The sequence below is a fragment of the Leucopleurus acutus genome, assembly GCF_964270905.1.
Source record: "Leucopleurus acutus genome assembly, chromosome: 8".
NCBI classification, from domain to species: Eukaryota; Metazoa; Chordata; class Mammalia; order Artiodactyla; family Delphinidae; genus Leucopleurus; species Leucopleurus acutus.
Genome location: NC_139151.1, coordinates 86,226,761 through 86,348,656, shown reverse-complemented (window position 1 = coordinate 86,348,656; position 121,896 = coordinate 86,226,761). Strand labels below are relative to the sequence as shown.

Sequence of the window (121,896 nt, the reverse complement as noted above, 5' to 3'; positions counted from 1 at the left end):
GTGAAGAATAGCTAATATCAAGATCTTACAGTGACAAATGGCACCAACAGAGGATGAAGATGCTGCAACTAGAAGAGCTTGAATGTAGTCAAGCTCCCAAGGGGATCTGAGATCTGAAAATCCAGTTGGCTGTGGATTTGCCATGGATTCTAATGGCAGCTCTCAATAGCAAAATTGTTCAAAGGACATTAAGGGCTCATAAAGGCAATGGCTATTGCACCTAAGAAATATTTGTGGATTGAATAAATACTGATGAAAATAATAGTTACTATGTGTTGCATGCTATCCATGTTCTAGGTATGTACATGTGTATTGACTGATTTAATTTTCACAACAATCTTGTGAGGTATTATGTTATTATTATTATTATTTATGAATGAGGTATTTGAGGTTCAGAGTTGTTAAGTAATCTGCCCAGCATTACACAGATCATGAGTGGTGGAAGTAGGACTGAAGTCTCAGGTGGAGGCCCGAAAGGTGTCCACTGCATGCTATAGACTTACCTATGGCTGAGATTAGGAACCAAATAAAATACAATTTTTTCCCAGATGCATAGCTCTTGTGAAAATTTCGGATCGATTGGAAGGCTACAACATCTCCGAACCTTAAAAGAAGAGGGTTACTTTCATTTACATTGGGAATTAGAAGGTAAAGACTCAGTACTTTGATGATTCCAGGTTAAGTGTCAGGGAGCGAGGCTGCCAGGGATGGAATGGTTAATGATCGCAGTAGCTGTAAGGATAGTGATAGAGGAGTGAGGGTAAGTGCCAAGGGAGGATGGTCTCGTGACAGTGACTGGGGCTTGCCAGCAAGCTTCTGGGCTCGCCGAGTGGAAAGTCACAACACCTGGATAGGAAACAGGTACGGTTCTTGCTTATGGAGAGGAAAGGGACATCAAAGGCCTAAGATGATCCTGATGAGGTCTTTAACTCCCATAATTACACAATGTTCAAACAAACACTTAGTGACCTTGAGCTTTTCAGCTAAGTGACAACAGTCAGACAGTTTGTTACTTCTGTGACATCAGAACCCTGGCTAGGTAAACTTTAAAGCAACTGGCAGATTTTTCTCGGAGGTACAACAGCAGCGAGATGGAAGACAGAACTCATTCCGGCGCTACGTGGTCAGTGCGTTCCTGGAGACGAGAGGATGGTCAGGTCAGAAGCCTTGGGTGGGGTGGTGGTGGACAGTGCGGGGCAATGAGAAGAGAGGAATCCCCTTATATTCCTGGAGGAAGAGGAGAAGCAGAAAGTGGGACAATGGGTTATTATAAAACACTTATTGGAGCCTATTTTGTTATTTGGCAAAGACTCTTGCTTTTCCCAGCGGTTGAGATAACGTGGGCTTCCTTCTGTGAACCAGGTCTTCCCTAGAAATGTGTGGGTCCCTGCACCCCAATGCCTAGCAATGAACCAGGCACATGGTTTGCTTCTCAGTGAGTATGTCTTGAATGAATCAGTGAATGAATAAATGATATTCATACTTTTTCATATAGACGTTTTCTCCTTTAGATGATTGCTTAAATAACATATTAATAAGGTGTTTAAGGATGAGTTGGAAAAACTGTACTTGTACCAAAATCATCATCCATGATTGCATCTTGAAGAACTTAAGCACCCAGAAGTACGACACAGAGTCCTTAACGAGGATGTCTTCTGCAGTCAACCCCAGACTCTTGCTAGAAGTTCCAATGTTAGCTAGCGTCTTCAGCAATCATTGCTGAAGAAATTGGTCCAGATAAAAGTCCATGCACCTCAGCTCTGCCATTTACCTGTTGTGCGGTAACTGTATTCCCCTGTGCGAGTGCACGGTATGTGAATGACTTTATTAAGACTGTATCATCAACCAGTTAATCCTGCTGTAAAAGGTCTTGGGACCAAAGGTTGAAAAGCAAAAGTGTAAGTGATGTTGCACTTGGTGTGATGGAAAAGCCAGCAGGCTTCGTTTACATGATGGAAAGATATTTTCTGATATTGCTAAATATGTAAGGTGTTTGGTCCAATGCTCTACTCAGGGACCCTAGCACTTCTTATTCCTCTTGCAACACAAAGTGTAGGTGTTACAAAGACCACCAGCTCCTCATGCTGTTTTTCCCTTCAAATTACTCTTTTTTTTTTCCTCCATAATTGGGAAGACAATGGCTTATGTTCATTCTGTTCTTCAATCATATCTTTTGAGTGCTTTCTATGTTTTGGGCCCAGTTTTAGGGTTTACCACAATTGGGACAGTACTTAAATACTCTATCCTTTTACATGCTGATTTTTGTTTTTAGAAGCTCAAAAAGATGATAAAAAAATAATGATGGGACTTCCCTGGTGGCACAGTGGTTAGGAATCCACTTGCCAATGCAGGGGACATGGGTTCGAGCCCTGGTCCAGGAAGATCCCACATGCTGCGGAGCAACTAAGCCTGTGCGCCACAACTACTGAGTCTGCTCTCTAGAGCCTCTGAGCCACAACTACTGAGCCAATGTGCCTGGAGCCCATGCTCTGCAACAAGAGAAGCCACCGCAGTGAGAAGCCAGCATACCCCAAAGAAGAGTAGTCCCTGTTCACCGTAACTAGAGAAAGCCTGCAAAGACCCAACGCAACCAGAAATAAATAAATTAATTTTTAAAAAATGAGTCAAATGAAGCAGAAACTGCTGATAGCAATAATTCAGGAAATCAGAGAGAAGAGATAAACTGTGGAAAGGTTGGATTTTGGGCGAGGAGTCTATGTGTTTGACACGGTGGATGACACCAAGCTGTGAGAAACCTGATGATTTTCCTTTTTCACAGTAATATAAGTGACTTATTCTTTTCACATTTTGCCTCATTTCTCTCACTGTTTAGAACTAAGTCCTAAAGGTTCATTTGTTTATAGTTTCTTTTTTTAAAAAAAGGTTATTAATAACATGATCATAAAAGTTCTCTATGCTCATTTCAGATAACTGTCAAAATATTTAAAAGTATAATTAAGGGGGAAAAATCACCTGCAACTCCTTCAACCAGAGATAATCATTATTAGAATGAATCTTTTTCTAGTCATAATATAGGATAATATTTGAGATCATGTTATGTATCTCTAGTCTTATATCTGTTTTTTAGGCTGCCTTCCCCCTCCTCCCTTTTTTAAGAAAACGAACTCAAATCATTTTACTGTAAACTCCTGTTCTAACGTCCCTTCTATCCTCATGATTTTTCTTATGTCCGTTCTTGTCTTGTGCGGGCCTTGTGGAGGACCTGCTTTATGCCCAGCCGTGTGGACAGGCACTAGGTTGCCGTGTGGGAATGTGGATAAGAAATTACATCTTTAACTGGCTTCATTATACTTCACTACTGTTGTGGTATCATTTGCTTAACCTCTTCAGAGTGATTGAATGGAGCTGTTCGTAATTTTCTTATTATCTAAATAGTGCTACAAATGACCATCTTTGTCTGAATTAAATTTACTTTTCTTGGACATTGTTCCCAAGATGGGGTTACCAGGCCCATGAATATAAACAGATTTATAATACTTGTTGCCTCTTTCCGGAATTACTAACTCCAATTAACACTCCCACTTATGATGTCCAAATGTACTTGTTTGCACGAAGCCCCGCTCCTGTCTGATTTAAGTCATTATATTTATATTTGCTGCCTTAACTTTAGGGATCTAAAGTGAAGTTCAACAGGTTTGAATTTACTTTTGAAAACTTGTACCTTTTCATAACCGGAGGTACACGCAATGCTTGCAAAAAAAAATGTGCGAATTAAAAGATCATGTTAATTATTAACGATAAACAATACTTTAAAATATGTAATGTGCTAGTAGAAAGTTAATTTCTACTAAATAATAAAATTAACATGGTGTTTTGTGTTGGGGAAAAGCTCTGAAAGAAAAGGATTGCTTCCATTTTCATTTTCCCTCATTTTTCTTTATCTTCTCCCCAAATTGTCAGAAATTTTACACCTCTCAATGCCATTCACCTACTTGCCCTAAATGTTTTAAGGCAAGCCTAAACAGCAAGAGAAAAGTGATATTCTAGACCTTCAGAACCAGTTTGCTTTCAAGTGGCAGAGCAGGGTCCTTAAATTTCCTTGCCTCAGAAAGAAAAGACATAATGTATTCTTGACCCAAAGTGACTGTCTTGGAATGTTAACCCCTCTCTGCTCACATCCTGACCAAAGGCATTCTGCCCAGAGTTCCAGGTGAGCCCTGGTTGTTGTCTGGAGTCTTAATCTTAGCAAATGCACAGCCATAACACTTGACCAGAGACATGCATAAACATTATTAAATTCTCTCCAACTGAACCTTTTTACGATGCAGGGATACCAGTGGGGTCAAAGATCTCATCCCTGTACATTTTATAGAACAAAGGAACACAAGTCCCTATTATCCCTTATTTTTAACTAATTGTTAAAAATCAATTAGTGGAACTTCCCTGGTGGCGCAGTGGTTAAGAATCCACCTGCCAATGCAGGGGACACGGATTCAATCCCTGGTCTGGGAGGATCCCACATGCTGCGGAGCATCTAAGCCTGTGGGCCACAACTACTGAGCCTGCGCGCCACAACTACTGAAGCCTATGTGCCTAGAGCCCGTGCTTCGCAACAAGAGAAGCCACTGCAATTAGACGCCCACGCACCCCAACAAGAGTAGCCCCTGCTCGCTGCAACTAGAGAAAGCCCACGCACTGCAATGACGACCCAACGCAGCCAAAAAATTAATAATAATTTAAAAAAATCAATTACTGATTTTGTATGGGTTTATTATAGGTTTGTGAGGATGAACTTGGGAAAAAAATCACAAGCTGCCCCCATTTAGATGTATTTGATAGCATTCAACCCATTCAGGATTACCCAATGTGTGACTACGTACCAGGCTATGGAGTCTTTAGAATCACTGTGGCTGGATGTCTTACAACCCGCTCAGAAGACCAAAACAACTGTTATGGGTAGTTGGCCATGCACTGTGTATTTCACATGATTATTTTATTTATATCCAAAAGAAAAAACAACTCTGTAGCGGGCAAGTGCTATTATAATCCCCTGCCATTCTCCATAGGAGAAAACCGAGCTGTAAAGAGTTACCTAAGCTTGTCCGGGAGACAGTCGGCCAAGGTGCTGAGTCTAGGTCTGTAACTGGCCTCACTCACTCCAGAGCCATTGTACTGACCACGCCCTGCTGATTTGCAGCACCCATGCAGTCAAACAAGGCGGTCAGCAGGCAGGACCCATGGGTGCTGTCCTCCTAGTGAGCCTCGGAATGCCGCCAAGTGCTGACCACCGGAAATGGTACCAGTTATGGGAGAGAACAGAAGGGAGACAGCGGGGATGAATGGGGTGGAGATGCGGGAGGAGGGTGCTGAGGGCCAGGAGGAGGAGGGCAGACCACCTGAGGTTTTAAAGCGAGCCCACCATGGTTGGTCTCATCACAGACCCTCAGGCTACTGGTTGTTTTTCATCCTGAGAGTAAAGTCTACGCTTTGAACTTTTCTACCAACGAGATGGGGGCATGTGACCTCACACTGGTGGAAGGAGCTGCAGGAGAGAAATTCTCTGAAGGCTTGTGTTTGGTCTTTGTCTTTCAAGCACATTTTACATCACACTTCATCGTCTATTTGTGTTTATTTCTACGTGTTGTGTTTTAAACTACCATGTTTCTCTGCTTCTGATACATAATCGTTTGTAAGAGTTTCCATTGACTTCATAACAGCACGGGGGCGGGTAAACCTGCATTAATTATAAGGCACATTCCATTTTCAGAAATATTCAAATACGGGAACCAGATGTATCTGAGAATCGAGACAATTCAGTGAATTCTGAGTAAAATTGCTGCTCCCAGAAGATGTGTCATGTTTCTGGTGGCGCTGGGGCTGTCCTCTGGTCCATATTTGTGTACATACGGCAGTAGACAAGTGCCTTGGTATATGATGTACAAGCTTAGATGTGTTGTGGTGAGGGGAGCATGTTGTGGTTGGGGCCGAGAAGCGTGAGGAATTGCCCGGAGCTCCTTCTGGGTCCTTTTCTGACATCTCTTGGGGCAGGGCTCCTTGACCTTTGCACTGTTGGCATTTGGAGCCAGCTAACTCTGTTCAGAGAGATGTTTAGCAGCATCCCTGGCCTCTGTCTGCAAGGAACACCCCTTCTCTTCAGTTGTGACAACGAGAAATGTCTGCAGATATGGTAGAATTGCCCCCGGTTGAGAACCGCTGTGTTAGGGCGAAAGAGAAGCGCCTGAAGCAGTGAACCAATACAGAGCCTTTGGCCGTAAGCTTTCCCTTTTATTCTAGGGGGTCTCTTGTGCCAGGATACACCGGTAGGACACCTCTGTCGTCTGGCAATTGATGTTGTCTTTGGCCTTTATCTGCCAAGTGGCCAGATCTGAACGTTTCTAGGGACCCTTCTAAGTGTGAAATTTTTCTCAATGGTTGAAAGGATTACAGGATTTGAAAGAGTATCAATAATAACCTATTGCACCATTCCAATACCTCTGTTGAAGTTTTCCTTCCTCAAGGTTTAAAATGTATACTATTATTGTACTAAATGTTGTGGTCATATGATTTATTTATTTAACATTTATTCAAGTGAGGATTTGGCTTATAAATGAAAGAGGAGTAAGAAAGAGTCACTAGGAGCCAGTACAGAAAAATAATAAATGCCTAAATATTATTTAACAGGCAGTGAATAAAATATCAACATGGTCCAGTGATGGTAGGAAGATGGCAAGACTTTCTTCTCTCCTGAAAGTCTAGCTCGTGTCCACCCTTGTAGGTGGTGATATTTGCCAAGAATATTTTTTTTTTTTCCTGCGGTACGCGGGCCTCTCACTGTTGTGGCCTCATCTGTTGCGGAGCACAGGCTCTGGACGCGCAGGCTCAGCGGCCATGGCTCACGGGCCCAGCCGCTCCGCGGCATGTGGGATCTTCCCGGACCGGGGCACAAACCCGTGTCCCCTGCATCGGCAAGCGGACTCTCAACCACTGCGCCACCAGGGAAGCCCACCAAGAATTTCTGAAAGGAATTTGGAATCATCTGAGGCAAGAATTAATCATTTGTCTTCCAGCTCTCATTAGAGACTCAAGTTTATTCATGAAGCAAAGAATTATTGAAATTCCTATTGTGCTCTCTTTTTTTTGTATTTTCAAAAATTAAAAAAAATTTATTGAAGTGTAATTGATTTACAACGTGTTAATTTCTGCTGTACAGCAAAGTGACTCAGTTATACATACATACATACATATATATTCCTTTTCATATTCTTTTCCATTATGGTTTATCACAGGATATAGACTAGAGTTCCCTGTGCTATACAGTAGGACCTTGTTGTTTATCCATCCTATATATACTAGTTTGCGTCTGCTAATCCCAAACTCCCAATCTGTCTCTCCCTCAGCCCCCTCCCCTTTGGCAATCACACGTCTGCTCTCTATGTCTGTGAGTCTGTTTCTGTTTTATAGATATGTTCATTTGTGTTGTATTTTAGATTCTACATATAAGTGATATCATATGGTATTTGTCTTTCTCTTTCTGACTTACTTCGCTAAGTATGATAATCTCTAGGTCCATCCATGTTGCTGCAAATGACATTATTTCATTCTTTTTATGGCTGAGTAATATTCCATTGTGTATATATATATATTATATTACATCTTCTTTATCCATTCATCTGTTGATGGACATTTAGGTTGTTTCTATGTCTTGGCTATTGTGAATAGTACTGCTATGTATTGTGCTCTTAAGTGGTGATTTAACCGTGAGGGAAAAAAGGCCCAATCCTGCCCTCATGGCAGGTACAGTCTAGTGGAGGATGGTGGACATCAATCCATTACACAGACGAATAGGGAAGTTAGACCTGATCTTCGAGGTCAGGAAGGCTTCCTGGCGGCAGCAATATTTGATCCAAGACCAGAAGGATGAGCAGGAGTCTGCTAGGTGAGGCAGAGGCGGGGATTTGCTTCTGTGCATTTGTATGAACGGCTTGAGTAGTGGAAACCTTAACAGTAAAGAGACAAGTGAGTGAGAAAGTCAGTGCATCTCCTTCTATCAGAAGGTTCTTATTTATTTATTTATGGCTATATTGGGTCTTTGTTGCTGCCCGTGGGCTTTCTCTGGTTGCAGCGAGCAGGGGCTACTGTTCATTGTGGTGCTCGGGCTTATTGCAGTGGCTTCTCTTGTTGCGGAGCACGGGCTCTAGGTGCACAGGCTTCAGTAGTTGTAGCACACAGACTCAGTAGTTGTGGCTCACGGGCTCCAGAGCACAGGCTCAGTAGTTGTGGCGCGCGGGCTTAGTTGCACCACGGCATGTGGGATCTTCCCGGACCAGGGCTCGAACCCATGTCCCCTGCATTGGCAGGCGGATTCTTAACAACTGTGCCACCAGGAAGGCCGATCAGAAGGTTCTTAAACAGCTGCATTTACTCCATCCTAAATCACCCTTAGTTGTAATCTGCAAAAGCAATTTAATAATAGTTTTTTCAAGTAGAAAGGCAAACACCGCAATAGATGTATATATTGAATATTATATGCAAGTATATATTCCAATTTCAGAAGTTCTAAAATATTTAAAGAAAGAAAAAAGCTTACCTTAGAACCAAGGAAATAAGGCATCAAGATTCAAGTGTCAGTCTCAGAATTTCACAAATCATCCAGTCTGGCACAGGATGTTACTGCACTTTATGATTTACGTGAAATTGACTTGAAGCTCATACTCGGAGGGCCACTGAGCCTCTCTTCCATGGATTCTTAGAGGCTTGCATTTCTCCAAGGCACCTCCCAATCTGAGTCCTGCTTCTGTTGAATTCTTCCTCTCCACCCTGTCACCATCTGTGCAGGCTCTTTCCACCCTGCCTTCCCTCCCTGGAAGCCGTTTTGATGCCCCGCTTCCCAGGGTTCCACAGCCTTAAGGCTGCAGACACAGCAGAGCTTACTGATGGTCTGAGCGGTGAGGGAAGCGGGTGGCTTACACTGCAGAACAACACAGCGGGTGGGATACAGTGGTCCCTTTGGCATTTCTGTTCTTAGGGAAAGAGTGTGTAGTGATGTGGTTAAGAACAAAGTTTCTGAAGTCAGGCTGAGATTTTCAAAACCCACTTACTCTGTCACTTTGGACAGATAACTGTACTTTTTGGTGCCTCAGTTTCTTCACCTGTGGAATGGGGATGAGAGTAGTTGGGTATAAAGTGCTTGGAAGGACATCTGGAGTTAAGTGCTTTGGAAATGTTAGCTATCATTACTATCAACGTTATTATTATTGCTATTATTATTGAAGGTCCTTTGACCACCCCTGCTAGCTAGGATAATCTTCACTGGCCATCTCTGCCACGCAAGCTCCCACCTCCCCACTGTGTTGATAGGACCTCTTGCTTCCTGGTCAGGATCCTCCCTTTTCCTTCCCAGATCCCTTCTCCCCCACGCCCTGAATTCCCATTTACCATTTACATCTTCTGCAGCACTGTTTACCCATTGCATTAGCTTACTCCCAACTGTCTCAGCCTAGCCCCTGGAGTGAACTGTGTCCTTTAAGGTGTATTACAAAAGAAGGGCAGCTTGCATTCTCTCTCTCTCTCTCTCTCTCTCAGATTTGATACAGCTCACTCTGAGACGTTTTTACAAATCTAACTGGGGTTGATGTTATTAAGAGGAGAAATTGTGCCAGTGCTTTGGAGAAGCGAGCTGGAACCTGGCTGGTTCCTCAGCCATTGGAGTGGCTTCTAGAAAAACAACCTTGGCACCGGGACAAGATGAAAATGCCTTGTCTCTGTGACCTCTGAGGCTCGGCCAAGGCAGGAGTGGATAAAGAGCTATCCTGCCCCGCCTGCCAGCCCAAAATAGGCCAACTGCATCACAAGGCTGTCGGTAAATAAACCTTCCCTCTGCAGAAGGCTGTGGCTCAGACTGGAAAGGGGCCAGGGACAGGTTAAGGTAATTCACTCCCAACCCTGACATTCCTCTCTTAGCATCAGAGGCAGGCTTGGAAACCACGTAGTGCTACATGGAGGTGTAAATTCGTAACCAGGCACGATGTGTTAAGCAGCCAGGTGACGGAGCATGTGCCAGTGAGGTTACTTACAGATTAACTATTCTTTGTCTTTACCGTGAATAATGTAGACTTTTTTGGGGGTCAATCGGCTTATTTTTGTAAGTTTTTTGTTTCTTGTTCTAAAGGTTAATTTGTGTTTGTTGTAGAAAGTTTGAACTTATTGAAAGAATCAATAAGGAAATAAAATGCATCCGTCAATATATAAGGAAATAAAATGCATCCGTCATCCTACCATTACAGCCACTGGAAACTTTTGGTGCCTTTTTTTTTGGCATCTTGATGCAATGTACGGTTTTCCTAAAATTGTGATATATGCAGTTTTCTGTCTTGCATTCTAAAAGTACACACAGAGCACTCACAATGATACTGTATCTCATGAGGTCACTAAATATTACTTGAAAACCAGATGGTTTTGGGCTTATTAACCTCCTCGTGGCCGGGCTGAGTGCGGTGGAGTGGTGGCACACATGTCCATGTTGGTAGGAAAATATGCTAGTCTGGAGTGTTCTTCAGACTCCACAGTCCCAGGTGCCTACGTGCCATCTGTGAGAGCGGAGACGTGCTGGCCATTCAGGGAGGTGGGGAAGGAACGGGAGGCTGCCCCAGCTTCCCTGGAGAACGTGTGACACAGTGAGTAGAGCCTGGGCTCCTAAGGAAAGCATTTCTGGTTTGTTTTCTGTCTATGCCACTAACCAGCTGCCTGACTTTGATTAACCTACCTCATACTCTAAACCTCAGTTTTCCCATCTGTAAAGTGGAACTAATGATTGATTGTATCTATTTCTCTGGGAGAGTACCTGACTCGGAGTAAGTACTCAGTAGCGATTGTTAGTATACTATTATGATTAATCTCTCAAATGAAGACTGGGTCAGCAGATTCCATTCTATGAGGGTAGTGGGTAGATGGGTTCACTGTGTAAGAAAATCTCTAAAAGGAAATAAAAATGTGGGCGGGATTTAGTATGTTCTCTCAGAGAGGTGGTATGGTCAAGGTGCAAGATGATACAAAGAATGGAATTAAGGCTCCTTCCATCATGCTTTTAAGGCCATGAGTGGAGGGTGCTTCCAATGCCTGCTAGGAGGTCACCCACCCCAGGGTCTGGGTCTAGACCAGAGAGAGGCTCCAACCCCAGGCGGGCATCTTCCCAATCAGACTTGATGGAGTAGCTAAGAGTATTTAATACATCATCGAAAGTTTTGTTGCTTCTGCCAAGCTTGTTAGGGCCTGAAATTGACACACTGGGATGACATCTTATCTTGGTGTGCCTTCGTGGGAGGATCCCCAGGTACCGGGGTTCAGGTATGGCTCCAGTCAAGAGGGGGGAAGCATCTGAGGTGGCTGGAGAGGCCCGGGCTTGAAGCCCAGCTCTGCAGTAGCTATAGGACCTTGGGGAAGTTTCACACCCTCAGTCTCTCTTTTCCTTCTCACTTGATCTGGGTTAAACGTTTGTACCTTGTGGGTTGTTGTGAGGATTAAAAGAGATAAAGCCTAGGACATGCCTAATGCCATGCTGGACTCACTGTAGATGCTCAATAAATGTTGATAGCATCTTCCACCCCTACACTCTGCAAGATAAAACAAGGAAGAAGAAGAGAGTCTCTTGGTTTCTCCATCTGGAAATAAGAAGGGTTGATAAGACTTAATGGCTCACTCAGCCTCTGGGGTTTGGGAGATGTTGTCTTGTCCTCCCAGTGTGAGTCCTAAAAGTCAGTAGTGATTCCTGGCACATCCTGGCAGGTAAGCAGAGTAAATGCCATGTGCCGGGCACTGAACTGAGCCCTTTGCATGGGTCATCCCATTCAGAGCTTACATTCCAAAAAGGAGAAAAACTGAGGCTCAGAGACATTAAGAAACTCACTCCAAGTTTCTTAGCTGGTAAGTGGTGGAGCTGGGATTTGTACCCTGGAGAGCTTGTTCAAAACTAAAGACTTCTGCCCCCGATGAAAAAAATAAGTACAAAACAGACTAGAATGGCCTTTTCAATTGCTTAACTGTAAGCTCCCTGAGCCCAAGGACTGGGGGTTATTCACTCCATCCCCACCCCAGGCATGCAGCAAACAGGAAACTGTGGACAGATATCCAGAAAATCTAAGCATCTGAGCCAGGCTTCCTTTAAATGCAGATGTCCTGTGAATAGTAAGTGCGTTAGATACATATCTTTGCTATGAGAGACACCAGGACTTTGTCAGGTCTCTGGGTGAGTGCCCAGCGCAAAGGAGATTGCAAATCTGGAGGGGAAGGGCCTTTCCTCGCTTTTTGTTCCTCTACAAAAGGAAGGGAGGAAAAGGAGCTAGGACGAAGAGGACAGCTCCATAGGTTTCAAAAGAAAAAAACTATCTGAATGATTGATTTCTGGGCCCTGGGCATTTGCCAGACAAGGTTTGGTGGTCTGCAGTCCACAAAAAAATCCGTGTTTCTAAGGACTTATGGAAAACTGCCACTTCATCTGTCCTTTGATGTTTGTTCCTAGGGTCCTGCTGGCCTTTGATTCCCTTTGCACCTTTGATTCCTTCCCGATTCTCCCTTTCAATGTGGGCTTGGTTTTTTTAATCATCTTTATTTTCATCCATATAGTCCACACCTTAATTCCGGCCTCATTCCTCACTGCCTGGGCCCCTGCAGTGCCCCCCATTCACATCCCTGCTTCCAATCTTTGCTCCCTGTTTCTCCCAGATTCTCCTCCCACATTGTTCCTCCTGTTACTGAACTTCGCCTTTCCCGTCCTGCCTCCGAGCTTTTGCCCTCCATTTCCTCTGCCGGATGCCTGTCTCCCCTTCTCTATCCCTATCGAACGTCTACCTACAGCCTTCCAAACTCAGCCCACACTCTTCTTTCTCCTTTGTGACTCTGTTCCAAACTGTCCCATCCATCTCTTTGTAACTCCGGTAGCACTGATGCGTGTGTGCATCGTTGCTTTGGCAGTTAATCATGTGCTTCCTTCCTCCCCATCTATTCAGGAGTTCTTTAAGTGTCTGTCTTATTACTGAGTCTCCACTACAGACAGGACACTCTGCTGAGGGTTGAGGGACAGCCAAGAGGATTATAGGGTTTGCTCATCGATAAATACTTGAGGGGAGACCCCCAGAAATGGCTGTTCATTGGCTCAGCCCATTGCTGGAAGTTCTTTCACTAACCGCAGGGGAAGCCAAGCTGGCTGTGTCTCTGCTTTGGACATTCCACAAGCCTCCTTTGCAGAAGCAGATGCCTGGGGAATGCTTTGGTGTCAGCCTGGATTCACAGGCCTGTTCCTAGTGAGGCCGTGCCCATCAATTCCAGAATTTATCAGCTATGTTAGTAACATCTCTCGCAGGGCAATGCATGGATGCTGTCCATTGGCTGGGTACTTTCCCTGAATGAGGGCAACCTCAGCTCAGCCCAAGAGGAGCCCAGACTGTCATAGGGAGTTTGGCCCCTGGCAGGGTCAGAATGGAAAGCTGGCTTCGGAGGAAGAAGGCCCTTCTGCCACCCCTGCATTCCGAAAGCTCACAGCACCCAGCTTCTTTGTCGTCATTGTTCTTAGGAACAAATGAGTGTGAGCATTCATTTAAACATTTGCTGAGCACAGTGATCTCTGTTCCCTAGTGCCTGCCTGGCACAAAGATAAATATGACAGTCTCGGGGCTTCCCTGGTGGCGCAGTGGTTGAGAGTCCGCCTGCTGATGCAGGGGACACGGGTTTGTGCCCCGGTCCGGGAAGATCCCACATGCCGCGGAGCGGCTGGGCCCGTGAGCCACGGCCGCTGAGCCTGCGCGTCTGGAGCCTGTGCTCCGCAATGGGAGAGGCCACAACGGTGAGAGGGCCGCGTACCGAAACAAAACAAAACAAAACAAAACAAAATATATATATGACAGTCTCTGCTCTAAATGAGCCCCTACATCTAAGAAATAAAGTGTGTGCAAATTACTGAGGCAAAGATGGCAAATATGGGCAATCCATTATGTGTCCATGGCAGACATTTCTAATGGATCATAGAACTCATTCACTTTGAATCTGGATTGAGCTTCAGAATCCTTCTCAATACATTGCTCCAGGCAGCCACTATTTTTGAACTGGATTTTGCCCAAAAGTTGATTGGCTTGTGATCCATTCTTATCCTTAAGGTGGTCTAAAGGCCACTGAGACAGAGGGCGGGAGGCTCGTTGTACTGAGTTACTGTGTCTGTCCCTTTGGTGGGAGTGCTAAGAAGTAGCACTGCTTTTGGGGAAGCCCCTTAAGATGGCTCCTCACGACGCCTTCATGCTTCTCCTGCTCCTCATGACTCCTTTCTGCCTCCTTTTTGGAGGATTCTCCTTCCTCCTCTTTCCCCACAAAACTAGTTGCGAGATTCAACTCTCATCCTTTCTAAGGTCTTTGTTCTTGCCTGTTCTCTCACTTGGAGAGCTAATTAGAGTGGTTAACTCCCAAATCTTTACCTTTAGATACATCTTTTTCCCAAGTCTCCCCTCCTTCCTTTGGCATTGGAGCACCGGTATGACCTGAGCCTACTTATCTTTCCCACTCCCTCCCCAGCCCCCGCCCCTTGCCTCCAGAACCTCTGCTGGGAGCACCTGGGTCCAAGTCTTGTGGAGTCAGCCGTGGGGCATCCTGCCCCCCTTCTCTGCTTGGTCACATCTTATCCAGCCTCTGAGTCTCAGCTGAACTGTCACTTCACCTGGAAAGTCATACCCAACTTCTTTATGATTTCAGAAGAGCACCACGGGCCGAGATTCTTATTATCTTACTCTTTCAGGCATTCAGCAAACAGCCACTAACCGCCTCCTTTGAGTCTGCAGTGAATACAATACAAACCTGCCCTCAAGGAGCTTAGAGTCTGGCCACACTCCTGCTGTTAGTTGTTCTTGTTCACATGTCATGTCTCTGCCATCAGACCAAACCCCTTGTGGTCACTGTGTCCACACCATCCTGTACATATAGTTGATGTTCTCCACACTCTGAGTGGACTGAAAAGTGGCCTCTTTTCCTTTTTGGTTTGCTGTCAACTCCATTGAATATGTGGTGCTCAGGGAAGCTCACAAAGGGTTGGAGCGCTGGCAGGAGAAGGAACAGCCCGTGGGGGCTGGACCCCAGAGCAGCGGGAGCTGGGTAGAGATGGACACCTCAGATGGAAAGCAGTTACGATTAAAATGCCATAAGAACAAGGTCTGGGTTTGAATTCCAGCTCTTCTGCTTAATAACTAAGAAATGTTGGCAAGTTACTTAATTTCTCTTTGCCTTGGTTTTCTCATCTGCAAAATGCGTCTTAAAGTAATGTCACCCCTATAGTGTGGCTGTGAGGTTTAAATGAATAAATGGGTTTACATGAGTGTAAAGCACTGAAAACAATGCTTGGTATATGCATTGGCTATTACTTAGACTTTCCTGGCAATGGGATTTACTGGGGATTTTCTTTTCTATATCTTTCTGTAAACAAAGTGCGTATTATTTATGTAATCTGAGAAACAGACAAAATTTTTTTTTTAAGAGACAAGGAAAGAGTCTGGTGGGTAAGGGGGTCAGCGTTAGCCCTGCTAGCCCCTGCTCCTTGCCCCGTGTGTGTATTTCTTGGTGCACTTCGTGTAGGAGAGGTAAGCTTCGATCCCCCTGTCTCCTGTCTGTCCCCATTGGTCCCTCCTAGTCTAAGAGTTTCACAGTGTAAAGCTCCAACCTTCCTGGATGCTGTCATGATTGATGCCCAGAAGTCTTGCGTGGAGAAAAGGAATGAAATCACCCAAGGGTTCCCTCGCAGAGAGAATTCACTGATCAACGCGGCGGCAGGCGCACCAGGCCGGGGTGGGTTCCTCAGGACTGCGCAGAGGGCTCCAAGAGCGGGAAGGTGTGTGTAACGCCGAGCGGAGAAAGGAAGGAGGGCCAAACTCACGTTTGCAAAAGCAGGAGCCAAGTCCACACATTTTATGAAGTGTTTTATGGTGAAGCTGTAATTGGAACCCTGGTATTTAGCAAGAATTATTAGGTGTGATGGTCTTAACACTGAGAGTCCTGTGGGGACCTGAGAGAAACTGGCAGGGGAAACAGGCAAAGTAAACATCACAGAGTGGGTTGCTTGGATTCAGCACTGCTTAAATCTGCCTATTTATTGTTTTTTTAATTACTGTTATTAATTTTTTACTCTGGGGCATTCAAAACTCAACTTAGAGACAAAGCAGGAGTATTTGTCAGTTACTTGCTGTCTCTCTGAAACAGAGCTGCTAAGCCTATTGAATGGTTCGACTCTCTCATTATTATACCTTCTGGAGACTAAAAGTGCCCCTGGGTCACTTCCACCTCAGAAGGCAGTGGGATCGGATCCAATCAGCGTGCTCAGGGCCCAGAAGGCTTTCCCTGCACAGAGAGGGGGCAGTGAGCGAGCCTGCGATTGAGCCTGTTCATCATTGCCTCGGGTTAATTTCTCAGTCTCCCAAGATGAGGGAAGGGCCTCCCATCCCTTTGGAAACTCAGAGCCAGCAGGTTGTCTGAAGAAGGAATTCATCTCCTCTTTGTCTCTTTCATCCCATGAGGGATGGCAGCCATGATGCAGCCATTTGGAGTCACGCTAGCTCCAAAGCCACCATCTTCAATGGTTGGAGTAGAATAGAGTTTCTTAACTGGGGTCCATGGACAAAAGGCTCCAGGGGTCTTGGGGTAAGGAAAATGTTCCTGTCTGTGCATTTTCAGGGGGAAACTTCTTGAACTGCATCAAACATGTGCTTGCAGAATTTGCCTGTGTGCATGATGGTAAGGAAATCCTCCTTGCTGTTTTTAGAATTCACCACCTTGCCTGCTTCAGGGCCTTTGCACTTGCTGTTCTCACTCGCAGAATACATTTCCCAGGGATTCCACATGGTCACCCTTACTTTCTTCAAGTCATTGATTGAATGTCCCCTCCTGACCCCCTTATATAAAATAGTCCCCCGTCACTCTCTGTCCCACCCACCATTACATCACTCCATTGTTTTCTCACAGTACTTTGCAGTACTTATTACCATATGACATTAATTATTTGTTCATGACCTCACTCTTTGTGAGCCTCTATTGTGTTCACTGATCTTTCTGTGGTATGTAGAATAGTGCCAAGCCCAGAGTAGATGCTCAGTAAATATCTTCTGAATGGATGAGTAAATGAACAAATTAATAATTTTGATCATATTTGGGTCTCAGATGTAAAAAGTATTTTTTTTTTATTTTTTTATTTTTTTGTGGTACGCGGGCCTCTCACTGTTGTGGCCTCTCCCATTGCGGAGCACAGGCTCCGGACATGCAGGCTCAGTGGCCATGGCTCACGGGCCTAGCCGCTCCGCGGCATGTGGGATCTTCCCAGACCGGGGCACGAACCCACGTTCCCTGCATCGGCAGGTGGACTCTCAACCACTGCGCCACCAGGGAAGCCCTAAAAAGTATTTTTTAAATGATGGAAAATGAAGGTCTGAGTTCTTTTTTAAAAAATTTTATTGAAATATAGTTGATCTACAATTCTGTGCTAGTTTCAGGTGTATAGCAAAGCAATTCAGTTACACACATATGTATATAAACACATGTATTCTTTTTTTACATTCTCTTCCATTATAGGTTATTACAAGACATTGACTATAGTTCCCTGTGCTATATAGTATATTCCTGTTGGCCATCCGTTCTATACACAGTAGCGTGTGTATTCCATTCCCAAACTCCTGATTTATCCCTCCCCCCATCCGGAGCAATCACAAGTCTGCTTTCCAAGTCCGTGAGTCTATCTCTGTCCCGCAAATAAGTTCACCTGCATCACTTGTCTAGACTCGCCACACAAGCAATACTACATGAAATTCATCCTGCTCTGTCTGGCCCACACCACCCAGCACAATAATCTCCAGGGCCATCCATGTCGCTGCAAGTGGCAGCATTCCACTCCTTTCCATAGCTGAGCAATATTCCACCGCACACACACACCACATCCTCCCCTCCATCCATCCCTCGATGGCTTCCCAGGCTGCCTTCATGTCCTGGCCGCTGCAAACGGTGCTGCTGTGAACTCCGCCACCTGAGTTCTTAGCGTGGCCACTTCTCAGCCATGTACCTTGGGTTTCAAGAATTTCATCTGCTGTGAAATGCTCACCTGGGCACTGCAATGGATGTTTAGGCAGAAGCCTTCTAGGGATTTCACAGTGTTGGTGCCTCTATCATTGATTTCATCAATCCTTCGAAATTGCCAGATCTGTGTGTGTGTGTGTGTGTGTGTGTGTGTGTGTGTGTGTGTCAAAATGAAGGGGTCAGATCTTGGTGCACCGATATTATTATTATTGATTGTTATTATTCTGGTGCACAGATAATGGGTTACCCCCTGTGAAGATGGAGTGCTGACATTACAGACACATCACCGTGTTTGTTGTGACTTGCCTGGGTCCTCACAATGTGTCAGGGCAGGACAGTGATGAAAGTCTCACTTGCAAGCTGCAGCCCTATCCTAGAATCATTATTATTAACATTCTGGGGAAGATGTCCCAGTGTTGAACGTAAGTGGCCAGGACCAGTTTGGGGCTAGTATTTTCTGTTACATGAACTGCTGTGTGAATGGGATGCAACTGCCTCTGTTACTGGCCAAGGAAAAGTGGAATTCAGACTAGGAAAAGAGATTCTGCATTTTCCTCTAATTTTAAAGAAGATAAAAGGTACCCAGTTTTCCAGGAAGTACATTTCCTCTGGTCCTTCTGGACAGGTTATTTGTTTTGTTTCTTGGGCATAAACCTCAGAATCATTTCGGACTTAAGGTTATCTTTTGTCAATATCTGTGTTGGGTGAGCTTGAAAGTAAATTCAGCACAAAGGGCTTATGACCTCCCTGATAACAACTCCTTTCTAAAGGACAGCTTCTAAATTTTGTCTTTTAAAAAGTTAATACTTTCCTGCATTAAAAAATTTTATGTCCTCTTCAAAACATTTTAGATGGCTGATTCACCATTCCTCAAAATAAATTTTAATTATAGAGCATGACACATGACTTTTTAAAAAAGTCAAAACCTACACACAAAAAAAGCCTGCAAAAAATGTGTATACACACACCTGCCTCGAAAACCCTCTTTTATTCCCAGAGTTAAACCCTGAGAGTATTTTTTTGCTTCTCCTTCCAGAATTTGTCTCCATGCATTATAAATGTCCATTATAAATGTATAACATTTTCACATATTTATATCTTGGAGATTTTTCCAAATAGTGATACATCAGCCTTTTTAACACGTACATAGTCTTCCATTGCATCAAAGTGTATCAGAATTTTTTCAACCATTACATATTGATGGAATTTAGGTTATTTCACAGGTTTTACTATTATAAACAATTCAGCAAAGAATGTACGTCTTTGTGCACAGACATACACATTTCTCTAGGACAGATATTAAGAAAAAATGTTTCCGGGGTGGGGATCAAAGGGTATTGCACACTTTTTATTTTGATAGAAACTACCACATCAACCCTCCCTCCACCCTGCCTTACCAATCTAGACTCCCATGTTAAATTTCCCATGTCCTTGCCGATCCTAGATGTTATAACTTCAAAGTGTTTTGTCAATTTGATGTGAGAGCTGCTGTTTTCCTTTGCTCTGCCCTGATTTCCAAGGTGATTGAGAATCTTTTTGTCTGTTGCTTGTGATACTGCCTAGGTTGGTGGGTTCTTAACATGGTTTTCACACATTTTCGTTAATAAGACTATTTCAGAAATGCCTCTCCTCCAGGGCTGACACTCAGGTGGTAGTTAAAATGTTGAAATATTTTGCAAAAACAACCGGCTTTTACCATATGTGTATGGATAGGGATGTGAAAGTGATTTGGAGGTATAAAGCATTTTCTGATCTGGAAGTCAATATGGAAACATAGCTCTGGTTATGTTATATACTTTAATAACTCTGAAAACACAGAATCCTATGGAAAGGAATATGTTGGTGTACATAGCTGGCTTATAACCATACTTTTAAAACTAATGTTAGAAGAATGAGACTCCCTCTGTCACTGATGTGGTCTGTGGCTAGGTAATAAACCAGATGAAATAACCAAAAATAAATAAATAAAATATTGAAATACTTTCACACTTGTTGGTAGAGTGCCCTGACCTCAAGTTTCTGTTCCCTCACCTCCTGCCCTGGACCTGCCTGGGAGGCAGCAACTAAGAGGTTAATAAGCAGGCTAGAGTGGCAGGGGACCTTCAAGGCCCTGCCCTGTTGCAGTGCCAGCTCTAATTCAGGTGGTTGGGCACCCTGACGTACCATTTAAAAAACATTTCGACAATTTTCTCCCCTACTCTCAACCAAATGTACTCCACCAGTGTTTGAAGCCATTTGGAAGTTTCTGGCTTCTGAGACATTCACTGGAACATACCGCTGGCTTGCTTCTTGAACTGGTCTCTGCTTTGTTTGCCGATTTCCCAGGATTACGCGTACGTAATTTCCTTTCGCCCTTAGGCTGCACACCATAACCCCAGAGGGCACACTGGGGGAATAAGGTGCCCCTTATGTAACTTGTTACGCATGAGTCCAAAGATCCAAGTCTCACTGGAGTGTCTGCTGAGTTTTCTAAGAAGTGTGAAAATTCACTTTGACAAGGGTTTATGTTGTCTCTTTTAGTCAATTGAATGCTTTAAAAAGCATTTTGTTATTTCAAAAATAGCTGAAGGAAATGGGGAAAGAAGAAAGGACAGTACTGCTACTCTGTGGCAGACACTTAGCAGAAGTTACTGTATCTAATTTAATCTTCTCTGAAATCTTCTTTCCTTCTAAGAAGACGGAGGGATGAAAATGAGTAGCTGAGGCTCATACAGCTGGAGATACGAGCCCTGGACTGTAAAGCCAGACCCAGGTTCTGCCTATAGAATGTGCCTGTGTGTGTGTGTGTGTGTGTGTGTGTGTGTGTGTGTGTGTGTGTGTGTGGACAGCTCTGTTTCAGGTCCTGTTCTCTTGAAGACAAACTTTGCCCACTGACATAAAGCTGATAGGGAGCTGAGACCATTCTGAAGACTTCCAGTGCCTTGGGGGCCAGGCTGAGGCCAGCTCTTTGATCTCTGTGCCAGAGATACCCTCCTGGACCTGGCTGTGCCCAGATGGACTGGAGGCTTTGTGGCTGGAACCCTGGCTCCTTAATGCTCCCCTTCCCCTTTACCTCAGAGCTATGGCAGACCCCAAAGCAGCAGGTCCTGTGTCACATACTTGCTTGTCACGAGCTGGGTCCCATTGCTTCTTCTCTCTCTGTTCAGGGAAGTGACATGGAGAAGAGATCACGCCAGGGTGTATGTTTGCAGTGGCCAATCTCACCAAGCCTCAAAGAAAAAGCTTAACCAGGAAGCTTGAGGAAATGGGGTTCTGGTCATCTAACTTTTGAGTCATTGGGAGATGAAACTAGAAGTGTTTGTCGTTAAATATATTTTTGGTAATTCTCTTATTTTTAATCCTTACATTGAAAAAGTAATTAATACACAAGGCAAAACATTCAAATTTTGCTAAAGAGGAGGTAATAATCAATGAGTCTCCCTCTCACCTGAGATGCCCGTTTACTCATTCTTCTCCTCAGAGGCCATCGCTATTAACAGTGTCCTGTGATCCACCAGAAATATTATCTGTAATCTTTTTGTATACAATAACAAGTGTGTATATTTTGTATCTATCTATCTATGTAATCATCTGTCCATCCATCCTTCTATTCATCCTTCTAACCATCCATCCTTCTATTCCAACGTATGCTTAACTCTTGTTGAAAATCATTTGATATTCTCAAATTTATTTTCTCATCTTGGTTTGGTGTGTTAGGACCAGTACACCCCTGACAGAAGGTCTTGTGTGTCCCCTGGGATGCCTGTCTGAGGTCCAGTCCTCATTATAAAGTCCTCCCGCTGGTGAAGGTATAGCACCGAGTCACACACCAACCTCCCTGAGAGGTTGTGTTGCCACACCCTGCACCATACTCCTCCTGGTGTTTGTCCTTCTCTTCAAAGCAGAATATAAGACGATGCTGTAGGAGTGGGGCGATAATTTTCCCTCTGCTCTTCTAGCTTCTTGGCTGATAGCTCGTGTAATAAAAAGGCAGATTAACAGGAGAAAAACAAATTTCATTACTTATGCACATAGGTACAGGAACTCCATAAAGATATGAGACCCAAAGGCAGCCCGGCCATCGAGACTTACATACCATCCTGAGCTAAGTAGAAGGATAGGGGTCTAGGGCTTCAAAGAGGAGGGAGGCAGTTTGCAGGGAGAGAAGAAGAGCAGATGTTTGGCAAACCTTTGCCCTGCCATGCAGTTAAGTCTCTCAGATGAAAAAGTTACCTCTGGTAATAGCTTTCTTCCAGAGATACAGACCTCCTTTCTAAATTCTTTTAGGCAGTTAAGGGGAAGGTAAAAAGCTTTAACTGAGCCTGCTGGGTCTCGATTGACTCCACTCAAAATAATCCTCATACCAAAGAGGCATATTTTGGGGTGGCATGTTCTGCTCCCCTTCAAGGCCCTGTGGGATGGATGGATCCAGTTGGGTGAGATTTCATGGAATCCGTGCTTCAGCAAAGACTGCCCTTACTGATCCCTTGCTAGAGAAGGATCCTGATTTATAATCCTGCTCCCTACATGGAGACTACCTTTTTACATAATGTTGATTGCTAGATAACCATATGCTCCAACAGAAGGAGGTAAGTTTTCTCTCCAGCAAATTTTTTTCCCAGTTAAGTATGGCAAGAATGAAGGGCTGAGAAATGGCTAAGACCCCAGTTTTTATTACAACTTCCTCTGAATTATGACGTGAGAAGCCAGTACTCTACTGGGCCTTGTCACGGGATAGTCACAAGTACAAGGCACCACAGAGATATCCAATGCAAATGGCTCATTTTACCAATGAATCTTAGGCCCAGACCAGAGACAACACATGAACAAGTTTATACAGCAAACTAGTGGCGCTTCAGAATTTGTAGCTGTTGCCTCTGGCCCTTCTCCTGCAGTTTTGAAGGACTCTGCCCTGTAGACACATGGTACACCTAGGACATTTGTAAACAGAGGTAGAATCAGACCATAAACATTCATTGACTTTTGGATCCAAACTGGGTAGCGTGGTGACTTCATATCGATATTATTCTTGGCACATTCTTGAGCCAGTGGACAGACCTTATTCTGGACCAGCATGTGTTTTTAAGACTCAGGAGAACTCCTTGCTGTTGGGATGACTCCGATGTTTGTTTTACATGAAGATTACCAAACACCTCTTGGTACTTTTGAAAACAGTGAATAAAATGAATAGTTACTCATTGCCTTGCTTACTGCCCTCTGCCACTATTTCTGTTGGCTTGGTATGCCGGTAGCCATCCAAACATCTAGGTTTGGATGAAAGGGTTCCCCTCAAATCCGCCATCAACATGGACAGAGAGAGGCCCATGGGCATTTTTATCTACACAAAGTGGGTCATATGCTTTGGGCAAATTCTTCATGACTAGCAAAGCCCTCTGTGGGTTTTGGTTAACCGGTCATCCTGCAGTGATCCAGAGGTGGATATTATAGGACCACAGCTCTTCAGCTTTTTTTTCTTTTGCAAATTTATTTCCAACTTTCATTACTCAGGGTCATTTACATAAATCAATGAAAAGAAATTTTTCATGAATCAAAAACAAGCCATATAGTCCTCTGGTCTCAAGTACTACAGAGACCTCGGTAAACAGAATGGAACATTTGGGATTTGGTTTACTGTTCCTCTAACCCAAGGGTCAGTAAAGGTCAGATAGTAAATATCTTAGGCTTTGTGGTCCGTTTGGTGGGCCATGATTTTCTGACTACTGCTCTAGGCTCTAGTTAGTTAGAAAAAGAAGACCAAAGGCTGGAGTTTTTGAATTGGCTGCCCAGTTACTTGAATGTGGTCTTTAAAAACTTGAGCTTTAGAGTTGGACAGATGTAGGTTTAGTTCTGTGGTTCTGCTGCTTAGTGGGTAAGTTTAGGCATGTTAGTTTCCTTGTCTATAAAATGGGGACAATAATAGTCTCCCCTTAAAGACTCACGAGGATCAAGCAAAGAAAGTCACTTGCCACAGGGCTGGTATCTCTAAATGATAGTATAACTAGCACTATTACTGATAATCAAGACCAATGAATAAGAGGGACTATTCAATAGCATGCAGTTGAGGAACTGACCTATCTGTTTACCTTCAAAGGGAGCGAGGTAGGGAATGCCAAGAAAGCTCTTTTCATCATCATCTTCTAAGGGGGAAAATCTGAGACTGGATCACATTGGCTTTGCATTGTTGCTAGGAGCCTAGTGCTAACTCATGACAGACCGTCTTCCTTTCTCCACAAAATGAGTCCTTACATCATTCAGAGGAAAGTGCAAAACAATAATCCCTTTCTTTTACACACACACACACACACACACTCACTCTACCTGGAACAATTCAAGCACAGGTCTATGATGCAGTAATTCAAGGAATATCTAAGAATGCATTCTCATCTGGAAGTTCCAGGTTCTCACAGCCAACATATTGTGGTGGAAAGAGATTGGGTTTTGAATGAACACAGATCAGCCTGTCATTTCCCGCTCTGCCCTTTCCTAGCTATTTGACAGCAGGCAAGTTACTGAATCCTGCTTCCTCAATTGTACACCAACTTACAATCACTTCTCACACTGAACAAAATGTCTGTCTTAAAAGATGCTGCAAATAATTGCTGCCCAGCCGGACCGTACGGGCTGGGATCCAAATGACCAAATCTGCACACCCTGCCCTTTATGGCAGACTTGGAACAAAAAAAGGCCGAAGTGATTCTCAGCATTTTAGCACACGCTGAGTCATTACTCTAGAAGGTTCTGATCCTGCAACCATGATATCAAGGAGACCTGCTGAGAAGACAATGTAAAGCCTACTCCACCCTCTGTGGCCTGCCAGCCTGACATTGATTGTACCTCCTCCATTGGCTCTATCTGCTGTCAGGTCACTTGCTTTTCTGTGTTCACAATTGTCCCCTGAGAACCTTTGCTCAAAGTTGTAAGTCATGTGACATCTTTAGTAACAACATGATTCACTCTAAACCATGCTCTAGCTGCTTTGCAGCCTGGCCAATAAATCTTCATTCCTTGATTGGGGATTTTATTTCAGCACACAGGGAAAGGCCGCCATCTATTCAGTGATGAAACTAAATGGGACAAGGCCTGCTAACTTAACAGGAGCCAGGCAGGTGTGCAGATGAGATCAGGAGGTAGTTTACTCTCCTGTTAACATTTTTTTTTTCAGGCAAAACAGCAGTGCAAGCATGATGACAAGTGGTATTTGACATTTGGCCTTCATGTCAGGGAGCAATAGGGACTGGTAGGGACTGTGGCAGACTGGAAAATCTGTGTCTCTCTAAAGGACAATCACTTCTCAGTTCTAGCTGATTGTTGCCACTCAGGAATGAAGTCTGAGGATAGCTAGATTTTTCCAGTACTTTAAGAGATGGGAGAAATCTGGATTTTGATGTGAAATCTACTAGCTTTTACATTTTGTTAATTCAAATTAAAAAAACAGCAACAACAACTGTGTGTTACTCTTGTATTTATAAGCACTTACATAAACTGAAAGAGAGAACTGGTGGGGAAAAAATGAAGTTGCGATGGGGGAAGATGGTCATGTGGACCAACACCTCAAAAATTGTATACAGGGCTTCCCTGGTGGCGCAGTGGTTGGGAGTCCGCCTGCCGATGCAGGGGACGCGGGTTCGTGCCCTGGTCTGGGAAGATCCCACATGCCGTGGAGCGGCTGGGCCCGTGAGCCATGGCTGCTGAGCCTGCGTGTCCGGAGCCTGTGCTCCGCAACGGGAGAGGCCACAACAGTGAGAGGCCCGCGTACCGCAAAAAAAAAAAAAAATTGTATACAGCCTTTCTTGTAACACACTCCAAGTGGAAAAGCTTGCCTATTTCATTCAAGTTTTGTCACGTTCCTTAGACGTTACTTACTAAGGCAGGAAAGTGGTCAAACACCTTTAGTACTTTTCAATAACAAGGTCAAAACGAAGAGTATTGATGTTTAGTTAAGAAAAATTTAAATGATTAACAATTTATTGGCAGTTATCACTGCAAATTAAGAGGATTTTAGAATTCCCAACTTGTTATCGTTAATAGTGTTACTGAGTGTTAATAAGTTACTGCTGACTGAACTTAACAGTAAAGAAAAGGAACACTTGCCTAAAGGAGTGAATGCGTTCTGTGACTTCTCTCCATTATTTTTAGTGTAAAAATATATGAATATATTCTTAGTGGCTGAGAAAGAGACCTCTTTGGGAGGACTTGACATGCTGTGTAGGCATGGGGAAGAGACACACTCCAAGCAGCATGCTGGAGGCAAAACAGCTGGGCAGCTGTTGGACAATCCATCAGGCTCGTGTTTTGCTCAATGGACTATGGAAATTGAGAGTGAGAAATTTGGGGGAGTCTGAGGAGGAAGAATAAAGATGCTTCCCACGAACTTCTATTAGGTGTTTGCTGGGTGGTGTGTGATGTAAAACCTCTTCCCCTTCTCCCCATACAATAGTGATTACCGTGTATTGGATTGTGGAGTTGCATCTGTTTTCAAGTAAGGGACAGTGGGCTGACTGTGAGCACCTAGATGGGGTAGGTAGAGGAAGGAGGCAAAGTCACCCATGGCAAGAAAGCCTGCCACTTCTGTGTTAACCCAAAGCCCTAGGGTGTCCTGGAGTCCAGGACACTGATATCAAGGAACACTGCAGATCTCACCCAATCCCTACTGATCTCAGAGAGGCAGCAGTGAATGGTGGCTTGAAGTAAGATCTTAGTTTTCTGCCCAGGAATTGCACTAGGGCAGCCTGGATGAAAACCAGGAATCCTGGCTGCTCGTCCACCAGAGTCTAGAGGCTGGAAGCAAAATTCCCCTGGCCCTTGCCCCCATTGAAAAATGCATTTCTCAAGGAGGCAAAAACTGTAAAAACAGGTAAAAAGTTTATTGTTAGAGACACAGCACAAGTGGAAGATCACACAGGGAAGCAGTTTAGTTAAGGCAGAAGGCAAGCAGAGAGATACATACCAGGAGAGAAAGGGTGTGGGCATCCCCCCTAATAAGGAGTGCAGTAAAGAGGCAGTTAAGTCAGTTATATCCGCAGTTCTTCCGGGTCTTTGTTTACCTTTGGCCAATTACCTGGTTTCTTTTTCCACACCTGACCCGTCCTAGGGCCCTCCTCAGCATGTGTGCACAACTCTTTTCCAAGATGGATTCCAGCCCAGAGGCCTATGGGGGCCTTGGCATCACCTATTATGGGGTGGCACCCCCTCCCTTTTGACCCCCAAGGAACCTTTCTGCGCATGTGCAGTGTCTCCCTTGCCCCGAGGATGGGAAATATGTGACCTCTTGATCTTTTACTCAGACAGGGCCTAGCCCCTCCCTGTCCCTGCCATAACTGTTATATTAAAGTGTCCACAGGAGGCAAAGTCCAGCTATTTACTCTGTTCTTGTTATTTCGATCTGGAAGTGCAGATAGGAGGCTGGTTGTAAATATCTAGCCTGGAGCCCACTTGCCTCCTGCCTCAGGAAATGTAAACAGGAGACTAGTTGCAAATGTCTGGCCTAGAGCCCATCTCTTTCCTGCCCCAAGAAATGTGAACAGGAGGCCAGTTGTAAATGCCTAGCCTGAAGCCCATCTATCTCCTGCCTCAAGATTACCATATTTTATCCTAGCACTTAATTTGATCGACTGGTTTTCACTGAACACCTTGGGTGTCTGGCATTGTACATGCCGTTATATGGTGGATACAAGGAATGACAAGACATGATCCTTGTTTTGATGTCATGATTTAAGAGCCAACCAGATAAGGCCTTGACACAGAAAGAAACCACACTCAAATAAATGAAAGATTTTACAAGTTGAACAAGATTGAGCCTTTCTTCCCAAGCACCTGGGATGAAGGACTTTCACCTCAGTTACTGTGGAGTGAAGTGGTGTTGGTGGTCCAGTGGCCAACATACCAGATCACTTCCAGGGGTGTCAGGGAGAGTTGCTGCTGGAATGACTTCAGGAATGCATAAAAATTCAAGGTGTGATCACCTATGTTAATTAGAAGCCCTGGTTGCTTTTGGCAAGGTCATCAGACATTAGTTTGAGCTTCTGGTCAACTTCAAGGCTAAGGAGTTTTTTACATCCTTTCCTTGTGCTTTCTTTAGGCTCCTTTCCAAATCTGTATCCACAGAAGGAGCCTCTTGTTCAGTGCCTGAGTTGGGAAGGCTTCTGCCACTTACCAAAGTTACCTCCTAGATCCTACAGACTTGGGTCCCCCTTGTACCTGTACCTTAACAAAGTCTTAATGAGCACCTAATGACTATTGGGTCCAGGGGTAGATACAGGCCCTTCCCTTGCAGAGTTTAAAGTCTAGTGGGGAAGACATTCAGACATCAAGGAGACAATCTGAATGTGATGAAATGTGAAGTGCAGGATATTACAGGCATGAAAAGTAGGTTGGGGGCTCAAGATAGGATTACTCAAAGAAATGAAATCAGAGTCAATTAAGATTTCAGGTTCTAATGTAAGAAGTAATACAGTTCTAGAACGCCATGAACTGCGACTGGCTCTTAAAAAGGGGGAAATGGATCATGAAAAAGGATGTAGTCCACTTGTGGGCTGTGCCACGTTTACATAGAGCACCGTGAATCAATCTGTCTCAATAAGCTACCAGTTTGAGAAATGCACATTCTTCTCTTAAGAAGGAATTTTCCTGGTGAGAGGTTTACCCTTCTGTGGTGATTGAATGACTCAGTTTATCACTTGTGAAATAAACATATAAAACTAGTTAAGAGGAGATTGGGCAGTCAATCTGGTAGAATCAGCAGGGACTGAACAGTTGACAGATCGATAGCCACATATTTAGCGGCGTATTAGAAGGAACCAAAGAAAGAAAAAACACAAGTCATCTAGGAGGCCCTGAGATGCTTCCTTGGGCTTTATTGTTAAACTAAAGCAATAAAACAGCCGGTTACTTTTACCAGCAAAAGAGGCTTAACCGGGAGCAAAGAAGAATTGCAATTTGGAACATGCAACTATGGTGAAACATGTGCAAATCTGGTAAAGCAAAGGAGGGGCGACTCTTTTATGGAGGAGAAGGGGAAGTTGGGAGGGACTGTTATAAACAAAAGTCCATTGGAGGAAACTGGGAGTTCAAAGTCTAGGGGCTTTTCATTGGCTGAGTTGTGACAGTCTCTCACTGGCTGAACTGTTGCCAGACAAGTGGAAATTTTTCTTCTTCCTGCTCAGGGTGGTAAAGTAGGGTCTCTCCCTGCTGGGGATGCAAAGTATGTCTCTTCCTGTTGGTCTGTGCGTGAGAGCTCTCCCTTCTGGTCCTCTGACTCCATTGTAGCGGGGTTTCCGTTCATTAATTTTTACAGGTGATGGGAGCCATTTAGAAGCATGATGTTGACCAACCTTTGAAACAGATTAGTGGTTAAGCAAAGACATTGCTTTAGCCTGTGTTTATCTAGAGCTTCCCTCAAAGCTGGAAGAAGGAAGGAAGGGTGGCGTCGAAGAATTCTGCCTGCATCTCAGTAAGGGAGGCTGAGAAGCAAGTATTCGAGCATACTGCCTCTCTGGACAGAACTCTAGAAGGAGAGGAGTGGATATTGATAGAAACTCTCAGTATCTGCCGCCTTGCCTCTTAGGCTTATGATAAACATCAAATAAGATACTTAGCCTGGGATCTGCTACTACACTAGCTTTCTATTGTTGCTGTAACAAATTGAGACAAATTGAGTGTTTTAAAGCAGCACAGATTTATTTGTTTTCTTATAATTCTGCAGATCAGAAACGAAAATGGGTCTCACTGGGCTAAAATCAAGGTGTCAGCAGGTCTGTGTCCATTTCTGAAGGCTCTAAAGAATAGTTTGTTTCTTTGCTTTTTCCAGCTTCCAGAAGCTGTCCACGCATTCCTTGGCGCATGGCCCCTTCCTCCATCTTCAAAGCCAGCAATGTTGGACTGGGTCTTTCTCATGTTGCCATTTCTCTAGCTCTCTCTCTCTCACCTGCCTTCTTCTACTTTTAAGAATCCTGGTGATTATATTGGTCCCACTTGAATAATCCAGAATAAACTCTCCATCTCAAGTTCAGTTAATTAGCAACCTTAATTCCCTTTGGCCGTGTAACTGACATAGTCACAGGTTCTGGGGATTAGGACATGGGCATTTTGGGGGAGTGGGCATTATTCTGTATCTGTATTATTATGCTGGTACACAATAAAAAGTCAATCAATGGTCCTTATTTATTACCAGTACTCTTAGTAACTTCCTTCTCAAGTGTGAAGTTACCTACTGGCCTTCATTCTTCAAATGCAGGACTGAAGCCTCAGCTCTGGTAGATTTTAGAAAGTCTTCCTGACTGGCTCAGGGGGGCAGGGACGTGGCCAGACCCCACCTGGAGGGCTGTGTCTGGTCTAGGAGGAACATTGTAATGGGATGTAAATGGTTTGAGGTGCTGCAACCAGGATGGTGAGGAATTTGAGGAAGAGAAAAATCTGGGCAGAGAGGAGAGCTTCCTTCATGTGCCTGGAAGGCTGGTGGGTGGAGGAGGAATTAGGCTGCACGTATTACAAGCGTGTTGTGATTAAGAGCATGCACCTTGCACAGGTAGAGCTGGGTTCACATCCCAACTCAGCCACTCACCAGCTGCCTGGCTTTGGGCAAATGACCTCACCTCTCTGATCTCCAGTTTTTCATCTATAAAGAAGGAATAATAATAGTATCAACCTCGTGAAAGTGTTTCGAGTCGTCAATGAGATAGTGCATGTGAAGTGTCTAGTACATTGCCTGGTGCTAACTACTATTATTATTAACTGGTTCCACAGGGTAGAAAAATAACCAGTGGGTGGAAGCTACAGGGAAACAGATTTAGGCTCATGGGAGGGAAGAGGAAGAGCTTTGTAATAGTCAAAGCTGTCCAATGGTGAGATGATGAGACGTGTGACGTCAAAAGCTCTCCTTCACTGCACCTGTTTGGGTGTTGACTAGACATCAGCGCATGGACTGACGACACCAAAGTCAGCTGGGTGCTTTCTAAAAAGTGGGACGTCTAGGACCCACCTGATGTGCTGAATTGGGATATTGAGGGATGGGGCTTAGAGATCTGCGGGGTTTTTTAAAATTAATTTATTTATCTTTATATTTATTTTTGGCTGTGTTCGGTCTTCGTTTCTGTGCGAGGGCTTTCTCTAGTTGCGGCAAGCGGGGGCCACTCTTCATCGCGGTGCACGGGCCTCTCACTATCACGGCCTCTCTTGTTGCGGAGCACAGGCTCCAGACGCGCAGGCTCAGTAGTTGTGGCTCACGGGCCTAGTTGCTCCGTGGCACGTGGGATCTTCCCAGAGCAGGGCTCGAACCCATGTCCCCTGCATTGGCAGGCAGATTCTCAACCACTGCACCACCAGGGAAGACCCGGTTTTTAAATAGACTTAATTTTTAAAGAAAATTTATAGAAAGTTTAAAAGTTAAAGTTTTTAGAAACTTTACAGTTTTAGATTCACAGCAAAATAGAGCAGCTGGTACAGAGAGTTCCCATTGACCCCCTTTTCCCACATGTGGACATCTTCCCTCACTAACAATACCCCACCACCGCAGTGGTACGTTTGTTACAATTGACAGACCTACACTGACACGTCATTGTCATCCAAAGTCCATAGTTTATATTAGGTGTCACTCTTGGTGTTGTACATTCTACGGGTTTAGAGAAATGTACAATGACATGTATCTGCCATTATAGTATCATATAGATACCGGTTTTACTGCCCCCAAAACTCCTCTATGCTCTGTGTTTTCATCCGACCCCTGGCAAACACTGATCTTTTTACTGCTTGCCTAGTTTGCCTTTTCCAGAATGTCATATAGTTGGAATCATACAGCAAGTAGCCTTTTCAAACTGGCTTCTTTCACTGAGTTATATGCATTTAAGTTTCCTCTGTGTCTTTCATGGCTTGATAGTTCATTTCTTTTCTATTAGCACTGAATAATACTGTATTATCTGAATATACCACAGTTTATTTATCCATTCACATAATGAAGGGCATCATGGTTGCTCCCAAGTTTTGGCAATTATGAATAGAGCTGCTCTAAGCATCCGTGTGTAGCTTTTTGTATTTTGGAGATCAAAAGTAATCCAGAGACGGATTTGGGGCTCCAGACCAGATAATCAGGACAAACCAGATAATTTGTCTGAGGTTGAGATTGAGGGAAGACTGAAAGCTTCCCTGGTTCTGAAATTCTAGAATTCCACGTAGTTCTTGCATCAGGCTTTGGTTTGGACTAGGCATTAACCTTCTCTCTGGACTTTTCTCCCCCAAACCAAAATCATTCTCTTGATCAAAGGATCAGTGTCGATGTTTGTGGTTAGCACAAAGTTATCTAATATAAAGAGCAATTTTTCTCGTTCTGGAGACAGAGAGTGGGCTGACCTGTTCTTCCAAGTTCAAGACTGCCTGGGTTCAAATCCAGACTCTGCTACCCACTAACTGTGACATTGGGCAAATCTTTTAACCAACCTGTGCCTCATTTTCCCCTTCAGTAAAGGTTGCTAATAATATATTTACCTCCTGAGATTCTCGTGGGTATTAAATGAGTTCATACACATAAAACGTTTAGAAAGAGCATGTCTAACTGCCTGGTACAAAGTAAGCTTTGCATGAACATTACTTGCTGTCATTATTGTCATCATCATCATTTTTATCCTTATTATTACAAGTTACCAGACATGTGAGTGCCTCTGAAGTGATGAGTCCTTCCTGGTGAAGAAGTGGGGGAGCTGGAGTGACCCTTGGAGGCATCTCACACCAGCCTGTGCTTCCTGCACGCTGTGGTTGCCTGAGGGGAGGAGCCACTTCAGTGGATGCCAGTCCGCTCTGGTACACCTGAGGCCGCAGTGGGGCGTGGGCGTCCAGGAGCATGGATTGTCCAAGACGGGCAACAAGGTGATGGCTTTCCAGAGCTCACAATGCCTTTTCCTTCCCCTAGGGGCGCACTCCTCTGTTGTCCTTCTCCAGGAGCTAGGATCACATGTCCCATAAGTTGCTAGTGCCTGGGCAGAGACGGAAGTTTTGTTGTGTCCGTCACTCTGCAAACATCCCTAGAGAGGATGTAGCCAAAGGACCCTGGACTCAAAGGCAGAGTGCAGCACAGGTTTAATTCTGGCTGCTTGACCACCTGGTTCAAATTCCAGTTCTGCTGCTTCTGAACTTGGGAGAGCTTCAGAGCCTCCATTTCTTTTTTTATTTTTAACATCTTTATTGGAGTATAATTGCTTTACAATGGTGTGTTAGTTTCAGAATCTCCATTTCTAAGATGGACTAATTCTTTTCCTCTCAGGGGTGTCATGAGGAAATATGTCAATGGGTGTGAAAATATTTTGTGAACTATGCATATTTTAAGTTATTATTAACTTATCTGTTTAAAGGTCAACAGATGAAATGTTGGTTATTATTTATAATTTAAAAGATGAACACAGAGTGAAGTAAGTCAGAAAGAGAAAAACAAATACCGTATGCTAACACATATATATGGAATCTAAAAAAAAATGGTTCTGAAGAACCTAGGGGCAGGACAGGAATAAAGACACAGACGTAGAGAATGGACTTGAGGACACGGTGAGGGGGAAGGGTAAGCTGGGATGAAGTGAGAGAGTGGCATGGACATATATACACTACCAAATGTAAAACAGATAGCTAGTGGGAAGCAGCCGCATAGCACAGGGAGATCAGCTCGGTGCTTTGTGACCACCTAGAGGGGTGGGAGGGAGATGCAAGAGGGAGGAGATATGGGGATATATGTATATGTATAGCTGATTCATTTTGTTATACAGCAGAAACTAACACACCATTGTAAAGCAATTATACTTCAATAAAGATGTTAAAAAAATAAAATAGGGCTTCCCTGGTGGCGCAGTGGTTGAGAGTCCGCCTGCCGATGCAGGGGACACGGGTTCGTGCCCCGGTCCGGGAAGATCCCACGTGCTGCGGAGTGGCTGGGCCCGTGAGCCATGGCCGCTGAGCCCGTGAGCCATGGCCGCTGAGCCTGCATATCTGGAGCCTGTGCTCCGCAACGGGAGAGGCCATAACAGTGAGAGGCCCACGTACCGCAAAAAAAAAAAAAAAAAAAAAAGGAGAGGTCAGGACACTGGATGTGAACTTTGCTACTGCCCCAGGCAGTTCTGAAGTCACTGAGTTCAAAACTCTGTGGCCTCAACAGGGTTTCTTGAGGCTAGCAATTTTCTTTTTCCTTTCTTTTTTAATTTGGCGGCTATGTTCACATGTGTGTTCAATTTCTGAAAATTAATCAAGCTAGTTACTTAAGGTCTATGTGCTTTTTTGTGTGCACCTTAGACTTGAATAAAGACTTTAAAAATAAACAAGCAAACTAAATAAATTATGGTGTTAGAAGTAAATATATATTATATTTCTAGCTTGGACCCCAAATGGCTGATTCCAATGGCGGTGGATTTGCCAACAAAAGAACAGGTACTAATTTGACCCAGAAAACACCTTATATTTGGGGAACATGTAAAGGTCTCCTTCAGGTGAGACAAAAGCAGTGGGGCTTCTGGGTAGCCCAGGTTACAAGAGAGTGGTCTCACAGGCCAAAAAAAGAAATTCCTGGTCTTTGCCTCTGCTTTTCCATGCCCATAACTGCAAAGTACTCTCACACACAGTTTATCTTCCAAAAGAAGATTCCCTGAAGGCTCGTCCCTTTGTGTTCCTCTTTTATCTTATTTTATTTATTTATTTTATTTTTTATTTTTTTGCGGTACGCGGGCCTCTCACCGTTGTGGCCTCTCCCGTTGCGGAGCACAGGCTCCGGACACGCAGGCTCAGCGGCCATGGCTCACGGGCCCAGCCGCTCCGCGGCATGTGGGATCTTCCCGGACCAGGGCACGAACCCGTGTCCCCTGCATCGGCAGGCGGACTCTCAACCACTGCGCCACCAGGGAAGCCCTCTCCCCTCTTTTTATTTGGCTTCTGGGTGTGGTTCTGGTCAGGACCTGTGTGGAGAAGTTTTTCCCAGCAAGTCTTGTTCTTCAGGATAGATCTGAGAAGCTCCTTCTCACTGGGGTGTCAGTGAATGCTTTTCCCTGGATTTCTGGCTTTAATCTGGCCTCCTGCGGGGATACAAAGGAACAGGTCTCTCTGGAGAAGGAATTTCAAGGCCTCTGGGAGCCAGAAGCGGGTGACTCTGAAGAGCAATAGAGAAACCTTAAAGAAGCCCTGAAGCCTCAGCCCACGGTGTGGCCTTTTGAACGCCAGCCCTGGGAGAACTGACCACTGGCATGGTCACGGTGGTGACTTGCCTTCTTGCTTGGAACTAACACTGTGTTTCGTGCTTGTCTGCTTGGTCTAAAAGGTGAGGAAAGGCCCACAGACAGACTGCTCTGCTCACAAAGAGAGAGAGGACTGCGCTGAAGAAAAGCAATTGTAGGGTGTGACCAAAACGCCCAGAAAGTCTCAGCTACTGGACGCCTCACCCAGTTCTGCTGGTGCCTGAAGGCCCTGCAGCTAATTAGGCCACTTAATCAACATTCCAGCCGCTCCCCTGTCTGGGGGACTGATTGGGAAGGCTCAGTCTGGGAAGCTTCTGGGGCTAGAGAAAGAAATTCTCAGGCCTCAGGGCCAAATCCAGAGCTCTGTTAATCAAGGGAGCACCTTAAAATCAGAATCCCATTGGGAAGGGAATAAATGCCCAGGCTCTTTGGTTGAAAGATCACATTTTGGAGAATCCAAATTTAGGGATGTTGATCTTGGCAATTGAGTACTAAGGCGTCTTCCTTTGTCCTCATCAGTTTCCCCTGAAGGTCACGTTAACTGAGCCCAGATTGGTTCATGGCTCCACCCTCCCCCAAGAATGCTGGAATCCCTGGAGCCACCACGTTTGGGCAGGGCAGCTGGATCAAAACCAGCAGCAGGGAAGGGCCAGCCCTGGGTGGTGCTGACCCACCCCTTCCTGCCACCCACTGGTTTTTCTAATGCAGGTGTTTGTGCTTTTGCGCTCTTCTCTCTTCTTCTCAGATTTCCTAGTCTTTGAGAATACTACCCTCTAGAACTGTGTCACACAGAACCTGTGACTAGAACATGTTTTTCATTCATTCATTCATTCATTTATGTATTTAAACATACAATAATTGAGCATCTACTATATGCCAGAAACCATGCTGAGTGGGGGGAAGACAGAGTCAAGTAAGTCAAGATCTTGCCTTCAAAGAGTTTATATTCGAGGGCTTCCTTGGTGGAGCAGTGGTTGAGAATCTGCCTGCTAATGCAGGGGACACGGGTTCGAGCACTGGTCTGGGAGGACTCCACATGCCACGGAGCAACTAGGCCCGTGAGCCACAACTACTGAGCCTACGTGTCTGGAGCCTGTGTTCCGCAACAAGAGAGGCCGCGATAAGTGAGAGGCCCGCGCACCGCGATGAAGAATGGCCCCCGCTCGCTGCAACTAGAGAAAGCCCTCACACAGAAACGAAGACCCAACACAGCAAAAATAAATAAATTAATTAATAAACTCCTACCCCCAACATCTTCTTTAAAAAAAAAAAAGGAAAAACAAGAAAGAAATTCACTAATCAAATAATAGAACTATTATTCTTAAAAAAAAAAGAAGAGTTTATATTCTAGTGGGGAAACAGACAAGTAAATTGTGATAAATACCTTGAGAGAGGTAAGCACAGGTAAGCTCGGGTAAGCTGCAGAAGGAGCGTCCAAAAGGCAAATTTGGGAGTCAACAAAGACTTCCCGAGGGAAGTCACACTTGAATTGAGTTTTGAAGAAGAAATAGAAATTAGTCTATGAAGGCTGGGTTGGAGGGTAGGGTGGGGAGGACATCTTAGCCGGAAGAGATGGTTTGCCTCAAGGCAAACTGATTGGGGCCAAGTTCCGTGTGGCTCAAACCCAGAGTGCATGCCCCAGGAATCTCCTCCAGTTGATTGAAGTTATGTGAAGTTTTCAAATGTATTTTCATGTTGTTCTGTGAACCAGAGCGGGTGGCGGTTACTTCAGAATCGACATGCCTCTGGGGACTGGGCTGGCCAGTGTGCTCCTAGGCCATGGCTCAATCTTTACTTTTCGAAAGGGTTCCCAATTTGGGAAGATCAAACACCCCCATCCCAGTCTGTCTCTTGGGCCTGGAGGTTTACTGTGCCTTGGTGTCTTATTTCTGTTTTGGGTGGTGAGCCTTTCTGGAAATGGGCAATTCCACTGGGTCAAGGCCAACTTAAGTCTCCACCCTGGGGAGGACTTCACAAAAGTCCAAAGGTTTTATACTTGAGACTGTATTCCTGATGCTCTTTGAGAGGTAGTCTAGGCCATTCCACAGTGTGGAAGCCTACAGCAGTGGGAACTTCCCAGGCTCCCACCCACTTGGACCCCCTTCTAGAACTTTCTTTTTGTAAAAAGCACAAATACCATTTGTTGCTAAAGTGACTTATTAAAACTCAACAGTAGCTAAGCTATCTGAATGGTCATTTTGCACCATTTTGGGCATTTAAGACAAAGAAAGCAAACTAAAATTGAATATCAATCATATGTTAGATGCTGTTGGTGCTTTCATAAGTATTATCTTATTGAAGGCTCTGTAATGACCCAGTGAGTTGAATGTTATTGTCCAAGAGATTAAATGAATGCCTTGTCCCAGCCACAGCTGGAAAAGGTAGATTTTAACCAAGAATCCGATGACCACGTTATTATGTAATTTCATTCCACTGAGGTGCCTTCTCTCAGCTGCTAATCAGAGCCAGTGTTTTGACTTACGGCTCTTGGCAGAGTGAGTGCGATTTTACTTATGCCCTCATGGTTTTGTCTCCCATTACTTCTTCCTTCTCTCCTACTACTTCTTGTGTGAGAACATCCAAAGTCCCACCTGACTCTCTATTTGCGATTCATGTCATTAGCCAGTTTGAGCCCCTTGGCCTGGGAAGTGATATGGAGAAAGGATTCCTTTCCCTCAATTTTTCATCTTGAATGTTCCTGTGAGTGCATCCTGTCCAGTTCCACGGGAGTTGACTATGAACGAGATAGGTGGACTCTCAGTGATTCAGTGGCGGATTTGGCTATTGGCTGGTCCCAGTGCCAGTTCACCTGGTTGACTATATTCCCACGGCATTGACCTGCCCACCTTAGAAGTCTAGACTGAGAATTGGTCAAGCGTGGATGGGGGATTAAGATGATGCCTGTGTCTGAATTGTATACTGAATTTGACCCCAAACTCAGCTTTAGTAGCACTAGAAAAACATGTTTATGTAGCAGAGACAGGAAAGGTAAAAACGGAGCTAAAGACATAAAGAAATGGTTGTCACTGTTATTATTGGTTTGTCTCTTATCTCTAAGTCACCCATGATCTCTAAGCTCATTCAGTGCTGGATAGAATAGAAAGGAGGCTGCATCTCTGGAACTGAAGGCTATTGATTACCACCTCCCACCCCAGGAGAATTAGAGAATCACAGAATTTTAGAATGTTAAAGAATTTCTAATCCAGCCCTCTTATTTTACAGATTAAGAGCCTGGGACCTCAAATATAAAAATCTGCCCAAACTGATACCTAAACCCCATTGGTATTTCATATTAAGAGTGTGTTTTTATCATTTCGTAGTGCCGGGTGAAGAGACTGGTTGTTGGAAATTCCCAGCTGTTTTAGAGTTCCAGTCCCTTTTCCTGTGGGTGTGACATTCTTTAGGGAACCAGGGAATTCCCAGATATGGGACAGTCACAACTGTAATCAGCGTTTTGTGGTGCTTGGAGCTGACAGCACTGGTATTTCCGGCATTCTTTTTCAAATACCTTGACCACCTTGGGGGAAGGCCCCATCAACAAACACTATTTTTGCTCTTGAGGGTCTGACCTAGTGTCCCCTCATTAGGGCCATTTCTGGACATTGTCTCTTCTGTGCCTCTGAGGTCTTTAGAGTTGGGTAGCAGAGGGTCAGATGGGTGATGCCCATTGCAGACCTCACATCCTCCAGGCAAAAACACACCGGTTGCTTCTAGGTTCCTTGGGGAACATTCTGTTGTCACCTCATTGAACCAGCGAAGGAGGAAACATAATTTGGTGCCAGTTAAGTTGACACAGAAGTGTGCAGGCAGGAAATCCGAATCCAGCACCACATCTAATGAGCCTGTTATTAGAGGCTCTTGGCAGAGCAAGGGAAAGCAAATGCAAATGCAAAGCAGGTCCTGAGAGCTGTTGAAAATTTAGCACCAGCCCCGTTGCACGTTCCCTTTGGAGTCACAGAGGATGTTTTGCATGATAAGCTGAGCTTGACTTTGAAACAGGACTCACATGGATTTGTGTGAGAAAGACGGGGCAGTGACTGCAAAATTAACAGCTGTTTAAACAGTTTAGTGGAGAAGCTAAGGCTGAAGGCAATTATAGGCTCATGGTTCAAGTTTAAACTATACAAACAGCTCTCCCATCGCATGGCCTTACTTTGCTGGGCAATGGAGAGAGATGTGGCCTAATTGGCTTATACTGTATTAAATAATTATATTGCTAAATCTTCCATCCGGAAGGCACCCGGGTAGAAATAGAGGTGGTGAACAGTGTGGGGAGAGCATTAGGCTTGATGGATTTGGTATAACCAAGCCATGCCTGGGCTTTCAAAATCCTTATTTCTTGGTTCCGTCTGCATGGCCACAAGTTGTAGGGAGAGAACATTCATGAGGGAATAAGTGTGCACATTCGAAATAACTTATTGTCTTTATACAGTGGACCTACCCAGATCAGGCCTTGCCCTTTCTGTTCATTGCCAAAGAAGTAAATCTGCAGGCTGTCGTGACCTCGGGCCTCCTCCTGTGTCCAACTCACCTTTCTCTGATATCCATTTCTTTTGCTTGGAACTGGGACAGTCACTGAATCTCCACCATATTCATGATGGTAATGGGATGCAGCATTACTGCCTTGACTCTTATTTGAATCAGTGCCTGTGCTAAAAACCAATGCGTGGACACCAAGATTGGCATCTGGTGGGAGCTTCGGTCTCTGGTTTGGACCAACAGATTTCCAAATTGTGTGTATGCCATTTATTTGCTAAGCTCTGGACAAACTGCATAGGTAATTTAGGAGACCCCTTATTCCTCCAGGTTTCTGTTCAAATGTCCCCTTATCACGAAGCCCTCCTTCTCTGACCACTGGATGCAAAATAACTCTGCCTTCTTCCCACCTGTCACCCACTTCCTAGCACATTATCTCCTCTTGAAATATATTTATTCGTTTATTTGTTATCCCACTAAAATGTACAGCCCGTGAGAGCAAGGGCTTTGTCTATTTTGTCTATTGTGATATTTTATCACCTAGAGTAGCATGGGGCCTGTAATATATGGCTAATGGGAATTTGTGGAACAGATGCAGAATGGTATGAGGGGTGCTAGGTGGTATGCTGCCAGTCTACTGTAGAAGGGCCTGGTTCCCAGGAGAAAGCACAGTGCCCTCTATAGCTGCTCTCCAATTCTTAATTTCTTTGAGCAAACATTTATCAAGTGCTTGGGACCAGGTGTTAAAGGTGCTCTTAGGGTTCAAATATTGGTAGAGCATGTAGACATTTAAATTAAATCCATCCTTTAAGATCCAGCTCTGGTATCAGCCCCTCCTGGGGGCCTTTCTTGAACAGGCTTCTTCCCCAAAGCTAGGTTAGGCACCATTCTTACCGTGTCCCATAGCATCCTGTACAGGGCCTTATCGTGGCCCATAGGTAAAGCAGACAAGTACCACGCAACGTGCTTTGTGTTTCCCCTTAAGAGCTCCTTAAGCGCGAGGATTACACCTTACTCATCACTGGCTATGGTGTTGGACACACAGAGTCCTCAGTAAACACCAGTTATCCTTGTTATCACTGCTGTTACTATGTGCATTCAGTAACCAGCATTCACATAGCTGTGGACGTGTGTGATCTTATTTGAAAAACTATATCTGTTCTAGGGATGTAAAGAAAGTTGTTAAAAGAGTCAATCCTAAGAGTTCTCATCACAAGGAAAAAATTGTTTTCTCTTTCTTTAATTTTGTACATATATTAGATGATGGATGTTTTCTAAACTTACCGTGATAATCACTTCATGTTGTATGTAAATCAAATTATTATGCTGATCTCCCTGTGCTATGCGGCTGCTTCCCACTAATGACCACCTAGAGGGGTGGGATAGGGAGGGTGGGAGGGAGACACAAGAGGGAGGAGATATGGGGATATATGTACATGTATAGCTGATTCACTTTGTCGTACAGCAGAAACTACCACACCACTGTAAAGCAATTATACTCCAATAAAGATGTTAAAAAAATTATCACGGTGCTCACCTTAAACTTATACAGTGCGGGGTGTCAATTATATCTCAATAAACCTGGAAGGAAAAAGCCCAGAATTATAGGAAGAAATAAAGAGCATTGGAAATGGTGAATATAAAATAAAGCAAAACCAAAACTATATCTGTTCTTCTGAAGATATATAAGGCTTAGAAGCAGCTCTGTATTATGCTATACAATATTATTTAATGTTACGTTCTATAATAGTCTCCATTTCAAGCTCTCCTTGTGTTCTGGGGGATGCAGGGATCACTTAGACTGGTCTAGGATCTTTACAAAGAGTTCTCCGGGGACTCCCTGCATCCCCAGAGGCCAGCCAAGGCTCTGATGTACTTTAATAATGATTTTCTATGTGCAGAGGTTAGGAGCGCCTCTGAGCCTGGAACACATGTTTAACTTCAAGAGGGCAAGTGACAGGCTTCTCTCAGTACTTGTGGGTTCGTGACATTTTGATGCTGCCACTTTGATGCGGCAGTTTTGATTCAGGGCTTCAGGGACATTTTGTCATGGCTTAAAAGACAAATCATTAAACATACAGCGATTTTGTGCAACTAAGAAGTGTGGCCAGTAGGCATCCGGCCACACTGCTGGATCGGGTGTGTACGTTAACCTAATATTTGTGTGTTTTCACTTGGACACGGCTGCCTTGATGCTTGACACTTTCATCACATCACGTGGATCCTGCCAGGATGTCTGGTTTAAATACGTGTGAGTCTCACTGAAATACCAACCACGTGCCTGATTCTAACTTCGGTGGCAGGAGGGCTTCGAATGAAGCAGAAGGCAGGGGATTCCGCTCTCAAGGGGCTCCTAGAGTTTTTGCCAAGGGCTGGCTAACGAACGCATTCACCACTTCTGAACGCGTACGGCCCCCATTCTCCGTTGGCAGCTTCCTGGTTTACAGCTTCAGATTACTGGCTGGAGAAGTGTTTAAAAAATATAAAAAGATCCTAATGCAAGCATAGAAATATGGTCTATCCATGTTAAAAAGATGGTTTTGATCATTTTCCCTGCTGTGCTGTAAAAAGAACTTTTCCGTCTGTTTCACTTGGTGACGGGAGGAAGTGGTACTTACTGCTCACCGGTCAGAAAGCCCCCGTCTGCTTGCTGTGAGCTTCACGCCCTATTTTCTTCTTTAGACTGTCTGAGCGATCATTAACACACACGTATGCCAGATAGAGATCGCCCCCAGACTAACTAGATGAGTAGAATATTAGGCCATTAAGGGAAGCCCAAGAAGCTTATATTTTGACTAATGTTATCATCTGGGCGTTCTACCAGACCATGTCACATTATTCCTAGTTTTAAAATATTCTGTTATTTATTTATTTATAATTTTTATTTTTTATTGAAGTATAGTTGATTTACAATGTTGTGTTAGTTTCAGGTGCACAGCAAAGTGATTCAGTTATACATATACATATATCCATTCTTTTTCAGATTCTTTTCCCATATAGGTCATTACGGACTATTGGGAAGAGTTCCCTGTGCTATACAGTAGGTCTTTGTTGATTATCTATTTTATATATAGTAGTGTGTATATGTTAATCCCAAACTCCTAATTTATCCCCCCCGACCTTTCCCTTTGGTAATCATAAATTTGCTTTCTAAATCTGTAAATCTGTCTCTGTGTTGTAAATAAGTTCATTTGTATCGTTTTATTCTGGAAGCAAGTATATTAGGCAGCCTGTTATGAAAAAGTAAGTCTTGTGTTGGGTCCCTGGTCTTGACTCTGAGACTCTGGAAGCTAAGCTTGGTGTCTTGAAAGAACGATGGTGCAACTGGGTGGGTCCCCGAACTTAAATGTCACGCTTGTCGTGAATGTTCCCTGGAGAAAGGAACCACTTGTGTTGGCTGCCATGCCAGGCCCCCAACATACATTATCATGTTTAACTTCCACAAGGTAGGCCTCGAGCCCTTCTTTCTATAAACAACACAGCTAGCAAGTGATAGAGTCATGATTTGAACCCAGGCTCTCTGTTTCCAAAACCCACACCATTTCCATTATAACCAGTGATTCCAGACCACTAACCTGAAGAGTTCTGTTGGTTCCAAAGGAAGATCTCCCCAGTCTGTGGTGAGAATATCTGGGTGAAGCTGACACCTGCCCATCCGGGAAGGTATTGTCATTTATTCGGAGACTGTGACTTGTCTTTCTAGGTGTTAAAGAACTTGTTTTGTTTGTTTGTCACGTGACGGTGGTTGTAAATGGCAGCTAACAAAGGCGTCCTAAGACGTCAAAGTGAAAACTTGGCCTCCTATGTTGGTCCCCAAGCTTAAATTTGAAATCTTACTGGCCTGGGAAGTGACATAGCTGGAAAAAAAGGCAGTATACTCATTATCCTGGCAAGGGCTCCATTGGCAGAGTCTTAGCATAGCTTGGGTTCACATGGGGTTTTTCTGGAAGAGGGCTGGGGTGCCTCTACGGGTGAAGGTGATTGCATGCTTCTTAAAGCCATACTTCTTTGACACGGGGTAGCGTGACTATTGGCAGCTTAGAGGAGTCCTGATAATGCAAGTGACCTTTTAAAAACCACAATGGAATGAATTTTTTTTTACTAGATAAAGCATCTTTTCCAAAAGAGAGGTAGAACTTGGACTGCTAGCATTTATGATTTTCTGTGTCCAGAATGGGGAAGGCTTGAGCTCAGAGGCATTTAATTTAGCAGTGACTTAGGCTGCGACGCTCCTGGCCTTGGATTATTCAAAAGCCATCTTCTTGCTGTTGATACAAGAATGAAAGAGCTCAGGTTTTGAAGCCAGGCATATATGGAGTTTGACTATCCATTCCTTTTAGCCTGTGACCCTGGGCAAATTACTTTCTGTAAAACAGGGCAGAGATACTTGCCTCAGAGAGTTACCATGGTGGGCAACTCTTGGAGAAACCTCCCACTGCCTATGTGATGCCTTTTTCTGTGATGATACAAGATAACAGGGATAAAAGCACTTGGCATGTTGGTGTTCGGTGTGTCCTAGTAACCTGCTTATAGGCAAACTGGAATTCAGGGTGCCCTGAATTGCCCTGGTTTTTACTTTTCTGCCCATGGTTCCAGATTCCCAGCTGTGCCTGGGGAAGGCTGTTTCGCCTCCTACAACCTGAGACCCTCAAACTGCAGAGATGCCCAGTGGACTCTAAGCACTGCCTCCCCTTCTGTTTTAGTGCCAACAACATGCCCAAGCAGGTGGAAGTACGGATGCACGACAGCCACCTCAGCTCGGAGGAGCTGAAGCCCCGGCATCTGGGGCTGCGCTTGTGTGACAAGCTGGGGAAGAATCTCCTGCTCACGCTGACCGTGTTCGGTAGGTGACAGGCCTGCCCCACCCTCCCCTCTTCCCCTGGTCTCTCCTGGCTAAGTGTGGAAGCTGGTTCTGGAAGCCAGCCCTCGCCCTGGAAAGCAAGCCACATGCTCTGCCTAACTCTGCCTTTACCCAGGCACGGCTGCCTCAGTGATGCCATCTTCCCTGCCACCTGCCCTAGCCATGTTTGCCCCCTTGGGATTCTTGTGGTTCTCAGATTTCAGTATGCGTGTACATTTCCCATGGGTATGTCAGCATGCAGGTTCCCAGGCCCTACTCACAGAGACTCTGGGCCACTTGGAGTGAGACCTAGGAATCTGCATCTTAGCAAACCTTCTAGGTGATTCCAAAGCAGATGGTCAGTATACCACATTTAGAGAAGTACCTGTGTCCAGAAAAAGGCAACAGTTGCCCTAAACCCCACCAACAGGGCTCCCAAGGTCTGACCTTCTTCAAGCACCTCATTAACTTAGATTCAGTTAGCACATTGGCTAACGAGGTCCGTGTGGAAGAGGCTTGTCCCAAAGCCTTGACCCACTCCAGCCCCACCTCAAAAGCCTTACTCCCCCGCCTCTGGCCTCACCCAAGCTCTGGTTGTCCTTTCGTGTGACTGTTGATACAGACTTGGCCTTGGGCTTTCGACCAGGATTGATTGAAAATGGGGAAAATTGCGGTTTCTTATAGTGACAACCACAACTTTTCCTTTCTCAACTCCCCCTCCTTGTTCTTCAACTCTTATGAGGCTATACAGTGAAGCAATGAAGAGCCATCTACACACACACACACATACACACACACACACACACATCGTCCATGGCTTCTCCTTCGAGTCAGTCATCTTGGATGTCGGTGGACTAGAGTCAGGACTGGGAACTTGCCCCCCAGCTCAGTTCACTTAATAGAAGAAGACCACAGGTGTGGTGGGGTTTTCCAAGGGTTACCCTCCACAGAAGCAAATTTCATTCATCATAGGTTTTGAAGAAGTGTGTTTTTCACCTGTGGAAGAAAAAAAGATAAGGCTTTTGGCCATGTTACTCCCTTTGCATATCTGGCGTTAACACCATAGCCACATATCTAGGACCTCCCTCCCCCTCTTACTCCAGAAGGTAGTTTATGTTGGCCACCAGTTTGGAGAGATCCAAGGTTTTCTTGTGGAATCCCTGCGTATGCAAAGTGAAAGGCTCCTGCTAGCATCTCTGCCCAAATTGTTTCCTCCCAAATTATATATCTTTAGACACCCCCCTTGACCTCTCCTAAGATCAGCAAGTCTCAAGAGTATGTACAAGGACATAGAAGTCAAAGACAAAACTTCTTGAGGATAAGCCATGGGGAAATGATCAGGAGTCAAAGAAAATAGAAGAATAAAGAAAACACCCCAGCTTGGTCACTTAAATGTTCCTTTTATTTGGTATTCAGTTCAAAAGGGAAGAAAAACATTAAACACCATGGAATGTGGCCAGCCTAGGCTGTGAAGAGAAGCAGTATCTGGCACTGTGGATTATTTCTGCTGACAATCTGTGACTCTGCAAGTGGATGATATCCTCAAAGATGTCAGAGTCAAGTTGCCAGGTTATATTTCCCACAAAGCCTTGAGAAGGCTCTTCTCGACTCTTCTAGTGCTGCCTTTTAGAATAGTTGGAGATACAAAGTATTTTCTCACGAGTCATCAAAATCAACTTCACTTTTCTAATGGTATTTATGTTATGTGTTAGTCATCATCTGATGATGGAGAAGTATGAGGAAGGTCAATGTCATTGAACTACATCTCTAGAGCTATTCATCTGATGAGGGCAAAAGCTCAACTCATATTTTTCCCCCTTTCTTATAGGTGTCATCCTGGGGGCAGTATGTGGAGGGCTTCTTCGCTTTGCGTCTCCTATCCACCCTGATGTGGTTATGTTAATAGCCTTCCCAGGGGATATACTCATGAGGATGCTAAAAATGCTCATTCTGCCTCTAATCATCTCCAGTTTAATCACAGGTAAGACCACCTCCGTGGCAGCGGGCCAAAGCGGGTCACACTCCCACTCCAGCTTTTGGATTGACCATAGATTCTCAACTTGGTTGAATCAGTGAATGTGATCATCTGTGTCATTTCACTTCAGAGCCTTGGTTTTTCCTGTCTCTAAAATTGGGATAAGCAACCCTAAAAATGGAGTTTGCCATCTATTGGTTGGTCCATCTGTCTGTCTAGCAACAAAAGATAAAAAGGAAATAGCCGCATGTTAAAAGTGATCATATCTAGTGATTTTAATTTTTAATGTATACTTTTCTCATTTCCCAAATTGTATTTGTTCAGAAACTGACAAATACAGGTAACAAATAGAAAAAGAAATTTTCTCTTTACTACTTAATTGGGTGTAGAGGGAAGTGGGTATTAAAAATAAATGAAATACTAGATATGAAACCCTTCGAGTTTTTCAGAAGAAAGGTACCCTTAATGTATAGGTCATGTTCCCTTGTCTTTTGGCTGAAAGAGTTGTTTTATTTGAAAGAATTTTTTTCCCCTCCCTGGGCTTATACTGGTAGTTTCCTCCTTACCAAATAATATTATTCAAACAAGGTATAAATTGATGAAGTTTAGAGACTAAGCTCTGAGTTAGGGATGAAGAACTGGGCTTTGGTTTATATCTGGGTGCCAACAGGCTGGGTGACCTTGAGAAAGCTGTACCTCTGGACCATCCACCTTATGAAGGTAGTGAAGCTCTGGTAACTCTGGTAACTCCAAGAGATTCAGATGCTACAGTCTCATAGCTGGTTGATCAGTGAATCCAGTGAGGGAAAGAGCTAGGACTCAGGTTCAGGAGGATCTTATCATTCAGCCCCAGATTGAGTGAAGCTATGTTTTACTTTAAATGTTCCTTTTTAAACCAGAGAAAATTTGTTCTCCATGCCTGTTTAACAGATTGTACACTGGCCAACCTGGTAAGGAAAGCTCACTTCCGTTGGCCAGAATTAGACTTCAGGTTGTAAGGCGAAACGTGTCACATGTGGGTCAGCTTCATTCAGAGAATTATTAACATCAGTAATAACTTCCTCCCCCACGGCAAAAAAGACCGATCCCCAGAAAGGGTTGCAACTCTCAGTCTAGTAAAAGCAGGAACTGAAACCAGGAAGTAGAAAAACTGAAGAAACTACTGGAAAAAAAACCCAATGAAGGCTGGAGTTTTTGTGACTTGCTTGGAATTTCCGCTAACCATCACAGAAGCTCCTGAAATATAGATGAAGCTCCCACCCATGCTGGGTGTTTTGTGCACCTGTTCTCACATCCCTACTTGAGCTCAGAAAATGTGGTGTCCGTCAAGTTTCACCTCAGGGGAATGAGAAGGCTGTGCTAGAATCACTTTTCCAGACTTTTGATTTCATGACCAGTAATGTACTCAAAAGACGTTTTGAATACACAGGGCTACCAATCTTTTATTTTCCTAAGCGAGGACATTAAAACCAACAAAAAATCCTAGCATGTACCAGGACCACCACTTCATAAAGAAAGGATATCTTAATATCAAATAATTGGGAAGGACATAATCTCAGAATTAAAAATTGAAGAGAGTATTCAATTTTAACTCACTATTGCAGACTGACAAAAAGTAGTCACCAGCCAGTTTATAAACACTGAACCAGATGTTCTCCAACTCTCCCCAGTTCTCTAGAATCTCAAAAATATCCTTGGAAAATTGAATTGCAAACTGTGGAATTGACCAAATATTCAGGTGAAGAAGCTTTAATTAACCGTTAATACGTTTGAGTAATACGAAGCCGAGGGCTGGTTATAGGTATGCAGAGAGGGGCTAGTAACAGGAAAATAATAGAACTAATAATTCTGGATTTCTTTTCCATCCAGGGTTGTCAGGCCTGGATGCTAAAGCCAGTGGCCGCTTAGGCACGAGAGCTATGGTATATTACATGTCCACGACCATCATCGCTGCAGTGCTGGGGGTCATCCTGGTCTTGGCTATCCACCCGGGGAACCCCAAACTCAAGAAGCAGCTGGGGCCTGGGCAGAAGAACGATGAAGTGTCCAGCCTGGATGCCTTTCTGGACCTTATTCGAAATCTCTTCCCTGAAAACCTTGTCCAAGCCTGTTTTCAGCAGGTAACCTAGAGTTCTGATATCCATTGTTCTCCAAACTCCTAAGTTACAAAGGTGGTAACTCCCTGTTTCAACAAATCAGCTCTGGGGGGTAACTTTTTTCATATTTATACTCTGCCTAGGGGTTGTATGGGGTCATCTGGGGCAGGAGTTTAGGATCGGAGTCGTGTTGTCTTTGTTTTTTTAACCTTCCCTTTCTTTTGCAGTACACTTAATAACATTTAGCTCTGGGATCCCTCTTCTCCTTTTTTTCTTTGATCTCTTTTTCTTCTCTTTGGTTCTTGTCTCTGTGTCGTCCAAGGGGACATTTTGATCACCCTTGCCCACAACTCTCTAGAGTACTCAGTGGTTCTTGATCTTAGCAGTATAGCAAAACCACATGTGGTCCATTTAAAAATGCACGTGCTCTACAGAATCAGAATCTCCAGGGTGGGCCCGGGGACTGGGTATTTGTCAAATTCTGGTAGTAATACATGAGGATTTTAGTAAGTTTATAGATGCACATAAAGTAAAAATTCAAGTCCCCATGTCGCTTCCCTAGAGCTACTCATGTTTCCTCCTATATATTTTCTTTGTCACATACGCATGTGTATGTGTGCATAAAATTAAAAAAAATTCAGCTCTGGTAGTGCTGCATTGTACATACTGTGTTACACCGTGCCTTTTCGTTTAACAGTGTTTTAGCATCATCTCTCTCTTTCGTTTTTCATTGTTGTGTAGTATTTCTAAAGGATAAATTCTAGAAGCAAAACTGTCCTGCCAAAGAGTTGATATTTTGAATTTGCTGGATGTTGCAAAAATAGCCTTACAAAATTTGTATCGATATATGTTCCTACCAGCTGCACACAGGCATATCTAGTTTTTAACACACGATTCTTAAAACCAGTTGATTCTGCTGGGTGTGTTACCGACCAGGGTTCTTGGACTCTTTAATTAATAGAAATTGATAAGAGGCCAGACGAGAAGTTCAGGCAAGGCTTTTTTGGACTTGTGCTGCCGTACAGCGAAAACAAGTAACAGCTTCCCTCGCTCCCTCCCTGGGGGTGGGGGGCAGGGCCGGCAAGCTGGTCCCTTAAATGGGGTGAGGGTGAGGATGGGTCCAGGGCTTAGGCGGGAGGGGTGGCATGCCCACCCCCTTGGTGGTGCTGTGTGTAGCTTTTGCGTTTGCTCCAGACACCTCAGAAGTGGCAGCTGGGTTTTGGGTCTTTTTGTATCTGGTTGTTCATAATTTGCCCCAACTGCGCATGCACGCAGTTATTTTTAGTCCCTTATAGTTTCTTTGTATCCTGCTGTCTGTCCAGGTGCAAGCACTGCAGCAAAGAGTCCCAGATATCCCGGATCCCAGATCCCAGCCTCTCTCAAGTGGAACCACTGAGTTAGCTGCCCAGGCCCCCCTCACCAGCCTGTTGTCTAGACCTAAGTTTAGGTTCGAATACACCTCAGTTCACATTAACTCTGGTTGCAAGTAAACTAGAATCAAGGAACCTCCTTCAACCATTTCCAGGGAATCACAGAAGAATACATTGAGGAAACAGGCCGCAGAGAAGAAAAGTCTGCATTCCCAGCTGCCCCCAAAGTGCCATTGCCCATCACTGCTGAGCCCAGTTGACTCTGGATAAATCTGGAATATGGTCTCTGATTTCCAATACCACTTCAGAGGCACTTGTAGCAAGGAGCTATATTAAAGGAAACATTGCAGGCAGGGGAAGTTGGGTGGGGAGTGAGTAGAAACAGGCTAGGGAAGGGGTGCTTACCGGTACCCTCTCTGTGCAATGTGCCTGCCCCTCAGCCAGCCTGCTTAGAAAGGTGAGTTTGCTTGCTTTGGGGTGATAGACGCAACCGGGTGCCAAGTCTATTCTTAACGTTTTGGAAAGAGCGCTCTGGAGCTGTAGCAGCTGGAGGCTGAGCTGGTAGGAGTCTGGGGGTAGGGGTAGCATCGGAAGGACGGGGAGGGACAGGTTTGGGCCTCCCTTCTGTGCCCCATCACGCCCACGCTCCATGCAAGAAGGAGTCCCTTTCGTCTGAGTCAGTGAGGCAGAAGTGAGAAGCAGGCAGCACTCAGAGCTGTTGCTCTGGGCTGCGGTGAATTTCTGTGGTGTCAGCCATGCTTATGCTCCCTGACCTGTCTGGTCGATGGGCAATCTCTAGTGTCCCCCAGGGCAAGGGGCACTGGGGGACACTAGAATAGAGGACCACGCCATTCCCTGCCTCAGCCCTGCCCTGGACCCACCCCTCCACTGACAAAATTCATCTGAGGAGTGAGCCCTTAGTCCTCCAGCTATAAGCCCAAGGACATGGTCCTTTGGGTTAGGACACTCAGAGAAATAATCATGTGGAATATGTGACCGCAGGGTGAGGGAGGGTGCAGCTTCCTTAAGCCAGACTCCAGGCAGCCCAGAGGAAAGGAAGCTTAAACTAGGTGCAGTCGACAGGCTTAGGAGGGCCTTGAAGAGGGTTGAAGAAAGGGAGCTCTTTGACGGTGACATGGAATTACCAGAGAGAAAGGGTGCTGGGTGGTGCCTTTCGTGCCCTTGGGGTACAGCTGGGAGTGGTTTCAAATAACCTCTCTTGGGTGGAGGGAGCTTCAGGACCAGAGTTAGACACAGAGACATAAAGAGAAAGGCGTGCTGTCTCCAGCGCAGAGGCTCCTCCCCCAAGGTGGCAGGACCTGTGTCTCTGAGAGCAGGGAGGCCTCCTGTTCACTGCTTTGGGCTGACTCTGAACCAAGGTGAGGTTTCCAAGGTGGCAACGGGCTGTCAGGTGTGGCCTGACCACATTCATCAGGCCCAGTGAGAGTGACCACATGGGGTCCTTTCTTCCGGGGAATTCACTGAACTGGGTTTGCTCCTTTGGCCGATATTTGGGTGCACAGGACGCCACAGAGAATGAACCAGGCGGGGTCCCTGCTCAGTGGAACTGACTTACATTCAGGGACTGCGGGGAGATAGACCAGAACAAATGTCAGGTAAACGCACAAGGTACTTGAAAATTAAGGTAAGTGCACTCTGAGAGCTGGAGCAGGCTGATGGGCTAGTAACTGGGGGAGACGTCTGAGCTGAGACGATAAGGGGTCAGAATGAGCCAGCCCGGGGCTTCCCTGGAGGCGCAGTGGTTAAGAATCCACCTGTCAATGCAGGGGACACGGGCTCAAGCCCTGGTCTGGGAAGATCCCACATGCCGCGGAGCAACTAAGCCCGTGCGCGACAACTACTGAGCCTGCGCTCTAGAGCCCGTGAAACACAACTACCGAGCCCACGTGCTGCAACTACCGAAGCCCGTGCACCTAGAGCCTGTGCTCTGCAACAAGAGAAGCCACCGCAACGAGATGCCTGCGCACCGCAACGAAGAGCAGCCCCCGCTCTCCAGCAACTAGAGAAAGCTGGTGCGCAGCAACGAAGACCCAAACGCAGCCAAAAATAAATAAATAAAATAAATAAATTTATTAAAAAAAAAAAAAAGAGGGATCCAGCCTGAGGAGAACTGGGGGAAGAGCCCGCTAAGCAGAGGCAGAGGCTCATGGAGGTTGGCAAGCATTTGGTGAGAAGAGAAGCAAGGCTGCTGCTTGGGGAGTGGGGTGGGGGCAGGCGGACCTGGCAGGCCAGGGTCAAACTCTGGTTCTTATTCTAAGTGTTTAGGCAAGGAGATGACTGTTTTTCTATTTTTATTTTATTTATTTATTTATTTATTTTTGCGGTACGCGGGCCTCTCACTGTTGTGGCCTCTCCCGTTGCGGAGCACAGGCTCCGGACGCGCAGGCTCAGCGGCCATGGCTCACGGGCCCAGCCGCTCTGCGGCACGTGGGATCCCCCGGACCGGGGCACGCACCCGTGTCCCCTGCATCGGCAGGCGGACTCTCAACCACTGCGCCACCAGGGAAGCCCTGTTTTTCTATTTTTAAAAAATCAACCTGGTAGTTCTGGATATAGACAGAGCTCCAGGTAGCTACTTACCCGGGGATCGCAGGTAGCCAGGAAGAGGAGATGAGTCAGTGAGCAGGCTTTTGCAGGTTTTAAGGTGAGAGACCCTGGTGGCTGGGAGTGGAGTTGGCAGCCAGCTGGGGTTCTTCAACCCAAACAGGCTTGAACTGAGAACTCAGAGAACCCGGCCTGTCGTCCAACCTTCAACTCAGCCGCTGAGCCGTGCTCTCTGGAAGCTAGACTTTGGAGCTGAACATAACTCATTTTGAATGCTGCTTCAGTAAACTACTAGCTGTCTGTCCTGGGGTTAGTTACTCAGCCCTGTGAGCCTTGAGGGGCTCCTGTTGACACAAGAAGTAATAGTTGTCAAAGGTGGAGCAGCTGGCCGCCCCCCTGATCCTGGAAGCACCATTTATTCAGGCCCATGGCCGTTACTCCTTTGAACTTGAACTTTGGCTTCTTTAGCCTTCTCAGGATAGGCCTACAGTTGGCTCTGATCCCCACCTTGTCCCCAGGAGGGTGACTCTGTTGTTCATGGAAGCTTCCCTTCAGATCCTTCCTGCGTTCTCTCTTTGTGCCAGCGTTGCCCAGACCAAGGGGACCAATGAACTGCCCGTTCCCATTCAGCTGGGGCTGCCCTTCTCCCTGCACAAGTGCCTTGCCTCAGGGAATGCTATGCTTCCCTCTCTCCCAGTTAGGAGAACTGGTCAGGTCAGCCTGCCTTACTCTCGGGCCCAGCTGCTGTACGGTTGGGTCCATAGAGTTTATCAGGCAGCACAGGTTGTGAAAGACCTCAGCGGTGGTCAGTGCATCTGAGTTGAGGTCCCAGTTCTCCCAATAATTCTACGACGTCTGATGAGTCACTTGACTTCTCCATGCCCCCTCTTCTGTATCTATTCAGGCTTCAGCTATCTGTCGCCGACTGCGTGCCGGCACTGACGTTCTAGGATTCTGCATGACTTCTGTTTTAATGCCCCTGGAGGTAGTGTTTCTCGGGGCTTAGACGTGAGTTTTCACAGCATGCAGGGTGCCTGGCACCTTTAAAAATAGGGTGGCCGCCCCAGATGTCGAGGAGTAGCGTGAGAGCTTCTTAGGGGGCCGTTTGCACAGGGATGCTTGGGGAACATTGAGCAAGGCTTGGCACCACTGCCCCGTAGGAGTGAGTGTCTTCCCACCTTACATATGGCATATGAGCCAGTGACCCTGCCATGGGGGCTGCTGGCAGCTGGCACATCTGGCAGCTACATGGAGCTTCCCAGCAGAGCCAGGCTCTGGGAGGAGCCTCAGTGAGAGTGGGCCTATGAAGATTCCGTACGACAGGAACCAGGCAGGGAGAAGCAAATCACCTGGATCATGGGGTGCTGATCTGACTTCCAACAAGACCCCTGCCCTCCTGTTCATGACCAGATCCAGGACCCTCCACAGGGGCTAGCAGGGCATCCAGCTGGGTCTCGCATTTGCTACTATCTCCATGGGAATGAAACAAGCAGACAGGCATCCCTCAACTTGAAGCTTGGGTCCCATTACCAATCACACTGCTTATAGTAGTTACAAAAGAATGTTATAAATCCCATCATTATCGTGGGATGAGGACAGTCGTATCCCACTGCATTTGTGCCATGAAGCGTCACTCTGTCAAGCACAAACATATAAAATATTCCCCGATTTCATAACCTTGTTTGGCCATTTCTTAATTATAATATTTTTGACATATTGGGAATTCAAACATTTATGTAAGCGGCCAGGCTTTTGGTGACCTTTTACACCAAACCTCTCATCTTTATGGTTTTTTTTCCCCACTCCATTAGATTCAAACAGTGACAAAGAAAGTCCTGGTGGCCACTCCATCAGACGAGGACAGCAATGCCACCAATGCTGTCCTCTCGCTGTTGAATGAGACTGTGACTGAGCCGCCTGAGGAGACGCAGGTGGTTATCAAGAAGGGCCTGGAGTTCAAGGACGGCATGAATGTCTTAGGTAGGCACACTGGGCTTCATCTCCTTGGGGGAGGTGCCTCTGCCGGGGCCACGTGGCCAGCTTTCCCTGCGGGTCAGCACCTAGGCATCCTGGCTTCCTTCTCAGAAAGCCGATCGCCCTGCTGTCCTGTAGGTGGAGCAAGAGGCTGTCTCTGGGGAGCGAATTCGAGGGTCACTGGGACTGAAAACTGAGAGGGGAGGGGCGAGGGAGACGGCAGGAGCGATGGCACGTGGGGACGTGGCAGCTGGACTGGGGTATGGGCGAAGCGAGGGGACTGACGTTCACAGGGCACTTGCCCCCATTTTCTGCGTGGTGTTGGCAAGTCCCTCTCTCTGACACTCCATTTCATGAAGTTACACCTCCAATCCTTTCATTTCCTAAGCGTTTCTTTTTGAGGCGCCCTTGTGTCTGTCCCAGGACTATGCTAGGCATGGGGGCTGTCCCACCCCAGCCCTCACAGTCTGTAAACAAATGCAGTGCTATCAGGAGCGAACGTGTTGGCGCTGGTGCCAAAACGAGCTTGTCAAAAGGAGACTGTCTGGCTTAACTTTCTGGGATTTCAGTGAGCTTGGAACCTTCCGAGAGTGTCATCCCAGGGGTTCTCTGGCTCTGGCGTTAGACTGGTTTGTATCCAGTTTGGATCCCTTATGGACCACTCACCGGTTATCTAATCGTGGGCTGCCTCCTCCACTTCTCAAGATTCATCTGTAAAGCGGGCATGGGGTTGGCATTTCTCCTGTAGATCATTGTGGGGATTCAATGAGATTGTGCACGTGGGCACGACGGTACGCGCCATATGCTTTATCGTGTGAGCCGCTGTCATCATTAACGGCCGGGGGTGGAGTGCTAAGCGGCTCAGTAGAAAACACCCCACAGGGGATAGAGACCCCCCATTGTGTGGGTGACTCCAGTTTGCTCACTTTACTCCCCATGCACCCTCCGGGTTCACTCCCCCACCCATAATAACCCCCATCCACTGTTAGAATGGTGTTCCAAGACAAGACGTTTGGTCATAAGCTGGGAGAAATGGGAAATCTATGTGGAAGAAGTATGTTGATCCATGCAAGCGAGATTTCTAAGGATTTGAATGAGAGCTGTTTAGAAAAGGTTGAGCTCACTTTACCATCTAGGAGATCAAATGCCCTTGTCTCTTTGATAGGGGCATCAGATAAAATACAGGGTGCCCAGTTCCATGTGAATTTCAGATAAACAACAAATAATTTTCAAGTGTTAAGTATGTCCCCAATATTGCATGGGATATACTTGTACTAAAAAATGTTTTTCATTGTTTTTCTGAAATTCAGATTTTACCTGGGAGTCCTTTTTGTTTGTTCTAAATTTGGTAACCGTTCTCCTTACTTATCCAGAACGGTGGAGAAACAGAGGCGGAGGGAGAAGGATTGCCTGACCAGTGAAAAGTGTCTTTTTCTTTGACCTGGCAGGAAGCAGAGAGTGAGGGAAGAGATAAGCTGACCGGGTTGCCAGGCAACAGAAGATCAATAAACATTGCTGATAACCAGTGAGAGGCGAGAGGAGGAAGGAGTGAGGAGAAGATAGGAGAGTTCCTCTGAGAAGGAGGGTTTGCAGATACCCTCAGCATCCAACCCTGAGTGGCTCTTCTCTCCCACTGTCCAGATATCTGTGACCCTTTCAGGCATTCCCAAATCCCCTTGCCCCACAAACCCTGTGGTCAAAGTGGCCCCACTATTTTCTACTGTGGCCATGAGTAATGGGGCCAGAGCTTTGGGGTGAATCATTCAGAAGACTTTTGTGGTCATTTCCAGAGTTCTGGTGGATTCTGGGAAGTCACATGACCTTTGGCTGTACCAGGGAGTTTCAACACAATTCACGACTCTCTCAACCCCAGTGACCAAGTCTAAGAGGGCTTTGTTCAAATGAAACACCCCTGTTCCAGCGACTTCAATGAGGCAGTGTTTACAGAGGGAAATGCACAAGCTGGCTGTGGGTTTCCAAGTGCAAATTGAAGCTCTGGAAAGCTAAGGGAAGTTAGATTGTTGAGAAACTTCCCATTTACAAATCATGGCTGAAATAAGGTTCTTTCCGTTGTCTTCCAAGGGCAGAGATGGTGGCCTTTTTTTTTTTTTTTTTTTTTTTGGTTTTGGTTTGTTTTTTGGCTTTGGAAAGTCCCAAGGATCAAGCATTGCAAGAGTGAAGATAAAAATCCTGGCTCTGGCCCCCCACTTCTTTAAAGACTCATTTCTTTACCCCCAAAACCTCCAGACTGCTCCGGGCTCTACTTCAATCCCAGCCACTTAAATCAACTCCTGTGAGAGACAGCTCCTTTCAACATCTCTCTCTTACACTCATAGAGATGGCCCGTTTCTGGTGACCCTGCCAGGGAGGCTATTTTATTCTAGTTCTTGGGGACCTTGAGACCTTGAACATTTTCTCTTAAAATTTCCAAATGGAATTAACCAAGCGATACTAGCTATGCTCAGCCAGAATGTTCCCAGATTATTGTTCACCACACACCTAGCAAACTCCTCTCCATGGGCTTGACGAGAGCCTGAATTTGATTTCCTCCATTACCACAGAACTAGGTCACTCTCTTCTGTCACTCTGATTCTAGGTCATGCTAATTCTCATTAAGCCTTTGTGTTTATGGCCAATAACTCACTTATAAGTCACTAGTTAAGCTTTCTGGCCAAGAGCTAAAAAGGGGAAATATTAACTACGGAGGATTAACAATTTCAGTGCAAGTGCTAGATTTCTTTTGCTGAGGGTAGCAAAGGGTAGTTGAACAGTCTGGGTTGACGTGTGCTTGGTGTGGGAGGTGAGTGGTTTCGGTGACTAGAGAAAAGGTAAAAGCGAGGTTTAGAAAGAATTTTCCCCTAAGAGAATCATATTATAATGCTATCATTTACTTTGATACAGCTCAAGACTGCAGGCATAAAAGGACGGACGCAATAGGAAATTGGATGGAATAGGGAGGGACCGGAAATGAAGTCTGCCAAACTGGGACAGGGTAGGTGTAAGGAGAGGAGGGAGAGAGAGGGAAGAGTGGATGGCCCGTACTGCAGGTCAGAGAAAAAGTCAGACGGGCAAGCAAGGGCCTGTTGCCAAGGGGACAATGACATTGATTTATAGTCCATGCAAGACTTCAGCGTTGGAGCCCCAAGATTGGCAATAACAGATTGGGAGCTGGGGGGAGCATGACGACTGGTTATCAGAAATCCAGAGAGCCTTCAGGCAGTAACAGGGACATCCGTTAGCCATGTAGTGTGCCCCAGTCCCTGGGAGGGTCTGGGTGAGACTCCAGGGTGAGAGGCTGAGGGAGAGGGGTGGGACAGAGTGGAGCCAGAGAAAATATTCTGGGGAGAGAGAAGCCAGGTCTTGCCTTGGAGGAGCTACCGTATCAGGCAGGTTCCCTGGACAGATACTCAGGGAATGAGGTAAAAGGTAACATAGAAATAAGACCCAAGGTTGGCTGTTGGGCTTGGTCCAGGACCTAGTGCAATATGATGCCAGCATCAAGAGGTGGGGACAGGGTTCCTCAAATCCTGCTGGCCTGGGATTAGATTGAGCCTGGGGGCTGGGGGGAGGGGGGCTGCATTTAGATGGAAGTCAAGGGATATCAAGTGAAGGGAGAAGAGGGCCAAGGGGCTAGGAAGTGACAAAGACTATGTTCTCACTTTATGATCCTGAAAAAAAAAACACAATAAAAAAGAAAGCATTCTAACCATTTTGACCATGGAAACAATGATGATGAAATAAATAACAGGTTAAATCCAAACAAATTGGGTCATTTGGGGTTTCCCAACTGTTTTGGATTTTTCATTGCTTTCCCTTGGATTTTTCGAGATTCTTCCTCCTTCTCCAATTAGGCACACAGCAACAGGAAAAATATTTCATGTTTAGGATTTTCCTAGAGTAAAACACACCAGCCACGCATTAACTTGGGATAACACCAAACTACTACAAACATAACCCTGGCAGAGACTGAATCGGCTAATTGGTCTCTGCTATTCTAATATTGGCTCCAAAGTTTGCATGATAATCCCCAAGTCCCAACAAGCCCTCCTTCTTTAATCTATGTACTAATGGAATCTGCTTCCACATGATTTCATAAGTGAGGAGGAGAGAGAAGGGAGTACTTTTCAGTTTGGAATGAAAATGAATTCCTTTTCTGCAAGGAACTAACCTGCTTACAGTCCAACTTGCTTGTGTGGAAAGTATTCAGGAAACCCATAATCATCCGGGGGAGAAGTGTGAAACGTAATGCTTTTGTCTTTTAATGCCTAATTCACAGGGTAACAGGTGGTAAGAATGTGGCTCCACACACGGGGGATAGTAACGAACAAGGGAGAAGAAACACATACTTGGTAATTTGTCCTTCTGTGTCCTGTGATTCACCCAACAGGTCTGATAGGGTTTTTCATTGCTTTTGGCATTGCCATGGGGAAGATGGGCGAGCAGGCCAAGCTGATGGTGGAATTCTTCAACATTTTGAATGAGATTGTAATGAAGCTAGTGATCATGATCATGTGGTAAGTGGGCTTGTTCTTACTTCACGGTGGTGGCGTGTGAGATGGCCTTGGGGTCGCCAGAGGACACTGGAGCCCTCCCAGCAGGAAAGAGTGGGCAGGCGTGAACCAAGCAAAGGGCTCTCCAGAAAGACTTTGAGAAAGGGATGCAAATCTCTTTTTTGGAGCTTTCACTAGAAACTGGGCTGGAAAACTATAGCCTGTGGGCCAGATCTTATCTGCCATTTGTTTTGTATGGCCCGTGAATTAAGAATGGGTTTTATGTTTTTATTTGACTGAAAAAAAAAATCAAAAGAGAAGTAATATTCCACCACACGTGAAAATTATGTGAAATTCACATCCAGTGCCCATAAATAGTTTTGTTGGAACCCAACCATACCTATTTGTTCATGTATTGTCAAGGGTTACTTTTGTGCAAAAAGACAGAGTTGAGTAGCTGTGACCAAGACTGCGTAGCCTGTAAAACCTAAAATATTTAGTACTTGGCCCCTTACATAAAAAGGGATGGCCCCTTCCATCCCTGCCCTGGAAGAAAAGACGTTAAAAAAAAGAAAGAAAGAAAGGACAGAAAAGCTGAAAAAACCAATTAGTAATCCTGAAGGTGAGCAGTATCAGGATACACTACACCAAGACAGGGCCAAGATCTCAGGGATAGGGCATGACCCAGGGTGTCTGGGAGAACCATTGCGCCAGTATTCTGGTGTCCAAAAGCAGTGCACCTTAGACCTGGGTTACTCGTGACTCGTATAAAAAGAAAAGGCAGTTCTCAGGCCGTGCAAGAAAAAGTGAAATCACAAAAGGTTAGAATTGTAAGTGCTCTTGGAAATCTGGTCCCACTCTCTGGTTTTACAGCAGAGGAAACTGGTCCAGAGACACTAAATCCTGGTTCTTTAACATCATCGTGACCACCATCATCATAAAAACTATCTTTTACTGATTTCCTCTTATCTGCCAAGAGCCATGAGAGTGCTTCATACCTATCAAATGTAATCCCCACAACCCTGCAAAGATGGTGTTATGATCCCCATGGGACAGAAAAGGCAACTGAGGCTCACTGAGGTGAGTTAACTTGCTTAAGAGTGTAGAGCTAGGGAGAGGAAGAGCTGGGGTTGATGCTGATATCAAAACCTTGGATATGTAAGCAGGTGGGGGTTTTTGTTGTTGTTTGAATCATGTAAGCAATATTGTCTCCACTTCATTTCATGTGTGTTTATGGTCAGTGGTTCTGAAGTATAGGGAAGCCCAGAGCATAGGTGTTCTCTCCTTCACCAAGGAAATTGTGTCACCTCCAGTCACTGGAAACTTCTCGTGTCCGGTATCTATCAGACAGAAAGATTTTTACATACATTCATTTCAGACCCCTATGACGGTCCCGTATGCCTGCCTAGAAATAAGGCCAAACCACATGTGTGCTCTATTTGCCACAGGAATTCCGCATTACAGATTCCCTGTGCTCCCCACCAGCCTCCCCACTCCGCCTCTGGTCCTCCTCCGATTCCATGTGTCTTCCCCTGAAATTCCACCTTCGTTCTCTCTTCTTCCTTTCCTTGACCCTTACTCCCAACTTACAAGGGCACAATCTGTTCTCGACTTGTATTTTATCTCCAAACATGATGATGTGCCTGTAGTAAATTCTTATTAAAACTTGAGGAACGAGGGGCTAGCTGAAGGCCCCAGGGTCCTAGATCAAGAAGATGTTTCCCGTGATTTCATGAACCGTATTTAATAGGTCTGGCTGGTGTTGGTCATTGCTTTCTTGTACTTTAGAAACATGGAAAGGATGCTAGTGCAATAGTGTGTTCTTTTCGATTATTGTACTGATTCTTCAACTTCCCAGTCAATGCTAGATTTCTGAATATTTCTTTTGTGTGAAGATTTAAAGTCACACACGAGGTCATGCTGTAAAAATATTTTTAAATCCATTCTGAGCTTGCTGAGAGATTAATAAATGGTAATACATGAAGCAGAATAGGCCTCTTGGTTTTAAACCTTAGGATCTGCCTTCATTTCCTAAAATTCCTAGCAGAGTGAGCACCCTAGCTTTAGATATGCAGTCCATTTTTCTGTATAATGACGCCAGCGATGTGGGTAATGTATGAAGATTCCTTCCTTTATCCATACCACTGTCATTTCCACTGAGCCCTTGGAGCAGAGGGAATCTTCTAGGAAATCAGATGAGTCATGGGATAAAGTGTAGCCTCCCTTCTCTGCAGGGATGGAGTGGGTGTGGATCGAGAAGTTTCCTCTTCACTGAAACCAAATCTCCTAAAGATTTAGCATCATATCCCAGGAGATGAAGAGCAATTGTGAGTCAGGAATAAGACGTATGGAACAGTTTCTGACAGCTGTTGGGTTACCTCATCTAGGCTAACAGTCCGGAGGGTGTAATATGACGTGAGATGCCAATCCTACACATTTCTTTCATTCTTTAGCTACCTCATCAACAAGTGAAAACGATGTGTGTGAGAAGGTTCTGGATAAAACAACCGACCACTCCTTAACTGACACTCTCAAAGCTTAAATCATCAGAGTTCTTTCATAGTCTTCTCTACTTGGTAGTAAGAAGGGTAGTAATAGCAAAATGCATCTTTGAGGAGATTACTATTATTCTAACAATAATTATTATAAAATTATAACAGAATTATTAAATTCTTGCTATATGCTCAATACTTTTTCAATTACTGTCCTGTACCTATTATCGAGAAGATAATAATATTATAATTATTATTAAATCACAACTAAGATTTACCAGATTCCTGCTGTATGCTTAATACTATTCCAATACTTTACATGCATTGACTCATTTATTTTTCACAATAATACCTAGCAAAAATAGGTACTTTGGTGAGCCCTATTTTCCAGAGGAGAAAACTAAGCACAGAGATTAACTCATTGCACAGCCTAAGTAATTGGAATTATAGAGAAGCATTACCTTAATCAACTTCCATCTGACCTCAGACTGGATTGAACCCAGGATCCTCCTCTTACTAGCTGTGTGACTTTAGGTAAGTTAGAAACACTCTAAACCCCTCATCCTGATCTGTGAAATGGATTGATCATAGAATCCATATCATAGGGTTGCTGTGAGAATTAAGTGAAATTGTGACCAATAGTTACGGAGCATTTCCTATGTGCCAGGACCTGTCTGAGCATTTTGTATGAACTAGCATTATTATTGTTGTTACACTGTAATTACCATTATTATCAATTCAATCTGTAACCCTTTGCTTCTCTGTATTTGTGAATTCCTTAAGAATCCCGCAAAGCCCTCTGTTTTTGTTTTTGTTTTTTTTGCGGTACGTGGGCCTCTCACTGCTGTGGCCTCCCCCGTTGTGGAGCACAGGCTCCGGACGCGCAGGCCCAGCGGCCACGGCTCACGGGCCCAGCCGCTCCGCGGCATGCGGGATCCTCCCGGACCGGGGCACGAACCCGTGTCCCCTGCATCGGCAGGCGGACTCCCAACCACCGTGCCACCAGGGAAGCCCCCGCAAAGCCCTCTGAATCACCAAAAAATAAGAAAAACCTTCATTTCGGTGTGATTTTCATATCCTCATTTTTTCACAAAGTACTTTAAAACATGTTTTTCAAAATTTGCAAAACTTAAATAGAAAGTAAAACTTTTCATAATCTCACCACCATAGAAACATAAAGTGAGAAGTAAAATCTCTGCTCACTCTTTCAATTCTCCCTCCCAGTTAACCCACCACCACCACCATCCATCCATCCACCAGTCCACCCATCCATCCATTCATTCCTTCACTTCCTAAATACTTTTGAGCGCCTCTGCCATGCTGACAGCAATTTTAGGCACTGGTGATATAATGGAGCCTGGAGGCTCCATGAACTGACTTTCACTCTATCCTGATGAAAAGTTCTAATCCTCATATGGTAACTCCCAGCAAAAGTCACTCCTTGGATAGCCAGAACCTTTCCCTAAGTGGACTGGGAATACGGAGATTTGTGTTACTTCCTTACCCTGAGTACCGAGAGCACCTTAGGTAACTCTTGGAATGTATGTTTAAGTCTTTATTTTTTTTATTTTTATTTTTTTTTGCGGTACGCGGGCCTCTCACTCTTGTGGCCTCTCCCGTTGCGGAGCACAGGTTCCGGACGCGCAGGCTCAGCGGCCGTGGCTCACGGGCCCAGCCGCTCCGCGGCATGTGGGATCCTCCCGGACCGGGGCACGAACCCGTGTCCCCTGCATCGGCAGGCGGACTCTCAACCACTGCGCCACCAGGGAAGCCCATGTTTAAGTCTTTATTGACAGACTTCCAACTCTAAGTTCTCTCGAAATCTGTCCCAAACTGGCAGAGTGGTGTTGCTGTTGGCAACATGTGGGACAGAACCAGAGTGGCTTTATGGCAGGACTGAGAAAGTCCCTCCACTTACCTCCACTCCAAGTGTCTGGCCCACCATCTGTCCTATGCCTGAAAGTCCCAAACTTATCACTTTAGTGGGTTAAAACCAAAGGCCTTGAATAAGATGCAGCTAAATAAAGTAAATGGTTTCCAAAGGCTAATCAAGGACTATCTGTATTTCATCAGCTGCAGATCAGATTTTATTCCTGGAAACATTGATTTATTTGGAAACATTGATTTCCAAACACATCAGAATTACCCAGGAACTTGTTTGAAATATAAATGTCCCAAGGCCAGCTCCAGGAAATTCTAACTCGATAGGTATGTGGTGGGTCCAGGGAATCCATGTTGTTTCAGGCAGGCCAGGTAATTCTGAGGCAGAAGTCTATGGACGCACTGACTGAGTTCAGGGTACGTTAGTGCTGTGGACGAGTCTGTTTGTGGAGTAGAGAGCAGACCTGAGGGGGCATCTTGGCTGGAACCTTAGGATGACAAGGACTGAGGCGCAAAGTGGGCAGAGGCAAGAATGGGTGATGCAACAGTAAGAAAAAGATGCCACAGGCCAGTCCTGGATGAATCAGTGGCTTTGAAAATGAAGCCCAGAGCTGAGGATGTAGCCAGTCTCAGGGCAGCAAGGGAGCCATTCCCTCTCCCAGCTCTGTAGTTATGTCCTTCTAACTTAGAAACTGGTCCAACAATTACTGGGCATCACTTGGCTTCAGAACACTCAAGGGAGCGCTCAGCCTCTTTATGCACTTTAGTTTATGGCTTTGTTTGCTTCATCTCAGAAACTTTAAATGGTGACCTTGAGCCCTGAACATTTGCCTTTTCTTTTCCATTGAGTATATTTTCAACAAGGTAATTCGTTCATATGGAAACCCAGGAACTCAGAAGCTCCAGCTCCTGAGTGGAGGCTTAAGCTACCTGCTTTGAAAACAGGTGCAGGGAAGTCATGACCCTAAAAAACATCAGAGAACAAAGTCTCTTTCCCTGTCCTAATTAAGGCTTATTCTAGCTCCAGAGACCAAAGTGTTTGGGTTAACTAGGGCCCCTGCTTGCCATATTTATTTACCCTAACACTCTACCTTCCGGCCTTTGAATGACACTGTCCGTTGATAGCAGGGACTCAGGTTTCTCCCAGCGAGCTGAGTGCTCTGGAGATAACCTGTTACCTCTCTCTAACATTGGGCTCCGGCAGATGTGTCCTCCAGGGGTCTCTATAGCTGGTCTTGCTTGGCAAAGAGCCTTGAACACATTTTCTCTCCATTCTACAAATCGCTTGTCCTAGAAGAGCAGGAAAATTGAATGGCGCCCAAAACAGCTCGTATTTGCGTTTTTCTGGACATCTTTAAGGGGCGACTGGTGCTTGGGAAAGAGTTAGTCTCCTGGTTTATGAAGCTGGATGCTTGTTGGTTTTATCAGAAAGTGCATTCTGCTTAGCTGTTTACAATCGCAGGGAACACAGAGCTGGCCCCTGAGACCACCCGACTCATCTATGAGATGTTGTGACTATGGGCACAGCAAGATAATATAAAATGGTGGGAAAGCCGAAGGTTTAATGACTTGACTCCCTAATTCCCGGGAAAGCAGCCCTCAAACATCGCCAGGCTTCACCTCCAGGAATGGAGAAACGGAGACTACAGGCTAGATGCTCCTCAGGGAGAGTAGCCACGCTCACGTAACTGACTACTTAGTGTCAGTTACAAATCAGCTCTTTCAGGAGAAGATTCCTCTTGAAAAAATAGTTTGCGCATAAAAACATGCGCAGTTGGGTGGCAGTAGCCTGTGAGATGCCTTACAAAACCTCTTCAACTCAGACTTGACTCATGACGCATAGGTGATGAGGGGACATGGGGTAGATGTGTGAAAGTAGAACCTGCAAGGGACTCCTGGGTCAGAAGTCAGAGAACTAATGGCACTGACAGGGATGGGGGAGGGACTTTTGATAGCGCGTACCTATGCACGTTCAAAAACTTCATCCTCACAGCAATCCCATGAGGTTGCAGGTAGCCTCTCTACGCCTCGACTTGCACATCTGTAAAACGGGAATAAGTCACTAACCAAGGTCATATAGCTGGTAAGTGGCTGGACAAGCTCCATGTCTCGTGTAATCGTGTATATGACTCTCGTCTACTCCTCATGGCTTTGCTTTAACCCAGGAAGTGCTTTTGCTCCAAACAACTGAAAAAACAAAAGCCACCCAATCTGCTTGCTGGCCCTCTCTTTTTCCTGACTCCCCTCCCCAGGCTGGGAGCGTGACTTCATTTGCCCCACAGTCTTTCTTTCAAATATGTTCATAATTCTTAATAAGGTGTCCACGTTCCCACAAACATTTTCATTTCAGTCAGAAGTGTTACAGGCTGAACAAGTTCATGCTCTAACACCACCGGATTAGGCAATAAAAAAAGGGTGTTGCCAAACAAAAAGTATACCCAAGACGAGAGAGAGCGTGGTTAGCTGACTCAAGAGTGAGGACAACAGTAGATTGTTTCCAAGCATGCTATAAAATAATAATAATATAGAAATATAAAATAAGTCTATTTTAGGATAGATTGGTAGAGAACAAATTGTCTGCTTATGTACAGAAAGCTACAATTGCTCCTTCAAGGAAGTGGTTTGGTTGGCAGGGATGAAAACCCCCAGTGGTAGAGTTTCACAGATCTGAGATTATTCTCCTCCTCCTTCCTGTTTTCATGGTCTTGGGCCAGTTATTTAACTTTTCCAAACCTCAATTTCCTCGTTTGCCAAACAGGCATAATGATTCCTTGGTTTTAGGGTTTTTGTAAGAATTAAGTGTGTGGATGTGTCCCCATATTCTTGAAACACGATGGATGGCAGCCAGCATTACTCTTGGAGTAGGTATGGAAAGAAACACTTTCAGACTTGGAAGAATAAAACCACATTTTTCTAAACATGCTTCTTGGCTCAGATGGTTTTCTTGTTTGGGCAGCTCTCTCCCTCTCTCTCTCTCTCTCAATGTATTTCCTAGATTCCTTCCAAGGCAAAAACAAAGCACTATCTACAAACACCAGTGTTTGTAAATTGGTGAAACTCTAATGAGCTTTCTGAGAAGCTCTAAGTTTATTCTCAATTTTCAAGGAAGGAGATCTGGAACAGAGAAATCAAATAAGATTCTCAAAGATGTAACCTGGGTGTCTCTCAACTTTTATCTTGGTGCTTACTTAAGAGGTGGTAAATCATGTCTCCTTTAGCCCTAAAAAATTACCTGAGCAACAAAGTTTGCCTTGGGATTTTTCATCAAAGCGGGGGCCACCAGGTCCATAGGAAATATTTCAGATAATGCAGTTAGTCGGAAGCAAACTATAGCATCGATTGAATCTCATAGTCCTCTTTTGGCAACGCTCTACAAGAATGCAAAGGGTTTTCCTCAGGGTGTGGTATGAAGGAGGGCCCTGATTTCAATTCTGAATCCCATCACCAGCTCTTCAATGCTTTTTTTTTTTCTTTTATGTGTTTCAGGTACTCTCCCCTAGGTATCGCCTGCCTAATTTGTGGGAAGATCATTGCCATCAAGGACTTAGAAGTGGTTGCTAGACAACTGGGGATGTACATGATCACGGTGATTGTTGGCCTCATCATCCATGGGGGCATCTTTCTCCCCTTGATTTACTTTCTAGTGACCAGGAAAAACCCTTTCTCTTTTTTTGCTGGAATTTTCCAAGCTTGGATCACTGCCCTGGGTACCGCTTCCAGGTAGAGAACACAAGAAATCACTGTTGTTTCTCTCTGCTCATTCCTTTTCCTTCTTTGTCACTTCCTCTTTTTCAAAACCTTCCCATCACAGCGTTCAGTGAGAACACTTTCCACATATTTTAAAAATACTTTTGAAAAAGTGGAATATTTTAGATTCTTCACTCCTTTTAGGAACTTTTAAGCTTTCTGATGAACTTTTTGCTGGTATGTAGCTGTCTTGGAACTATGATCTCATATTGTTTCCCAGGTGAATACATGCTATTCATCTCTAGACATAATTTGCCACATATAGCATCAGTTCAGTTTTAAATGTTTTCTAAAAGGGTGTAACAGGATGTTATTTTATTTAAGAAATTCTCTCACTTGTGATTTGAGAAAGGCTATTATATCACTGTACTGGAATAATTTTTCAAAAGTAGGAGAACAAGGTTTTGCAGGGTAAACGGTAGGTTAGGTGAGATTTTTCAGACAAACGGGAAATCAGACAAGTCTTTGAACCTGTAATGGAACTACTCTGCCCCATTGACTTTGAGGAAAGTCAGGTTGGCATTGATTTGACTTAACATTGACCGAGAGTCAGTTCCTTCTTCATTACCTAGTCCCAGTTCCTCCCAGAGGCCAGTGAGGACTCCAGAGATGTGCAAGCAAAAACACCTCCTTTTTTTTTTTTTTTTGATATCATCTTGGACTGAATTTAGCAAAAATAAAACCAACAACCCAACAAAAACAGATACATAAGAAACAGCCAGCAATGTAGAATTTCAAAGACTAAAAGAGTTTTATTCTTTCAGCCTGCAATAGTTGCTTTTATTTCTGCACGTGTATCCTTGGGTCACAAAACAAAGAATGAGGCCATAAAGCAGGTGGCAGGGAGGCAAGTAAACTCTGCAACCCATAGCTCAGCGTTATCTCTGGAGTCACAGGTTGGCAGGTCCTTGTTACAGAACCCATGACCACTCACTGCCAGGGAGGCAGCCGCTCTGTGACACGGGGAGACTGCTTTTTTTTTTTTTTCCAAGACTACTGAGCAGTCAGTCAGGTTTGTTTTAAGTGACCTAACAGGCCAATAGTGGTGACGACCTGGGAAAGCCAAATTATATTTCCATCTTGCAAATCAGTGAGAATTCTGTACTAGTAGAGTGTGAGGTTTCAGAAAAAGCGAAAATCTATACAGTTCGGGAAATCTAGATTCTGCATTCAGTTTCCCAAGATGAAGGGAAACACTTCAAAATTTTCTTTTTCCTTCTTGGTCCTATACATTTCTTATCGCTAAGTATCTCTATCCATAAAGATTTTCTCATTTTGGTGAAAAAGTTAACTTTTTTTTCAAAAATAAAAACAATCATGTTTAGTTTTATTTTTGTTTTCTGGTTATGAGCATGGTATTTGGTCATTATGAAAAAGTTCAGACAGTGTATAAAATTTTGGAGGAAGAAGAATGGGCAACACCACTGATAACTGGTAGTAACCTTTTTGTTAATCTTTACAGTTATGTACATTTCCAGTTCTTATTATGTATAGATATTGTACACTGCTATTTTCACTGGTCAACATATCATAAAAGTTATGTTATATCTATTAATATAGCTCTTACTATATCTATTACTACCTATCTATTACTACTATTTTTAAACTTCGTAATAATATACTGTAGGTACTACAATACATCCCCCACCCCAAATGTACATTTAAACCTTGTCTATTAAACAGGGCAGTGACAAGCATCCTTGTAAATACATTTCTGCAAGGATGTTTGGTGATCCCCTCGGGATAAATTTCTAGAAGTGGAATTTCTGAATCCAGTGGTAAGCACCCTGATGGTTTTGAAACATGTCACCAGATTACTATTTAGAAAAGTTCATTCATTTATGTACCCACAAACTGGGTACGAGTGTGCCTTTATCCACCTGCTCATCAACACTGAACATTATCTGTCACTTTAATACTTTCAAATCCTATTGGTGAAAAGTGATCTCACTGAATTTGCATTATTTTGATTACTAGTGAGGGGAGACATCTTTTTTATGTTCTTGTTGACCATCCTTCCCTCCCCTCTTCTGCCCTGTGAATTGTTTGTGAGCTTAATTTCCTGTTGGGGTGTTTATCCTTTCCTGATTGGTTTTCAGCTCTCTACATGTATAGAAATATCAACTCATGTGTCATATGTTGTAAATAGTGTCCCCCTTCGCTTGACATTTGTCTTAAAAACTTACAGCGCTTTTTTTTTTTTTTTTTTTTTTTTTTTTGCGGTATGCGGGCTCTTACTGCTGTGGCCTCTCCCGTTGCGGAGCACAGGCACAGCGGCCATGGCTCACGGGCCCAGCTGCTCTGCGGCATGTGGGATCTTCCCGGACCGGGGCACGAACCCGTGTCCCCTGCATCGGCAGGCGGACTCTCAACCACTGCGCCCTTACAGCGCTTTTGCCACTAGCAGATTTTAATTTGTATGTAGTCAAAGCCATCAGTGTTTTCCTTTGGTATTCAGAACTTTGATTTTGCTTAGGGATATCTTTTCTGCCAAAGATTATAAAATATAACTTTATATTTTCTTCCAATACCTTTATGGTTTTGATACTACACTATTTCAAAATATTATCATTATCTTTTCTTTTGAATGACTAGACAATTATCCTAGCCCCTTTATAAGACAAAGGTAAATCTTAAAAGCATAGGGGAAACCCAAAATCATATTTAAATCAAAGACAAATTCTTGGGTTATCTGACCAAGACCACAAACATTAGACTCATATCTCCCCCTTGCCCTGTATTTCATCTGAAAAAAAAATATGGTTTTAATCTTTGGTTAAAATGTGGCTCTTGCCTAGATGAGGAATTTCTTTTTTAAAAAAGTCACTGTAGCAGGAGTCACGTACTAAGAATTAACTCAGGGTTTATTTGCCCTTATGACCACAGGGGAAAAGCCCTGGGACAGCCAGCGCTAAATATACTTTCCACCTCCTCAGACGTTGGACTGAATGGGGATGTGCAGGGGAAGGGTTGACCCCGTTTTCTCAATAGGCACAGAGGCTGGTGTCAGGGCAGCTGAATGGAGTGGGGATGGCCTGCGACACGTCTCTCTGCATCCCTCTGACTTCCGAGTGCGCTGTTAAAACTAATCTGGATAAAAACAAGAAGAATCTCAAGTACCAGATGGTTATTATTCGTTTGAAGACTGTCATATGGCCACTGAGGCAGGAACCAAAAAACAATGTCAGAATGTCAGCCTGTCAACACAGGAAAGAGTTAAAATTCTCAAGTCCCAGTTTGGACTGATGGGGTACATATGGATTTTTAAGACACAAAGCCTGTCCGGTAGTGACATTAAGAATATTTTCATGCCTTACCAGTTGTTTCTTCCAATCTGTTGAATTGTCTAAAGACCCTTTGATGACACTGTGGGAAAATGAATGCAGTAATAATAATGGATATGTTCCAGTCCTCCCAGCAGTGTCCTTAGATTCATACCGATGAGAATTCAGCTGCCAACCATAGCCTTGCTGCCATTTCAGACTAGTCATGGTGTCCTGGTAACCTCAAAGGGGTCTTAGGAAAGGGCTGGGAGTGTGTGAGAGAGGAATAAAGGGACACTAACTTCTCATTAAAACAGCTGGGGCAGCAAGCCAGGTACGATGGCAGCCCAGCATGTGAATGAGGCAGACTCCAACTTTTCTCTCTGGGTTTATAAGGCTTTGGTAATGAGACATCTCCAAGCATCCATTTCTTCTCCCCACCTAAGACCAAAGAGGAGGCATGAGAAAGACCCGTGACCTAAAATCACAAAGAATGTTCCAGTAAGATGACTCTGGTTTCCCTAAGGTTGTTAATAGGGCTTGTGGGTCCGTGGGTTGATAACATGCAGATCTAGGAGACCCTAATTTTAGAACTTTAGGGACTTTTATGGTTCTGCGTGGGCCCTGGAATCTGCATTTTACTTAGTGTGCCTGAAGCTGACGGTCCTGTCCCGCTCTCTGAGAAACTGACACCTCTGCAGATGTCTTTGTCCAGCTTGGCTGGAGCCCTAATTCTGACAAGTAGGAGGAGGGAGCTATGACTAAGGCTGTAAATGCAAGAGAGAAAAATGTGCTGTCTGCACTGGGGACAGTTTGCTAACGTTTGAATAAGAGAAAAGAGAATGGACCACAAGGTACTCCCATGGCAGTTGGAATGTTCTACATTGCTTTCCATATCGCTTAAACTTTGAAGCAAATCCACCTGCCCTCCCATCACCTCTGTCCACATGGAAATAATATTCTGGCTTTCAGCAACACTTACTCTTATAGGTCTCCTGTTTTAGAAGGCACAGAACATGCCAGGAGTTCTGGCCTTTGAGATTGATTCATATGGTCGTGAATTCCCATCCCATGCCTGGGAGGAGTGGGGGTGAAGTCACTCCATGTTGGGTCTTTGATTAGCTCCAGAGCACAGGCTTTTCTGCCCTATGTCATTGGAGAGACTGTAGAATTGGCAATGACCATTTATCAGGGAGTTGGACTGTCTGTGAGGGTCCCCAGTGAATTGCTAGAAGCTTGGACTCTTGCTGAATGGTCATTAACATATTTGTCCAGCCTTCTCAACATTAGCAGGCCCGGCTCAGGGCAATTCCCAGGGGCTAGATACAACCCATGTAGTCATCTTGTTGGAAACAGTGTTTCTAGCATGAAATTATGGGTCATTCAAGAATTCCTCATTCCATCTTACTGTTGATAGCTGATGCTTTTCTGACACTTTATATTGGCAGCCCAATTGATGTGGGCAATCACATGGGCTTCAATATTTAATCCAAGATGGAAACAATGACCAAAGGGAAAGGAGAACTTGAAACTCTGAGTAGATCTCAAAAGCTAGAACCAACAAAAATATTTTGCTGACTATTACCATGTTAATAAGATTGTATTTGAGACCCCAAATCAATGGGCTTTTTTTCTTTATTATTAGAATTAAATTTTATTTGGATTTTATTTTTTAAATTTTTACTGGAGTACAGAACTCTACTCAGTACTCTGTAATGGCCTATATGGCAAATCGATGGTTTTTAGTTTAGCTCCAGACACTGCTTTTTTCAAGTCACATTGATTGGAACAAAAGAACGAAAGCTTTGTGGTGGCATTTCGGTTTGTGCTTTGTCTTGCTTCTCTAAAATGGACATAACTCTTGTCTCTCTCTCTCTCTGCCCCTTAGTGCCGGAACTTTGCCCGTCACCTTCCGTTGCCTAGAAGAAAATCTGGGGATTGATAAGCGTGTAACCAGATTTGTCCTACCAGTTGGAGCAACCATTAACATGGACGGTACAGCCCTTTATGAAGCCGTAGCCGCCATCTTTATAGCCCAGATGAATGGCGTCATCCTAGATGGAGGCCAGATTGTGACCGTAAGGTGAGTGAAATGGGTGGTGTGAAGCACTGAAACAACTTTTGACCTTATCCCCTTCCACGCTAACTCCATTTCACAGAGGCCACTTGAACTGCTGTTCTCCAGTTAGAAGAATGGTGAGGGAAGTAAAGGAGAAGAGGAACTACTGGCAGACTCAAAGGGAAGATTGGTTCAGAAGGAATCAGGCTCATACTAATGCCTTATGTTTGTATTGCCCATGTGAAATTGCTTCAGAAATTTGATATTATTTGATTTTTAACAATCCTGTGACATTGCAAGGCAGTTATTTCTATTATTTAATAGATGCGGAAGCACAGGCTTCAAGGGGCATGGTAGTTTGTCCGAGGCTGTAATACCATCAGTAATGAGCCAGCAGGACTGTCACTGGGGCCAACATCAACTGACTCTGGATCCAGTTTCTCTTTCATTAAAATATGTTCCCTTCAGCATTCCAAGGAGTGACGGCAAAAATGATGAAATACAGGGAGGAAGAGATTCCTCAATATAGCATAACATTATATTACAAATAAACAGCAAATATTTTTTGTTGTTTTTACTAAAGGTATTTTTACCATATGTATTCATCATTTTAAAAAATTCAGAAAGAATACTTTTCCAAGACGTCACATCGCTTCTCTGCAAACTTAAAGATCACACTACTTACATATATTAATTTATCTAATCCTCACAACCACACTATGAGGTATGTACTTGTCTCAGTCAGCTCGGGCTGCTGTAACAAAATACCATAGACTATGGCTCAAACAGCAGATGTTTACTTCTCACAGTTCTGGAGGCTGGGAAGTCCAAGATTAAGGGGCCGGCGGGTTCAGCTCCTGGTGAATGTCCTCTTCCTGACTTGCATATGACTGCCTTCTAGATGTTTGCTCACATGGCCCTACCTTGGTGCATGGAGAGAGAGAGAGCGAGCTCTCTTACATCTCTGCTTATAAGGACACTAATCCCATCATGAGGGCTCTACCTTCATGACCTAATTACTTCCCAAGGCTGTATCTCCAAACACCATCACACTGGAGGTGAGGGCTTGAACAAATGAATTCAGGGGGGACACAACTCAGCCCATAGCAGTATTGTAGGGGAGCCTCAGTTTCCTGTATAATGGGTACAATAATCACATATTCTAGTGTGGCTGAGAGCATAGTCACCTGTCAATAAATGTTAGCTACTAGTATTATTACTATTACTGATGCTTAATAAAATACAGTACTCCTAGGATAGGAAAGAAAAATGTGACTATGATATAGTGAGTGCCGTGATGTTACTCAGTGGAAAACATGCTTTGGGTCAGATTATCAAGCCATCTAAGTCCTGTCCTAACAGATTGCATGTGAGACTGCCAATCTCCCTTGCTTTAAAATTCAAAGACGAATAGAGCTTCTTAATGGCCCTGAATTCTCCCCATTGATGAAGCAACCATGCTTCGCATCAAGCTCACACCATTAGATGAGGACTTAGAGGTGGGAGGATGTACCAGGGAGTGACCAGGTGGTTGAGACTGTGCTTGAATTATTTAAATTTATCCTTTATCTTAACAATGATATGACTGAGAATTTTCACTGGACAAAGGATAAAGTTGGCCAAATATATTTAATACTTGTGCCCCTGGCAACTTCAGCTGAATCTGCCATATCTGTACATGTCACAGGGGCTGTCTCTGGGGGGACCGCCCCCTCTCCATGGAGTGTATGTAGTTCAATGTCTTCAATTTAGTCAGAAAAATATAGCCAAGTCCAGCTTCATTGCTGTGCTTCCAAGTACATTCCTCATCTTTTCATTTCCCTGCAGGCAGGAGAACAGTGGCCAGGAATTCTCAGCAAATTCGTTAAGTCATAGCGTTTTCAATGTGAGGAGGAATCAAGGGACATCAAAAGCCAGTGTGGTATTGGAATCAAGCAGACAAGTGTTCAAATCCCAGCAGACCATGTTCAAGCTGTGTGACCCTAAGTTTCTCCACCCTTCCAATCAGTGGTACTACCGTATGTACCTTGCAGGGTTACTGTGACATTCTGCTGTGATTAATGTGTGTGTGTGGTAACTTGTACAACATCCAAGAACCAGCCATAGGGAAATGAGTCAGGGAAGGACAGGAAAAGCAGGAGGGGATAAAAGGACAGGGGGAGATCACCCCCCAGGGAGCTTCTACAGGACTTACAATGCCCCAGACACTCCACCTGTGGTCAGGTGTAATTGGGATGGAGGAACAGAAAGAGAACCAGCCACCAGGAAGATTTCTTTATAGGATTTTGTCTCACACAACCAAGGGGTAACAAGACAATGTGGCCACAGTACACAGGGATGTGTAAGAGTGACTCATGTAACAGAAGCAACTGATGTAAACAAAATTGCCTAGGCCAAGATCATTGGAACTTGGGAAGCTCCCCTTCCCTGGTGTTCTATCCATCTTGGGAAAATGACTGAGAATTCCCACCTGCCAACTCTCAGGACTAGGGATGTTTTCATTGCAAAGCAGCTCCGGTTGCAATGTGCTGGCCTCTTCTAAGTGCTTTATTTCTGAGCTCCTGATGCCTCTACAAGTGAGACACCATTGTTATCTTCTTTTCTACAGATAAGAAAATCAAGGCACAAAGAGGTTAAGTAAGTTGCCCAAAGTCATGTGGTTAAGTGGCAGAGTTGGGATTTGAACCTAGGTCATTCAACTCTAGAACCTTCACTGATAACCACTACACACTACTACCTCCTATGACCTAGATGGATCTCCCACCAAAATGGAGTTCTTTAAACCCTGACAACAACTCCACGTTAATGGAGCAGGGGAAAAGCAAAGATGGGTTCTAGATCCCACCTAGGGGAAGTGTCTATTCTGTGAAAGCCTAAATGTGGGAAGGATGGCAATGTGGAAAAACCAGTGCAAAACACAAAACCTCCCAGGACCTTTCTTTCCTCATATGTAAGAGTAGGTGAATTTGGGTTCCTCTTGACTGTAAGACCAGGATTCTGAGCTTGGACACACCAGTTGGCAAACCAGTTTGGGAGTCTGATTCTTAGTTTCAAGCCCGAAGACCTACCAAAAAAATTCTGGAATCATATAACCACAAAGAAAGCAGCCCCTTTTTTCTTTTCAGCAGCTAGAAAAGCAAGTTGCAAATCCATGTTTTCATAAGCCTCCTTCCATTTAGAAATGATGATAGCTTTTATAATTAACATCCAGAAAAGAGGAGAAAAAGTCACTACCCTTTGCTGGACCACAGAGGCCCTCTGGTGTCTAGACAGGGCCCTTGAACCCTAGATGAAACCCTCTTCCGGAGACGACTTCAAAATGGTGCTGGGTATGCCCTAGGCATTGCTTGGAAAGCAAGGGATGAGATGCTTCAGAAGGAAAGCCTCCTGTTATTTTATTGTCATGTCTTGGCGCCCTCTTTCTGAATAATGTATTTTCCAGCCCATGGTGGAACGTCCAGGCATCTGAACCTTAGTGCCCTTTGGAATTCTTTTGATTTGCTCTCCCGATGTCCACTCAGTTGTGTCTGGATACTCGCTGTTATGAGTTCTCATGTTAACCTTGGCAACCTTCTCAGACTCTTGCCACGCAGACTAGAAGTCTCTGCTTCTCACAGAGACGTAAAGGGGTGAGCAGAAATGAACGCTGTGGTGTTCCTGTGGAAGGATTAAGGGTGACTTGTTTTTCTTCTTTAATATTTCCTTGCCTGCTTTTAGAGCCACGCTTACCTTGTTTGAGCCCTGTGGTATATTCAGTGAACCGGATGTCATGATGGGGGTAAGACTCTCATCCATGAATTTATGAGTTTCCACCAAGGTTAAGCAGCATCCAAATAGACCCTATTTCCTGGGTCTTGGTCCTCCAGATTTCTTTATTCCTTGGGAGGAGAAGGGGATTTTATGATTGCCGGGAGAAATTAGAGCCGAGAATTGCCTGCCAGGGATGGTTTTGCCAAGACCACTTTCTCTTCCCTTGACCTGGCCTTTTCTGTTCTCACAGCCTCACGGCCACACTGGCCAGCGTTGGGGCAGCCAGTATCCCCAGTGCTGGGCTCGTCACCATGCTCCTCATTCTGACGGCCGTGGGCTTGCCGACCGAGGACATCAGCCTGCTGGTGGCTGTGGACTGGCTGCTGTAAGTGTCTGTGTGTGTGCTTCTGCTGGGGATGTGAACGCTGCCTCCCAGGGGTGGACAAGATGCAGGGCTGCAGCCAGGATCTTCACCAATCCCCCTGAGAAGTCCCCTGTTTCCTTCCTCCTTTCTTCCTTCCAACATCTGCTGAGTGCTTATTTGGGAACCAGAGAAGGAAAAGAATCTTTGAGGGCTTCAGAGTCTAGCGGAGGAAGCAGGTAAATTATAAGACAAAGTTAAAAGCAAAGCTATAAGGGGGGCTTCCCTGGTGGCACAGTGGTTGAGAGTCCGCCTGCCAATGCAGGGGACACGGGTTCGTGCCCCGGTCCAGGAAGCTTCCACATGCGGCGGAGCGGCTGGGCCCGTGAGCCATGGCCGCTGAGCCTGCGCCTCCAGAGCCTGTGCTATAAGGGACCCATACCAAAGCAGGCATAGGATCTCAAAGCACTATGCTGAGTGAACGAAGCACAAAGGAATATATACTGTATGATTCCATTTCTATGATGCTCTAGGAAAGACAATATAATCTCTAGCAATAGAAAGAGACCATGGTTGCCTGGGCCCAGAAGTAGAGGCATGAGGATTGACTGGGAAGGGCACAAAGAAAGCTTTAGGAGGGATAGAAATGTTCCATGTACACAGGTATGCACAGGTGTCCACACTTGTCGAAACTCACCATACCACACGCTTAAAATGGGTACATTTTACTGTATGTAAATTACACTTCAACAAAGTAGATTTTAAAAGAGCACAAACGTAGAAGAATAGCGACAGAGACAGACACACATCCCAGTCTAGGATGGAAGGGCAGAGTGGAGAAGTCAGAAAACAAGGAAGATGGCTGCTGAGTTTGAGGGCCTACAATGCGCCAGCTGCTGCCTCTAACAACCGCCATTTTATAGATAAGAAGCCTGAGGTTTAGGGAGAATGAGTGGAGACTTGGCCCTAGGTCCGCTTGGCTTTGGAGGCTACCAATTCATAATCACGGCCGCATTCAAGCTTCTAAAGGCAGTGATAGCTGAGCTGGATCATGATGGGTAAGTAGAAGTTACCCAGGTGTCCATAACTGTGTTGGGGGCAATAGGACTTTCTGGTCAAGGCCAGCCCGCACAAAGGCACTGAGGCAACAGATCGTATGGGGACCTGTGAGTGGTTTGATATTGTTGGAGCACAGAGTGTAAGGCAAGGAGTGGTAAAAGGTGAGGCAAGATGGACAGCCTTGAGGCCATGCAGAGACGCTTGAACTTGACAGTGTATACATAGCCCAGCTCCCTTTCCCAGTGAAGGGCATTGTCCTAGTGTGGGACTCTCAGCCCATTCCCAAAGGTGGGTCAGTCTAGCCAGATGGTCCCCCAGAAGGAGGTTGGAATCAATTCTTGCTAAGGTCTCACTGGGGCTCTGATATTCTATGGGACGTACACTGATACTTCCGGTCCAGCACTGGAGCTAAGTGACAGGAGCTGGGGGATGCCATTGGCTTCAAAGTCAGAGGCTCGGAGTAACAAGTGCAGAGATCCAAGGCCAAAGTGCTCACACTTATTTTCTTTTTATTACCCTACATTCCATTAGCAATCTTTCTGACATTTATTGACAAAGCTTTTAAGAGCCAGAAGCCACATTTTATGGACTTGAGTTTCCTCAATGCTGAAACAAGTTCCACTCTTCTACAACCGCCCTTCCAAAGAGAGAAACGTGCAAGTGACTGAAGGGAAGAAGGGCATCTGGGAAGGCTAGAAGGAAGCCTGGTCTTTCCAGAAAGCTTGCTTGCTGTTGAAGTGTAGGTTAGAACTGAGAAGTGCACTGAATCTGTTCAACTCAGGAGGGCTGCGAGGAAGGGCACGGATCTTCCTGACTGGTTCTTCCGTCACCAGAGAAATGCTCTGGAAATGCCTTTAGTGGGAAGGTGACGAGCAAAGGAAATGGCTCTTATCTGTCCCTGCCTGTCTCTCTCAGGTGGGGGTGGCGGGGTCCTCAGCGCCACCTTGGTTGCTCTCTGTGCCCTACGCTGGCCCCACGGGGCAATCTTTCTCATGAGGTCCATTCAGACGGGGCAGTCATGGGGGCAGCTGAGATTCGGTGGCGGTGAATCGTGGAAGGATTTGGAGGGAATAGGATGGAGACAAAGGGGTGGGGTTGGATTTGGTTAGGAGGAGGACAAAGAGGAAATGAAGACGGTTGCAACCGCTTGGGGACAGAGCACACAGCAGGATCTCAATAAATGCATGCTAAAAGTCACCCACAGAGCTGCTGCGTGATAACCAGGGGCCTTTCTACACATGAAGAAAGACAGAGGAAGCTATTAAAGTCCCAGCTGCTTCCCTTGTGGCTTCGGCTTACTGAGCCCCCTGCCTCTTTGCCCCTTGAACTTTCGTTGTCATCGAGGGTCCTTTGCCTGCTCCAGTTACGTTGCCTATTCTCTTCTTGGGCTTGTTGCTGAGGCTTGAAATCCACCATTAGAGATTCATCTCTTTAACAGTTATTATTATAGATGCTGCCTCCATTATAATGCAAATGCATTTAAGTGGAAAAATGTACTTGTGTTTTCAGGAATGAAGGAAAGGAGCAGATATTTGGTGGTACCACCATGCTCTTTTTTTTTTTTTTTAACATCTTTATTGGAGTATAATTGCTTTACAATGGTGTGTTAGTTTCTGCTTTATAATAAAGTGAATCAGTTATACATATACATATGTTCCCATATCTCTTCCCTCTTGCATCTCCCTCCCTCCCTCCCTCCCTCCCTCCCTATCCCACCCCTCTAGGCGGTCACAAAGCACCGAGCTGATCTCCCTGTGCTATGGGGCTGCTTCCCACTAGCTATCTATTTTACGTTTGGTAGTGTATATATGTCCATGCCTCTCTCTCGCTTTGTCACAGCTTACCCTTCCCCCTCCCCATCCATGCTCTTTACATCAGTTTAAAGTTAATCCTTAAAGATCACTATGGTGTGTTTAACAGATGAGGAAACTGGGCATCAAAAGGCACAGGGGAACTTGTGCGGCCAGGTCAGGGCCCTTCACGCCACCGCACACAGCATCCTAGTTGGTACCCAGCAGATCTAACAGTGGGGAGGAGGAACAGAGGGGTCCAGAGTCAGAGACGTTGGGGAAAACAGACCGATTCGGGTCACCCCCGGTTCTACATGCTAATCAGAGAATTTTTTGTCTGACCTGGTTTTTCCCCTCTCCCAGGACTAAAACAAAACAAAACAAACAGATTAAGTGGGGACAAATGGGATACAATCAAGGTCTCAGCCACTCTTAGAATTCAAGTCCTCCAGCCCCACCCCCCCAGGTCATTCACTGTGGGCCCTGTCTTTCTGACAGTCATGTGCTTCCAAGCCTGTTGGAGGAGAGTCACCTCATGAAACATTCAAGACCCTGTCTCCTCCTGACCTAAATGTTAGCGAATGGGCGCTCACATGCTCACACTTGCACCCAGAGCAGGGCGTCTTGACTCCAGGGCTGAAACGTGCTGGCAGAGTTGGCTGAACAACAAGAAAATGATGATACATTTGGATCAACTCTATTCATGAAATTGCATTTGAGAAAACTCTACCCCAGGCTGCAGCTGGAAAGGGAAGAGTGATTGAAGGCTCGCCTCGAGTTCTGGGGTCTGATCTCAGATGGAAAGAGGCCCCGTGATCAAGGGAAGAAAGGCAGAGGCAGGAGCCCTGGGTCTGAGCTCTGCACCTAGTCGCTGTGGGGCTGCGGGCGAGTCACTCACTCTCTGGATTCAGCTGTGTCGTGTGTACAATGGGAACAGTAACTTACCGGCTTGAAAGCACAGTCTAGACCCCATGCCCTTGAGTGCCCTTCTAGGTTTAAGACCCAGACTAGGCTTCTGCTGGTGACGGATGTTTGTATACAAATCAGCATGAACGTTCCTTTTCAGAAGCAAAGAAGAAGGGAGGGTAGAGGATCCTGGGAAAGTGTGCATAGGGGTCTGTAGCTAGGTCAGATCTGCTTTGAATTAGGAATGGTTCCACATTCTTTGTCACCAGCAAGAGGAGTTCTGGAAACACGCTCTTGGTCATGGGCGCCGTGGCTGTTGGGTGCCCATCAGCGTGTGAGTGGGGCAGGGGGATGAGTTGAGAGAGGGGGTGCAGAGATTCCCTGGTGACACGTAGTCTGTGGGGGGAGAGCAGAGGCAAAGAACAGGGGGGCATTTCTTTTCCTCCCCAGGCAAGGTTTGTAAGCTTTCAATTTGTAAGCTTTCAACTTTTCAATTTAAAACCAAACAAAGCCCGCAGTGACATTTAACGTGCCAGAGTGTTTGCCAGCTGCTGGAGATCAGCCAGCCTCATTACTGCCCGCCGAGCCCTGGACGTTTTTCAATGAACAGGCTTAGCTGCTCTGTAAATGTCATGGTGGAAACCAAGATTCTGAGCCCTGAAAAGTATCCGAGTCCTAGAACACCGGATGGGTGGGGCTGGTAAAAACAGAACCTTCCCCAGAATCTAAGAAGCCCTTTGTAACAGGAGTCCTTGGCAGGTATATAGGAGATCTTGTGACACCCCTCTCTCTCTGAAGGATTCAGGATGGAAGGCTAACTGTGGGCCAATACCAGGAAGAGATGATAAATAACTGGGTCTGGGAAAAGGAAAGCCAAGTGGATCTATGGCCCACTTATCACATGGGACTGCTAGCGAGATTGTTCCTGGGGACATATTTGCTCATGAGGGGGTATACTTGAGGCGGCACTTATAAGGAAGCCTGAGGGCGCCTCCACCCTGCAGTGGGCACTCAGAGGCTCCCTCATGAGCCTCCCAGGATGGAACGGAGCATTGGTTCTCAAACTCGAGCGTGCACCCAAACCTCCTGGAGATTCAGGAGATCTGGGGAGGGGCCCGAGAAGTAGCTTTTCTGACAGGTTCCCAGGGGATGCTGATGATTGGTCCAGGGACCTGACTTCCAGAAGCAATGGACCAGAATTAGGGAGCAGCAGCTCCTGACCTTAGTATATGAGCATCTCTACTCTTTTTTGAGCACTGGTTGACATCACGTGTATCCATTCAATGAAACTAGATCAAAAGGACACAGGACTCTGACAACTAATGCTCAGTGAGTACCCCTTCACTGTCAGACATTGTTCTAAGCACTTTACATAGACTTGTTTAAAAAGTCGCAGCAAATTATGAGGCAGCTAGTAATATTATCCCTGTTTTACAGTTGAGAAAACTGAGGCTCAGAGCCAAGAAACTTATCTCAGTTTAGTAGATATTAAAGGGCTGAACTGGGATTGAAAGTCAGACAATCCAGCTATTCCTTAGATGTTCCAGGCTTGCCCATCTGTGTTCTCGTTCTCTTATTTAAGACACACATAACTGATTTAACCCTCATTCCATGTCTGGTGGACACCAATCCCTACATCTACCCTATCTCTGAAGAGTCTAGGGGCTCATGTTTAAGCCTTTTGCTTTGATTTCCTATTTCCACTGATTTCTCCTTTTTTCTGCATCTTACCTCATCTTCTTTCTCTGTCATCCTTAGCATGACATCCTTATCCTTTTCGACTAAGTCTTTTCTTCCCCTGCTAAAGTGTCCCTGACTCAACACAGTGTAATTGCCCATCAGGGGGGTGGGGTGGAGGCGGGGCGATAGTTCCACACAGCGAAATCATGTTTTAATGCTCACAAAAGAAATATGTGCTCCTGGAAGGGAGAGGAGGGACCAAGCTCGGGAGAGTTATAAAATGAGAAAGAGAAGTCTCCCTTCACCTACAATTGAATCTTGAAAAGGAGCAGAATATGCGACTCCCTGCAAAATGCCAGTTGGCATGTGGGTTATTTTAAGCTGAAAGCAGTCAAGACCCAGCAGACTCAAGACAAGCTTTTTACCTCCCCTTAACTGCCTACAAGAATTTAGAAAGGAGGCCTATACCAGGAAGAATGCTATTACCAGAGAGAACTTTTTCACCGGAGAGACTTACCTCTGTGGCAGGGCAAACATTTTTTTTACCAAATATTTGCTCTTCCTGTGAATTGTTTCCCCCCGCTCCCTTTCAAGCCCCAGACCCTTATCCCCTTCCTTAGCTTAGGATGGGATATAAACCTCAACTGCCTGACTGCTTTTGAGTCTCCTATTTTTATAAGGCTCAGGTATGTACAAAATTAAATTTTCCTATATGTACAAAATTACACTTGATCTTAGCCATAAGGCTGAGAAGCGATTGTATATGTACAAAATTAAAATTTCAATATAATTATTAGACCAGCCAAAGAATCTAGAAGGGAGGAAGGGAAAATTTTTCCGCCCCTATAACTTCAGGTCTTGTTTCTCTGAAGTAATCACTGCTAATACTAATTTACAGAAAGTAAAATGTTAATAATAGGCATTTATTTTCTTTAAAAAGAAATCCTTTAGTGTCCCCCACACGGGGAACCTCTCCCTACACCTGTTTAGTTCCAGTCTCTGCCTGCCTCGCTGGGCTTCCTGGCTCTCCTCCTCTGTGTCTTCCCCCAGCTTTCAAGACACCTCTCTCATTCTCCTCTGCAAGGGAATCTTGTGTCTCTCTCCTCCTTCTTCTAGATCTTGTCCTGCATCCTAACTTTTCACCACCAAAATATCCAACTGGATGTTCGCTAAACGAAAGACAGTTCTCCTTCTAGAGTTAGTCTGCCACTTCTTAAATAATGATCCATCCCCACCCTGCGTCCTTCACATACCTGCCTACCTCCTTCCCCCAGGTCCTACCCATGTCATAAACGAATGTGGTATCGACTCTCAAAGGGCTAATAGTCTAGTAATGGGGATAGATGTGGTCAAAAAATCCCCACAGTGCTAGGTGCAAAAGAGGAACGTATAAGACGTGATGGAGGAGTAAGATAGGAAGTGATTTGCTCCCCTTTTCGCTTGGACTAATGATGATAGCGGTGAGCAGTTAAGGTTGAGCGCTGAGTTTGGGTCAGGCTCCCTATGAAGCCTTTTATAGGCAGAGTTTGGCTGAGGACCTCTCAGAGGACAGGCGCTCCGTATGGGTTAGCCGTTGTTACCTTCTCCACACGCTTGCAGGTGGACATGACTTTCCGTGTTTTACAAATGAGAAAACTGAGTGGAAAAAGCTGTTTTCTCAGCTAATCCTGCTGGAGCCAGGATTGCAATCCACGCTTCAGTCCAAAATTCACACTCTTAACCAATGCTTCTGTGGGTCCTTCTTCCCTTCCCTAATCCCATGTGGTTTGAGCTCTCAGCTGCCCGGAACTGTGCCAGCCTTCTCAAGGTCTGGGGCCTCAGGCGACCCACCTGCCACACTGTGCACCCTGCATTCTGAGAGGCAGACACAGTGATCTGTTTCTATGAATATTAAGCTGACTCGTATGAAATTGCCAATAGTCGGCCTTTCTGGACACATTAAAATGGGAATTTCACGTGGTTCACTCCAATACCAGGGACCAGATGAATCTTGAGTGACCCTGCCCCCTTGGTTCTGTTCGTCTGTGAGCAGGACTTCCAGACAATCCCACCGTCTTCCTGCCAGAAGATTTAGACTGAAAGAAGGAGAAGGAGAGAGAGCACCTTGGCAAATGCTTTTCTTCCAGGGCACCAGACCCGGCGCCGTAGCATGAAGGGGCTTCGTCAAGCTCCCCTCTTGGTTCTGATTCCCGGTAGTCCCCAAAGAATAGCTATGTCATCTGTAGTGAATTCATTCAGTTAAAGATTCTGCCTTCACCTCTGTCCCCTTCTCAAGGTCCTGACACACCACATCCAGACCCAAGAATAACAGCAGGCCCTCTAAAATTCTTCTTACCAAGCAGCCTAAAAACTCCGGAGGTCAGCAGGGTTTCATGAACGGGTCAGGGCTGTTGGGAGAGAAAATGAAAGTATTTGCCTGTGGAGAAATTTTCCACATGTGAACCATAAATCCCCATATCCTGCTTTTGGCCAGAATCAGACTTCCCCAGAGTTGGTCAGATATTCCCCTGGTGGCCTCAAAAGCAAACTGAAATTTCTGTCTTCCGTCTGCCTCTGTCTACCGTTCCGTCTCCTCGCCGTCTCAGTCAGTCTTCTTGAATAAGTTGATTCTACATAGTACGCCCTCTTCCTCATCTCTCATTCAAGTTTCTAGCGATGGAGAGCAGGCTTCTGTTGTCCCTGCCTCTGTATCGAAACTACCCTTGCCAGGTCAATCATGGCCTCTTCGTTGCTGAAACCAAGAGACACTGGTTTCCCTTATCTCACCTGACCTCCAGGCAATCATGGGTATTGTCCTTCACACCTCTATTTTTGAAACACTCTTCCCCCAAGCTCTTCTAATTTCCTGCCACCTTTGCAGGCTCTTACTCCTTTGCCCAGTCCTTAAATGTTGGTGTCCCTCAGGGTTCTAGTCTAGATTGTCTGCTTGTCTCACTCTAGTTCTCCCCAAGGATGAGCTGAACCTGCCTTGGCACCCACCCGTGGCCTCTCTAGGTGTTGACTCCTAATTTCCTACCTGTAGCTCAGCTGTCTCTCCTGACCTTTAGTCCGTATTCCCAACCACTTGCGGGACATGATACCAGAATCTTTCTCACCCCAACGAGTTGTGTCCCCTACATGTGGTAGCCCTGTCCACTGGTTGTCCAAACCAGAAACTTGGGAGGAATTCTTGACTCTTTTTCTTTTTTATTCTCTATAACCAATCAGTCCTCAAGTCCTGTAATTCTGTCTCCTAAATGTCTCTCAAATTCATCTTTCTCCATATTCCCCACATCTTCACTAAGTGGATTTTGCTCTTTCAGTCTTGCCATCTTTTATAATGGAACAAGCGTGATCCTTCCCTTCCATGGCTCCTTGTCACACACGGGATAAAGTTCTAACTCCTGCACTTGACTGATAAGGCTATACATGATTTGGTCAGTCCTTACTTTCTGCCTCTCACTGTACTCACTAGTCATCCTGAACACTCTTGAGGGCGCCCACCTCTTAGATTTCACACGTATTAGTTCTCTCTTCTCTCTAGCTCACTATCTCAGACCCACCCTTAGCGCCTGACTCAAGACACTTCTATTCAAGCCTTTGCTGGGGCCCAAGTGTAGATAAACTGTCCTGCCTACAAAACCCAAGAACACGCAGCACTTATTCCTATTAGAATCTTACTCTAGTGGGGAATACAGACAAGTAAAGAGAGTGTGGGTCCTACCAGAAAAGAGAACAAAGAAAGGGTCTTTTCTTGCTCTTTACTGCTTGGACACCTGGCATAGCGCACACACTAAGATGCTCGTTATATACCTGTTGAATGAATCAATGAACTAACAAAGAACTCAGCAAGTATTAGAGTCCACATTCTTCTCTTGTTTCCACTTAGCCATTTTCAGGCTTATGTGATCCTGCAATCTTTAATGAGTATTTAAGGCATTCCCATTGTGTCTCTCATTTCACTTAACCCTCGCAACTTCTTGTGAAGTTGGAATTAGCCTCATTCCCTATTTCATGCTCAGGTAAGAAGAGAGAGAGTTAGAACACTTGGGTTAGGGTTTTAGCCCTAAGTCCAGGGCCCTTTGTATGTTGATTTGGGCATCAAACATTAGTCTGCTTTGATTTCACCCCACTCTGTCTTCCATCCATTACTGTCCTGGTGACTGTTTCCATTGGCTAGAGTTCCTCTTCAAATTCAAAGAGACCTGAGCGTATGGAAGAGACATGAGCATCGTGCACATCTGGAGAGCGCTCACCCAGAAATGCTGTTCCCCAAACGTGGTTCAGTGATGGCTCGGGAGAGTGGAGTTTGGTGTCAGAGAAAGCCAAGAGTTGAGGAAGGGGGAGTTTGTGAACTTGTATCACTCATTTGAGTGGAAATGGCTTCATTACGCTGGAAAAGTAATTAACCCTTGAGCATAGTATTTTGTGCTTTTGTCCCCGTGATGTGATATGAGTGATGCTTGTCTCCAAAAGGGGAAGGAGACAGCACATAATGAGTATGAGCTGTGGATCAGGAACTGGCATTATCTTCCCCAAGTTTTGTAAAGTAGGTATTTTGACTGGATGAGAAAAATTCTGGTTGGGGAGGTCACCCAGGTCACACCGTTCGTATGTGGCTGAGCTACATTCAGAATCGGGACTGCCTGGCTCCTGGGTGCTTTGCGTCACATGGCAGACAGTGGATCCTTTTTTTTTTTAGTTTAATTTTATTTATTTATTTATTTTTATACAGCAGTTTCTTATTATCTATTTTATACATATCAGTGTATACATGTCAATCCCAATCTCCCAATTCATCCCACCACCACCACCCGGCCCCTGCTTTCCCCACTTGGTGTCCACATGTTTGTCCTCTACATCTGTGTCTCTATTTCTGCCTTGCAAACCAGTTCCTCTGTACGGGGATTCTGGAGTCACAGTGCCTGTGTCCAAATATGGTTCTGTGACTCTACTAGGGTGTGTGACTTTGGGAAGCCACTTCTTCTCTTTGGGCCTCAGTGTTTCCATCTCTTAAATGTGGATAATAGTCCTTCTTATAGAGTCGTGGTGAGGATTAAATGAGGATATAGAGGTAATATCTATAAGGTATATTCCTATACAAATAAAAGTTAGCTACCATCATCATCACCACCACCATTACCTTTGGTCCCTCTACTTGCCAATAAGGCAGATTCTTCTGGGCCATGAGATAAGTGAGTATTGAAAGCATTCCTCTCCAAGACTTTAGTGCTCTTTGGAATTTAACAATTGATCAGGGGTGTTGGGCGCATGGCTCAGAGCACAGGCCAGGAGGGATGGAAAGTATAGTTGAAAAGCAACAAAGTAGACTACAACTGCATGATGAACAAATAACTCAGCTGTTTAGTTGGGTGTGCTGCCACAGGAATTGGGCTATAAATAGGGTTAATGTTTTCAGGGTAGAGAGTAGCTTAAGCAGGCATGTTTGGATGTTCTACCTAGGAGCTGCCAAAAATATATATTGACTTGATAAGATTAATAGTGATATTAAAAGTATACATCATGCAAAATTAATGTTTTGTGAGTTCTTATTAAATGTCTGGAACTGTGCTAAGCATTTTGTTCACAACAACCCTTATGTAGGGAACACTTTTATTATTTCCATTTTATGAATGAGACAACCAGGGCTCACCAATGTTAAGTATGATCAAGGTTGTCCAACAGGTAAGGGGAAAAGCTGGCATTTCATCCAGGTCTGCCTGCCTCCAGAGTCCATGCTTTTCTTAATACATATTCCTTCTCACCTCCTTATACTGGGGCTTCTTAGTGATCTTGATTTCAAGAGCCTGATTCTGTGGATGACCTCAAGACCCAGTCTTCATTCATGTTAAGACTGTCACGCTGAGGCAGATTCTCTAAAGCGGAAGGGAGGGGAAGAGCCTTCTCAGATGGAGAGATGCCCCTGAGAGTGGAAGCTGGGCTTTGATCTTTATTTTTTCATGGGCAGCATCTTCCTGCTTGAAACCAGAAGGCCAGCTGGCTCCCAAGTTCCTTGCAAGAGAACCAGGCCAGACTCCTCCTAGTACAACTTCATAATTACTGTTCTCTAATGAGAAATAGATTTCATCATAGCAACTAGAATTTATTTTAGGCCTTAGTTCCAAGAACCTATTAAGGTTTCCACTTTGCCTTAAACCAATTCTAGTATCTTCCTTTATTTATTTATTTATTTTATTTTATTTTATTTTTTTGTGGTACGCAGGCCTCTCACTCTTGTGGCCTCTCCCGTTGCGGAGCACAGGCTCCGGATGCACAGGCTCAGTGGCCATGGCGCACATGGCGCCCAGCCGCTCCGCGGCACGTGGGATCCTCCCGGACCGGGGCACGAACCCGTGTCCCCTGCATCGGCAGGTGGACTCTCGACCACTGCGCCACCAGGGAAGCCCTATTTATTTATTTTAAATTGAAGACTAGCGTGCCCTGAACTAAGATGTCTCAGCAGCATTTTTACCTAAACTCCTTCTTTTTCTTTCTTTTCTTTGTGGTTTTCCAGCATCCTTCCTTTTAGAGCTTTGAGTGTCTCATAAGCCTGGTCAAAAGGACTCTTCACACTGATTTAAACTTATGGGTGAGAGACTACAACTTACTCTTAAGAACTTAATTAGTTTTCCTGGTGCTGACGTTCGAAGAGGGGATGTTATCAACCATCCTATTTTTTTCAAGCCAGAACCTGAGAAACAAGATTTGAGGAAGGATTTTTCTCAACCCTTCTTGGTTCAAGAGGCCCTCTGGAAGATTTTATTTTTTTTTTAATTAACAGAGAGCGCATAGGCACTACACATATAGGTCAGGGAGGAAATTGTGACTGGGTTTCTTACCCAACAGCTGTGTCTGTGTATGTGTGTGCTAGGGACAGACTGGGGCCCAGGGGGAAGGCAGTGTTGTTTTGATCCTTACAAAAAAGATGAATTTTCTACTATGGGGGAATTCACAGGTGGTTGCACTTTCCTGTAGAATTAGTAAATAAAATAAGTGGAGGTAATCTGGAATCTTCGAAGAACAGTTTAAATCAAGAGGACTTGCTGGACACAGCTAGGAATGGCTGCAGTCTGGGAGCTAATTCTGAGATCTGGACACATTATTTCCCTCTAATTCTTCCTCCCCTCCTCCTCCTTTCTCTTTTCCTGTTGTTTATTGGACGCTTACCATTCATTAGACATTTTGCTAAGCAATTTACATACATTGTCTCATTTAATTTTCATACGAGCTTATGAGAGGAGTATGATTGTTATCTCCAGTTGACAAACAAGGAAATCAAGGCTCCTAAAAGTAAGTCACTTGCCCCAGACCAGGCAGAGGGAAAGGTAGAGCCAGAACTCAACCCCAGGTCTCTCCGTTCTAGACCTTTGACCTCTCAACCATCACATCGTACTGCTTCCTCACTAAACGTGTCCTGTTCTTTGTCCCCAGGGACAGGATGAGAACATCCGTCAATGTTGTGGGAGACTCTTTTGGGGCTGGGATTGTCTATCACCTCTCCAAGTCTGAGCTGGACACCATTGACTCCCAGCACCGAGTGCATGAAGATATTGAAATGACCAAGACTCAGTCCATTTATGATGACATGAAGAACCACAGGGAAAGCAACTCCAACCAATGTGTCTACGCTGCACACAACTCTGTCATAGTAGATGAGTGCAAGGTACCTTTCCCATTCCTGGATATCGAGACCTGTATATAACAGTGCATGCTCAATTTCTTAAAGCAAACACAAAGCCCTGCATGTATTACTGTCACATTTATTTTTCTAAAGAATCATGTAACTCAAGCGTCTGTGAATCCCAGATCATCTAACTCTGTGTCTAACGTGGCAGGAAATCCACAAGTCTAACGGTGAAAGAGCCAATCGGTTGCTTGTTTTATCCATGTGATATAAAACAATCATTTTGACTCCCCCGTCCATCCACTTCACAAATTCAATCAGTTTTCTTTGAATATTACGCTCAAGAATTTGTGGTTTCTAGGGCCTTGCTGGCTTTCAAATATTCTGTTCGAGTGAAACATCAAGAGAGATACTCAGAATCATTTGATTTACATAGCACAAGTATTCCTTCTTGCTGTATATCATGTATTGATCAAAAGTGTACCCACATGACTTTGTGCAGCCATCTTTCTCTTCATTATTTTTGTGGGAAGGTGAGTTTTCACCTGGCAATCACTTTGCCCCAAGAATGGGGAAGCAATTTCAAGTAAAGAATAACTCTCCTTCAGGACAATTATCCGTAGATGGCTTTAAAAAAACACTATATGTCACATACTGCCTGGCAATACCATTCTTCCTGAAGCATGGATGTTCCGGACTCTTTTCCAAGCTGTTGGATGCTAAGTCTTCAAGCTTGATGGGCTCTGTCCAGCCTTCATTGTAACTAACTTGACATTGTCAAAGTGTCGTGACCAGAGTGAAGCAAACTTGGAGAAACCCTGGCAGGTGAGCAGTGTCAACTCTTAAGGGTTGTAAGTGGCAACTGAGGACAATCTGAACCGAACACAGATTTCTGATACCTTTTTGACTCCTGTTGACGGATCTCATTTAATAGCTAATTTCTCCCTATGTTATTTCTGGGTCATTCCAAATATGTGCCATGGCTTCTGCCAGACAACTAAGGATGACACAGAAGCAACCCCCTCTGCTGGACTGTATCATAGGTGCAGCCACCATCTTTGGTTCATCCCCTCTGTATAAGCTACATGTGTGGGTAAACCAGGGCTCTGATGCAAATTAGGGAGGGACCCCGCCCATCAAGAGGCAATTGCATAAATTAAGTGGTTCAGTGAAAACAATTAAAACTGTTAGAAATTCAGATGCACCTAAATGGTATACGCCATTCTCCTGGAAAGTTCGTGTTTTCCACATCTCAATGATTGTGCTGGCTTATTCTCCATCAAAATGTTAGTTTTGGTAAACAAGGGTCAACATTCCATGGAATAGCTTTATGCTCTATTATATTTAACAAGTATTCATCGTGTGCCTTGTGGGGTTTAATTGAGCACCCCCATCTTATTCCTATGACCTCCTGTATTTTGATTATTAGTCAAGTTTTATTGAGTGCCCATAATCGGCAAAGCCCTGAGTTAGGCACTGGAGGACAGCAAAATGAATGTGCAGTTGTATAGTGGAGATAACAGCTTGATCGCAATTACTTCCCTATGAGGAAAAATAGTAGCAGGAAACAAACTAAAATCACCACATATATTCTTTAACTTTGCAGTTATATATGAGAAGAGTCCTAGTGGTTAACTGCCTTTGGTGCGGCCCTTTCGGAGCGTCTCAGGAGAGGCTTCTTAACGATATTGTGTAGGACAAGTTTTGAGGGAAGTGTATAGGCATGGAGATGTCTTTAGATTTCAGACTTCCTGCACCTTCTTTTTCCCTTAAAGCATATCAAGCACATCAGGACAAATGTGCTTCGTTTATTTTAGCAAAGCAGTTCAGTCCCTAAAGGGAAATGTTGGTCAGCTGTCTCTATCACTGTGAAGTAAGCCCATGAGAGAGACTGTGTCCCTGTTTATCACTGCTGTGCCCTAAAGCAGGGCCAGGCATGCAGTAGGCTGTTCAGATATATTTATTGAGTGTATACGTTTAGCATCTCGACCCCATGCTTTAATTCAGATAACCTTTTTTGCTGGACAGTTTGATAGAGATAGTGGCTCAGTCTTTCGAGGTAATCGACCACCAAACCAACCACCTGCAAACTCGGAGAATTAGTGTTTAGATGGTCAAATGGTGAAACTGAGCAGATCATGGAAATGATGAAACGGCCATATTGGTTTAGTAACTCTTTGGCGGTTTGCAGTTTTTAGTGAAGTGATGGGTTCAGCTCAGTGAAGATTGTGAGGCGAGGCCAGTCAACCCTTCTCGCTCTAGACCAGTTAACTGAGTTGACACCTATATGCAAAGGAGGCAGTCAGAGCTGTGGAGATGAATTTGAAGGCTTTCCCAGAATATCTGAGTCCCATCTACTCCTGCCTTTGAACCTCCTTCTGGTCCATTCTCAGTCTCACTGTTTTAAAAGCTGAGTTGGGAGACATCGCTGCTTACTGCCAGTTCTTCCCTTTTGGCTCTTCCATTACCCAGGTGTTGGGACGGAGCCGGGTGGAATAGACTGGGGGAGCAGAGTCCCTGCTTCCTTTAATCCAGCCAGAAAAAGGAAATGCCAAAAAAGCTGCAGTCCCAGCTACTTCAGAGACACAGGTCTCAGTATTTGAAAACAACAGCCTCCCTGCCCCTGCCACCTGAGCTCTGTCTGGTTTTCCAAAGGCACCATGATTCATAATGTTGCACAGCTATTATCTGGTTCATCACTGAAAGCCAAATAGGTACATTCAAGGTCATGGTGAACAGGCAGCTTGCTCCAGGCAGATAGTTTGTCCCTGGCTGTCTTTCCTGACAGTTCACTGAAGGGGAAACAAGTTTGCTGCCGCTCTGGTCACAACTTTAACCATTCTAAGCATTGTTCTGTCACATTGGTCTCTCTATTTTCAAACTCTTGCCTTGTAACCGTAGTTTGAAGTTATGCAATGTTTTTAATTTTAATCAGAAGAACTGCATGGGATGCTTTCATTTGCTTGTTGCATGGTCTTTTAAAAAAAAAACAATGCGGGGGCCTCATGGGGACCGGAGGAATGAGTAGTTTTTATTTTCATTTGCTTGCTTCGTGAAAGGTTTTCTGTGCCTAGCATGTTGTGTGCGTTCATAACGCATGCCTCTCACTTCCACTTGGGTAAGAAGGAAGGCCAGATTTCTTTCAAACATTGCTGCGTTTGTCATGTCTCCATATTCTAATGCTTCCATAAATCCAGTCTCTCCATTATGTGGAATATCAGTCGTGGGTTTAAGTTTGCACATGACGTTGAGGACAGACAGATGGAAGGTAAGCTAGGAAAACGACTTAGATGTGGAGGGGAATACTTCCCACTCTGTGTAAGGGTTCAGTTCGCTGAGAGCCAGGGAAGCATAATACTGACAGTCTGGAGATTATAGTTGATTAATAAATGTCTGCAATGACATAATTTAGAGATACTGATTTCAGCCTTTTAATTCCCTCCTTTCCTTTTTAATTTTTAAAGCCTGGATAGCTTATATGGTAGAGCCAGACCATCATGATTTGAAAATTGGACGTGTATAAACTCCACCTGGCCTCATTGCAACTGAACCTTTCACGTGCATGAGTAGAACTAGCTGCCTGGTTCTGGACTTTTTTTTCTCTGTGGTTGTTTGGAGTAGCACAAGGGCACTATGTTTTCAGGACTGCATTGTTGTGTGGGGAAGTCTATGGGTAATGAGACACCCTCATAACCCTAAAATCATAGTAGAAGTTATTTATCCCCCAACTTGCAAAGTATCTCTAGTCGCTCAATACCCCCCAAGGCAAATATGTATTTTTTTTTTAATGTTCGCAAATCAGTGTTGAAAACTAAGACCAGTTCAAAATCGATTTGGAAGGAACAATGTTTAAAATTAATATTTAAGTCGTGTAGTGGAACCTGGGTCTGGTGGTCCTCCACGTAACCCCCCAGGTGGTTTTCTGGTTCGTGGCCCGTAAGCTGGATATTGATGATAATTATTTTCAGGTAACTCTGGCAGCCAGCGGAAAGTCAGCCGACTGCAGTGTTGAAGAAGAACCTTGGAAACGTGAAAAATAAGGATATGACTGTCAGCAAATTCTTGAATAAACTCCCCAGCGTATCTTATGGTAAAAGAGGATATAAACAAGCTTTCTTTAAAAAGAAAAAAAAATATTTCTATGTTTACTTAATCTGTTAGCTGAGGCTTAGAGGATCTTTTGTGAGTCAGTGATAGGCACGGTGCTGTGTCTTTGCCAAATAATGCTTGGTAACCATCTAATTTTCTCACTTGTATTATTGTTTGAATGGATGCCGCTGGAGGAATCAGTTTGAATTGAAGACGCGTTCTTGCCAGCTTCCCTTTTCTCTCAAGATGCAGAACCGTGGATGGTCTCTTCCCAGGGGACACGACTAAAGCCGTGTGGCACATTCCAGGGATTTGGATTAATGAGCAGACAGTCAGTGTGTTACTCCTTCCAATGTTCTCCATGCTTCACCTTGTAACACACAAGAGATTCTGTTAGAAGCCTTTGGAAGTAAATCCCCTTAAATGTCTTGTAGCGTATGTCCTTGTGTTGATTAAAACAAAGTACCCATCTTAAGGTACAATTTCTCTTCCGTATATGCTTTAAGTTAAATGGCTAAATGTTTCAAAGACAGTCATAGTGGGAGCCGTATCTTAAAGGTAGCCGGTTACGGAACCCACTGAGTCTCTGCTCTACCCCATCTAGTTTATGGGAATAATTGTTGAATTTCAAAGTAGGTTTCATCATTTGTTCTAAATTTGATAAGGGATTAGGATGTAATTTACATATAACTTCTGTATATATTGACAAAAGTAAGAGAGCACAGTCAGCATAAATTTTAACCAGATTCAAAGATTCAAATTTGTTTGTGTTTCGTTTGCATCACCTGGCATAGTGACATCAAGTGAGATTATTTTATCTAGGCTTCAGTGTCTTTGTTTCGTTCATACAATTCTTATTTGGGTCTCTACCAAAAAAAGACGTTCTTAATCCCCAACTTATTTCAGTCATGTTCTCATCAGACTAGAAGGCTTAATCATTTTACTGTCCTCACAGATGGAGGGTAGTCGGGTTGGCTGTGCCTCTTTTAATACTAATCTCATGATAAAAACAAAACCAAAACACTGTTAGTTATCTAATATGCAGAAAGCTTTTTGTTATATTATATCACAGCACCTAAAACCAGTTACAGGACACAGCTGGAAGCAGAGCCCATCTTTTCCCCCAGTCTTCTCTGTGGAAAGGAACAGAAAACAAACATAGGTGCAAAATCCTGTAAAGGTGACATTCTTATGGCAAAGTCAAGGTAGCCTTGAACCATGAAGTAGGAACAAAGGATGGCTCAACAGGACTTCACAGATGGAATCTTCTCAAGGCTGTGGAAGTCTGAGGGAATACATAATATAATTGGAATAGCCCAGTCGGTGCCTTGCATGCTGTAGGCACTTCCAAGCTACATTTTTCAACATTTTCTGTTGAATAACCCACAGTATTTTCCTAAGGTTGCTGGCTTTAGGAGTTTGCTGAGGACTTGAACATGAATCATTGAGAAATAAGCACATTTGACGTGTGTAGAACCTTGGTCCAATGTGAGGGTAAGGTGTTTATCTGCTGCAGCAGATGGATGCTGAGATATTCAGGAAGAGTCATAGAGTCCAGATTTTCTTAGGAGAGGGTGTTTATGGACATACATGCCCTTTAGTACCCTCTCCTTGTGACTTTTCTCTTCCAAATCAGATACCTTTGGAACACACAAGAGACATGAGATTCTAGTAGTTCTGTCTCTTAAGCTCTAGTGGTTTTTTTGGGGGGGGAGATAAGAATCAGTGTTGAGCAGTATTAAGTAGTTTTTGCTTTTTTTTTTTTTTAAATACATTTGTCTTCATTTTCATTAGATGGACAGTTAAGAGGGTGGCCAAGGGCATGCTGAAATGTAGTAGTGGAAAATGCGTGCTTTACAGCAGATGTTGTGGGTCAAAGGGACAGTTCCTGGGTTTAACTGTGAAGCTGTTAAGGATCATCGTTAAGTGGTGCTCCCAAGAGCTTTTTTATGGGGAGGAGAAGGATTTAGGCAAGGCATCTAGGAGCCTGTGGTTTTGCTGTTTAACGCCAGCTTAGCACTTTTACACACTGGCATGTTACTCAAAGGAGTGGTCTCAGGATCGTCTTCCGAAGACTCAGCCTAAAAGTCTTCCCTGTTTGTTTGTCTTCAGCTTTTTTCTAGTTATCGAGTTAACCTACAAATATATAAGGGGACAGCGTGTTCAGAAGAAACTAGGTGCACAGCTTAGCAAAGCAGGTTTTTCAGGTTTGAAACTAGGCAATAAGTTTCATGAGAATATACTTAGGAAATCAGTTCATCTGGAAGTTCAACAAATCAGTAAAAATAAGCAATGTCTCAAATTCAGGACTAGCCTGAAAACCCAGGATGTATGTAGAGCTGACGTGTGACTGTGTCCTCTGTGTTTTTTAGGCCTCATTCATTCTTCTCCTGCCATACCCACTGGGGTTTTCCTTGCCCAGCATATGTGCCATAAACAGAACAAGTAGATCCAGAATATACCTCTAACAGCCATTTTCTAAACAGGATATTATAGCCTGTCCGTTATACGCATAGATTTATTTTAATAGGTCCAACACAAATATGAATGCTTGTAACAGTCCATTAATGTTTGACCATGCATAAATGTTATACTTGTATTCAGACGTGGCAGGCCAGATACATACACTGCATCCCTTAGGTTCTGTTAAGTCAGGGCTTTGGCAACACCGTTTTTTATGAACTCATTCACTATTTTTAGGAATCAGAATTGTCAGGAGAAAACCAACGAGGTAGACTTTTATTCTCTCCTTTCTCATTTATGTCCTTTGGGAAACCCAAGTGGAGTCATCATTTGATTACCTACTACAATTCAATGAATCAAGTCCTATCAGTGAAAAGAATCACACTCAAGGCAAAGCTTTACCTTAGCTCTTTGAGGATGTGCCTCCCATGCAGAGAGCATCAGACAATCAAGGCAGTCATCTAAATCACGCAGATCTTCAATATAAAACTTCAGATGATGAGTTTTGAGCCAGGTAGCTGTCAGGTTTGATTCTTCACTTCCTATTGTGTGTGGAAACACAACCTAGAGCCTCATTGCCTGCAGAAGTGGCCATGTTCCATAAAATATAAATATTTACTTCTCTTTAACTACTCATTAGCTTTGGGTGTTCAGGAAAGTCTAAAGAAAGGTTGCCAAAATGCCTAGCTTTTGGATTTGAACTGGTGGAAGCTGAGAAAGGCTTCGGGTAAATTCAGATTATGGGGAGATGTACTCCTGGTAGGTAAGGTGAGGAATCCCAACGACCGGTTGAATAGAGGGTCTCAGGTCATTTCCACTCGCGCACAGAGAAATATGTCATTTGCAAGTTTATATCTAGTCAAGAAGCCCCTTTGGAGTTGGATAACTCACCTACTGGATCCCCAGAAGGAAACCCAAGCCTGCCATGCTTTTGCAAATACCACACTTCCCTTTGTTCCCAATAGCAAAAGTTATGGTACAATATTTCACTTTTGTCTGAATCAAGGGTTCTGTCTGTGCTATATTTTCCATGCAAAGAAGGTCAGAGGATTAAGGCAATCATGTAGCTAATACAGATCTCCATGATCTGAACCAAGTAGCTATTAGAAATATGGCAATGAATCCAAATAGGTACCCACATGCTCAGAGAGAATTCTCCATAGTTCAGACTCTTGATAAACAAGCCTCAGCAGCTCTTGCCTGGTGTGATGACTAAATGCTCAGCAGTTACACCCAATGGAGGTGGCTCTTCCCACTTCGCTGCTCTTCAGTGCCTGGGGCCATACAATTGTGTGGGTTGCTGGTTTGGCTTTGCTTATTCTCCAAATAAATTCACTCCAAGCCAAGAAAAAGGAACAAATGGGATTTTTCAATTATTGTAATACTTGCTCTTTAAATAAGATATGACCGTCTAGGGGCCTAAAAAGATTAAGTTTAAAAACAAAAGGCTTGAAGGAATTCTGAAGTGAGAGTTTTGTAAATCTAGTTGTCAGAGAAGATAAATGGTCTCAGTATCTGGTAATTTCTGGCTAAAACCGAGAAGGACCGCTGAGTGCCAAGCCAGGGACGTTGCCTTGTAGACAGATTTGTCTCCTTGGATGGAGTGAGTTCAAAGCTGTCCAGGCATCAGTTGCTTATGATTTTTCTGAAAAGAAAACCCAATTTCCACTCTTCCTTCTCCTCCCTTCTTATTCCAACCATCATTATTGCTGCTTAAGAGACAGTTTAGTAAATGACCATCCAAGTTAGCGCGAGGGTCGGTTTTAGAATAGATGACAGGGAATCTTAACTGAGTAGTGTCTTATTTCACCGCACAGCACAGCTAATTCAGGGAATGACATAGAGGTGAGGAGAAATAATGCAGTTGGGTGGAGAAACTTTTGACTTAGACTCTGCCCATTTTTATTCATATAACTTACACAAGTCACTTTACACACAAGCTCCACTGAAGAAAAAAAAAGTGAAGTGCTGGATTAAATGATTAAAACCCCCATCCAGCCCTGTGAAACCACCATATAATGATCTCTACTTTAATTTCTTCTTTCATAAGAGGCTTACTGCTATAACACATTAGCTATTTATATTGTAGGTCAGAGGGGCCCACAACAATGAATAATCAATTTGGATTTTTCTCATCCCCTTTGGGGGAAATTAGATTCAAGCCTCTCTCTTCATCTGAAGTTTTACAACAAGCTTGGAAGACGGCCGTGTTCATCCACAGTTTGGTATTTGGGGATACAAACAAAGCTCCTTTTATAAAACTGGCCTTTGCCTAAGGCACTGTCCTAATAGAAGTAGCCATTCAGCTCAGGGAAGAATGCTGCCAGAGTCATCATGAGGGGCCAGGGTGAGCCTATGGCCTCCCTCAAGGTCTTGCATCGTTCCTCTTGCGGCAACAGGGCCCACCCCGAATACCCTAAACACACAGTTTCCTCCAAACAGTCCTAATTGCCGACCCAGTATGGGAATTTGGGAGCATCTGGTAAATCAACTTGAACACTCATGAAACTGGTGGAAGACTCACACAAAAACAGCGACTGTCTGTAAAATATTCCCTCTCCACTGGTACGCAGACACGTACATCCATGCACAGGGTGGGCCCGGGCCAACTCCTTTCTCTGGAGAGGTATGCAGAGATATTTGGTTGAGTTCATTTTCAAAGTTTCCTCTTGGTTTGCTATTACTGTGGGCGTCACATCACAGGTGGAGAAGGTCTATCTTACAAGAATAGACTTGTATTGGTGATCATTGCCTTTTTCAATGCCCAGAGTTTCTAGGCTGGATAAAATGCGTGGTCTGTCTGCAAGGTGCATGTGACTGGCCATGGCCTTTGAACAATCTCTTGCACGTTCTGGTACTGCTTCAGTGGGCCACGTTTGCATCCTTGCTCTTTGTCCAAACTTCTGCTAAATACGCAATACATTTGGTATTATTGTTTCGTGAGCACCTTTATTGCCAGAGAAGACTTCAGCTCTGTAGATGTGGAGCAGAGGGATGTAAAGCTAGTACTAAAAGGATTGAGTTAGTGTTTGTTTGTTCGTTTAAACTTTTAGTGCAGAAGACCTGACACTAGAGCATCAAGAAAAAGATATTTCTTAACGGATCCATATAAGAATGTATGGAAAAGTAAGAGAAGCCCTCAAGTTCTTCTTTCATTCACTCTAAATAATATCCTGAGTAATTACTGATCAGCTTTTTTTTTCCTTTATTTTTCCATGTCCAGCTTTGCCTCACCTTCTTACTTCTGGTGCAAATATCCATTTTGATATTTTTTGAAGTCCTTCTGATTATTATACAGGGCCCTTTTGTGCTGAGGATAAAACCTGCTACTGGAACAGATCCCTCTACCTTGCAGTCAGCAGTTGACCTAGAGCCTGGGTAGCAACAGGTCTCCAGTTCCTCCGGAGACACCTCCCATCCCTGGGTGAGTGTTGGAACGTAACAGCTGACTGTGACCCTTGTCATCGTTCCCTGTGGGGATGGGGACGATGCAGCAGGAGACTCGCTCCTTCTGGGGCTCCGTTTCTTCTCATGGCAACCATTTAGCTGCCTAGAAACAGCCTGCTGCCTTCGGTAGGAAAGAGATGCACACACTAGCCAAGGAAGTTAGTCTAGCATATCTCTGAGTTTTCGCCTCCACGGAGCAAATTCTCTGAAGTGTATGATCAGAACGCTGGCACTGTGGTTGCTCACTTCTCCAGGAGAGTTATTCTCCTTACTAGGAACTCATCCTTTGGCATCCAGATCTTTCCATAAATGACCTTCACTCCTTCCCTTCCTCCTTCCCCTGGGAAACCTCAGCATTGCATTTCCATGTTGCACAAGACAGATCAGGTTATCTGGTCACTACAGAGATTTGTATATAAAAAACTACTTTTGTGAGGATTTTTGTATATCGTTTTTCTATTTGTTTTCTATGGCTTGAGGAGAGAGCTGGCAAACTGTGAATCTAATTTGGTCTTGCTGCCCATGGATATATTTTGGCTTCCTGGTAAAAATCTATGTTACCAGGGACAACATATTGCCCTCTGATCAGTGTTGCATCCACCCCCAAATTCCTCCAGTCCAACCTTATATTCTTTTTTAAACAAATCCGTGGGCTTCTTTGCTATTATTTATAAAGAGCATGAGAAAACATATTTAGAGTCCTGGATATTATATGGTTAATATTGATTTAGCCTTTAATGATGTTATAGGTTTGTATCTATTCTTCATAAACCATAAAGAACTCAGTGTAGACTGAATTGATCTATTTAGTATCTGTAATTTTGCAGACAGATATCTTCTTATGGTATTTTCTATATAACCACATACGTAGAATTACAACTAATTAGAGCACAAGACGTTTCTACAGCAATTTAGAGCTGTCAGTTGTTTCCTGAGCATACAGCCACATTTGAAATATTTAAGAACCCAGTCCTTTGCGATGCAATGAACAAAATGACCCTTAAGAACAAGGAGTCACTTCAGTCCCTTAGCTGGTTAGGATATGCATTTAAACGATTAGTCTTTTGAACTCACGGAATGGTGCTGACTCCTTATTATTATTTTTTTTAATTAATTCATTTATTTATTTTTGGCTGCGTTGGGTCTTCATTGCTGGGCTTTCTCGAGTTGCCATGAGCGGGGGCTACTCTTTGTCACGGTGTGCGGGCTTCTCATTGTGGTGGCTTCTTTTGTTGTGGAGCGCTGGCTCTAGGCGCACAGGCTTCAGTAGTTGTGGCATGCGGGCTTCAGTAGTTGTGGCTCGCGGGCTCTAGAGCGCAGGCTCAGTAGTTGTGGCGCACGGGTTTAGTTGCTCTGCGGCGTGTGGGATCTTCCCAGACCAGGGATCGAACCCGTGTCCCCTGCATTGGCAGGCGGATTCTTAACCACTGCACCACCAGGGAAGTCCCCTGACTCCTTATTTTTGACACCAGGCCTTGTTTTTCCAGGTAAGCATCCTAATTTTGCTTTTCTCCAAGAAAATGAGAAATAAGGTGATAATAGTTGGATCATTTCTATGTCAGAATCTCCCATGTCTTCCTAATAATTTACGTGAAAATTGGCTTAGGAAAACTTTGGATAGAGAGATTGAGGGTGAGTGCAAGGAAGCAAATCAGGACAGATTTGTCGCAGTTCGTTCTTGCCAAGCAAATTGGTAGTAAATGTCACATTGTTATGTGAATTGAGCACATATTTTTAAGGAAAAAAAATACTGGTACCAGCTCTGAAGCAATACTCCATCACTGGGGCTTAGAGTCACATAGAAATTGTTTAGAAGCAGCCCAGGTAGATTCTGTCCTCAGGTGAGTAACAATCTATGTAAATTTCCCCAAAAGGCAAATCAATAACTACTGCAAAGACAAGGGAGGGTCTTCCTTCCACCAAACACACTTTCTGATATGGTTGTAGGGCTAGTATTTTTGCTATGTTTTAGGAAAATAGTTACATAGAAAGTGTACCGGTGTGTATTTGAACCCACTCCTCATTAAGCAAACAGATTAGATGTGCCCTCAACTGGCAACGACTGTATCTGTGATTTTCAAGTACAGATAGCTGTCAAGCATGAAGTTCTTGTGTGTACACAGTAACACTTGGCTCACGCATGAAGAACAGTGCCTATGCACTTTGTGTAGCTATAATGTAGGTATCTATGTGTAATTTCAGTGAAATGGTATATAGATGTATTGTAATTTAATTTAAATGTTATTTTTGGCCGTTCATCTAAGTGCAGTAGACATGTTGATTGTTGTTTTGAAAACCCTTCTTTTCCTTCCTAGATAACTAGTAGTGAATAATTTTTCCTCTTTCTTAAAGTGACTTGGGAATGTATATCAGTGAAGAACTTATCTATGAATCCTTTGTACCGATGATTGTTTGAAAGTCTGTGTGTGTCCAGTATCTTTGTAAATGTGCAATTCGGGGCAAAGGAGGGTTGGGTATGTGTCGTGATTCTTAGTGAAAGGGCATCTGAAGTCTATGTAGTGCCCAATGAGTGCAACTGTGGAACTTTTGATTATCTAGGCTTAGGTAGATTTAGAATGAGGACATTTATCTCCAGCCCTCCTTCACTTGACGGATTGGGCTCACAGAGACAAAAGGCTCGTCTCCTTCTCAGCATGAGCATGTTAGCATTATATCCTTAGGAAAAGGTCTGTCTCTTTGGTTGCCAAATACTGACCATGATGCTCATGACTTAAAGGTTCTGAAGAGCCTCGTCCTCCTTGGTTTCTTGAGTCACGGTGTAGGAAAGACATTCACTGACTAACTGCCGTGTAGGCAAAACCCCACAAAAGCACACTTCTGGTAGTAAATTGCACAGTTGTCTCTAGAAAGATAAGAGAAGCACAAGGATGGTCAGTGTACAGCTTTGGGGTTGCAAAAGAAAAAAAAACAACTGGTGAAGCACAGATCCCACATATGTGAAGGGAGTAGGACCTCTACCTAGTAGGCTTTGTGTGTGTGTTTCAGGCAGTGGAAGAGGAGGTTCAATGCAATTATATACCTGCCTCCAAAACACACATCCTGTCTAATTATCACTAAATGGAATGCTGTGGGGTCTATAGTTCCTGTAACCCCTTTTTCCTCTGTAAGGACAGAGAAGGATGGCCATGTGCAGCTGGGAACACTGAGTGCCCCTCTCTTTTCACAAGAGGAGTGAAGCTTGAGAGATCCTCTGAGGGCACAAAGCACGTTAATTTTCAGTGTCTTCTCCAATGATTGGAGTGAAGGAATGTAAATGGGAACAGGCACATTTTTTTTTCCTGAAAATGTGGCTTCTTCAACTCCCGTCAAATTCAGGATGAAACCTTACCGAAAGAAAGCTAACCTTTAGGCGGGATTCCCTTCGAAGATTCTTTTTGTGTCCAGAATGAAAGATAAGAATAATTGTTTCCCTCACATAGCACATAGTGTTTAAAGACTAATGAATGAAAAAAGATAAAAACTTCAACTAATTTTGGGGGTATTTCTTACATATGGTTCTAGGAAAGGCCTTGCTGGCAAAGCACACTTTGGGTAGTTGAAGTATTTTGTTCTCACCTTTAGTTTTCTAAGCTTTCTGACCATGTGGACTGATTGCTGTAACATTACATGTGTACAATAACTGCATATTCTTTATATACGGGAAATAATCTGTAAATCCAATACTTCACTAAGTGTTTTAACTTTTATGTATATATCTCTCATCAGTAAATGTGGATTCCAATTTCTCTTGGTTGTTGCCTCTCCTTCAACTCCAATTTTAAACGAGTGTTGGTTACATGGTGTCTCCAGTGCTCCTTTTGGAGAAGTTTGTGGATCAAAACCTACAGTGTCTAAATGAATATTTTCTAGGAAGCCTAAATATATGGTGGAATCACATCTTATGCTATAAGGTTATGAGTTGGGGCTTCCCTGGTGGCGCAGTGGTTGCGAGTCCGCCTGCCGATGCAGGGGACGTGGGTTCGTGCCCCGGTCCGGGAAGATCCCACATGCCGCGGAGCGGCTGGGCCCGTGAGCCATGGCCGCTGAGCCTGCGCGTCCGGAGCCTGTGCTCCGCAACGGGAGAGGCCACAACAGTGAGAGGCCCGCGTACCGCAAAAAAAAAAAAAAAAAGTTATGAGTTGGATAAAAATGGTGTATAATCAAAATTATCCTTGTGAACAGCCAGTATGTGTTATCCCCCAAATCTCAGGAGCCTAAAGCAACTGAGGTTGATTTCCTGCTCATGTGATATGTCCATCATAGTTTGACTGGGGGACTCTGTTCCACGCCGTCCTCTCTGGGGGGGTCTGAGGGAGACCCTTCCCCCTTATGCTTCTGCACTTGCCAAACGCAGGAATAAGAGAACATGGCACATCTTACACTGCCTCCTAAAGCTTCCTTCCGAGTGTTGTATGCCTCACTTGTGCTCATTTATCAAAGGCCAGAACTAGTCACATGGCTCTACCTAACTTCAGAGAGACAGGAAAGTGCAACCTTACCAGATGCCCAGGCGTAAAACTGGAAAGAGTTGATGAACAGCTCTAATGACTATTAGGCCGTCAAAAATTCCTTAAATCATTCATAAAGGATAGTATACAAACATATAGTCTTTCCATTTGTCCAACACAGCAAGTTTTTCTCTAGTATTGAGAAAATCATTGCTATGGAAGTAAGTGACGAGCATTTAGCAGTCACGTTGTAGAAATAAAATGCATGGTCTTCAAAAGTAGGATCACAGTCAGCGTAAGATTTTCATGCAGTGAAAGGTGTATATTACAGGAAAGGAGCCCCACTGAGAGAGTGACAGGTTTTCTGTTCGCGCTGCAGGGCACCCGCATATTGAATAGAATGGCTTGGATTAGTTGAATTGTTCTCTCTGGTTGTTTTTTGGGAGGAAAGGAAGCAAATATTTGATTTTAACTAAATAAAATACATGTATGTGATACATCACAATTTCTTTCACCAGTGTCAGCAATTTATGTAAATTGTTGGTGAAAATGGACGCTTCCTTTGAAAAGGCACTTTTCCTTATCCCTTTGGAGTCAAGCGTACATCACACCCACATTCAAAATGTTATTAAAATCTTATTTACAGAAAATATGCTCGTCGGTGAGTTTCTGGGCTGCCATTTGGTCTTAAAGTAGCAAAGAGCCACAAATCAGAGTCAAGGGAAACTTAATACATTCGTATGGATACAATTTGATCATTATCAACTACTTCTTCAAAAGAGGACACAGGCCAAGAGAAGCTTGACTTTGCTTGTTCAGGGAGTATGATCCCCGTGTTCTAATTTCTTACCCTGTCTTCTGGAACAGAGGTGTTTAATCCACCCACTGTCATGCAAGGCCACTTGTATGTTGCTTCAACTTAAAGAAGAAGAAGAAGAAAAAGGGGAAGAAGAAAAATTACTATTATTTTGGGGGTGAGAATGGAAGGAGGAATTGTAGACTAGGAACCAGTAGGCAAGAGTTCTGATCTTTGCACAGTCACTAAAGAGTTGTGCAAATGTGGTCAAGTCCCTTTGCAATTTGGAAGTCATTTTGACATATGTAAAATTAGGGGTTTGAAGTCGATAATTTCTAAACTTTTGAACTCTGAAATTTGAATTCCATCAGCTGGGTAAGTCATCATGACTACAGATAGTTTTATTTTTTAATCTGATTATTTTAACGTCATATACATACAAAAGAATATATGTAACCTACATCTAAGTCATGATGCCACATGATATAGAATCATACGAATCTATTAGCCAGTGGGAAAATTAAAGCATCACCAATAACTTCCCTTGACCTTTGTACTCCTTCCTTATCCCATTAAGCTGCTTTACTCCCCAGGGGAAACTGCTATGGGAATTTTGTGTTTATCATTCTTCTGCTTTAAAAAATATTTTTATCTCACACACATGCATGACTCCACAAGCTTTGCTTATTACTGAGCTTTATAAAAAAGGGTATCGTACCGCATGTGGTCTTTTCCAACATGTCTCTTTTCTACCTAATGTGTTTCTCAGTTCATTCATGTTGTTACAAGTAGCTGTGGTTCATTCATTTTCACGGCCGTATAATTACATAGTATGTGAAATGTGCCACACTTTGGTTATTCACTTTCCTGCCAGTGGACATTTGCCTCATTCCCGGTTGTCTTCAGATGTCAAATAGTGCTGCTGTGAACGTTTTTATATGTTTCCTGGGCATTGCTCCTAGATGCAATAAAAAAAATTATGTATTTGTGCGTCTGTGTATCTCTCTGTGTATGTGTGTGTGTGCACATGACTGAAAAGTTCCTATTCAACTCTTCTACCTATTTGTCCATGGCTCCTTCAGTGGGCCCACTTGTGGACACTGTTGGACAGCCTGCTGATCCACACGCTGCTGGCTGTTTAATGGAGTCCATCTCTCTAGCAGGAACACAGAGCATTTTTAAAAGGGGAATTTAAATTGAAAGCTGAAGCCTTCTTTCCTCAGGCTCACATGGTACGGCCTTTGAGTATAGCTCTGACGGTAGCCAGAGAGGATCTGCTAAGTCTTTGACCTCTTCTTTAACCAACAATGCGCTGGGCCCAGCAACTCTACCCAGCATCAGCAGGTTGTTTGCTATGATGCAAAGAGTAGTTTGACGGAAGAAGTTACAGGAAGTCACAAGAAATCTCTCCACCTACCCCAAGAACCACTAGTAGCCCCATTAGCTACACTCCCTTCCCCCCGCAATGGAAGATTATAGAAACGTAAAGGGTAGTGTCTCTGCAAAGGAAGAGCTCTGTGGCTGCCACCTAAGGCATGAAACCTTCTGGCACCTCTACTTCTAGGCATAGTGACATAAACAGGAAGCCAGGACTCTGTACTTCAAAGAACCACAGGTGACAGAAGGTTCAGGCACCTCCAAGGAAACTTTCATGAGGTGCTCTCCCCGCTCGTTACCTCTCAGCCCAGACAGGAAGGCATGGGTGGAGATGCCCACACAGTTGACCTGGGCCCTGCCAGAAGAGAGGACTGTGGAGTCCCTGGAAAATACTACTTTCCTTCCTGGTAATTTTTTAAGTTTCGTTTATTCATCGTCCTACTGAGGCGGTGAGAGGCCATCTTTAATTCTCTTGTCATTATAAGAAAAACTGAGACACAGAGGCTGAAATTCAGGAGTGTTAGTTGGGTCCACACTGCTTGTCCAAAAACAGTATAAGGAGAATAAAGCCATCCAATATGAATACTGTTTTTACTCTCAAACATTTAAAAGCAATGACTTTAAATTCTTCTGAATTCCAGAGAGCAGACAAATAAAACGTTATTGCATTCCTCCAATGCACTTGATTGGGTCAGAATGAATATGAAAAACCCCGAGATCTATTTTTGTCTGTGATTTGAGGTAATCAGATTTTAGCCTTCCAAATATTGTCTGGAAAAATCTAGAGGCCTCCAGTGAAGGAAAAAAAAGGCAAATATATAGAGCTGCTGTTGTCTGAGGTATACTCGTTTTGTTGCATGACCTGGCTCTCCTGGAATTCTCCAACGCCTTCTGTCACTTCTCAGATGTTTTCCAGGCCTGGATAACATACTGCTCACAGAGGGAGGGGCCGTGGAATTTCCAAATTGTCTTCATCTGAGTGAAAAGTTCAGCTGGAATGGTTGCTTACCCTCCTGATCCCAGACTTTCCTCTCATCTTGGTGAGGAGGATGGAGATCATTCTAGACTGTAAGACCGGAAAGGACCTCAGAGGGCAAGTATTTGAAGTTTAGCCATGCCTTTTTGCAGATGAGGGAATTGGTACCATAATTTAAAATGAATTAGCGGCAATACAGTGGCAAACCAAGGTTAAATCCTGGTTCTGTATCTTTCCTAGCTATAGACCATTGGCGTGTTTATGTAGCCTCACTTTCCTCATCTGTGAAATGGGGCTAATCATGCCTATGCTATAGGGGCTTTAATAGAGAACATCCATAAGGTAGTTAGCACAGTACTTGGCACATAGTAAATGTTCAATCAGTGATAGCTATCGTCATCATCACTATCATCATCCTTAGCATTATCAGTCCCAATCTCTTAGTGACTAAGCTGGAGGAAGCCTGGCTTCCTCTTTCCCAATTTGGGCTCTTTTACAGCCATATCACATGGACTCTAGTCTATAACCCAGGGCTCAGCTGGCCTTCCAAACATCTGAGCTTTGTTGCTGGACCATGACCTCTCCTGAACCGGCCTGGGATAATCTTTTCTTTACTCCTAGAGAAGCTTCATGAACGTTATAAGCCTGTACAGTTGGGTGTTCCAGGTGCCCCTCTACTCTTTCTTCTGTTACTTGCCAAAGCTCTGATCCGTGGCAGTGACGGAAGGCACTGGATTTCTTCGGGGACAGGAAGCAAATCTCAGCCTGGCCAAACTGGCCTCTCACTGGGATGGGAGCCTGAGCTGGCTCTTCCAACGGGAAAAGAAACAGGACATCCAGAAATGAAGCAATCCTTTTCTTCACTGGAGAAGTCCCTCGAGGAGTCCTTAGCTCAGAGTGTTGCAAGTACTAGTAGAGAGAAATGTCATGAGAAAGGCTGCTTCTATGGAATGTGGCCAACCCAACAGGGCCCTCCAGAACTCTCCTGGCTGAGTCTATTCCCAGCAGCTTCCCTTCCCATCATCGTTTTCTCCTTTGCCCTGTCTTCTCTCCTGAATGACATTCCTGTTCTCTCTCAACAGTTTCAAGAACAGAACTTGGGAGAAACTTTTTGCAGCCTTTTGGTTTGGGGAACTCATCCATTGCTCTGCTAGCATCATCTCAAAATGACACCCCTCTACAGCTTTCAGCAGCTGCAGGGCACGGCCACAATCTTAGGAGCCTGAGAGTTATGATTAATAGCAGCTCTTGTCATAGGTAGCATCCCTAGAAGCAGAATCTTGGACAAGATTCAAGTTCACATGATTTTTTTGAGGGAGTACTTCTCAGAAAATGCAGTAAGGACGTGAGGGTAGCAGGAGACGGAAGGGAAAGAACAGAGCAAGGAGATAGCTTCAGGGAAAGTCTAACTTTAAGTTGTCTCCCCTTGAGGAAAGGAGACTTGTCTTTGGCACCCATATCAGTCAGTCATTGACTGTGGGCCACTTAGGGGTTGCAGGCAGAACCTCCAGGGTAAGGCAGATCCCATTTGCAGAGAGTCATTCTCTAGAGAAGGGGGCAGCTGTGAGCTGTTAGCTTTGACACAGCAGTTACGGAGTGGGTGCACCAACCTCAGAAGGAGAGCTGGGCAGTGTACCAATGGCATCTACTACAGCTTTCCTCCCACACGTACCTACCACATGGCAGGCTCTTGTATACCTTAGGTCTTTTAGTTCTCACAAAAATTCTGTGAGGCAGGTGCTATCACCCTCCCTATTTTACAGGTACTGAGATTCAGAAAGACCTCAGAAGAATTTGGCCTGGAGGTCTTTCCAGTTTCAATGCCTCCCACTATACTGGCTCCATTTCCCCAAATAACCCAGCAGAGTATATTGCCACAGCGTCCATTTTTAAATGGCATTTGAACCTCTGTACAATACTCCTCAATGTCTAATCTGGAAGCCTAATTATGCATAAGACTTTTGGCCATTCAGAGAGGATTGGTCACGCTTGTCACACCATGAGGTCCTGCATCACCCACTTAACTGTTCCCTGGAGTCATGAAACACATGTTTGGTAAAGAGAAGATCTCAAAGGATACCTGGAGCCCTAAGGTACACCTGTAATAGCTGGCCCAGCTCATCAGAACATATTCTCTTCCCTAAAGCATTTGCTAAGTCAACAGGCCAATGAGTGTCATCTTGAGTGTCAACTCTGATCAACTCTGAGAGTGGCGGGGATTCCCAGGTGTTATCTGTGCTCACTAGGAAAGAATCCCACTTGATTTTCAATGACTGCAAAAGAAGAGAGAAGAGGCTGTGATTTATGTTTTTCTTATATCTGCCATCCTTAATTGTAGCAGCCAGGATGAGTTGCACTGCAATGACAAACAACACCCAAGTCTCGGTGGCCTCAGCAAGATGAGTTTATCACGAGCTCAAACGTAGGTCTCCCACAAGTCTGCATAGGTCACCCTGCTCATTGCACCCTGCTCAGGATCCCTCGATGATAAACCAGCTACTATCTTGAACAGCTGTGTTGACACGACGGGAGAAAAGAGCTCTAGGAAGGTCCTCACGTGAACAGTTAAATGTCACCTCAGCTCCCAACTCATTGGCCAGAACTAACACACAGCCCCACCCAGCTCCAAGGGAGACTGCAATGCAGTCCCCCCACGTTCTCAGAATGGAGATGATCCAGAAACATTTGTTGAACAGCACTAACAAATTATTATGGTCCACTTCTCTTGTCACCTAATATTTGGTGCACTCTGTTTTCCAAACGCAAAACGTGCTCACCACTTCACCAAGGGAGACCACGTCAAAGTCTCATCCAATTATGGCATCAAGCTCAAAACCCAGGATCTTGGGGTGATGCATGGAAATTCCTACATATGGTTCGGACGTGGCTCCTATTGGCCTAGGAATCAATAAACAAAAAAATCCAAGTTTTCCGCAGCTTCTAATCTCTCCTCCATATGGGACTATATTTCAATATAGTCCCATAGTGAAATAGGGACAGTTTAGTCACCTTAAATACTCCCATCTGGAAAGGGGACAAATGGAAGAATTACAAGTGACTGAGCCATAGCATTTCAGAAACCCCGGTGGGCAGACTTTAGAGACCCCCTCAACGACGGATAAGGGAAGTTTCTTGATTAGGTCTTGATCTGGCTCCCTGGGAGCCAGTCCATTCCTCCCCCCCTCCAATGACCCTGAATCCCACCTCCTAGTAAGCCCTTCTTTTTCCATTATACTTCATTGATGCACATGAAGAGAACATTCAGGAATAATCTCTCCTGTAGCAACATCTTCTGCTTTCTGTTAATAGAAAGTTAGGGTCCAGGGCTCCTTTTAAGTCTTGATCAATTACAGAGTTTTCTAGTTGAGGCCTATGGTCTCTGTGGCATCACGACTCTTATAATTTTTGCTGGCTTTCGTCTGTTTGACTCTAACCAGCCTCATATACCAATAGCCACACCTACAGTCCTTCTAGAAACACATCCCTTTCTCTTAATTGTGGGTACCTTGAGTCAATCAGTCTTAAGGCAGAAAGCCATGTCCTTAGATTTATTTTTCCCAGAGGCTTTTTTTTTTTTTTTTAATGAAAGACTATGCTGAATGCTGCCTTAGGTCCTGCAGAGGTTTTAACAATAGACATGATAACCATGTACTTGAATTGATTTTGCTTTTGAGGCTGAGCTGGCTTTTAGGGCATAAAACATCTCTCTATTTTATCTTCAATTATCTGGGGTTGAGAAGCAGTGATTTCTTCCAGCTGTACAGGTGTTCACATTTCTAGAATCTCTCCTTCCCTCTGGCAGGTAACGTAAGTATTTGAGTTAGTGACTGTGCCATCCGTCAGGGTCTCCAAGTGTCTCTGATGGCAGAGCCTGAGGCCTGTGATGAATGTATGGCATGAGTGGGCAATAAACTTTGTTATTAGGGGCCATGGAGAATTTGTATTTGTTTGTACTGCAAATGGCTGCTTGATATATCAGGCAAATTTATCTCCCACTCTGGGTTTCAGCTTAGGTGTTTCCTTTCTGTTGCAGCCTCATTTGGAAACAAAATCAAACACTTAAGTTTCAGTAACTATCTGAGGATGATACATGTTTAACTGGTCTGAAGAGAAGGGAACTCAATTGTCAGAGGTTTCCAAAGGTAAGGTGAAGGAAAGGCAGTCTCGGCTGCTATAATGTAAAAGTTGTTTTTCTAAGATTGAGGCTAGAGAGTCTCAGAATCACAAAAAAAATTTTTCTGCACCAATTTCAAATTAGAAATATATATATATATATATATATATATATATATATATATATATATATATAAGAAACAGCTATGTTATTGGAAAATAAAATAATGAATTGGTTGATTAAAAATGACCCCACACTAATGTTATACCTTTATTTCTGCCCCAATGGAATGGGTGTCTAGATATCCTCTGAATTGATGGAAGTCAGGCGGAAAGTCTTTCCTCTTTCTCCAGCTGGATTCTTGCTGCGGGGAATGCTCATGTTGCTTAGTGGAGCACACAGGCAGTTTCTTGTTTAACATGTATCAAATCTGTATTAAGTGCCAGACACTGGTCTATGGATATCTTTATTTATATCCTCACAACAACTCTATGACATACGTGCCTTCGTTAACCCCATTTAACAGATGAACAAACTGAGGCCCAAAAATGTTAAGTAAGATGCCCTCAGGCATACTGTTCACTCAGTAAGTAATAATCAGGGGGGAGGAAAAGATACCCCTTTTCTATTCTTCTCTTGGATAGTTGGAGACTGGAAGGCAGATTAATTTTGCAAGGGTGCTGCCACCATAACTTCCATCACCAGCTCTGCCACTGGACATGTCTACCACGTTCCTACAGCTGTGAATCTCTCTTTACTTCTCGCTTGTCTGTGTGTCATTTGCTCAAGATTCAAAGTCCTGGGCAGGAGGGTCCTTTTGGCCAAGCTTGTCTAGTTCAAGCTTAAGTCATGCTTTTCTGTTTCTCACCCACTCTCTGTCCACAAGGTACCTCAAGACGTAGACATCTCCTGGGCTCTGCTGGATCTCTTCTCAGAGATACTTTCTCTGCACACACTTTGGGTTAGAGCTTCCTGCACCAGCTGAACCAGGAACCCCTCTACCATTTGCTTTCTGTCTTCTAAAATCTGTTGAAATCTCTTTTTCTGAAGTGACTTCTTCCATTCTTTTTTGTACAGGTTGGTCTATACTTTCGATACATTTGTTATAATTTGAGTAATTCTTAAGAAGAAAAATACATAAATGATTATATTCAAGCTGTTGACTTTAACTGACAGTCCGAGGGGGAATATCCATTCTCAAATGTGAGCAATAGTGCATGTTGCATCCTTTCCCAACCAGCAGTGCCAGGCCCATATGTCCCTTGTTTATACACACCATTGTATAAGAAGCTCTTCTATACAGTAAGTCCCCTACATATGAACCTTCAAGTTGCGAACTTTCAAAGATGCAAACATGCCCCGTATGCCAGCTGTTGTACTGTACTACTGTATTTTTCAAGATACTATACTGCAAGATTAAAAATGTTTTATTTTTTGTTTGTTTACTTTTTATGTATTATTTGTGAGAAAATTATTATAAAGCTATTACAGTACAGTACTATATAGCCGATTGTGTTAGTTGGGTACCTAGGCTAACTTTGTTGGACTTACGAACAAATTGGACTTACGAACGTGCTCTTGGAACAGAACCCGTTTGTATGTAGGAGATGAACTGTACACCATCACTCCTCTAGCTAGCTAGGTCCACTCTGACATCTTGGTGATATTCTGCTAACTCTTAAGCAGCTGTCCTGGGGAATATATTCACAGCTTAATTCTGTTATGACCTGATTGAAAATAACCAGACACCATATCCCCATTCAAATACCCTGGGAAAAATAATCTCCAAAATGCAACCAGTGAATGAGGTTCCTCCTTTTCTGCCACATAAGATGTGTCTCTTGCTATGCTTCACCTGTGCATTTGTTCAGCACTTATCATTGAGTGCCTGCTATGTGCCAGGCATTTTTCTGGGTGTAGAGGACACTGCAGGGAACGTGAAGCTTATTGTGAAGGCTACACCACTCCAGCTACTGGCGATTTGAAATCCTTCCTCAATTGTAAGAATGCAATGGAGAGAGGACATCCAGGCACTGTGGACCTGATTTAACTTCCTTATCCCCAGGCTATGCAAGCTGGTGTGTGTGAGTGTGATGTGTGTGTATCTGTGTGTGTGTGATGTTTCTTCCTGGAGTGGGCAATGTGAGATATGCCTTTCCAAGGCTTGCTCTTCATCTGCTTTTAATTCCTGTCCTTCATCATCTCTCCTCCATTAACCCCATCTATCTCTGGTGTCCCCTCCCTTTCTCCTAGTACCCACTACCCCTTCCCACAGAAATCATGACGTCTCTTCCCTTTTCAGCTCTCTCTGCTTCCCTCACTTTCCCAGCCTTCCGTGTTGGATGTCAATTATTTTTCTCTTCCTCCAAGTTACAGCTGTTCCACAGAGAATGGTGGGCTCCATCTCTGTGTCCTCTGGATTCCCCAGGGGTGAGGCCTGGTCTCTGGGAACTGGAAAGATTGGAAGAAAAACTTGGTGAGAGATTGCCACCCTGGGTGGTGGCTGGGTTTCCCCTGGATTACCTAAAATTAAACATATCTCATCACCTCCAGGATTAATCTCTTTCAGAAGCCCCCTGTCCTGACCTAAATAACAAATACCATTTTCTTTCACTCTTCTTGACACTCCTCTTAGCAGAGTTAGCACCTGGACTAAATATGCTACTAGAGCAATTCACACCCACCTGGCCTCTGAGGTAATTTATCAGACACCTTACTCTTATTGGACAGTAAAGAATGTCTTATCCAAATCATGTTTCCCTAAACTCTGAAGGCAGGAAGCACTCTCAGTTCAAACAGTCCCAGTGATATTATTTGAAATTTAACTCATTTGTGTAAGTTGTTAAACTTAGAGGATACTTTTGGGAACAGAAAACATTTCCAGCAAAAAAAAAAAAAAAAAAAAACTTCTAGGAATAAAGAATTTTCCAGAAAAGATGTTTGGTTGTCTATTTACCTTTCTATAGTAATGGAGTAGACCATTAATTTTGTATTTTTGATGTTAAATTCTTTTTAAGGAAGGAGACAAGCCATCAAATAAGCCAATCCTTTCTTTGAGAAGCCTAGATGCTTTTAGCAAATTCATATAGCCAAAAGAATAATTCCAAACCAAAGTTAAGAGCCACGATTTGGTATGGAACTGAACTTTTCCCCAAACACCAAACAGACAAGTCATATGTGCTACATTTAGAGCTGACTAGTAGGCATAAACTGTTTGAATCCCAGATGATGTCGAAACTCATTTACTAGCTGGTCAGTGCTGATGCCAGCATCCTTAGGAGCTGTAATGAAAATCATTCCTGTTAAAAAGATGGGTAGGTGAGGGCAGAAGCAGTGTATGCAGGTGTTAGGAGAAGAGGCTCTGGCTCCAGGCTGCTCACGTTGACATCCTGTTTCTGCCACTTACTAGCCGAATGACTACGCTCCCCGTGGCTTAGTCTCCCCATCTGTAAAATGAGGATAATAAAGTACTTGATCTCACATGGGTGTTCTGAGTTTTGTTTCACTTTTCTTATTTTAGCACACATTCGTGTGATGCACTGTGCCAAATACTGTTCCAAGACCTTCAAGATGTTAATTTGTTTAGTTCTGGTAACTCTATAAGCTCTGTTCTATCACCTGCTTAACCACGGAGAGGTTGAATAACTTAATTGAGTTAATACATAACCACATTTAAATTTTTTAAATAAAATCAAAATTTTAAATTGAAATATAGTTGATTTACAGTGTTATATTAGTTTCAGGTGTACAACACAGAGATTTGATATTTTTATAGGTTATACTCCATTTAAGTTATTATAAAATATTGGCTATGTTCCTTGTGCTGTACATTATATCCTTGTATCTTATTTGTTTTATACTTAGTAGTTTGCACTTCTTAATCCCCTTCCCCTGTCTTGCCCCTCCTCCAACCTGTCCTCCCACTGGTAACCATTAGCTTGTTCTCTGTATCTGTGAGTCTGTTTCTGTTTTGTTATATTCATGCATTTATTTTGTTTTTTTAGAGTCCACGTATAAATGAAAGTATACAGTATTTCCCTCTGTCTGACTTACTTCACCAAGCATAATACCCTCCATGTTGTTGCTAATGGCAGAATTTCATTCTTTTTTATGGCTGAGTAATATTCACACACACACACGCACACGCACACACACACACCCCCAACATCTTCTTTATCCATTCATCTGTTGATGGATACTTAAGTTGCTTCCATCATACCACATGCTTTAAACAGTGTCTGGTGGATAGTAAACACCCAGTCAATGCCAGCCATCATAGATAGATTCCCTCCTATATATCCCTCTGTCATGGCAGGTCCTCTGCTGAGATTGTCTGTATCCCACAGACTAGGATGTGTAGCCCAGCACACAGCACAGTGCACAGCACAGAGGAGGTATTCAGTATTATGATTAAATGGTAACGAATTATTTCCTTCTCCTTTAATGATCATTGAATCCTTTTCAAAACACAAGATAGTGATTTAAAAGAAAATGTGGACAATCAGTTGTACCCTGACCCTTGGTCCCATCATCCAGGCAACCCAGTTCCATTCCTACTCCTTTCAAGGACTGAAGTCAGGTGGCAGGATTCAATTTCCACGTGGACCAGAGGGATGTTCTGAAGCTTCCACTAGGGGGCGCGTTATCAACAGGCCAGAAAAGGCCAACAAGATGGTTGGACTAACAAGGAAAACAATGTATCTGAAAGGACTGAAACTAGATGGGAGAATTCCATTGGTCTCAACTTTTTTTTTGCCAGATGAACACAAGACTTTTCTTATTTCGCTTTTACACAAATCTCTAAATTTTGCCAAAGGGGAGAGGGATTTAAAACAGGGGTCAGGAAGTTGGCTTGCTGAGAGAGGTCCCAGCCTTGTGCTGCCCTAACACAGAGCACCGGGTTGCCAATGACTCTGTAGGCCCACCCAGACCTTGTGCTTCCGAAGGTGCCAGGCTCCAGATCCCAGAGAAAGTGGCTTCAGAGGGTGGAAGAGAAGAGAGGCCAAGTGTGGCCAGTCCAACCTGCCCTGGGAGTGAAGCCAGCAAACCTCACTGAGAATGAGAGGAGAGATGCTGTCCTTCTTGAGATTTTTTTGGGATCACTTACACCTATTCTGATTTCTATATCTGCTATATGTCGAAGGTCCTTAATAAATAAGTACTAACTTTTTCCTTTCACAACAACTGTTCAAGTCTTGCTCTTCTTTGCCTTCTTCTAGCTCTATTTTTATCCTTCAGACAGCTTTTCCCAGCATTTCTTTCTTCATTTCTTAATGAGATTTAAAGAATCTTGGGAGGAGTAGAAAGTGAAAAGCACAGCTCTTCCTGAACTCCAGTAACCTTGCCTGAAGTTTGAATTGCCCTTAAGCCTTTAGTTCTAAAAACCTGTCTCTCCACTTTTGCATGGAAGAGTTCCCAAGGTGTGAGCCTGGGATCTCTGGAGCTCGGTCCTTGGAATTTCAACCTGTCTCCTCTCTCTCCCCATCTAAGTAGGAGCCAGCCTGAAGCTTGGCTGTAGCAGGGCCTCTGTGTAGTAAGATTTTGTTAATAATAAGCCTAGATAATTCCACCCTTCCCTAGAAGGCAGAAGGGGAACCTCTTTTCCTTTCTGATGGCTATTTGGGCATCTCAGGGTGGGAGGTTCTTAGGACCCCAATTCTCAGACGGGTTTGGGAGGGGCTCACAAATTCTTGGAATACCTCTGACTTCCCCTGCCTCATAGTTCATGTTCTATCTAGGTCCCTACTGTGGATTCACACAAGAAAAACATTGAAGATGTCAGGAAGGAGGGAGGAAACCAGTGAACATCTACAATAGTCCATGCATTTTATACACATTACCTTATTTAATCCACCAGCAGTCTTTCTGGTAGTAATTACTGTTCCCATTTTACAGATGAGGAAACTGAGGCACAGAGCCACTCAATAACTTGTGAAGGTCATAAAGGGAGTAAGTGGCAGGGGTTGGATTTGAACTCGGAGTCTCATTTTATTTTATTTTATTTATTTTTGGCTGTGCCACGTGTTTTGCGGGATCTTAGTTCCCTGACCAGGGATCGAACCCGCATCCTCCGTAGTGAAAGCCCAGAGTCCTAACCACTGGATCATCAGGGAATTCCCAGTCTCATTTTAAAGACCACCATTTTCTCACCAAACTTTAGCTTCCTTTCTTGAGGTTTTTGCCGTTCCTCTCTAAGGAGTTAGGAAGGAGGAAGTTGTTTGGACTAGATTCCTGGAAAACAGTAGTCATCATATGATGAAGCAAGCAGTCTGGAAACCTGAGGGGGTGGGATTGAAGAGGCGGGTGATGGGGAGTCGTGATGGGCAAACCACTGGTGATGAAGACCAGATGTCAACACAGTCAAGGGAGGGGGCTGGAGGCTGGGGTGCTAGTTATTGGGAAAGAAGGATGGCTCAGCCAGACTGGCTGCTCCCCTGACCCTTTCTCCCGGGCATGACAGCAAAACTCACATTCACACATGACTTGCTCCTTCCCTTTCCAATAGACAGCGATCCACGAGGTCGTTTACGATTTCCTAAATTAATTAATCACCACTATGGCCTAAATGGTGAGTGTATCTTCATTCACTCATCTCCAAACCCTTCCTGTGGTTTCTGAATACCTCCTTTTGCCCCACCAGGCACAGAGAGTGAGAGCGTGCTGACCTGGTTTGCGTCATTTGGAGACCATCTCTTAACTTTGACAAATTCAGTTTACCAAACTTCTGCCAATAGTCAATAAAGCACGTTAAGTCGAGACTTTGGATGGAGCTGAGCTCCATTTCAGGTCCCACCACCTTCTCCTTGTGTAGCTGGGGACCATAATGAACTTCTTGGTACCCACCAGTGCCTCACCTGTTCAAATGGGATAAGAATTCCCCTTCACTGGTTGTGGGGAAGACTCACAGATGTGTCAACCCAGGTATCCATAAATGCTCAGCAGATGGTAGCTTTTGAGGCTGTTACAAAGCTGGGCCCTCTGTTGTGTGTTGGAGATACAAAGCCAAACCCTGCCCTCAAGAGACTCACTGTCTCATGAAAGAGACAGGCCCACAGGCAAATGAATGAAATGGCAGAGTAAGGCCTGCTTCAGTGACACCTGGACAAGGTGAAGAGGTGTACTAAGGGGAAGAAAGAGCTCTATCTGGGTTGGGGTGGGGTGAGACTACCTCCTGGAGGTCATGATCAAAGCCGTGGGTGGGGCTCCAACTCTGGTTAATCTGCGGCCACAGCTTGAATAGCCAAGATTTCATCAAGGGACACCAGCTAACCTGCTTCCTGGACTGCTTGCTCTTCAGCCTTGCTTTAAAAGCAAAAGGCATCTCTGTTAAAATCTCTTGGGAGATTTCATTTACTCTTATCCCTCTTGAGAGCCTTGGATCCTGAAATAGTCTGGCTCCAGGTACCCTAAGTTAATAGCCACACACATTTAAAAGTTGGTTAGATTTCGGAAAACTGGAGAGGGTGATGAAAAGAGAAATCAAGTACCTAGAGTGTGTATGTGGGAGATGAATTAACATTCAGATAGCAACTAAGATTTTTGAGGGCCTGATATATGCCATGCATTGCCATGTATCAATAATTATTACCTCCTGTAATCCTCATAGCGATCCTGTGAAGGTTTTATTGTCCCTTATTTACAGACGAGAAAGCTAAGAGTCAAGGTATTTAAGCCGTGTGAGCAGGGCTGCACAGTTAAGTGGTAGAGTCAGTATTAAAACTCAAATCTGTCTGATTCCAGAGCTCTCTCTACTGTCCCAGGTGATCTCCCAAACTATATTTACACAGCATCCTGCTTCCTTTTCCAATAAATGGCATTTATGAAGTTGTTTATGTCTTTCTAAATGAGTGCTGTTGCCAACACAGCCAAAATGGTGTGTGTATCTTAAGCACAAACATGAGAGGTGCCCTTGAAAGCAAGAATCTTTCAACACATCTATCCTAGGTTGATTGTACTAATGGCCCTGGTCATTGGCCTTCTTGTAGCTACAATTTTTGCAATAGGACTTTGCAGCAACTCCCATGAAGAGGTAGAAGCTATTTCTCAGCCTTTAAATCTGGGCTGCTCTTGTGCCTTGCTTTGGCCAATAGTAAATGGTGTTAGGATAGAGTGCCAGTTCTGGACCTCAAGAAGTGTTATGGGCATTTGCTCTCACCTGGAACCCTGCCAGGCCTATACTAGGTGGTTGGGGGCATGTGAGGGATACATAGAAAGAGACTCCAGTGGTCCCAGCCATCCCCGACGAAGCCATGGTAGACCAGCCAGTTTCTAGTTGACCTGTTCATCAACCACAGCCACGTGCAGCCCAGTCATGAACTGAGCCCCGGTCAGATCCCAGCTGAGCTCCGGTCAGATCCCAGAAGCACCCTGTCAATGGGTGGACTGGTGAGAAATAACCAATGTTTGTTATTTTAAGCTATTATGTTTTGGAGTGGTTTTAAATACATCAGTAGTTAACTGATATAACCAAAAAGTAATCTTTTTAACTAGAGGTCAATGAAGCCGAGACATTTATTGTTTCCTTTATTAATCAGTACTCCAGTTTGGACTAATTGTTCCCTAGATATGCTGTACAGCTGTCATCTCAGGGTCTCCCCTTATTATCACTTTAGGAATTCCTTGTACTTTGCTTTCAGAATTTCACGTTTTCCCCTTTCTTGGTAACTCCCTTGTTTTGCTGGAGTACATCCTTCAGGAGTTGCCTGGGAATGGGTGAATAGGATTGGAGACAATGCATATCTGAAATGTCTTCACTCTACCTTTACAGTTAATTTGTGGTTTAGCTACATTAGAATTCTAGCTTGGAAATCTTTCTCTCAGAATTTTGAAGGCACTTTTGTCACTGTCCTCGTTCTTTCAATGTGGCTGTTGAGAAGTTTAATTCTATTCTGATCCTTGATCCTCTTTATGATGTAAACTTTCCTCCTCAGAAGCTTATAGGATAATCTCTTGGCCTTGACTGTAATGAATTTTTATGATGATGTGCCTTAGTGTGGGTCTTTTTTGTCCATTGTGCTAAGCATTCAGTCTTTTTAGTCTAAATATTCATGTCCTTCAATTCTGGGGAATTTTCTTGATGCATTTCTTGGATGATTTCTTCTTCTTCATGTTCTCTGTTTTCTCTTTTTGTAATTGCTATTATTTGTATGTTAGATTTCCTAGAATTTTCTCTACTTTTATCTTTTCTCCTCTGTTTCCATTGCTTTGTCTTTGCTCTGTTTTCTGGGATTTTTCTTCAACTTTATTTTGCAAAGTTTCTGCTGCATTTATTTTTTTAGTTTGTGCTTTCATGCTTAAATTTTAAAGAGCTTCTTTTTTTGGGTGTTCACTGAATGTTCCTTTTTACACTAGCATTGTGTTCTTCTTTCATAGATAGGTATTATCTCCTCTTCTCTTATTGGGATTATTAATGATATATTTTTAAGTTTTCTTCTCCATGAATTGTCTCTGCTCATCATGTGTAAGAGGGAGTCACAGAAAGCTAAGAACCCCATGTACCTGGTAGGGTTTGAGATCTTCACTGTAGATTGCTTTGCTGGGCTATTTCCTTGGGAAACTATCTTGTTAGTATCTTTCAGGTTTGCTCTGAAGTTTATCAGATTCCCCAGAAAGACTGAGCTTTTGCTTGGAGCATATATGCTTGGCTGAGCCAAGTTGGGGAAAAAATGTCTAGGGAGACTCAACATTCCTTACGTATGGTTTCTCTTTTTAGTATGATATTTTAATGTCAAATGTGTATGCTTTTTTGCCCCTCAGTCAGAGACTTTCTCATTTGTCCTCGTTAGAGAATCATCTTCCAGTCTTTTTCTGGGATTGGGAAAGAACCGTCATTTGGCTACTTAGAGTGGGAAAGAAGATCTGGGGTTCTGACTGCATCTTAAATAGATGCATTTAAACCCATTCCCCTAATTTGAGCCCTGCCTTCTCCACCACAGAAGACTTTGGGGGTTCTGCTACACAAATCTGGTTGCTTCTCAACTTTCCCCACTGCTGGCTTAGGGTTCAGCTTTTCCAAATTTGCTCAGTTATCAATGAACCGTCACTTTCCAGCTTCATATTTTTGTTGATATTGTCTCTTCCTCCACCCTCTTTCATCCCATTGGTTTATGCCTTTTTGCAATATTGCTTTATTGTCTTTTTAGAGGCTTGCATGAGGGAATGAAGGCAAGTATATTCTCTCTCCTTTCTTTAACTAGCAGGCCAGGGGTAGTTCTTGGCTTTTGAAGAACTAACACTTCACAGTATCTCTTTTAATTTGAAACGTGTAGGCCATACACTTTCTCCAAAAGAAGAGTCTCAAGTGATAGAAATTCATGTAATTTTTCTTCTTAGAAAAAAATAAAATGAGTATGAAGCTTCAGCCACCTCATAAACCTTCAAGCCTTTCGTGTCTAAATTACCCAGACAACCAGATAATCACAGCTCTGCACATCCACCCCTGACCTCCCACCCCTTTAAATCAGAGACTCCTGAGTCCATTTCCTTTACCCTTTTAATAGTAGCCTTTTAGTATGTTCCAATAAGTGCTTTCAACTGGGCAATATACATATCATGCTTTCCTCATCATTACTGGTCCATTAAAAATATATATAA

The 121,896-nt window shown here is 44.2% G+C and overlaps 1 protein-coding gene across 2 annotated transcripts; it reads left to right on the top strand.

Annotated features, from left to right (window-relative positions):
* The first annotated feature begins 1,048 nt into the window (after positions 1-1,048).
* Positions 1,049-103,529, top strand: SLC1A2 (solute carrier family 1 member 2). 2 transcript variants are annotated; one of them, XR_014326390.1, is made up of 13 exons: positions 1,049-1,157; positions 42,676-42,732; positions 44,396-44,535; positions 46,361-46,513; positions 48,377-48,627; positions 54,350-54,518; positions 58,900-59,026; positions 66,862-67,095; positions 72,274-72,468; positions 76,445-76,579; positions 89,401-89,632; positions 93,562-93,683; positions 99,444-103,529. XR_014326390.1 is itself a non-coding variant. In XM_082844945.1 (12 exons), exons 1-12 carry the CDS (start codon positions 1,150-1,152, stop codon positions 93,631-93,633), a joined length of 1,773 nt encoding a protein of 590 aa, XP_082701071.1. In that variant the 5' UTR covers positions 1,050-1,149; the 3' UTR covers positions 93,634-95,984. The 2 variants fall into 2 exon arrangements, 1 of the variants encoding a protein (XP_082701071.1); XM_082844945.1 differs by lacking the exon at positions 99,444-103,529 and having other exon boundaries at positions 1,050-1,157; positions 93,562-95,984.
* Positions 103,530-121,896: the final 18,367 nt, after the last annotated feature.

Excerpts from the sequence above, each read along its gene's own strand:
- SLC1A2 (XM_082844945.1), top strand. Across the intron at positions 42,733-44,395 it reads AGAGTTCCCTGTGCTATACA|TGCCAACAACATGCCCAAGC; the intron begins GTAGGTCTTTGT and ends CTTCTGTTTTAG. Across the intron at positions 89,633-93,561 it reads TCATAGTAGATGAGTGCAAG|GTAACTCTGGCAGCCAGCGG; the intron begins GTACCTTTCCCA and ends AATTATTTTCAG.